Source organism: Microtus pennsylvanicus, chromosome 12 (assembly GCF_037038515.1).
Source record: "Microtus pennsylvanicus isolate mMicPen1 chromosome 12, mMicPen1.hap1, whole genome shotgun sequence".
Lineage (NCBI taxonomy): Eukaryota > Metazoa > Chordata > Mammalia > Rodentia > Cricetidae > Microtus > Microtus pennsylvanicus.
In genome coordinates, this window is record NC_134590.1 from 14706506 (window position 1) to 14819693 (window position 113188).

At 42.7% G+C, this 113188-nt stretch overlaps 3 protein-coding genes across 4 annotated transcripts; 1 reads left to right on the forward strand and 2 right to left on the reverse strand.

Annotated features, from left to right (window-relative positions):
* The first annotated feature begins 262 nt into the window (after window positions 1-262).
* Rassf6 (Ras association domain family member 6) lies at window positions 263-39846 on the forward strand. Of its 2 annotated transcripts, none has more exons than XM_075942769.1 (11): window positions 263-525; window positions 8155-8253; window positions 23014-23092; window positions 24572-24714; window positions 31288-31385; window positions 32563-32744; window positions 34723-34824; window positions 35084-35135; window positions 37267-37385; window positions 37488-37585; window positions 37681-39846. In XM_075942769.1, the coding sequence occupies exons 2-11, from the start codon at window positions 8189-8191 to the stop codon at window positions 37754-37756; spliced, it is 1014 nt and encodes a 337-aa protein (XP_075798884.1). In that variant the 5' UTR covers window positions 263-525; window positions 8155-8188; the 3' UTR covers window positions 37757-39846. The 2 variants fall into 2 exon arrangements, with proteins under 2 accessions (XP_075798884.1, XP_075798882.1); XM_075942767.1 differs by having other exon boundaries at window positions 283-399.
* A 4113-nt stretch (window positions 39847-43959) lies between these two features.
* LOC142833017 (alpha-fetoprotein-like) lies at window positions 43960-85012 on the reverse strand. Its single transcript, XM_075943993.1, has 14 exons — window positions 84928-85012; window positions 82399-82450; window positions 82118-82259; window positions 79849-80060; window positions 76479-76611; window positions 73493-73590; window positions 72031-72160; window positions 65682-65896; window positions 63998-64130; window positions 61798-61895; window positions 59233-59371; window positions 57459-57685; window positions 52253-52385; window positions 43960-44028 (listed from the first exon to the last, which is right to left on the reverse strand). The coding sequence occupies exons 1-14, from the start codon at window positions 85010-85012 to the stop codon at window positions 43960-43962; spliced, it is 1866 nt and encodes a 621-aa protein (XP_075800108.1).
* A 2942-nt stretch (window positions 85013-87954) lies between these two features.
* On the reverse strand, window positions 87955-108443 carry Afm (afamin). The gene is made up of 15 exons (XM_075942766.1): window positions 108317-108443; window positions 105744-105780; window positions 105405-105537; window positions 104440-104651; window positions 103469-103601; window positions 102579-102676; window positions 101840-101969; window positions 96931-97145; window positions 95318-95450; window positions 93507-93604; window positions 92547-92679; window positions 91133-91362; window positions 90015-90147; window positions 88800-88857; window positions 87955-88087 (listed from the first exon to the last, which is right to left on the reverse strand). The coding sequence occupies exons 1-14, from the start codon at window positions 108402-108404 to the stop codon at window positions 88810-88812; spliced, it is 1821 nt and encodes a 606-aa protein (XP_075798881.1). The 5' UTR covers window positions 108405-108443; the 3' UTR covers window positions 87955-88087; window positions 88800-88809.
* Window positions 108444-113188: the final 4745 nt, after the last annotated feature.

The following is a 113188-nucleotide window of genomic DNA, read 5'->3' on the forward strand; positions in this document are numbered from 1 at the left end:
TGGGGGAAGCCAAGACCAAGGAAAAGAAAATGAAGAAATCTCGAACTGAAGGGCGAATTAACTCTTCAAAAAACAAAACGCAGAGTACTCGCTGCTGTCGTTTATCTGCAGCACAGGTGGCTGCCGAAAATCATGCGACCTGCCGCTCCTGACAAAGGTCCCCAACGTCAGCAGGACGGTGACCGAGAGCAGAGCCCTGTACCTGCAGGCGCCTTGGAAGCGGGAGTAAACACTCCCAACATGCTCTGAGGCGCTGGGCGGGGCTCAGGTTGCTCACACCCCTCTGCGACGGGCACCCTAGTAATAATTAACTGCGGCTAGGCTGGCCAACTGTGCCGGGAGCAGCCCCGTGGGGCCAGCCATGCGCCCTCCGCTCGGCCGGCTTCAGCCCCGGAGCAGGTGAGTGACAAGGACGCCGGGACACCGGCAGGCAGCTCCGCCTTCCCACGACAGTCTGGGACACTCGCTACCTCAGGCTCCGCGCAGCAAGATCACAGGAGTCTCTGCCCGGCGTGATTTTTGCAGGTGAACTTGGAGGTGGGCGGGAAGTTGAGAGCGGGGGGCCTTAGTGGAATCCATAGCCAGGAAGGGCAAATGGGTACGTGCATCAGCGCAACCCCAACCCTGGTGTGAGTTGGCCTTAAGTCAAATTTTTCTCAGAATACTCTTTTCCTGGACAAGGTAAGCTTGTGAGGAGGGTGGGGAAGAGAGGAGGGGAAGAAGGTTTGGAGCAGAGAGGTTACCCTGTCCTCCGCATTCCCAAAGAACCAGCTCATTGACTTTACCTGAGCTGCAGGAGTCCCCTACCCTAGCAAATTTCTAGACTCCTGGTGACACCCGTTGCCTCTGTATTTCAAGTGTGTATTGAATGACCTCATCGTAAGAGAAAGATTCTTTGACTTGAGGTTTCAGTTAAATATTTATTTCCTCAAGGCAAATCACAATGAAAGCGACTTGGGATATAATGAAGACCTCACCAAACAGTGATTAGAATGACCTTAATTACATAGATGTCCGTCCGTGCCTTAGCATCGAGATTCTGAAGCCGGGGAGTCTTAGGATCACTTCGAAAATCAGGTCCCCTGTCTAAGCCTCAGAAGTTTGCCACGGATAAAACAAGCAGGATACTGTCTGTCACATGGGGCTTTGGTGGGGATTAAAGAGGTAGCAGGTATTCCACAAATGGCACCTTTTATTGCTGCCCACAAGTCCGCAGCGCTGTAAAATGGGTGGCGTGGGGAGGGGCTGCTGACCTGACTAGGCAGACAACACCAGACCCTGGGGACCCTGGAAGAGAACAACGCATCTCAGACCCAGCTGGAAACGTTGGGAAAGCATCAGCTAGCTCTTTGCAGTTCTGCGAAACCGCCTCGCTTCTCATCACATTGAAGTATTTAGGGGGCTTGGTGGCCAAAGCCTAGAGGTTCTTCATTTCATTCTGTGAAAGTCGAATTTATTTCTAGGGAAGCAGAACACCTGTAGTCGAAAAATTACTGTCTATCTCGTGCTGTAGAGCCCTGGCCTTTAAGTTCCACAAGAAAGACTGTGTTTGAACGATTTTCATCAAAGTGGACCATCTGGGCCATGCCCATCTATGGTAACACATATTGAATGGTTTGCAATCAAATGATGGTGACCTTCTTTTGTGTTCTAACAATCTGATGCCTGTGCAACTTAAATGCCAAGGAAGTGGCTTTATGTTATAAAGTATCCTCTAAAGGATACTTTGGGGAGCTCTTACTGTTAGTTTCATGAATGTTGCTAAATGGTTTGCAGTGAATCTCGACAGAAAAATCATTGTCTTAAATATTCTTTTTCATTATAGAATTTCAATCTCCCAGTGTACTTTTAACTAGATATTGACTGAAGAATTATGGATAAACTCTTAAAGCCAAGCTAACAGATGTTCATTGTGCTGTTGACATTGACTAGTGCAATTTAGCCTATAAAATAATCAAATTCATTTAGAGTAAATTAAAGTATTAACTAAACATTTTTATCTATTATATTGAATATAAATTGTTGAATACAATTTAAAGTATTTGATTTTTCTATTTTCTACTAGCTCTATCAATATACAGAACAGTATCCCAATTAAGATAAATCTATTTGACTATATTTAATATTTTAATATTGAGATTAATCTCTGTAACCAAGTAAAAACTGTAAATCTTCTCAGTTAAGCTGTCCTGGAGTACAAATAATTTTATCTGCTATTCCTGAGGTGTAGAACACTTTATTTATAAATTATAGAATGTTTTAATCAATCAGAGAGAAAAATAACTAGGGTGTTTAAGAAATAATGAACTTCTCTAATTATGGTCAACATACATAATATATAAAGCAAATAACATCACTAAGTGTTTTATCCTCAACTCTTATTTTAGTTTTCTAAAATGAGTAATGTAACAATAACTGACCAAGATGTTTAATGCTAATAGTCCATTTCCTTGTGTACATTCCCTGATTACAGTGTAGATGGAGGATTCTGGGGCTAGCTGGGCCATGTAGTGGCTTGACTTTCAGCTTTTCGGGAGTTCTCCCCACTGACTTGCAGGGTGTCTGCATCCGTGTGAATTCCAACCAACAGTGAATGTGTGTTCCCCCTCTCGCACAGTCTCGCTAGCATCCCTTGTCAGTGGTTTTCCTGATCTCAACCATTCTGACTGGAATAAGAGGAAATCCCAAAGTAACTTAAGTTTCCATCTCCCTAGTTGCTAAAGATGCTGACTGCTTTTATAATTTGGGTTGAGCCTAGCCTTTAATGGCTGAGCTGTCCCTCCAGGCCAGCACGCTGACCACTTTAAAGATGTATTTTAGCCATTTTCATCCCGTCCTGTGGGAGCTCTCTGTGGAGGACTTGTACAGCTGGTTTTCCTCAACTTGATACAAACCTAGACCTGTATGAAAAGAGGGAGTATCTATCAATCAATCGAGGAATTGCCTCTGTCAGACTGGCCTGTAGGAGACTCTGCGGGAGTCATTTTCTTCATTTGATTGATGTGGGAAGGCTCCGCCCCCTGTGGGTGGTCTATTAAAAAAGCACCACTTCTCCATGGTCTCCGCTTCAGTCCCTGCCTTGAGTTCCTGCCCTGACTTCCCTTCATGATGGATTGGAAGCTGTAAGCTGAAATAAAGCCTTTCCTCTCCAGTTTGCTTTGGTCATGGTGTTTATCACAGCAATAGGAAGCAAATTGGGACAAATCGGTAGCCTGTTTTTCAGTTGGGTCGTTTTTTCTTGACTCTTTGGGCTTTTTTTTAGAAGTCTCTATATTCTGGATATTAATACTCTATCAAATGGGTAGCTTGCAAATGTAAGTGGCACTAAATGCATTTAGCAGGTTGTGATTATGTGTATAGTGTGTGCACATGTCTAACAATAATTAGAGAAGAACAAATCATGAATTTGAGAGAGAGAGAGTAGCTTGAGGAAAATTAGATGAGGGAGAGAGTGGGTAGAAATGATATCAATGCAATACTCATGTATACAAATCTCAAAAAAAAAAACAAAAAAGGAAAAACAGGTTTTAGCAAAATAAAAATGAAATATTCAAGTATTGAAAGCAAAGCTTCTGATTAAGTACTTCTCAGAGCTATCTTTTGTATTAAACTCTGTGGTAGAGAACTATCCCTGTGCAAACGTTTACCTGTGTCTTTCAAAGCTGTCAATTATATGTTGTCACACAGTTGGTACCACGATTCTAGCAGCGGGACAGAGGGAGGTCTCCTATGGAAAGCAGTCAGGACTCTGTCGAAGGAAATGTTCAACAGTACTCAGGGTCTAGTCGATGGAGGTTCCAAAGAGAAAGCGTTGATTATTGTACAGCCCGTAAGTGAACAGGAAAAGTCAGTCATGAACTTTGGGACAACAACTTTCAGGATTTTCTTTTGGAACCTCTAGATGGAGCAGAGAATCCTTGAGCCCCACCACAGCAGCAGTGACCAACTAAGAGGAACAAGATGCCTGGAGTCCCCAGGTGATTGTCATGACACCAGTTTGCCTTCCCCTCTAAGCCCACTTTCCTCATCTCCCCAAGGCACCCCAAGAAGAACAGAGTCCATTGCATAAGCGCCATGGAAATATGTAATAGATTTTAGACATCTCGCATTTCCAAAGACATGTCATATGAATTGAGAGCCAGAACGTGCTCATTTGGAAGTCTAGAATTTGGTCTTCTGATCCCTGTTTAATATTGCCTTAAATTCAAGAGTTGAAATAAAAAATGTAAAACCAGGTGTAGTTACACACACCGAGAATCTCAGCACTTAGGAAGTACAAGAAGGAAGATAGGAGTTCCAAGGCAACTGTCAATCATCTCTACAAAGAAAGCACTGTAGAAAAGAAAAATATGGAGCCAAGCATTTCCTGGAAACCGGGTTTCTATGAACTCCTTTCCTTCTTTCAAAAACTGGATGGTGGCTTCTACTTACATCTGGCTTCTAGCTACGTCTCATTTACTAGCTGGAAGCTGATCTGCTCTTCCCATCTCCAGGTTTTGAGAAAGCACCTTTATTTTAAATCCAAATACTTATTTGTACCTCCTCATTGCTTCTCCATGCTAGAACAGTTTTCTCTGAAAAATAATGCCGTGTTTATCATCCTTAAAATAATCTTACCTCATCATTAAAATACACACTTGCTCTTTCCATGTGATATTTCTGGGGTTATTTTTGTTTCATAGTTACTTTTATTGTAGCCACATATATAATGTAAGATAAGTTGCCTACATATGTTTTTTAAAGTACGTATGAAATCAAAAGGAAAATCACCCACCTTCTTATAGCATTTAATTTTAATTATTAATACTTTAGTGTTTCCCTATAGATTGAGTGTATTTAATATTTTATTTATTTTTATGTGTACACTTCATATACTCAGTCTAAATATTGAAAAATGAAGTGGTAATAATCCTGCTGTGAAAAATCTAGTCAACTTCAGGGAGAAAAAAAGGAAAGAGAGCAGGTGAGTGGATAGTGGATAGCAAGATGTGGGTAATTATTCATTATGAAAGTTCAAAAGCCATACAAGGCCTGAGGAGCTAGCGATGTTGTTTGGTTTGGTTTTTTAAAGAACCTGACCCACTGGCCATACATTCCAATCTAGGCCACATTTCTGTGTCCTGCATGGTAACAGGCCCAGGGAAGACACTCAAGAAATAGATGGTTGGATATTCAAAGGACTGAACCAAAATTTCCAGCTCTAACTAAGTAACCATTGAAGTCACCCATGGTTGGGCACTGAAAGATGTTTGAAATAAGTAGTCTGTTTGCATTCGCTGGGGCTTGAATTCTCTGCCTCCCCTCCCCACCTTCTTCATTCTGGTATCTGGCAGATCCAGGCATGCCCACATCTCAGCAGGAATACAGAGCTGGGGGAAAGGGAACCCCAAAGGCCTCTTCTTTCTTTTCTCAGGTCCTAGGGCAGCCCACACACTGGTGCTGTCTGTCACCATCTCTGAGGGCTCCAAATCCATCTGCCAGCTTCCCTGGGCTTTTTCCATCCAGGCTCCTCTTAATTAAACCTGCGTGTTGTCTCCAGGGCTCTCTGAGACTTGATTGCCCCGTCAGATTTTCTGTCTCTTGAAATCCATCCTATGGGGTGGAAAAGCAAATAACCAAACTTATTAAACCAGTGCTCTTATTCTACATCTAATCTAAGTCAATCAATCCTCGCCCCTGGGAGAATTTGTCCAAGCAAAGTGCGTGTTTGTAGCAGCCATCTTCCTTCTCAAGCCCCAGTGCATCGTGTTCCACGGAAGAACTGGCTGCCCAAAGTATGACCTCAGAAAGCTCTAGACGTCCAGTCCTCCCTTGTTTCCCTCCGTCGTCTTTATCTCTGCCGCTTCTGACTCTATTACTTCCTTCCTGCGCTTTTGTGATAACCGATTCAGACCTTAAACCCGTCAAGCACTACCAACTTAGAAGATTTTCCTCAGAGCTGCGCAGGATTTGATTTGCTGAGTCATGGTGTGCAGGTCTAGGAAAAGAGAAAAGGAGAAAACTGAATTTACAGAGCCACACTTTGCTTGCTCCGAGTAAACAAACCTCTGAGAGTTTACCAAGTCATTCTGTTACATTTTAGTTGTTGGAATTCTCTGAACATTTTAGGCAGTTTTCGGATCATACGTGTTCAATAATATTTTTATTCAGTTATTTTGTCCTACCTACGAGCACACTTTTTTAATCCTTATCCATTAAATTCTCTTCAACTGCCTTCTTTCCTAGGGTTTTACCTGCCAGAGTCTTAGGAACCTGTCTGCGAAGTGCTTTAGCGCAGATCACAGTCAGGCAAACAGTGATGCCCTCCTAATTGTTTACCATCTAAGATAATGATATTTTAGATTTGTATGAAAACACAGAGAAGGAACGGATAGGAAAGCTACTGCAATAATTCTTCAGCCTGTCGTTTTTCATTCTCACTTGGCTTTCACACGGAACTGCCATGATACTCTTCACTTCCAAATCTCCTCAGCATCGGGTGAGAATTTGCCACCTATAGCTGGGTCCTCACATTGTAAGAGTGGGCAAGGCAGCTCTCTAGATCCTGAATTCAGGTTGTATATTAGGAGAATGGTCCAAGAGTACTTACGCGTGGATCAGGTCTGCTTTTGATGGAGGGAAGACTAGGATGAAGACGTCGTTTGGGTGCCTGGTCGGACATATAGGAAAGAATTGTGGGGAAGGGAAAACTGGAGCGGAGAGGAAGTGATGCTTCTCTCACATCCATGCCGCTCCTAAGATGCTTAGGCATCCTAAGAGAAACTAGGAGGTAACGGATCTAGAAGTGAGCAGGAACCAAGCGGATTAGCAGGTTCATTTGCTTGGAAACAGAGCTAGAGAAGTGAAGATGGGCTAGACTCTTCAACCGGCCAGGACTTAAAGACATAGAGCAGTGAGCAGAGCAGATTCAGACACAGATGCAGCTGTGAGGAGGCAAGAAAGTGTAGGGCAAAGTCATTGTTGCTCCGTCTTAGCCTAAGAAGAAAGTGTGTCAAACAGGGGAAGAGAAAACCCATCTCATCTAACGCTTCTTCCAGGCAGGCAAAATGGACAGTTTCGCCAAGTGCTGATGATTTAAATGTAAGAGGAGAGGTGCTGGGCAGGGAGAATTAAATAGATAACGCGGCCTGAGGAGACTTGGAAGGGTAAGAGAGGGACACATCCGGACCTGAGGTGGAGATAACCGTGTGGTCAAATAAATGATGAGGGGAGACTTGATGCTATGAAATTTCATTACACGTGGCTTGTCATTGAAGGCACGCTCCAGGGCTGAGTATGTAAAGATGGCTTTGAGAACAAGTAAGGAAAATGTAAAGGTTAAGAGACGTGGGCTGTGGGTACTAAGAATGAAATCCAGGAAGGTTGGCACCAAGAAAGTAATGTGATGGTCAGAATGGTAGAAGCTGTGATGTACCCAGTTTAGAGTCTGATGCAGAAGTCTGCTGAGATCAGCAAAGCGCTGGAAGGAAGAGGCCGCAGCAGGATTTCATGAGACTAGTAGAATACCTATTTAACCATTCTTCCTCCTCCTCCTCCTCTTTTCCTCCTGGTATCCCAAGAAATTAGGACTTATAACATCTTCCACTCTTCTTACCCTACCCAAACAACCTGCCATGGAAGTAAAAAGAATCCCATATAGATCTTTTTAATCAGAAAATTGAGCTTTCCTTTCCAACTCGCCTTTTGATTTTGAATATAGTGCCTGTGATTTTTCTGGGCTCAAAACAATAATAATTACGTGTATATTTATATGAAATAGACCAAGCAGAAAATATGCTTAACATTTCTAATCAAACCCTGATGCCATTTATGTGAACTCGTAATAGTGGTGATCCTTGGTATCTGATCTCAGGCTCTAGAGCCTGCGGGATAGTTGGAGGCTATGACATCATCCTTAGTCAGTTCTCAAGCTGAGACTTGACTTCAGTGCCTAGAATCTGGTCCTGATCCAGAGTCCAGCCACTTTGGGTCAGGTGGCTGCAGTAGAAGGTCTGTGACCACTCGCAGAGATTTAAAACCACCTCATGCACCTATATGGTATGTTAGTCTGCTCCATTCTCATTGGAACATAAACGGATACTCAGTTTAAATAAGAAAAACTAACTTAGGGGTGTCTCCCAGCAACAGCATATTAATACTCTTCTAATGTTTTAGGGCATCCTCAGGTCATCTTGGAAAGGGGGAAAGGATGACAACGATGGATCCCCAGTACCATTCTTGGATCTTTGTCAATGAGAGGACATTCATAACCAGGTAATCATACACCTATATGGTCTGTTAGTTTGCTCCAGTCGCTGATAGAATATGCCACTCGGACTTTTCTAAGCATGACCTATGATCCACAAGATCAGTGCTGTGAGTGACTAGGTAAGATACTAGATAAGAAAGTATAGTATCTTCCTAGAGACTGCTGGCCATACCCTGTCACAGAGTAGTCGTTCATATTTCATTGCAGTTGTCTGATTTCACTGAAAATTATGCTTCAGTTTTAACAATTCAAGCGTGTGTGAAGACTGAGTTAAGAAGATCAAGCTCATGGATGATATTAATACGCGCAGAGTTTGCTCTGAGGCCAGTAATCCCGTATTCAGTCCTTAGCTCTCTTTCTGCCTTTCTGCTTCTGAAACATTCCACTTTGCTTTTGGCATGAGGTTACATAAGATATGGCCAATATCCCTACCTAATTTCCTACACACAGTAAGTAGCATCCTCTAGTGTGCTGTGAAGATGGAAGTTTAAAAACTAGGGAGGTGAGAACTGCCTTTGTCTGGGGCAGGGAGAGAAAGTGGCAGTGCCCACTCCAGGGGTACCAAAACTTGCCCAAGCCATACAGGGGCCGAGGTGAGCAGTGGAGGTCCCAGGAGAAATGCCAAGGTTGTAGGACAAAGTAGCAAGGCAAAGGGGCACAGGCGCCGTCAAAAGCCACCCCTAGAGGATAACGCTGAAATAGAAGAGAGGGCAGAAAACATGAACAGCCAACTAAAAGGAAGACATCTCCTTTTCTGTTGCTCAGACAGTTGCCGACTTCTTGGTGTGGAAGGACTATAATGAGCACTGGGCACTCAGCAAAGAACCAAACGAAACCCTTACTTTCCAGGGACTGGGAGTAAAGTCAATATGAACATAAGTACTGAAATAAATGAGCCATGCAAATAAAGCGGAAAATAAGCCAAACATCTGGAGGTGGACAGGCATGGGGTTGCTAACCCAAAGAAGTATTCAAGGAAGCCCTTAGTGTAGATGTAGGATTGGAAGAAAAAGCTTCAGCTAAGCGGCTGTGAGCATCCCTACGTCTGAAACAGGTGCACACTGACAATACTGGAACGGCCAGTGTAGAGGAACTAAAGTAGAGAGCTAACAAAGCTGCTATCAGAGACCCACGGGGCCCAGAATGCATGGTGTTTCAGAGGCCATTGTGAGACTTGGCCTTTGCTACCAAATAAGGTGAGAAGCCATGGGAAGATAGTGTATACACCAGGGACAGCATTGGTCTGGCTGTTGTTTGAGGAGCACATTGGAGAAGGGCATATGTAGAGGCAGAGAAGCGATCATTCAAAGTGGAGTGATGGTGTCCTGAACCACGGGCAGCAAGAGAGGCAGAGCAAGGACTGGAGTAGACCGCCCAGCTGAGATGCCCGATGAGATTAGCCAAGCCCTCAAAGGAAAGGAAGCGCCAAGGACTTTATGGTGCTAGCTTGGTACATATTTCACATATTTATGTTGCTCCTACAGAATTAGAAAAGCTGAGATTTAAAATATGCATATGAAAAGGATGAAAGTATCCAGATCAAACATTCAGGGAAAGTGCAGTTTAATGGTAGCATATCTATTACCTTAAACAGAATCCATTTTACATAACTGAGACCACACTGTTTTAAAAGCCCATCATTAGATTATAAATATTTCCTCATGCCACTAAAGGAAATCTTTCTAAAATGTTTGAATGATACATTCAATAATACAGAAGCGAGACAGAGACACACCCTGTAGTCATTCCCTAAATTTTGTCTTCAACATGGCTGTAGTTTTGTTTTACTACCTAACGCTGGTTGGCCGTAAAATAGCCCTGGGTCAATGTGTACAAATAAGGTAAGGTTACTTCTTTAAACTAGCTCTCTAAAAACATCTGCTCTCACCAACAGCGGAAGGTCCCGTGGCCTCTCTTCCTTGGTTATGCGATGTAAAATGTAAATCGCTTGAGGGCTTTTTGTGTATGTCTCACGAAGTTGGCTGGGTGAGTGAGCTGAGAGTATGAAATGATTTTTAAGTGACACATGGATGCCCGTCTTAACACTTACGGAACGTATTAAGAAAATGCAAGTATGCGCAATTTCACAAATACTAGAAAAAAATAGCAAAGGAAAGCAAAGTTGATTAGAAAAGTGTTGGCAATAGGTAATACTTTAAATTGACCTAATTTTTAAAACAGACATGTATAATTAGCTCTAAAGCACTGCCATAGCCCTCAGCCAGACCGCATTTGTCTGTCTTTCTTTCTTTCTTTCTTTCTTTCTTTCTTTCTTTTTCTTTCTTTTCTTTTTGAGGGAAGGGAAAGAACAGGTTTATTTAACTCACTTATACATTTGTCTTTCTTATACGTTAGCCTTAACATCTAATATGTAAAATTAATATTTCCATCTCTGAAAATATTTTGACAAGGATTTTCTAACACTCAGCTATGATATAGAAGAAAAAAGGAATGCATTTTGAAAACCTGTGTGTGTTCCCACGGTATTATTTCCCGGCAATGAAATATGTCACAGTAAAACCACACATTGTCAGGGATGTTTCCAAGAAGATGCTCAGACTGTCGTGACCTTTATGTTTTGTCTTTGAATCGATCAAAGAGCATAAGAGTTTGTCTCCTGTAGTCCAGGACATCTTTCAGGCCATGGCTCTCTACGTGCTTTTGAGAGCGCTCTATGACCAAGTATAATCAGGAAGCAGCAGAATTCACAGTCACTGTACAACAAGATAGAACCTTTGAATGTGCAGTCTGCAGGGCACTTGATGGTGAATCAGAATATCACCAACAGTACAGACACTGAGCTCTGTCCCAGAACTGGTCAGTAGGTCTTCAACCTACTGAACTCTGAGCTGCTCAAAGGAAGAAGGGATGGAGTTCTGGCAACTTCTAATTTTCCATCATAAAATTCCAGAAACCATAAGAAATCTCTGCAAAACTGTCATCAAAAATGATAATAGTGTTGCTCACTATGGTACCCATTGTATACACAGCCGGCAAACAGCTTCCACTTGGTTATTCGCTTACGTGGCTTTTCAGCTCCCTGTCTGCATTAGGCATCGTAGTAAACAAAACAGAAATTGTCAACTATTAAGTGTAGTAATAGGAGCGGCGGGGCTTCGTCCCCTGCACCCCGGCCGCCCTCACGGCTAGCTTTCCCTGCACCGAAATGCAGGAAGTGTTAGAAATTGTTATGAAAAAGCAATATCTACCTAACTGAAAATTTGGCTCCAGCACATTTAATGAGAATTAACATATAAGCAGGAGGTCCTGAGGTCATGGTCCCACAGCCAGCACACTCTTAGGACTGGGTGACAGTTTGTTCTCCAGACTTTCTGGCTCACGGGCATTGGCACTAGTTTCTTTCAAGCTCCAGTGACCACGGTTCCAGTTGCTGCTTCTTTGCCTGGAGTCCCCACTGTGCTAGGCGCCCATGCAAATGTTCCAGATTAGAGACTGTTCCATTCAAATGCTTTCAAAGCACCTTCATGTTACCTTGTAAATCAGGAAGGGAGTAAACACCAACCCTGTATCAGAAGCAAACAAACAAAACGTTCAATCCAGTTTCAAATGCAGATCAAATTTCAGAACCCGGTAGGCTTTGTGCGTTTCAGAACCTGATATCAACCCTCAGAGGCCTAAAGGTACGTGTGCATTCCTGCCTGCCCTTAGTAAAATAAGGGCATGATGTCATGCGTTTATGCAGGAAGTACATTATTCCTTAGAGCTGCTTTTTCCAGTCATGTTGGCCGGGACCCTTCGCAGAGACAAAAGAACAAGCCACCCACATTTATTTCTAAGTACAGATTAGACACAAAAGGACAGTGTTCCTGAGGCTGCCTCCTACCTGACTCAGAGAGCCAGAGGGTATTGTGACAGATGGTAAGAGTCCAGAGTCTCCTGAACACCGAGCCCCAGCCAGGTCTATAAGGAGATGCATTGCTCTCAGGAAAGCCCCTTCTTGGTTTAACCAGGATACAGAAGGCCTCTCTAAAGGTTTTCATAGAGTCAAGAGTTTAAAATGAGTCAAAGACAAAGGTTTTGAAGCATCTGCTTGAATCATTTTTTTTAAAACATGGACATTTTTTCTGTGTAGGGATTGTTTTAAAATTTTCACAGTATTTCTACCTGTGAAATTATGATTATAATCTAGTGAAGATAAAATATTATTACTTAAAAAAACTGAATGATCATGTGGACTGTATCACAGATAGCACAGCAATGTCCCCAGATATGCGGGAAGAGGGTACTTTTTAAAAGTTCTTAGTAGCCAATATTTCCCCAAAAGCATATGCTGTCAGTCCTCAGTGAGTGTATCAATGACAGTCCCCTGCTGCTCCCAGCACAGTCAGTCCTCAGTGAGTATATCAATGACAGTCCCCTGCTGCTCCTAGCACAGTCAGTCCTCAGTGAGTGTATCAATGACAGTCCTCAGTGAGTGTATCAATGACAGTCCTCAGTGAGTGTATCATCAATGACAGTCCCCTGCTGCTCCCAGCACAGTCAGTCCTCAGTGAGTGTATCAATGACAGTCCCCTGCTGCTCCCAGCACAGTCAGTCCTCAGTGAGTGTATCAATGACAGTCCCCTGCTGCTCCCAGCACAGTCAGCCCTCAGTGAGTGTATCAATGTCAGTCCTCAGTGAGTATATCAATGACAGTCCCCTGCTGCTCCCAGCACAGTCAGTCCTCAGTGAGTGTATCAATGACAGTCCCCTGCTGCTCCCAGCACAGTCAGTCCTCAGTGAGTATATCAATGACAGTCCCCTGCTGCTCCCAGCACAGTCAGTCATCTGCTGTGTCACTCATCTGTCACTTCAGCGGGTTCAAAAAACAAGGTACTTCCAAGATACAAGAGACCTTTCCACTCTGAAGTCAAATCTCAAACACTCTACCTCTTCGCTAATTGCCTGCATAGGGTTTCTCGAGCTTTTGATGTCTTACCAATTGTGTTGGGTCACAGAGCATGGTGTCATCTGTGTCTGCCAGCCCCCAGAGTAGATACTTTATTCCCTAAACAAATAATATTTGAGGATGTGCCTTGAGTCGGAAGCTGTTGCTAGAAGAAGAGCTAGGGTAGGACTCTTCTAGAAGGAGCTTGTTGTCTGTCACCGCAGCTCTCAACTTGCCCAGAAAATTGCCCAGAGGTCAGGCTCTTTCTGGGAGTTCCTGGGTCTTCACTGGGAATGGGGTAGGTATCTCCATGTCCAAGTTCCCAGCCCGTTCAGCCACTGTGCTGTTTAGGAAGTGCAGGTCTAAGGAGGCAAAACAAACTGAGAGAGCCTCCCCACTTGACTGAGACCCAGGACAGACTTTATACTGAGATCTGACTAGGGGGAGAGCGAAGAGCAGTTTAGAGAATCAGGGCCAAGAAGTATCTGGTGCAGGAAGCCTCCAAATCCAGTGGCCAGTGCACATGAAAGATATTTATAGTGCATGGATATCTTCTCTGTGCACAGTGTACAATCCTGATGCCTGCAGAGGCCAGGAGAAGACATCATATTCTCTGGAAATGGAGTTATAAGCCATGATTAAGTGCTGGGGATCAAACCTGGGTCCTCTGGAGAGCAGTCAGTGTTCTTAAGCTCTGAGCCACCTCTCCAGACCTGAAAGTCTCTCTTACAAGGGCACTAGGAAGGAAAGCAGAAGAGGGACCACACAGGACAGGGTGCCATATAAGGACTGGAAGTTTTTCTCAAAGAGCTGTAAATAGGCATTTAGGGATGCAAAGGGAAGCAGATGATCTGGTTAGATATGTTCTATGCTCAGTGGACATAGTGTGAGTGACAGGCGGGTGTTACTCAGAACAGCAGGACAGTTGGTTAGTGTATATATTTGAAAACAAGACTCAGCGGTCAGAGTCCTGAGAACAAAGCCGGTTACAGTGGCCATGGCTGTGAGGCTATGTGGGGAGAAAGCTCCCACTGGAGCTCCTGCCTGTTTATGTCAGCGGCCCCTAATAACACCAGTGGCCCGAGAGTTATCTTCCAGCAGGACTCTCCCAGGCCTGTGAGACTGGAGGGCTTCCGGGTGGCAAGTGGAAGACTTCATTAGGTAGAATAGTTGGATCGCTTCCCCCACCAAAAGGAGCAGGGCGTTCGAGTGTGAAGCCACCTTTGGTCTGCATTCCTAGTAGGCATAAAGTCCGTCACCTTCCACACACAAAGGACATTGTTTCACAACACACTTGTGCCTCTCCAAACAATGACCAGTGATGTGTGGCATAGCCATGTTTACTTTTCAAGTGACTTTTTTCTTTCAAACTTTTCCATTAAGCCCTGTTTTAGAAAAAGCTGAAATATAAGCATACACCAGGGTGAGAGGGAAACATCCTTAGGGACCATTCTCTGGGCTCTCCACCAGCTCATCATCTCCACTCCCAAGCCCCAACAGCTCTGCACAGTTGAAGGCCATTGATCTCTGGCCTAGGCAGCTACAACAGCCTCCCCCTGAGGCCTACCAAATGTTTGAGCTACCAAATGTTTCTGTCTTATGTAAGCCCCAGTATCTTGCCAAAACCCTACAAAGGTTTCTTGCTGTGCTCAGAGCAAGATGTCCCCCCCCCCCTCAGTCTAGCCTCAGAGGCCCACAAGAACTCTACAGCTTTTTCGAATCTCTTCTTTTTCTTCCCTTCAGAAGTGCCAAGTTTAGCCCCGCCCTCGGGATACTTGTGTGTCTGCCTGGAATCTCTCCCTTCCTCTGGTTGTGTGCTCCCATTCCCGAGGCCTCAGTTTACCATCTGAGCCTTCCTGAACCGCCTCTCTCACGCCTTCTTCCCAAGCGCCATACCATAGAGTCGTGTTTCCCTCTCAGAAATCTTACCCTCCTTCACATGGACTTCTTGGTGTTTTGTTTTGTTTTCTTTCCTTACCCCCTGCTAGAAAGTCAATTCTCATCAAAGCCCCAGTGCTTTGTTCCAGGTTGAACCCTGCTTCTCCTACACCACTGTTGTTCTTTGTCCCCCGCCAGCGTACCCTGGATAGAAATGAGTACAGCAGCGGCCACCTCGCAGACCTTATTCATGACATGACTTTGACTTCACAAGTCCCAACCACAGGCGCTGTTTTCATAACGAGGGTAGCATGATGGTGCATCTCTCTTTCTTAATGTACATACATGTTTAGAGTCATTAGACATAATCAGTGTAGCTCTAGTCGGAATGAGTACATCTCTGAACTGTCGATCTCCCTGTAAAAAACCTCCCCCTCTTTTAAGAAGCTAATACTATCTGAGTTCTCAGTGTTGATGTAAAAGAGTGGATCCAAAAGCGGATCCTGTTGGCAGAGACCAGTTGTTAGTTTTCCTGGCCATGCAGACCCAAAATAATCATACACACACTATATTAGTTGCAACACTGCTTGGCCTATTAGCTCAGCCTTCTTATTAGCTAACTCTTACATCTTGAATTAACTCATTTCTATTTACCTATGTGTCACCACAGGCTTGAGGTTTACTAGTAAGGTTGTCCAGCGTCTGTCTCCTTCGGCAGCTACATGGCATCTCTCTGACTTAGCCTTCTTTTCTCCCAGCATTCAGTTTAGTTTTCCTGCCTCGCTCTATTCTACCCTGTCAGAGACCCAAAGCAGCTTCTTTATTAAGCAATGGTAATAAAACATATTCACAGCCTACAGAGGAGAATCCCACATCAGGATCCCTCAGCTGCACCAGAGTCACTGTTAGGAATGCAGATTCTCAGGGCCCACCCCAGACCTCCTCCCTTAGCAGCTTGGCAGGCACAGTTCAGCAGTCTTGTCTCTGGCCGCTCTGTGGGCCATGATGCTGTCCATTCAAAGATGAGAAACTTGGATTTAGCATGTGGATCGCTGGGTTTCGTGGCATTCATACATTGAGCAGTCTGCCATACTTCCATGTCTATGGAGCTTTCAAACAGGAGCTTCTTCACCACCCCTCTTTCCCCTCCCAAAACAGCACTGACAAGGAACAAAGTCCATTGATCAAAAGCGTCAAGTCTTCCCTTTGGACTGGTATTAGAGCATGAGCAATGGCTCTCATGTATAAAGAGCATCAGCACTGTAATCCAGCCCCTGCTGCTGGGTGTCTCAAACCGGAGGAGAAGAGGGCTAGGCGGAGCCTGCCTTCACTCTGGCCTCTGCCTACTGGCAGCCCAAGCTGCCACAGGTGTTTAGCTGCTTGTGTTTGCAGATGAGATCTGCTGCATAGCCTGTCATTGCAGTGGCTAGCTGGACAGCAGGTTAACGTTTTCATCTTAAACTTTAGAATCCAAACATGAAAGGAAGTGAGCGGGTGCCCCTTCTCTTTGATGGATAGAAAACCCTCCAGGAGGCAACATTTTCTAATACTGATGGTTACTCTTCTGGAAATGGTCAGGCCCAGACGGATAGAGGTGGCACACAGGCAGGTGGATCTCAGTGAGTTTGAGGCTAGCCTGACCTACAAAGTGAGTTTCAGAACAGCCAGAACTGTGACACAGAGAAAGCTAGAGAGAGAGAGAGAGAGAGAGAGAGAGAGAGAGAGAGAGAGAGAGAGAGAGAGAGAGAGATGGTCAGATGCAGGCCTAAAGGCCTAAAACTGAGGGGGCAGCAACAGAGGTTCCTGAGTGCCTGAGTTCTAGGTCAACCTGGGCTACAGAATAAGGTTCCATCTTTCTATCCTGTCCACACCTTGTATGGCTTAGTAACATGGTTCCAAGTAGCAAGAGGCCTCTCATACAGTGTAGTTTGCGTAGTTAAAATATCTGGAGCCTTTCTTTCATCTACCACTTAGTTCCCCACCTTCCCACCTCTGACCCAGGGACAGCTCCTATTACTCTAGCATGGAGTGTGTTGAGCAGGCAGGAATTCTTCCTCTTTGAAGAGGACAGAGGCTTGATGCACGTGCCCTAGCACAGGACTCTGCTATCAAAAGAGGCAAAATTTGCTTCTGTCTAGATGGCCCTCTTCTCCCCAGCTCTGTCCCCCCCCCCTCCCTGCCCCAGCTTTCAGGCTTGGAACCCAATCCCTTCATTTGCAATGGAAATGTGACTAACCTACTTTGCTAAGCTGAGGAAGGTACGTCTGCCAGGTGGCGAGGCATTCTCTCTTCAACAGCAGCCAGAAAAAGAGGCCCAAGGCAAAGAGACCTGACCCCCAAGGTTTCTTCTCTGGAGGGCCTTGCTAAAGTTTGCTATTTCAATTCCAGGATTCCAGTGGATAGTAGGGAAGGATAAAGTGGGTTCCGAGAATTTTACCAGTGCTTGCGGACATCAGTGCTTTAGGATGACGTCAGTGTTAGCTGGCTTAATAAGAATTTATTTTCTGTTATTCTCATATTTCATGATTCTGCCTTTCCAGAGGCAGGCAGCCATTTATAATATGAATTATGGATGTCAGTTATGAAAAATCATGAATACATTAAACAGTAAATGCACAGCTTGGAAAGTGTGTAGCATTACAACCCACAAAACAATAATCCCGGCAGCAGTCAACTCATTATGTCATATGTTTAATTCCTAGGTGTGTGTGTGTGTGTGTGTGTGTGTGTGTGTACTCAGGTGCCCACGAGGACCAGAGGCCTCAGGGCCCCTGAAATTGCAGTTACAGACAGCTGTAAGTCACCTGAAATGGGTGCTTGAAACCAAACTTGGGTCCTCTGGTAGAGCCCTTAACCTCTGAGCCATCTCTCCATCCCCTAATTTCTTTTTTTTTAAAACATTTACTCAAATTTTTTCATACATATGCATGAAGAAATTTTTTTAAGATTTATTTATTTATTATGTACAAGTGTTCTGCCTGCATGCGTACCTGCACCCCAGAAGAGGGCACCAGATCTCATTATAAATGGCAGTGAGCCACCATGTGGTTGCTGGGAATTGAACTCAGGACCTCTGGAAGAACAGCCAATGCTTTTAACCACTGAGTCATCTCTCCAGCCCCCTCCAGCCGCCCCTAATTTCTGATTGTTTTATAAAGCATGTGGAATGTTTTAAATTAAGGTTTTTGAATTGACTATATAAAACTGTTAAATAATCCCACCGCTAAAATTTAATATTATGAACAAAGTCAATGGAGAAAAGAAAACTAAATGTGTGAAATAGGGGGAGAGGGTTTGTGTTTCTTCTGCCCTGTGTGCTGAAGAGACTCAAGTAAACAGCTGCTCTAAAACCTGGGAGGATCCACAAAGATCACCAAATGCCACCCTCAGGCTGCAGCTCAGCGACCACTGGAACCATCAACACTTTTCAACACGCCTCCCAGAGAGTGCCACCGACGTAGGGGGTACAGCCAAGCATGGCCTTGGACGTTACTTGGTACACGGTAGACTCTGAAGGTCATGCTGTGTCACAGCATGTGACAGCCTCTGTACTTTGTTCATTGAGCACAAGCTAGAAGGAGCAACAATGGAACAGGGCTCACTGGCTTCCAGGAAAAGTGAAGAAGAGCCACATAATGCTGCCGTGAACAATCAGAAAAGCAAAGGGGGATGGTTATTATTATTATTATTATTATTATTATTATTATACTGCAACTCAGATTTGAGAACCATGTGTCTCTGGATAGGAAGCTAAACTCCCTCCCAGCCGTCATCCTGTCTCTTGCCTGTGTTTTTTACAGTTTACAAATCAAATAAGTGTTTCCTCTAGACAGCTGAGGTATGATAAGAAAGAGGAACTCGTTTCTTGCTAGGGTCATTATCGATGGCACACGTCAGAATGTGGGTGGCTCCCATCTGCTGAGCAGCTACAGTTCTGGCCACAAGGTACAAAGTACACCTTAGTATTTACAGTTCCTTCGCATATAAGCCTTAGCATCTTACAGTTCACCCACGTAGGCTTTTAACTCATTAAAGCCAAGCAGGGCCTTAGAGGGACAGGTGCCCTGAGCATCCCTCCTCCCCTTGCCAGTTCCTTCCTGGCGTATTCTCTTCCCTAACCCACGCTAGAGAATCCTGGGCATGCGTCAGCACCTCCCAGTATCCCCACCCTGCAATGCCAATGTTGGATTTTGCCAGTTCCTGAGTGGAAGCTCATGGTCCCATGAATCCCTTCAGTTAGAAGTTCAGTCTGTATAGAAGTCTGGCATTTCTCAGTTTAGTAAAAATACCTTCCCTTTCATATAATGTGTGAAGATGTTCTTAAAAACCCATGTTATGTACTGTGATTTAATATTTTATGTTCCAAAAATCCCACAAATTTTTCCCAGGAAGGCAAGATTTGATGACTCATTCAAATGTGTTTTAATCTTATTTTTGTTCTTTTGCTGTCTCTGTGTCTTCTAGACATCCCAAGTTCATGAAAAAGGACCAGATGGGTAGCCCCTTTCTGTGCTACTGTTTGAGGGCTTGTGCTGGCCAACTGGTCTGTGTTAGAAAGGGACTAACAAATTGTGCCTCTTTCTCACTCTCACAGTGATGCTGACATAGTGAATGAACGGCCGTTAGTTCAGCCTTTCTGTTAGCATGCTTAATTAGAGTTAGCAGACACAGAGAACCGATGGATGTGACTATCTCTTTATGCCCCTCGTTTCAACTCATCAGTCTCATGCATCACAGGCTCACCTTTCTTCCCAGTGTCCTGTCCACCCATCCCTTCATTGGGCCCACAATCTAATACCTTCTAAAATCCCCTTTCTGGTAAGATGCATACAGTTTTTAAAAAGCCCTTGTTGAATGCATTCACTATCGCTATGGTTTTTCATATAATTTCTAGATTTAGGATTCTGGATTTTACCTTTTACTACTCGCTTTGCAAAATTAATTTAAACGCTTTAGTTTCCTGAGTTAAAGTTTTCTTCTATGCTCCCAAATCCTTCAACGCTTCCTTAATACTCAATCAAAAAGATGCCGCTTGTAGTGAGGTAAATGTGGAAAACTCTGTGGTCTCATGTCACCCCGTGTTGCACAGTGGAGTGTGGATTGGCAGGGTTCCTCTGCCAAGAGCAAATTCTAACTATTTCAGAGTGTGTGGATCGTATGGTTGCCGTCAGAGACATTCCGCTGCAGTTAGAGCTCAGAAGCAGCCACAGACAGTAAGCAAATGCGTTAGTGTGCCTAGATGCCATCGTAAATTCACTTACTCAAGCAAACATCCCAGGGCGAGGGGTTGGCAGCGCCCCAAGTCATTTGGAGATGTGTTTTGGTGTGAAAGAATTTGGTCAGAGTCTATTCAGGGACTGAACGTTTCCGTTGCCTGGTCCCAAGTGATGCTCCAAAGACTTGTGCCGGGCTACATACTGGGTTTGGCCAGAAGCAGAAGCTAAGGAGGTGAGATTATAAAGCTTCGTGCACTTCCATAATGGTGCTCTGAGCTCAGTGCATCAGGACTTGCATCCCTAGTGAACCTGCTGCTTCTCTGTGCTGCTCTGGCATAAAGAATCAGAGCCCATAAAGAGCTCTTGGGATCTTTAGTGGGAGGACAATGTTAAGGTAATATCTCACAGTCATGACCCCCAGGGACAATCAGTGTAGCTAGAGAAATGTAGAGCAGAAATATTCATGAATGTTAAATTTTTAAGCTGCTTGGGAAATGGAATGGTGGCCTGGAGGCCTTCACTGGGATTTCCTTCTGTGGCCATTGTGTAGACTGTATGGACCCCTGGAAATGTCACATTGGGAATTGCAAGTGAGGAAAAGTCAGTACAAAAAACATGGTTACATGACTCCAACATGTAAAAACAGTGTGCATAAAGCCTGTTGTTCAGTGTTCAGTGAGTGTTTGTTGAACATCAGCTTACAATGAACAAGTATCTATGCTAACCATCAGGAAAATTCAGTAAGTGCAACCGAGCTGACTGCTCTCACTGAGCCTGTGCGTTTATGTGAATGGCAACGGTATTTGAGGATCAAGGAAATATGGACAATGAGATATTTTAAATTAAATGATATGGAATAGTTTTTGATAAATAGATTTACTTTAAACCAGCATTTTCTCCTTTATCTTGCTACTATTGGTTTTCTTAGGAAGAGAAGATTCTGATTATTTTACTGAACTAAAATTTATTTTATTATGGGTGCTTACTATGCACCAATACTACCAGGGTGTACAGGCTGGTTTTGTGTCAACTTGACACAAGCTGGAGTCATCAGAGAGGAAGGAGCCTCCGTTGAGGAAATGCTTCCGTAAGATCCAGCTGTAAGGCATTTTCTCAATTAGTGATCAACGGGGAGGGCCAGCCTACTGTGGGTGGGGTCATCCCTGGGTTGCTGGTGGTCCTGGGTTTTATAAGAAAACAGGCTGAGTGAGCTATAAGAAGTAAGCAGCATCCTCCGTGGTCTCTGCATCAGCACCTGCCTCCAGGATCCTGCCCTGCTTGAGTTCCTGCCCTGACTTCCTTAGAGAAGAACAGCAATATGGAAGTGTAAGCCAAATAACCCCTATTCTCCCCAGCTTTCTTTTTGGTCATGGTGTTTTGTCAAAGCGATAGAAACCCTGACTGAGACACAGGGATACAGAAAATCTGAAAAAAAAAAAAAAACCTTCTAGCCATCCTCAAGGAGCTTTATTCTGGTGGAAAAGAGAGCACACAATTGAAAAGTCAAATTTATAGCAGGACATTATGGCTTATGCCCTTAATCCCAGCACTCTAGAAGCAGAAGCACAGGAGTAAATCAGTAAATTAAATTTATAGAGTAGTAGAGGGTACCTCAGAGGACGTGAAGGAAGAATGCGAGACATGAAATATTGGGAGAGGCCAAGATTTAGAATGGGTGGTCAAGAAAGCTTCCTTACATAGGTGGCTTTTTTAAAAAAAATGGGTGGAGGATTTTGCTTTTATTTTATGTGTATGTGTGTTTTCGTGCATGCATGTCTGTGCGTCAGGTGCATGAATTGTCTGGGGAAGCTGTGGAAGAGGGTATTGGGTCCTCTGGATCTGGTGTAATGAACAGTTGTTAGCCAACATGTCGGTGCCGAGAAAGAACCGAGGTCCTCTGGAGCACAGGCAGTGCTCTTAACCACTGAGCCATCTCTCCAGTCCCCATAGGTGGCTTTTGATTAAATGTTTAGAGAAGATGAACGATTGAGTAGCAGTGTGATGGTAGCAGAGAACATTCTAGTTGAGCAGTCAGCAAGTTCAAAGCCTTAAGACCCGGAGTAGTCAAGAGACATCCAGAAAGTGTGGGGAAGAGCGATCGGGAAGGAGATAGATGGGCTGACAGAAGACTAAACCAAACCTAGTCACTCAAGTCGCCATGACAATGGGATGTTGAATCCTATTCTGAGAAAATGTTGAAGAATTTTGCGCAAAGGAGAAAGATGGCCAAGTTATTGGCCAATTATTTTAATGGTTCACATTAAAATAATTCCAGTTGTCAAGAATGCACAATAGAGCCTTGTAGGAGGCAATTTCTGTAATCTATATGAGGTGGTAAGCCTCTTCAGATGTGAAGACTGCCCTCTGGAAGGGCAGAGACATGGCAGGAACCAGTGTCCCCACAGCATCTACCTGTCATCTGAGTGAGCTTCCTCTAGAGCAGCCAACATTAGTTAAGCCATTGATACAAGCAAAACTGTAAACCATTTTCACATCGTGGCTGGGTCCTTTGACCGATCTCTCCAGCCACACACATTTCATTTGTTGCACTCTGGCATCCCCCACCACAAACATTTTATTTGTGAGTGAGCATATTAAAATGTCTTCATGTTTTAAGAGTGCTTCTCATTCCCTTGGCGTACCTTAACTTAAAATGGCAGAATGATATCGATTCCTCGGAAGCGTTTTTTTCATCTCACATTTTTATGAAGCAAAAAACTATTATTGTGTTTCACAATCTAGGGCTTAAGGTTGATTGTAACTGAATTTATTTATTTATTTAGGGAACAACTTAACTCTTTACTGGAGGCCTACAATGTTTTCTATGAGAACCAGAAAAATCTGCATATTTTGTACGGACAGGTAAGCCCACTAAAGAAACGCAGCAGCTTGATTCACAGGAAACAGATTCTCTAAGCGTGTAGCTGAATCAGGGTGAGCTGGAGTCTAGAACCTAGGAACACGTGTGGTCTAAAGAAGCAGGTAAAGCTCTAGTTTATTCTGATTTTTCATGTTTAGACTAATTCACAAAATAGTAGTTCTGACATGCCTGCAGGTTTCTAAGCATTTTTTGGTGCAGGAAAGTATACAAAAAAAGGGCTTCCTGTTTTAAAATGGTACATGTCTCGATAATAGATAATGTTATGAACAGTAAGTCCACTGTTTTCTGACATTTGAAGCACCGCGTGTGTGTGGAGAAGGGTGCACTGTGACACCATTTGCCATGAGAAAATGTGATGGAATGCTTGTATCCACCAGTGTGGTGTTATTATAGCAAGTCATGCCGGATCTGTAAGGTCGAGTTGGATGTGTTCATTAAAATGAACAAGTTCAGTTCCAGCCAATGTATGCTATCTCATAATGTCAACAGTTTTAAATGTTGTTATTAAAATGTTAGAGAAATAGTTCAGCAATTTAAATTGCCTAAAAGGTGGCTTTTCATAATAACCAATGACTTTATAACTTTCTAGTTTCTATACTCTCAAAGTTTCTATAACAATAATATATTGCTTAATAAAAAGATAGTTAAATATAAAAGAGAAGATAGGTTTGGAAATAAATTGTATGAGAATTGCTTTGTTTTTCACACTTCTTTAGGTATTTGCAAAATAAATCATATCCATTTGCTAATTTTTCTTCACTTACACATTTACTCCTTTTGTTATATATACTATTTCCATTTGAGGGAGTACTTCAGAAATTACTATTTTTTCACAAATACGTTCTTAATTGTGTGTGTGTGTGTGTGTGTGTGTGTGTGTGTGTGTGTGTACTGCGTGCACATGAGTATGCAAGTGTGTAAACATATGTACCATGTTCACACGTGAGGAGGCCAGAGCATGATGTCTCTGACTCCCCTCTTGGTTGCTGATTTTAAAGGCGTTTGCCACCACCTTCCCCTAGTGAGCAGTCTTTCTTTTGTTCTGCATAATTTTATGACTTAAATTATTCCTGCTAATTCAAACAACTAAGGCTCTTAGTAACTATTCTGATTTCTCACTCAGTATAGTTTTTAAATCTGCTATACCTTTTAAATTAAATGGAACTAAAGCAATATAATGATACTTAATCCAAGGGCCAAAGCTCAGAAAGCCTATAGTACACTGTACCCATTGGTGGACGTGCCAAAAACACGGGCTTATTTTGCCAGGTATACTGTTTTAGAAATAAATGGCTATTTCAAAATTAGAATTTGGCTGAGAAGCCAAATAGTCAATCCCGGGGGATTTTAAACCTAAAAATAGCTCCTATAGACTTTGCTTTCTACATCTTCAGTTAAAGCATTTAATTTTCTATAAATGATGCAAAAACAATTATTGTGGATAATGGCTTCTTCCTTAGACTGAAGACGGACAACTGATTGTTGAAGGGATGCTGGACATTTTCTGGGGAGTGAAACGACCCATACAGCTGAAAATACAAGATGAGAAGCAAGTCTCTTCCTTTGATCTGTTGAAGGCAGCAGAAACATTTTCCAGGAAAGGGTAAGCTGTTCTCCCTTGTAATTCCTTAGAGGGCCTCGCTGTCTGCCTTCGTCATCTGTGCTCTTAGCATAAGTTACTTATAGCTGTGCATGAATGCTTATAGACAGTCTCATACCATGCCATTAACTGGACATTTGGAAACCATGTATCTGAGGCTAGGTGAATTTATGCATGATCCCTAGCTAACTGCCTGGCAGGACCAAAGGGACTGTCCCTTGGGCTCCAGAGCCTAGGCTTATGGGCCCTTCTGCCCCAGTGCTTCTCCCAGAAGACTGCATCTGCTCACTAAAAGAAAGAAGATAGAAAAGTAAGATTTGAATAGTCACAACCTGACCATCAAAAACAGGGAAGAAAGCTTAAATCTGTACACTCCTGGGAACAAAGGATTCTTCTTGTTTTCTCGAGAGGAGACTGAATTCTGCTCATGTCCAGAACAAGCAGAACTGTTTATCTGGGCACAGCAAAGTGCATTTGAAGTGCATTGCCCAGAACAGCTCCCTGGTGGGTGAATGCAACTCTACCTTGGATGTCTGGCTTGGGTGGCATTCTGTCATTATCCTTTCTAATTTTTCTTGAAAATTAATATTTATTCTAGTTATCATAAAATGACTTGGCTTCCTTTCTTCTCTATCTTTCATTCCCATCTCCCCTCCCTCCTGAAATACCCGGACCACTACAATTCTCTTCACACCTCTTGTCCTCCCACCCATTACTGGAGGAGTTAGGGTTCTACCAGAGGAGAAAAAGGAGAGACAGCTACCAGAATGGTCCATTTGTATTGTCTGATCTTTGGCAGCACTTAAGGAAAACTAGGAACCCCTTTGGAGGATATACCCATGGCCCACCATGATTTTACCTTTCCAACATTTCTCGAACCTCATGCTTGAACTGAGGCTGAATGTTTTGCAATACCCTAAACACCGTGTAGCTTCTTATTTCCTCACTCGGCCTGCCTGGAAGCCAGCCTGCTCACCGATAGTCAGTTACCTGACTCGCCCCCTCAAACCCTTCTCCTGATCCCTCAGTCCCTACTGAGCACACTGACAGTTTTTCTTTGGCACCTCCAGGGCACGTGGTCCGTTGGACTTTACACGTCTTGTCCTCCACCTACCGTGTGAGTTTCTAGGAATGTATCTTGAACTGTGTTTGCATCCCAGTGCCCAGCACCAAGAGGAAGAAAGGAGGGAAGAAAAGGGAGAGGAGTGAGAGGCAGGCAGGAGAAGGAGGGATATGGAAATATGAACGATGGAGACAGGAAGCATGGGTGAGGGGGAATAAGATCAAATGAATTGAATAAATTGCACAGGTTTTGTGTGGCAGCCACCTCACCCCATCTGCCGCCCCTCGCCGCTCTCCCATCCACACAAAGGGCTGCGGGTGGGCACAGGACCTGGTGCTTGTGAACACAAATGGACCACAGCCTCGGGCAGCTGATGCCGACCCGCATCCCAGAGATAACCTCAGCCTCGGTCAGCTGATGCCGACCCGCATCCCAGAGATAACCTCAGCCTTGGGCAGCTGATGCCGACCCGCATCCCAGAGATACAAGATGACTGACAGGGCTGACCACTCAAATGACTGGAAGCAGCATTTAAAAGCAATCGAGCCTTGCTTTAAAAAAAAACTATACATGCTATGAATCCACAAAATTAGCAATCATATGTCACACCTTTCTAAGAACTCATGGCAAAGTTCTCTAGGAAGCCAACACCTTGTGCTGTATTTTCATCCCTTTTGGTTCATTAAAACTTCCTAAGATTGAGACATTAAAGTGATATAAACGTCAAGGAGGTAGAAGGCACTTCTGCTGGCCTGCGAAACCATTATTTTAAAAGCTATTCAAAGATACCTTTTAATTTCTCAAATATAAAATATTAGTTTTGAATTAAAAATACTGGATTTGGGGGTGAGCTTAGGAGCTGGGGGTGACAGGGTGGTTATGATGATGCTCTTTCATATGCTGCAGCGGACTGTGAAGTGTCCCCTTCACGCTGTGTCTTCTGCAGAGCCCACCTTCCCTGAGAATGTTGCTGGTACATTAGGAGCCCTTCTCTCCATAGCCAAACATGGCAGAAGTGGCATAAAGGAGTGGAGGGTTATTTGGGCTTACAGTTTCTGATGTGCAGACCATCCTGGCAGGGAAGGCACTGCAGCTGAAGCGACTCTGTCCTTAGCAGTGGGAGCTTGAGCCACAGCTGGTTCACACCTCAGCAAAGCAAGTAGTAGGGAGCTCTGATCAAGTTTTCTTCAAGGTCTGTCCCCCAGGAAGACACTTCTGCAAGCTAGAAACAGTCTCGATGACTTCACAGCCTCCCCAGACAGTACTAGCAGATGGGGTGCCAGTGCTCAATCACTTGAATCTACGGAGTACATTTCCCGTTCAAGCCTTAACAGCCTGGGAGCAAGACAGACATTGTTTCTCATTATTTAAAATTGAGGAAGGTCAGCTGGACAACTGCAAAAGCCTGTGATTCACCATAGTAACCAGACATGTACTACAACACAGCGGGCACTGACCTGTCCTTTACCGTAGAAACAAGACTTTCTAGAACATTATAAAAATGCTTGTGTGGTGAACCATATTTTTCTAGTGAGTAAGAATTAGCAGGAAGAGATCCCACCCCTTATGTATACAATGCAGACTGCCTCTCTCTCAGTCTCTTTCTCTCTTACACACACACACATGCACACACGCACACATGAGCATTCTGTGGTTGCGATTGATTAGTCAAGAGAGCCTGGTGCAATCAGCAGAGCATTCAGGTAGGAAGGCTCAGGAAGACGGAACGGCTCTGCCCAGTCTCTGATTCTGATGATACACAGACACCCTCGGAGTATCTTCCCTTGGTCACCTCCTTTCAGGTGACTCCTTTAAATTATGTGCCTCAATTAAATTGTGTAAAGAATTTGACCGTTCCCTTATTCCAAAACTTCTCTCATTTAACTTTTCCCCTACTGTTGTGCCTATGGACAGAACTTAACCCCACTGCTCAGATTTGCTGTCCCCCCTGGGTTAGTGGAGAGTGAAGGACGTGGACAGTGTGGGCTCAGCTCTAAGGACTCCAATTGGGTATCTGTCCATTCATCCTTTGAGAAAAATAACCACTCTTGCCATGTTGGCTCGCTTTAATCGTACCAGAAATGAGTCACACTGAGAAAGTACTAGCCAAATGGGAATGGTGTAGGCTTAAAAATAAATCGGTTTGTTTGAGCTCTGTGTGTATGGAAATGACTTTATAGGAAGACTTTGATCTCTCATATCTCGGCCAAATGTTTCCTTGCAGAAAGAAACTGTGTGTTTAAAATGAAACAGAGAAGAGGTGACTCATTGGGGTTACTTTTGCTGGTTTTCATTTCTATTTTAATTCTTTCTAAAGTCAGTATTGGCATAATTTAGACAAGTCATGGCAGAAGGAAATAAAGAGCAAGTTGTGAACAGGTGCATATTTGATTTGCATCAATAATGTTTTTTTTCTTGTGCTATAGACAGAGAAGTGGCTGCCTTATATTTGCATATCAAATTTCTACCTCCATTTTATTTTGCAAAAGATTACAGCCCCTTTCCAGTGTTTAGATTTGCCCCTGGTACACCTCCTGGTGTTTGGTCAGAGCAACACAAACTGTTCCATGTTTGGACAAGCTCAACTGCTTGATGCTAAAGTTCTAGCTGCTTCTTGCTTGAAAGGTGTGGCCGACTGCCCATACATTTGGTCATATGCACTGCATATGGAATGGTTCTTGAATTACACAGCCCCAAATTGTGAGGTTGTAGCTTTTGACTTTGGCAAGGAGTGCCATGAAGAAAAGAGGCAAAATGAATATATTGAGCTGTTTTTCAGCCCCTGTATTGACGTGGCACTACCATACTGCAAAAATTTAAGGACTGACTCCCCATGGGAGGTCCCACTCCTCTGAGGAGTGTTTGGGAGGTGGGGTGAGAGGAAGGTGGGGGAGCAGGTGGAGGGGAAGGAAAGGGACCAGGATTGGTATGTAAAATAAAAAAAAAAGATTGTTTCAAAAAATAAAATAAACTGAAAAAAGTAAGGGGGTGGCTGTCACACTGGCCAGAGTCACTGACCAGCTATGGGAATCATAAGTGGTCATTATTTGTAGAACTTCAGGTCTCCCCATTGGAAACAGCACCTGGTCGCTTTGCCTTTTAGTTTTAACTTCTCATTGGTATCTAGTTCCCATTGCCACCCCTTTTCAACAGTGATCAAGCACAACTACTTTACATTGCTAATAAGCTGTACGTTGGAGATGTTTAATTTTATGTGCCATACGAATAGAGTGTGGGTGGACACCCGGACTGCTAATGTAAATAGTTCCTCCTCTTTGTGACATATATTTTAACTGACAACATTTCCACATAGTAGAGTCTGCTCTAAATTGTATTAACAAATGCATTATGATCATATTATGTACTTCTTATGGGCGCTGTAAATCAGAGTTTAAAGACTTCAAGAGAATTCCAAGGTCCAGAGGAGAGTGAAAGCTTTGCTTTGCCAGTGCCGGCTACGTTTATAAGAGCTTTTCCGCCGGTGTGTTGATTATTTTCCCATTGCTGTGATAACGAGTCATGACCTAAAGCAACTTAAGGAAGGAAAAGTTCCTTTGGGCTTTTGTTTCCTGAGGAATAGAGTCCATCATGGCGAGGAAGGTAGAACATGGCTACAGGAACAGAAAGCTGGCTGATCACATTGTACACACAGGTAGCAGAGAGAGAAGGAGAGAGAGAGAGAAAGGGAGGGAAAGAGGAAGAGAGGGAGGAAGGGAGGGAGGGAGGGAGGGAGGGAGGGAGGGAGGGAGGGAGGGAGGGCACACAAAGCAGCATAAGGCTACAAATCCTCAAATCTCACTCAGTGATCTTCTCCCTCCAACAAGACTCAACTTCCTACACTTGCCCAAACTTTCCCAAACCCATAGAGGACCAGGTCTTCAAATACGTGAGACTTTGGGGACATGATCATTCAAACCACCAGTCAGGGACATTTGGGTAGAGTCACAGACACCCCAAGTGGAAATACTTGGGGTTCATACTATAAAAAATTTTATGGACAACAACACAGGACAAAAAATATTCCTGCAAATACTAGTGTCCATTTGCCTCGAGAGGTCCAGAATTGCACTGGACCCCAAATTGTGCCTGATCCATCATGAAATGAATTCAGACGGTGGTGGTGGCGATGGTGGTGGTGATGGTGGTGGTGGCGGTGGTGGTGGTGGTGGTGGTGGTGGTGGTGGTGGTGGTGGTGGTGATGATGATGATGGTGGTGGTGGTGATAATGATGATGGTGGTGGTGGTGATAATGATGATGGTGGTGGTGGTGATGATGGTGGTGGTGGTGATGATGGTGGTGATGGTGGTGGTGGTGGTGGTAGTGGTGCTGATGGTGGTGGTGGTGGTGGTGATAATGATGATGGTGGTGGTGATGATGGTGGTGGTGGTGGTGATGATGGTGGAGGTGGTGATGATGGTGGTGGTGGTGATGGTGGTGGTGATCATAATGGTGGTGTGGTGATGGTGATGAAGATGATGATAGTGATGAAGATGATGATGGTGGTGGTGGTGGTGATGATGGTGGTGGTGATGGCAGTGATGGTGGTGATGGTGCCACTGAGGATGAGATTATTCTGATAATATTTTTGATAGCTAGCGAGTGCTTAACTATAAGTAGGGATTGTTTCAAGGATATTACATAAATTAAATCCTACCAACAATTCTATCCTACCTCATACTGTTATTATCCCCATTTTATAAGTGAGGACACTGAGGCCAAAAAAGGATTCATAACTAACTTGTTTAAGACCAGATAAATAAAATAAAAAAGAATGTTAGTCTGATGTAAAATAAACAGTTGTTACATTTCATATATTCTGCCACAAGAATGTTTTGAAGTTTGCTAATATCCTACATGAGATAATAATTTTCTTTTTTTTTTTTTTTGGATTTTTTGAGACATGGTTTCTCCGTAGCTTTTTGGTTCCTGTCCTGGAACTAGCTCTTGTAGACCAGGCTGGCCTCGAACTCACAGAGATCGCCTGGGATTAAAGGCGTGCGCCACCACCGCCCAGCAATAATTTTCTAATAGAGAATTTTTTCATACATTTCTATTTTGTAAATTATATTTTCAAAGCAGTTTAGGCCCAAATATAAGTACCATATCTTATCATGTTAGAACCATTTTATATAATTATTTTAATGCTGTGGGTACTTGATTCATGAGTATAAATAACATTTCTGTATCTAAATTCCTCTAAAACCTTATGAGATATCTGTGTATCAGTGGCTCGTGTTGGTTTCTACCAAGCCTATCTGAGCATCCCTTTTACAGAATCTACATAATTTTGCATTTCAGTATATTAGTGAATTATTTCGCTCCAAAAATATACAGAGTGTGTTTAAAACATGCTTATTAGTATGGTATGACTGTAATCTTTGTACCATGATAAAGTTGTTTTAGATTTGGATCACACATCTGCCTACCAAGGCCCACAACTATAGTACCAACATTGTAAACCTGAGACCATCACGTGGAATTAGTCTCAATGACAGAACTTGTTACTTTTCAGGAGGATGACTCGCTGGGGAGAGTTTGATGACCTTTATCGTATCAGTGAGCTGGACGGGAGCCAAGCCTTGCTGTCTGAAGGAAGACATTCCCCAGAAGGTCAGTACCAAAGTATTCGCAATATGGTTTATATTTTTTTGTTTTTTTTTTTTTTGTTTTTTTTTTTTTGGTTTTTCGAGACAGGGTTTCTCTGTGGTTTTGGAGCCTGTCCTGGAACTAGCTCTTGTAGACCAGGCTGGTCTCGAACTCACAGAGATCCACCTGCCTCTGCCTCCCGAGTGCTGGGATTAAAGGCGTGCGCCACCACCGCCCGGCTTGGTTTATATTTTAACAACATAAAACATGATTCCCCAATGTTTACCTCATACACAGTACTACCTGAAGAACTCATATATATGTGCTTCTTAAACATTCCCAAGGGCCTTGCAACTTACGTCACTGCATTGCTCATGTGGTGGTAACTTACATCACTGAGTTGCTCAGGTGGTAACTTACGACACCACGCTGCTCATGTTGTGGTAACTTACATCACTGAGTTGCTCAGATGGTAACTTACGTCACCGCATTGCTCACGTGATGGTAACTTACGTCACTTAGTTGCTCAGGTGGTAACTTACGTCACTGCGCTGCTCTTGTGTGGTACCTTACGTCACCACACTGCTCGTGTGGTACATCAGCAGCAGCCACTAGCCCAAAGCATATTGCTGCTTTACTTTCAGGAAACTTAGGAAGAAATTCTCTTAAGCCTCAGTATTCCGTGAGAATGGCTTCTCAAGAATGCTTCCATGGCATTAAAGGGTCACTAAGATTCCAAGATCTGTCTTCTCGGGAAAGGTCTAATAAACTTGATGTTGGGACAAAACAGGGATGCAGGCCTGGTCCATCACTTGGAAGTATTCTATTCCTATAAATACTCCTCAACTCACCATGCGTTTATCTTACCTGTCTTAGTCCAGACTGTCAGAAAAACGGGGTTTTCCAGGTCTTGCATGCTAAAATTGTGTATAATTTACACCCCCAATAAAAAGAGATTAGAGTGGAAACACCAATCACGTGACCGCGTGAACCCTATGAGACATAACTCACCAGCACCATTTGCTGCTTGACCAATCTCACGCAGCACCTGATAAGTCAGTACAAGCCAAGCAGCGAGTACAGCGCTCTCAATAGCCAGGAAATCTCATTCCTCCTTGTTAGTAAAGGCAAAGCAGGGTCCCCACGATGGAAGACGACAGGCGGCTGAATGATACGGGCTTGTGATCTTTATCCTTCCCAGAATATTTATCTTATCACAGCACTCTGAAGCCATATGAAGAGGAAGAGCCGGAATCCCCACTGCTCTATAGGACCATGAGTGAAGCGGCTTTGGTGAGAAGAAGGACGAAGGCTCCAGTGGCGTACAGAAAAGACAGGCAGAGCCACAGAGCCTCTATCAACGGACACTTCTATAACCACGAAGTAAGTTCCGGTTCCATTCATGCGGAATAATGCTGTCCACTGCACTACCAATACTACTTATTTCAACTTAGAATTTAAACCAGTAATAAGAGTACTGTTAGCAGATGCCTAGCGCTCATCAGTCTTTCCCTGTAGGAACTGTAAACTAAGTTTAAACACAACCTTCTTCTCTTCTTCGTGTCGATGCTTTGAAGCACAGATTTAAGTTAGGTAGCTTGCATAGTACCTGCACAGGTTCAAGGCTGCTGGGGTCTGGTACTGAAAATGGGAGAAGTACATAGGGTCCCATGCCCAAACCAAGAAGCTGTTTGCAACTGATACCAGCTGGCCAATGGGAAATCCATTTTCTCTGATGGAGTGTCACTGTGTCGACATGCTCCAGGGCAGGCCCCATGCCCAGGAGTAGTCGGCCAACACAAAATGAACTCCATTTTTAAAAATATGCATTAGTGTTTTGCCTACATGTCTGTCTATCTATCTGTCTGATGTATGAGGATGCCAGATCCCCTGGAACTGGAGTTACAGACAGTTGTGAGCTGCTCCGTGGTTGCTGGGAATTGAACCCGAGTCCTCTGGAAGAGCAGCCAATGTTCTTAACTGTGGAGCCCCCCTGTTGTTTTGAGGGGTGGGCTTTTTGCTTCCTTTTGTTTTGTTTGGCATTTTTTGTCTTATTGGGTTTTTTGTTGTTGTTCTTTTGACTTTGGGTTTTCAGGTTTTTCCCCCCTGTTATTTGAGAAAGAATGAGAAAGCGCTTGTGCATGAAGTTGAGTAGCTAGGGAGGTGAGGAGATCTGGGAGAAACTGGGAGAGGAGAAAACATGATCAAACTATATTGTATGAAAAACATTTAAATAAATATAAATAAATGAATTAAGTAGTCCCCGCTAGCCAGGTACTTGCTATAGAACCCAGGATGGCCTCAAACTTAACCTCCCCCTCCTGCTCCTGCCTTCCAAGGCTAAGATTATAGACCTATACACCTAACTTTGAACATATTTTAAACAAATCATCTCTTTAATCCTAAAAGCTCTCCTATGAGGGCCAATATCGTTATGTCTTTCTTCTTTACATATCTTTACATATAACCAACGTTCGCAGTCATCGAGCGATTTCTCTTGAGTCACATGCTTTTAACAATAACTCTGAACTGGAACCCATACTTGCCTCCCTCCACACCCCACACTGTTAACCAGTGTGATGGGTGAGCCCCGCTGTCGGTGCTGAACTACCCTTTGAAACACAAAGATGAGCTTCTTGAGGTGCGGGTACAAAGCTTAACCAGGAAAACCAACAAACAACATCCAAATCATATAAAGGCCCCCGCAGAGATTGGTTTAAAGACATCCAAACGAGATGCTTGATTTCACCCAATCAAGCATCTCGTTTTTCATCCTGCCCTTTCGATCTTGTACTTACATGCAAAGTATTTGTACAAGTGTAGCTATAGTTTAGATAAAATTTCTGTTCTGATTTTTTTTGCTAAGATGTGTAAAATTCATACATGCTTTTCTATAATGCTTCTAAGACATTTCACCTATAACATTAGTATCCCAGAATTCAAAGATATTTTTTTTATGCCATGGATTTTAACTGTCACTTGTGTCTTCATTCATTTGACAAATACTTAAAAGTCCACTGCAAGAGCAGCAAGTACTCTCACCACTGACCCGTCATCTCTCAGCCCCCGAAACATGGGACATTCATATCAATAGCTTAAAATTAATTGTTATTACTTTTATAGGAATTAAGTCAATTAATAATACTTATGAAGGGCTTAGAAGAGTTTTATACAACTTTTAGTACTATCATTCATGCAATAATTATTATTAAATCTGTGTTTATTTGAGAACTCTGTGACATCATTAGGAGTGACAGCATGACTTCCCAGGATTCCGTAATCCGTTTCAGGTTCAGGATACTGACCGTTGTTGTTTGATAGAGTGATGAGGACTCCTATGGTTTTGTTGTTATTCCTTTAGACATCCATTTTCACCCCAACCTTCGGATCAGAGACCAAGGTCAGAACAAACAGCACCATGAGAACTGAAGAAGTAATAAAGCAACTTCTCCAAAAGTTCAAGGTAATCCTTGTCACTGACCTGAGCTGTCCCTTGCATATGTGTAAGCCAATGGAGTCACGTAAATGCCCTTGGCTATGAACCAGCATCATCTGTTCAACTCTGGTGGCTATTTTCCTCCGAGCAGCACAGCCTGGGAATGCGCATGATCCCTGCAGGAGCTTAAGAGGACATCTCTGACGGTGGGGGGGGGGGGGGGGAGGCACTGCTGGCTCTAACATCTTCTAAAATAGTTCATTTATTCACTTTTTTCCATTGACAGATTGAGAATAGCCCTCGGGATTTTGCTCTTTACATTATTTTTGGAACGGGAGGTAAGAAAATTTAGTCCCTCTTTGTCCCTGACCCCAGCTCATTCATTTTCAGTTCATAAAGAAGACAAACAGAAGAGTGCTTGATTCTGTCACAGAAAGAAAGAAAGAAAGAAAGAAAGAAAGAAAGAAAGAAAGAAAGAAAGAAAGAAAGAAGGAAAGAAGGAAAGAAGGAAAGGACACAGAATACAGAAGAGAGGCAGGAAAGGGTTCAAGGGTTCATTATAATTGTTGTTAACTCCAGAGTTTTGGTGCAAGCTAAGCACACACTGAATCGTTGAGCCCCATGCCCTTCCTGAGAAATGGTACTAGAATACCATGCATCTGCTCTGTTCCCAAAGATAATCCAAGCAGAAATACATCCAAAGAGTTTAGAATACAAAGGAATCTGCTTGTTTGCCAGATGTTGTCAGAGTAAAGATCAGAACTTCAGGAATCCATCCCTGGAGGGCTGGCTCTCCAGGAGGTGCTGGGCTCCTGGCTTTCTCCCTTCCCCTCCTTGTCCTAGCTTTGGTCCTCACCGCCCGCCACTTCTCTCTGACCTTGTTCGTTTACCCTTCCCTATTTGACACCGAGTCTGACACATGGTAAGAGAATGAGCTCTCTTGGTCCGAAGAGACCGTGTGCAGAGCTCGGTGGGGGATTATGTTTCCAGTAATGGCTCCAGATGATCGTGAAGCAAGAACTTGGGGGTGTAAACTATGAAAGGCTCTGAGAGTGGGAACCGAAGTTGGCATTCGATGGAAAGGTCAGGAGAGGATCCTGCTGTGCTGAGGAGAGGAGCAGGATGGTGAGGACTTCCTGTTGCTTCAGAAGTGTCAGAGGGGTGACATCAGCACGCACTGGATTGGCATGGAGATGAGAATAAATCGAATCCAGAGATGGGAAACAGATTTGATTATTCTGAAGAAGGAAGTGAAAAACAGGGAGATGGGAAGGAAAGATGAACCGGAGGGCACTGGGGGCCTTCTCTGTGCTTCCTTCTGTTAAAATGAAATCCCAGATGAGGCACCACTCTGACAAAATGCCAGTACTTTTGTGGTGAGGCATTTATGGTAATGTTTGAAACTTGAAATTCTGAGAATATACCAGATTTCTTTTGTCTCATTTTCATGGCTGAATGGATGAAACCCTCAAATAATGAAAAAAAAAAGCTAATCTTACTAATTCTGCATTTGTAGTTTAGTTCTTGGAATACCCAAGAATTGAATGTGAGGTAGAAAAAAGAGAGGAATTAAGAACTGTAAAATGGCTTTATACTAAGTGAGCTGAGAGGATGAACGAAGGAAAGAAGGAAAACTGTAATGAACTGAACCATCTTGCTCCCTCGGTAGGACTAGAGCTTTGCCTAAGTGACCTAACTAAAAGGTAGAATTATTTGAGTTAGGCCGTATATTGAATGGAAGAGGCTCACTTGTAGTTCTTGGAAAGGTTTTCATATTTAATTTTAATCAATAGTCTATCCCTATTTACAATTTCACTTTGTATGGTTGAAGTTAGCCATGGTCAATTATCGTCCAAGGATATTGAATGGATTTTTCCAGAAATAACAACCCAACAAGCTTGAAGCCGTGTGCCCTCAGAGTATAGTGATAGGCTCTTATGCCGCCCTTCCCTCCCCTTCCGGGGATGAAGCCTCCATGTGTCCGTGGTACCCACTCTGTAGACACAGCCTCCCGCCTTATCACTTAGTGCCGCCTTACTTATCAGCTCAGCTATCAGGACACTGTACTCTTCGTCTTCAAATGCCTTTTCCTTTCCTGTGGTAACGGCCTCACACTGACAGTTTCATTCGAATATATATGGTTTCTGTAATTGTTCCTAGGGATGTTACCCTCTTACTATAACTAATTTAGAAGTTAACTTTATCATGGATATGTATATGTATAGAACAAACAGATGTACAGACCTATATAGCAGCTACAGCGTCACGTGTATTTACTGAGGTCTGGGAACATAGCTATCATGGATAGTGGGGCATGACTCTCCTGCTCTTTATTTATTTATTTTTGAGTGAGTTCTCAATTCCTGTTGCTTCCAAAACAAACCAAAGGAAGACCGAGAGACAAAATTACCCTCCTTTCTTTTTCTAGGATTTTAACTCATACTGCGGTTTGTCCCTTTTCCCTTGCAGAGCAGAGAAAACTAAAGAAGAGTGATGTCCCACTGCTTCAGAGGCTTCTGCAAGGCCCATCCAAAAGCAACGCGCGGATCTTCCTCATGGATAAAGACACAGAAGAAATTAGCAGTGATGTATGGACGCCGATAGCCTGGGGGTGGGGGGAAGCTCGCGCGCCTGCGCGTCTTTCTCTGGCTGAGCTCTTCTCTCATCCAGCCTTCTCTTTCCCCTTTCAGGTGGCGCAGTACATTAATTTCCACTTTTCGTTCTTGGAATCCATTCTCCAGAGATTAGATGAAGAAGAGAAAAAGGAGACTGAGAGAATAATGGCGAAGTAAGTCAAGAGCGCGCACGGGGCATTTTATCCTCCCGTAGGTTCGGTGAGCTCCAGGTACCCAGTTTGTCCTGCTCTCCCCCCCTCTGTTTCAGATTCAGTACCGAAAGGGCCTTTATCCTGAAGTGTCTTCAGAGTAAACAGGCAGCAAAAACGGAGACCACAGTCTAGAAGCACAGCACCTGCGCTGACTAGCACACCTCAGCAGAACTGGAGAGGGCACCGTAGGATGAGCGACCCACCCGTCTGCTTCTGGTATGCAGGACCTGGAAGCTGCAGAAAAACTGAATGCCAACAGCCTGCTTCCTCTTTGAAAGGGTGAGGTTGGCTGTGGTTCAGAGTTGAACTAAGGCAAGATTGGACTTCATTTCAGTAACTGAAGGAAGCTTGGATACTGTGTATTCCAAATAGCATTTATAGCAAATTCTTTAGTGAGCTCAGGTTTAAGCAGCCTCTGCTGATACCATGCAATTTAAACTTTCTTATCTGAAAAGAACGGAGACATTTGCTGACTCATCAGAGGTTGGAAATAAACACTTACAGTCCTTGCTGTCAACAAGACACACATTCTCAAGCAATCGAGGACCTGAACTGACCATGTTTCATAACTGGGCAAACACTTAAGGGCTTTCCTAAAATTCAGAGACATCGCTACCAGAATTGATCATTTTTTTAACTCCTAGTATCAGAGCTGTCTGTCCTTTTGTAATAAAATGATTTTGGACTCTGTCAAGAAAGCTAAACTCAGGACTGGAGAGATGGCTACGTGGGTAGGAGCGCTGGCTACTCTTCCAAAAGACCGGGGTTCAGTTCCCCAGGACCCTTGTGGTTGCTTACAGCCATCGACTACTCCTCCAGTCCTAGAGGATCTGACACCCACCTCTGTGGGCACTGCACACACACGGTGGACAGACATACAGGCAGGCAAAGCATCCATATACTTAAAAATAAATAAAATTAAAAATAAAACCTTAAACTCTGATTCTGTCAACTGGGCTCTTTATTTGTGCCCCGACACACACTTCTACTGATCAGTTCCAAGCTAGTTTTATGTGTCATAAAAGTTGGTTGTATTCATTTTCTTTCCTTATTTTCAAAAATAAATATATCACGGACATAGACTGTACTACATAAGGTAGAACAAGATTTGACCTCAAATACCTAGTTGTTGCTGCTGATTGCTGTGGATAAAGCCGAGCTGCTGTAGCTGAGCAGGAGGGGGCATCATAGGGTCCTTGCTGCTGCGGAAGACACACTCGCCAGGTACACACAGGTCTGGTAAGCCCACTTGGAAAAAAATATTATGGGATTTATTTGTAAACTCTTCATTAATGTGGATTTTTAGTCAGTATTCTTCTGTTCCCTAACTACTTCCATTTGAATTCCTTATCTTAAACTGTTCAGTTATGTCACGTGTACTAAGGTAAGGTTCTACTATCAACATCAAATTGTGAAGCAGTTATAATAGTAAGCTATTCATTCCCCGCGTCCCCGGCTCCTGAACTGGGTGACAGTGTAGGAATTATGTGGCATTTCTGTCCCAGGAAGTCTCCCTCGTTGATTGAAACAAAGTCTATGTATTTCTAAAGCTTTGCCTGTTGATCAAGAAAGAGGCGGTTTCATAGCACTAAAAGTGACCAAAAGAACAAAGTATACTGAAAACCCACCAGGTACGGTGGTGTAACCTTGTGACCCTACCACTCAGAAGACAAAGCCAGAAGATTACTATGAATTCAGGCCAGCTTGGATTACATAGTGAATTCCAGGCCCCAGAATAAGGCCCTCTCTCAAAACACACACACTCTCTCTCTCTCTGTGGTCTACAAAGTGCATAAAACTCAGCAAGTCTGGCATAGAAAAAGAACGTAGGAAAACTCACAGAAGAGAAATCACAAGTAGCTACTAAGTGTATGCAAAGTATTGTGTCTAACTGTATTCATCAAGTCAGGTCAGGAGAAAGAAACTGTGCAGTAACCTAGGCAGAGTTTAGCATGAAGATTTACTAAGCTACGATAGGGCAGCAACAATAAGGATGGATGCGAAGAGAACTCACCTGTCAAATGAGCCCCACACAGCCTGTCTTGAGTATTTGTGCAGGTGAGAGAAAATGTCAACACGATGATTTTGACTAAGGATCCAGCCTGCACTTGTTTCCAGGTTATACCACCACTGATGGAAACAAATGCCGGAGAAGCAGCCCGGGTAGAGAGACACAGAGAAAGCTGCAGCTCGTTGGCTGCCAGCATTGAAGGAGAAACACCTGGATGCAGACACCCTGCCTCCAGGGTCTGGGAAGGAGGCATCAAAGACTGAAATGGTTTTCTAGCGCCCTCTGCTGACGTTATATAATATTGTCCACAACAGAAAGAAAAATTTAAAGCGCCCTACCCTAAACACACACACACACACACACACACACACACACACACACACACACGGTTTCCACAGGCTTTTCTGTGACAATTAAAACTGGCCTATCAGCGCAACAAAGTCCTTGATAGCAAGCATTAAACTTCTCGACAAATAGTGATGATGTGTACTGCTGCAAACGGATTTTGTTTTACCTTGAACACAAGTTATGTAAAGTTTACCCTATAATTCTACTTGTAAGATATTATGTGAACATCAGAGATACAAAGGCATTTTTCAAAACTGTTTATTACACTGTTTATCCTTAAAAAGGAAAGTAAAAAAACTAAATGTTCAAAAACAGGAAAAATGATTTAAAAGGCAAGAAATATTTGCTCAGAATGTTACAGCCATTAAAATTATATTTTAATAATAGAGCTAAAGTCTCCTTATGAATATAATATATTGTAAAATACTCATCCATTAGGTTCATGGATGGGTATTTACTTGTATATTTGCATGCTAATATTGCACATCCACTCACAAACCAAAAACAAGTTATGTATAGATTACAGAATTATCTGTGATTCTGTTTCTCTAATTTTTATACTTATTAAGTATTACACAATGAGGTATTAATTTTTCCATCAGGAAAGAGAAAATACATTACATGAAAGTTACCCACAAAGAGCAGGAAATACATGCAAGAATAGATTCCTACTAGATGCAAAATATTTTTAATTAATTACTAAAATAAGACATTGGCCTTACCTATTGTGATTTAAAACATCTTTCCTATCTGTCCTCCTCAATCTTCATGCAAGTCAGCCGGACAAAATGACTGCTTTTTTATTTTTAATAGCAAAACAATTATAAACGTATGGTATTGGATGCGATGTTGTAGGCTAGGATGTGGAACCGGGCAACTAAATCACATGGCATGCTTCTCACATCTCCAAGATGAGAACATTTAAACAGCCCCTCTTTCAGCAACTAGAAATTCCAAAGCCGAAGGGAGAGCGAGTGAGTCCTGAGATTGATAACGGAGTTGTTGCGGTTTCTTGAAAGCCCCCTGGGTCACCTCCTTATGTGTATGAGGTCTGAGCAGCCCATGGGGAAAGCCTTTCAGGTCCCACACTGAGCCTTTCTACCAGAAGCCAGGGGACTCCCCTCCAAATGCAGCTATCTGGATGCTCCATCGATGCTGGATGCTTGTCTCAGAAGAGCATCCTAGGCCTCAGACGAGCCTTCAAAGACCAATTTTTAACAGAATAGCTTGAATGTAACTTCAAAAAGACCCTAAGCCAGAAACCCTGTTAGAACCCCTCCTGGGTTCATGATCTTCAGAAGCTTTGTGACCTAAATGTCTGCTGTGTGTCTAAACGCTGACATTGTTACATAGCCCTAGATTACTAATACAGTTTCTAAGGCCAAATCGTTTTCAGCTATTTTTGCATAATAAAAGACCACAAACTTTGTCAAAATAGTTTTTCCTTGTTTTAGGTGATCCAAATATTTAATTGTCAGTTACATATTAATTAAAATTAAATGCTAGATATCATACTAGGGTTATTAATCATAGACTCTTTGTATTTATCATTGTACTTTTTATACTTCATATCATGTCTTGAACATAGGATGTGCTCAATAAAATGAATAAATGACTCATGAACTAGTTAATCGTCTAAAATATTCTTTTTTTTTCTTTCTGACAGGCTGACCTTGAACTCATGATCCTCCTGCCTCTGCCTCCTTCAGCAAATCCTACCAGTGTGCACCACCACAACCTGTCTAAAATAGTCTTATAAACTCCACTATGCAAGCATCTCTTTGTTCACAAGTCTGATCTGGAGCTAGAAACTTTACTATATTTTTTACTTAACATCAACACCCCCCCTCCAAAAATATATTTCATTAGCTCAGGACTTTGAAATATCCATTGGCCAGCATTACTGTGGAATCTAGCTGCGGGCTATGCTGCTCTGAGAACAGGAGGGCATTCCATTCGAGGCAGCTGGTGAAGGAGACACAGCAGGTGTAAGCACTAGGTTGAAGTATGTACATGGGAAACACCTGGTAGGATGTAATCAGTAAGGCAAAACCCTTCCCTGACATCCGTGTGTTCACCCAATAGCATCTAATACTAGGTAGGCTGAGCCACTGACATCAATATTTGCTCAACAAAACCTGAGATTTCTCAAAACTATTACCGTTTGCCTTTTTCCTTACACGGCTTTATATCTACTTACTGGTGTATTGATCATATAATCTCATGGGGAAATTATTCTTTGAATCCCATTTCACTTATGAGGAAAGTAAGCCTTGAAAAGGCTAGGAAATAGACTAAGGTCTTGCTCAGAAGAAATAGGTGGAAGCCGAACTCATGGCTAGTAGGGCGGATATTAAGAGCTGAGGTCTAGGAGACTGGTTCCTGGACCCTGCTCAGGCGTCAGAATCTAAGGATGCTAAAGTGCGTTGTATAAAATGGAAAATTAGCATGTAACTTCCAGCCTCCCCATGCTTCCTCTCTAGCTCACTTACAACTAGAAATTATTTACTGAGATAATATAGGTAATAATTAATTTATTAGGACAATGTAAATGATAAGTAATTTACTAGGATAATGAGAAGCAAATAAATGATAAATGATAAACAAATAGCTATTATACTATATTGTTTAGGGACTAATGACAAGGAAAGACGCCTGCGCCTGTTTGGTATGGTAATACTGAAGTATCCTTAGTCCACTTTCAGCCTAATTCACAGGAGCGGGATTTGCACAGGGACGCCTGTTAGCTACTTCATTGGACAGCTGTCTGTGAAAGCAATGTGAATAACACATGTAAAGGCTGGTGCTTTGCATAAGAAGTGTTGAGGGAAAGTATCTACTATATTTAAATTAGCACACAACATGGGCATCCCTCCTCCAGGGCAGCCTTATCTTCCACTAAGCCCGACGGCCACACCTATTTTACCTTTGTCTTCCAGCCAGTCAGACTGGCCGAGGCGGTGGCTCAGGGGGCAAAGCGCTTGCTTTGAAAGCAGGAGGGCCTGAGTTCAGATCCCCAGCATGCCTGGAAAGCCAGATGCGATGGTGCACATCTGCAATCCCTGGGCTCCCGTGGCAAGATGGGAAGTGGAGAATCCTGAGACTCTCATGGGCAAGCCAGTCTAGTATGCACTGTGGCAAACAAGCAGACCGTGACAGTCAACCCCTGAGCTTTTTCTACTGCCACACAGCTGCCATGGCATTCCATGTGCCTGCACTCAAACACACACACACAAGGCTAAAAACCCAGTACAGAAACTACAGCCCAAAGGATCGCTCACATTCTCTGAAGCCTTCGCTACTTGGCCAGTGGTTGAAGCCATTCTTGTTGTCTAGTTCTTAGCAAAGCTCTGTCCTTCAGTGACCTTTCCTGGTCTCTGTGACAGTGGGTGGTGTCAAAACAATTCACTTATTTAATAAGCACTAAACTATTACTGTTTGTTTTATTACATAAAAGAATCATAGAAAAACATTTAAAAGCCCAATTATAAGTCCTTCGCATCACTTTCAGTAGAATTTCCACTCAATAATGCTCAAATGAATACAAATATATTAGGATCCATTTGCTGGGAACATCATCATGGCATTACATATAGACTAGGAGCCAGACTCATTCAGGAATGTAATTTCATTAGCATCTTCCCCTCAGTTCATCAACAGTAATTCCCAGAAGTGGTACAGACAGCTCCGTGTTGACCTTTAACTCTGCACTGTGGGGGCCCAGCAGCCAGTTCCCAGCCAGATGTGGCTGCACGTTAAATCGGTTGAAGACTTTGAGTGCTCTTTGAGTTTCTTCTCTGCCACTGCTCTTGAGAGGCAAAACTTGTGATGGTAGAGTTCTGAGGAATCCGTCTGGGAGTCAATATGCCATTTGTTAATGGGAAAGGAAAGATGGTGTGGACTGGCCAGCGTTCTGCTCCAACACTGGGCCGGCGAGCAATCACTTGGTGGACTGTTATCTTCCATGTTGGTGATCCTACATCGGCACACTCTGGGATGAGTCGGCCTCTAAGAGGGACTGGCACTTCCTGATCAATTGGTGTCCCTAGGGAAAAATGAACAGGCATACCTCTGATTGGGAAAGAGAAGTCAAACTACTATGGTCCTGGTCCCTAACCAGAAAAATCTTTGCGCTCCTCTCTTTGTTGGATGCCTGAAGCAGCTCCTTTACGCCCCTTCCTGCAGGTATCAGACTGACCAACAGGCCCCATATCTTAACTAAGACTCAGTTAATCATAACGCCTTTCTCTCTTTCAGGGAATCAGATCCGAAATATTTTCATCTCTTCTCAAGACCATCAGGCTCTTTTGCTGCAGGATAATGCACACATACATGTGCACAATACAAGCAGACAAACTCAAATACACATACACCCACATGCACAAATACACATAGCACACACATATGCATACCTGAGCTGTAGCGCATTCCTTCACCCCTGGTATTCCTTGGGAAGATGCTAAGAGTGCATTAATTCAGACCCTCCTCCTGGCCTCAAACACCATTACACTCTATCAGCCTCTTTTCAGGCTTGCTTTGTCAAACCCCTTGGGACTTTAAGAAACTCCTCCTCCTCCTCTGATAATCTGGAAGTTTTTACATCAAGTTTCATGGAAAACTACTGCATGAACTTAACCCAAGACTGTTGTGGGAACTCCTTCAGCCAATAGCCTTTTAGATACCTGCCCATTTTGGGTGTGGTTGAAGGTACTATAAGCGCAGACAAAAAACATGCATGCTCCCCCATCCCCCCACTGCTGTATTTGGTTCCCAGCGTCCAGTGCACACAGAAGACCGCAGATCTCTACCCTACCATGAGTGTTTTCCCCAAATAAATAAACCTTTGCTATACTCCATTCCAGGCTATTGTGGAACTCTTTAATATGCCTGTATTTTAGTGCCCAACGTGGGACTCGAACCTATGACCCTGAGATTAAGAGTCATCCTCTACCAACTGAGCTAACAAGACCTTATTTGATTGTCATTTCTCAGAAGCTAATAGCAACAGAAGTCTGTTCTGCACCTATCTTTTCTGACATCATTTATCCCTTTGTCCTTGGTAAAATGTAATTGTTACAACAGCCAGCAATATGCAAATAAGACTCTCGCTAAGATAAGGTTGGAGGAAGGCATTCAGGAAAACCATTTTATTTGTTAGTTTGCGGTGTTGTGGATTCAGGAAGCTATACAGCTATGTCCTGAGTCCAGAAAAGCAGTCAAAACATGAAGAAGGCCCTGAAATGGGAACCACATGGCCCGAGATGCAGTCCACACAAGGCCGAGGGAGGCGAGCAGGCACAGGCTGTGTGTGCGTGCTCACCACGGAGTTGGGAAGCTTAAGACAAGAGGATCACTGTGAACTCCAGGTTGGCCTTGGCGGCATAGTGAGTGCCAAGCCAGCCTGAGCTCTGTGATGACACTCTTTCTAAAAATAAATTTAAACATTAAAAAACAATAGCTCCTATGATAGAATGGAGGACAGGAGGGAGAGGGATCTCTTCCTCACCCTGCCAGGATTTCCCGTCCTCGGCCTCTGAAGGACCACTAAGCACACGGACACCAGCATTTATGATGAGCGCCTGTCTCCCCTCTCAGACTCCTTGTGACATGGCTATCTGTCCTTCTTCATTCTGTCCACTCCCACACAGGACAGTTTGATGACTTTTCTCCAAGCATGTTTAGAGGGCAGAGAAGATGGCTCAGTAGGAATGAGCCCTTGCATAAAGTCCTGGCTTTCGATTCCCAGCACTCACGTAAAAGCAGACAGTGGCTGTACAAACCTATGACCCCAGCATGTGTGTGCAGAGACAAGCAGCCAAAGGCAGGAGGATCCCTAGGCCTGGGTGGGCAGCTGTCCCCACCTCAGCTATGAGCTCCGGGTTCAGTGAGAAACACTGTCTCAAAATATAAGGCGGAGTGTACTAGAACACGCAATACTATCCTCCTTTGGCCTCTGCATGTGTGTGCATAGGCTCACATCCATATGTACACACATACCCTCTCCAAAACAAAACTAAAATAGAAATAAACATGTTTCCCATCTGTTCTGGTATCACGGTATAATAACAGTGAAGGACCACCAAAAATAAAATCCTGTCAATGATTTAAAAAATAAAACATCACAATCAACATCAAGACTTGATCATCAATTTGAGTTCGAAATAGAGTAACTGTGAGTGACATTGGCCAGAGTGTGACGGTGGCTCTAGAAGCTCTGAGCAGCAGTGGGAGATGTGGCAGCAGCCAAGGCTGGAGCCACTGAGCCCAGCTGCTCTGTGCTTGTGCAGAGCTGCACCCAGCGGCTCAACCCTCGCCAGCCCAGCCTCTGTGGCTGAGGCTGTTTGGAGCAGGATGCTCTTCACTTAGCCTCACAAGTGCTGGTGTTTATAAGCATCAACCTGACTTCCCAGAGTCCCAAACTTCCCAATGTCCTCTCGATAAGCTTGTTCTCATTTAGGTTAGCCATGGTCTAACCCTATAAGTAACAATGAAAGAATTTCTGCTGGCAGACCGGCAAAGGTATTGTGCAAATATGTGGAGGAAATAACCTTTGAAAAATGCCACGGCCAGCTGGCCCCCAGGAACCTAAGGCAGGAGGTCTACGAGTTCAAGGCCTGTCTGAGGAACTTGGTGAAACCCTGCATAAAAACTTTGAAAAAATAAAAAAGAGGTTGGAAGTGGTAAAGCACTGGCCTATCGTGTGTGAAACCCTAAATTCAATCTCTCTCTCTCTCTCTCTTTCTCTCTCTCTCTCTCTCTCTCTCTCTCTCTCTCTCTCTCTGTGTGTGTGTGTGTGTGTGTGTGTGTGTGACTTTCACCCAGGTACTCATCCTGGAAAAAAAAACACAAATGTTCATCCTGACACATAAGTTTAGAAAATATCGATCAGAAAAACACTGATGATAATTTATGCTGGAGAGGTTGTAGGGTAAAGGGCACATGCCTCTATTGCTGGTGGGAATGCAAGCTGGTACAGCCCCTTTGGATGCCAGTGTGGCGATTTCACAGAAAATTAGGAGACAACCTTCTTCAAGACGCAGCAATCTCACTATTGGGTTTATACCCAAAGGATGCTCAATCGTACCACAAGGGCATGTGCTCAACTATGTTCATAGGAGCATTGTTGGTCATAGATAGAATCTATAAACAACATAAATGCCCCTAGACTGAAGAATAGATAAGGAAAATGTGGTACATTTACACAGTGGAGTACTACACAGCAGAAAAAAGACAGCTTGAAATTTGCTGGTAAATGAATGAATCTAGAAAACATCATATTGAGTGAAGTAACTCAGACCCAGAAAGACAAATATCAAATGTATTCACTAACAAGTGGCTTTTAGACATATAAAAAAAAGCCTACAAATCACAATCTCAGAGAACCTAGACAACAAAGAGGACCCTAAGAGAGATATACATGGATCTAATCTACATGGGAAGTAGAAAAAGACAAGATCTCCTGAGTAAATTGGGAGCATGGGGAGAGGGTTGAAGGGAAGGGGAGAAGAAGAGAGGGGAACAGAGAAAAATATATAGCTCAATTACAAAACAATTAAAAAGAGAAAATACTGATCAGAAAACCTGAAGCAACTGAGGAAGAGCCAGCATGAGATAATAAATACTCCCGCTTGCCCAGGGATGCATGAAGAAAATGCCCACTGAAGCCAGGCAAGAGTAGGGTCTAAGATTAACTCAGTCCAAACTGAAAGACAATGCAACATCCTAGTGCAGAAACTATGGAAGTCAAGCCCTGAGTTACTACAACGGTGTGATAAAAGTAGGTGCTTTATGCTTTGTTTGTGAGCATGGGAAAGGGCAACTACATGCTCTCAGAAAGGATGGGAAATCAGGAAACTATAATTCAGACTCATAAAACTAGATGTGGCATGATTTTGTGCGGTTAATGGCAGACTACCACAGAGCCATGACTTCACTGAATGGCGGCAGCTGTAATGTCTCTTTTGAGAGATAGCAGGGGAGGAATTGCTGACCCTCAGCAGCCTGGCCTGCCACTGTGAATAGGATTTCCAGGAAATGTGCCTTCGGATAGGCTATTTTAGTAGCAGTCTGTTAGCCGAGGGCATACATGTTACGGTTACAAAGCAGGTTCTTTCTTCCAGGCAACGTGGGAGGAATGACTTCCTTCTCTTCCCACCTCTATGATCTCCACCTTTACAACCTGGAAAGGATGCATGGAAGTAAGGAAGTTTAGATGTGTTCATTAGGTTTAGGGGAATCCTTAGATGCTGAGTAAAGTTGAAAAAGCAAAAACTTGAATATAACCAATTACTCCAAGATTATAATCACAAGGGGATGATTTAGAAATGGGGAATTTGCCCTGCTCCTCTTTATTTGTTATAAACCGCAGTATGCATTACTTCATTTTCAAACTTGTGTAATTAATCAAAAGAAACTGGGGCCAATAACTCAATGTGACCTGATCAGTAAATATTCAGCTACTTCTCTTGCTTAACCGGATCGTCGTTTTATCTTCATAATTATATCATGCAGTTGCAGTAACTGACAGTAGACTCACTAAGCTGGGAAGACTCAGCACTTACATAGAGTCTAAACTGCTAACATCGTTGCTTCTTTCTGTATTAACGTGTGTGAAGCCACATCTCAGAGCAAAATTTAACCTTTCTTATTCACTTCACATTCATCAGCAACCACGTTTCACAACAACTCTGCTAACTCTGTTAACTTTGCTCAAGTCTCATATTCAGTGACTTGAGAAACAGCTGGGCAGTAGTTACCCTTCCTCACAGCAGGGTTCACATGATTAGACTTAAGATTCTCTGCCAAGAGAACGTTCTCCTTGTGCCTGCTAACGACTGTAGTCCCGTTGCTTCCTGAACCTTGGACTGTCTAGATTCGACCTGGAGTGCAGGTAGATAGGGAGAGGTTCTACACACTTGGGTGCTTCATCTTCATCACGAAAAATGGGCCAGCTCCCGAACTGTCTCATCTCCTTGTTTTCTTTTCTCACCACTGGCTCTGCCTGGTCTCCTCTTAGAATTTTCTTTGGCTATGGGGTCACATCTTACAGCATATCTTCTGTCCTGTCTAAAAGTTCTTTCCCCTCTCACGGCCCAGATTAAAAACAGCAGGTCTCAAGCTCTCCCACTTTCTCCTTATGCTGGCAGAACAGGTTTACCTAACTGATGGTCACAGTCTCAGCAAACAAAGGAAATGCCTCCAGGTGTTGGCGGCAGTCAGCTCTCACAACCTCCCCAGGGAGCCGTGCCGAACCCTCTCCTGGAATCTCATCTCCAAGAAGACCAGGACATCCCAACATTCTATTTATTCTTTGTCGCTAGTCAAACCCAGAATCCATCTACCAAGCCAGAGGTATAAACTTCTAAAGAAAAGGCTTCAAAATATTCTCATCGTTGATTTCTACCTTTTTAAACCAAGTCTCTTTGTGCATTTCAAGGTTTGTTTAAAACATTTTCTAGTCTTAAATAATCATTTTAATATTCTCCCAATTCTCTCATTTTCTTTCCAGTGTTGTTTTCCAGTGGCTTCTTTATTTCTATGGTTACCCATGGTTCTGCCTTCTCACCCAAAGCCAGACCTATGGAAACCTTGGGAGAGGTAGAGGGTAAATGTCCATCTTATGAAGATGGCTTTACTTTTTGTAAAAGCCATACACATTTAAATTTGAATTTTTATCTTTTCCCAAGCTTAGAATGGCTGTGCAATCCCGACAGTTTGCACTCAGCCACCCAAGGCAGGAGAACAGTGTCGCTAAACTCTGCTGTGTGGCACTCGTATTAAATGAATGTTTAACTTTTATTCCAACTTAGAGCGGATCCATCAGGACAGAACCTCATTGTTGAGAGGGATCTGTTAGATGACTTGCTGGAGGCATAAAGTTCAGAGAAATAGCAGAAGGAAGCCACTGTGAGTAATTAAAGCCATAAAGAAGGTTATTATCTTTGAAAATACTTCAGAGAGCATTGCTAAATGTAGCCCCAGCCCTGGCCAGCCCCAGCCTGCCTTGCTCGAAGTAGAGGGGCCTGTTTTTTTTAATGACTTAGTCACATGCCCCTGTACAAACCCTATTACCTAGCATATCTACCTCCCAGTCAAGTTCGCAGACAAGCTGTCCCTCCCCGCTCTCCTGCATGGACTCCTCCTCGCTGAGACTTTCCGCGAATTTGTGGAGTCACGTCCTATGGCATGCTAGGCAGCTTAAGTTGCACAACTTTACAGTCCTGTGAAAAATCACATCCATAACTAAATACAGTGACACTAATTATAGAAAAATGGTCTCCTGATAATGAGTTTAGCGTGTGTGTGTGTGTGTGTGTGTGTGTAACATGTGTGTGGGTTTAGCATGGGTGTGAGAGTTTAGCGTGTGTGTGTGTGTGTGTGCGTGTGTGTGAATGTGTGTGCATGCACCTGAACATACTCTGGCCCCATCTTTCCTCTTGTGTTCCTCACCCACTGTGTTCATGAAGTTCTGTCCATGCAGGAAATGAAATCCTCAGCTCATGCTCTCAAACAACAGGAAGGGGTTCTTCCTGATTGTGCCCCAGAAATTCCTAGGGAGCAAATGACCCAGGACCCAGGACCCAGGACCCAGGACCCAGGACCCAGGAATGAGGTTAGTTCTGTAAATCTCTCCGGGACAATTTCCACAAAGCTCTACCTACAGCTCTACCTGCCTTTCCAGTAATAACAACAGAGAAGGTGATTGGTTCGAGAAACCCTAGGGTCATCAAGGAGGATACATGGGAGCCTGTCCGTATGAATGACCTCAAGGAAATTAAACCGGCTGTCATGACTTTTGGGATGCAAGCCTCTTTTGTTAAAGAGATGCTAAGATCTTGGGTCACGACAAGCAGAGCAACCCCCTCGGACTGGCTCCAGCTTGAGAGTGGGGTGCAATTGAAATGGAAATGCTTATTCAGGCAAGAGGCTAGACTCTTAGAACAGCAGGAAAAAGCGAAGGGAATTGACATTTCCCTAGATAAAATTCTAGGTGAAGGGCTCTTTTCCGACCCTCAGGAACAAGCTAATTTGGATGAAAACACACTCTCTATGTGTACTACAGCAGCCTTAAGGGCTTGGGACAGGGTACAAGACCCAGGACAGAGAATGGAATCATTTGTCAGAGTTAAACAGGGTCAGAGAGAACCCTTTAGTGACTTTACAAAGATTAACTAAGGCTGTACAAATAGGGATATCTGACCCAGAAGCAAGACGTATAATGATTGAGTCTTTGGCTTATGAAAATGCAAATGTGGAATGCAAAAGGATTTTGGGGCCTTTAAAGCTCAGATCAGTGCCCTTGGAAGAATGGGTCTTGCATACACTCAATGTTGATACATTTGATTATGTCCCTGGGTCCCTGGGTCCCACCCATCTGCCAGATTTCATTCCTTTGGGTGCCCTTTGGCTACGTGCTTGAGTCGGGGGCAAAATAGCCCCACATTGGGCGCCAAGCAAAAACCTCACAATTTTCTCTTACAGATGTTTAAACTTGTTTTTTTTTTAATTTCCAATTTTTAAATGACTCTACCGCTAGACTAGGCCTTCAATCCCTCCTCCCACTCCTGCCTGTAAGCATCCCCTCCCCTCTGGCACCATAGGTGTTGTGTCTAATTCTCCTATCTTTGTCTCAGTCTTCTAAACATACATAACTATTAAGACACCCAGAGACAGAGACAGAGGAGCACGGGACAGAAATCTCAAGGTCCAAATCAGGAGCAGAAGGAGACGGAGCACGAGCAAGGAACTCAGGACCGCGAGGGGTGCACCCACACACTGAGACAATGGGGATGTTCTATCGGGAACTCACCAAGGCCAGCTGGCCTGGGTCTGAAAAAGCATGGGACAAATCCGGACTAGCTGAACATAGAGGACAATGAGGAATACTGAGAACTCAAGAACAATCGCAGTGGGTTTTTGATCCTACTGCATGTACTGGCTTTGGGGGAGCCTAGGCAGTTTGGATGCTCACCTTAGGAGACCTGGATAGAGGTGGGCGGTCCTTGGGCTTCCCACAGGTCAGGGAACCCTTATTGCTCTTAGAGCAGATGAGGGAGGGTGACTTGATTGGGGGAGGGGGAGGGAAATGGGAGGCGGTTGCGGGGAGGAGGCAGAAATCCTTAATAAATAAATAAATTAAAAAAAAAAAAAGACACCCAGAGCCCAGGCATAGCATGGTCAGTCACTCCTACACATCTAGTCCTCGAGCAGAGGGTTTCCCTTGCAGCAACACTCAGCATCTTCCGTTGTTTACTCAAGAGACGTGATACCTCTTCCTGAAAGCACAGTTCCCGCTCTTCTGCGTGGCAGCACATCGCCACCAGCTCCGTGAACTCCGCGCCAACGGCCTGGAATGCATCCTCTGCCGCTTGTGGCCTCTGCTTCACGAGGTTACTGAGGAGCCTAAAGCAGAAATAAGGGGGGTTGGATGGGAGGTTAGCACCTGAGTTGGCAAGGCCAGGCTGTCTTACTGGCTTAGATCCACGTACCATCCTTGCCTGCCCTATGCTCTCATGCTCCCATGCTCTTCAGTTAAAGATACTGAAAAGGGACATGATGGTCTCATAGTATACACAATGTGCACCTCTAGCTTCATCTTTCATAAGCATTTTTCCACCATTCTACCTTCTTAACATAAAGGCCACATGACTTCAGTGATGGTTACGTAATTCTTGCTAAGGTGAGCAGCTTTGTTTGCTGTCATTCTCTTGCACATGAATGAAATGCAGGGCCTTAGGGTTTCCGGTTTCACTGTGCATTCTGAGCACCTAACTTCCACATGAACATTACCAGTCTGATGTGGTGGAAGCCGAGAGCCTTCTGCATGTACTTAATGACAAGACCTGTAAGTGAGTCTGAAGATTCAGTGGCTTGCCTGGCATCTCGGAATTCCCTCAGGGATGACTCTTTCACAGCTAGCAAGAGAGTTTCAGCCACCATGTTTTCCTTCCCTTCCTGCCTCTCTTCCTCCCCTCCCCTTCCTTTCTGTTCTGCTTTAGGACAAGAGAAATTTAACCACTAGGGAAATGAGAAAGAAGAATAAGTAACAGGAGGCTGGGAATGTGACTCAGCTGGAAGAGAGTTTGCTGCAAAACACGAGAATCTAAGTTTGGGTCTCAGCATCCACCTAAAAAGCCAGTCTGGCCCCCGTCGCTTGCTTGTCATTGCCGTGCCTCGGATAATTGCCCGTAAATTTAGTTATGATATTCAGTGTTATTTCTATTTTCATCAGAAAGTATCCTTCCTTTTGCATTTGCAACAGTGGTCTCAGATTCTTTGGGCAGATCTCACAAATCTGTAGGATGAGCCTCCATCCTAGAAGTCATTTCTACCTAGTGAGAGAGAGAGACTGGGTCCATGGAAGCAGGGAGAACTCTGTAGTTGCTTGCTGGGTCTTCATTAGACTCCGTTCCAAATCATACAGGGATAAGTGCAACTAGCTCATTGAAAAAGTACCGAGAGGGTGTTTTTCTCTGAAGTCCTGCAAACCATTAAGGCACGGCTGTGCCATGGCGGCACCCCTGAAAGCATGTCATTCTGGGAGGAGGAGAGAGGGACAACAGCTTGGCAGGTGATGGAGGTGGTGACGTGGGGGCCCCTCCCAGTGAGTCCGGAGCAGTGCTATGGTTACATGCCTGGAGAGCTTGGGGAACTCTCAGAGTAGCAGACTGCCTCATGAACTCCCTCCTGAGGACTGCAGACGATCGCGGGCACAGAAATGCTACAGCAGCAGGCTGGAGCAGGAGCCAGCAGGCCCTGCATTATTAATCAAATAGGACCCAAAGGCTGGTGGGCAGGAAGCAATCTGCGGAAGTGGGCACCCACCCTACGAATACGACATCTTGTACTCCTGTGCCGCACATGGATTTATAGTATGTGTCTCTACCCTGTGGGCTTGAGTGACAGAATTTTCTTTTCTATTTGTCTGTATTTTATAAACGATCACAGTTGCATTTATTCTCAAACAAATCAATGTTTTATAAAAGTCAGAATATACAATTTTTCTAGCCAGCAGTTCTATAAATATTTAGTCTTTATTCTTTATTAGACCTGATCTGAAACCCTCTTACAAGCGCTGCATGCTTCTCTCTCCATGACAACTATGTACACATAGTTTGGGTGTCGAACCCAATCAGTTTATGCCGCCTTTGAATACTAATTATCAGATTATAGCAAACTGATTATTCAGAGAAATACAGACTTCTTCCCACTGCAGTTTGCTGTGTTTTCTCTCAAAATATGTTTTCCTATTGAAATAGAATCGCACTGGGAAACTGCAAAGGGACTAGTTTAACTCGGGTCCCAGGCCACAGACATTAACCATCACGGAGAAGATCAAATCATGAACCTTGGCAACCTGCACCATGTGACTTCCCTGTGTGTAAACATCTGTTTGCAGTTCCTCTGTCTAGTCTGGGCCATTAACATCCCAAAGTAATGGAAGGAGACAGGAATAGATGGCATACTAAAAGACTGAGTAGAGAACCTACTGGAGCGTCTAGCACATTGAAAATACTCGATAAGTGAGTCTCAAAAGAAATATCAATCTGTGATGGTAGTGCTGGTGATGATGGTAGGATCACTTCACCCATTTTGAATTATGTTTCTTCAACTAGGGTCTCCTTTTCTAAGACGTGCACGCTCACACACACACACACACACACACACACACACACACACACACACGACTCCCTCTTCAGGGCTCTCCTATGCCTTCACTTACTAGCAAATCATCAGGGAGTGTCTTGGCTAGTCCTAAGAAGTCTTCAGTTGTAATGAAGCTCCCTCACAAGCACTCCCCTCTCTCTTCTCACTCCCAACTGCGAGTTCCCAAACACCTCCCAAACAAAAGCTCTAGTCTGGTCTCTGGAAATATCCCAGCACTCGGCTTTCTTTCTGCCAGCCCTTCAGCCAAGTTTTTGGGTGCAGTTCTCGGAATGGCCAGTAGAGAGAGGATGAGCACACGGGTTGAGTTCGGTAGTTCTCCCTGTAACAAGGAGAAAAGGCCCTGTGCCTGCTGTGCCTGGGCGGGAACATCCGGGAGTCCTGATACTCTGGCCACTTCGAACCCCAAAGCTGCCGTTTCTTTACCAGGGATGGGGATGGGAGGGCTGTAGGGCAGTGCTGCCTCGCTGCAGGCTCACCCCATCACGGTCACACGGGGGTGCGGGGGTGGGCCTTTTGGGGTCGTTTAACCTTCCCTGTCCCTACCTCTCCACAGCCCCAATCTCCACCTGGCTGCCTCTAGTCCTCTAGTATTTTCCATACTTCAGTTTCTAGTTTACCTTTTAAATTTTTATCCAGTTAGGAAGAAGACGAGTTGGGAGCGTGGGGTGCCAGGGGGAAGGAGGACAGGTTGAAAGGGAGAAGGGAGGAAGAAAGGGAAGTGGGGAAAATGTATAGCTCAGTAAGAGCAATAAAAAAAAATACGTCCGGTTTAACCCTTATTACTACCAATTTGTTTCCAAGTTTTTGTTTCTACAGTATTAGTGGTCCTATCATTTCATTTAAAACAAATGATTGTTTATATACTATTTAAAATTAACATTCAAATTATAATTTCTTATATTCTCACATCATCAAGCCTGGGCTAATTGTGCTAACTTACAGTAGCCTTTAGTGGAAAGATCCACTATTTAGTGTTTGATGTTTAGGTAAATACTATAGGCGTAGACACATTTCCATGGCCAAATGTAAGTTTGCAAGGCAATGGTCATCGTTGTTCTCATCGTTCCCTGGAGGTCAACTACAGATTAAGTTATTATATTTAAGATTAAAATAAAATAACTCTGTCTCATTTTCACTTAACCATCAGGTAATAAGAATATGTTCATTCTTATTATTGGAGGGAGGAAAAGGAGTAAAATGACGTAATTATGTTATAATCTCAAAAATAAAATTATTTATATATATATAAATAATATATATAATATATATTATATATATATATATATAAATGTGTCCATAACACAGAGTGCCTGTGAAGTATTTTTCACTGTAGTCTCAGAAGTAGAACTGTGAGGGGAACTGGCAAGCAAACAGACTTCTATAATGAAAGGAGGGGTTTTTTAATAATTAAACACTTCTAATGATGGAACAGGCAGCAGTAACTACGAACAGCTATGAAGAAACTACAAAGTGTGTTTTGGAAGGCGTTCCTAAATTTGGTGTTGGGAGGACTTGCCACTCCTCCAATGGTGCTTTGACTTCACGTTTTCATAGAAAATGGCTTTGGAATGCTTATGTGCTATATTGGAGCATCTAGGGTCAGCTTGTCTCCTTGTATTATAGTAAGTCACTGCAAAGCTTCGTCTGGTGCAAAGAACTGCATTTCAAGAGAAAAAGGAAGGGCAGGGGATGTAGCTCAGTGGGGTAGTGCTTTCTTAGCTAGCATGGAATTCAGAGTTTGGTCACCAGCAGGGTATACCTCTAATCTCCACACTCCAGGGGTAGAGAAGGAACACAGATTCAAGATCATCCTTGGCCACATAGTGAGTCGAGGCCAGCCTGGACTATGTGAGACCACCCCCCCCCCCAAGAAGGAAAGAAATCAAGGATTTGAAGACTTACACTCTCATCGATACTGCCTTTCTACCAGCTGCACCGGTCCCCCACCTACTACCATCAAAAACCTGCTCTTATGAACTAAGGCTCCTAACAGCCCCTGAAGATTGCACAAATGAATATAAGGACATGAGGTAATATTCCCCGTTCGGATGGAGCAGTCCAAAGGACTTTCTCAACATAAGAGTCCTGTGAAATCCTGGTAAGTTCTGCTGTCTAAATGAGTCCTTTTAAACTTTTAATTAATTAGTGTGCTTGTGTGTGTGTGTGTGTCTGTGTGTGTATGTGAGTGTGTGTGTGTGTGTGTGTGTGTGAAGTGCACATGAGCACAGAAGAGGGTATCAGATCCCTTGTCGTTGTAATTACAGGTAGCTATGTCTGACATCCTCCTGACATGGATTGCTGTGAACAAAACCCAGGTCTTCTGCAAGTACAGTGTGCATCTTAACCACTGGGCCATCTCTGAAGCCCCCTCACTGATTCTTAAGAGCAAACCGAACAGATCACTTTATCGCAAGATTTTCCTGACTTCCACTTCCGGTGTAGAGTGTCACTTTCTCAGAAGAAAAAGGAAATACATCACTCCCAAACTTCTTCCACAGAATGCTTCCTGCATGGAACACCGTATCAGACTAATGCCTGGACGTCAACATTTTGGAGAAATTATATTAATGTATCCTCTGCCAATATTTCTTTTTTTAAATTTGCTTTATTCTCATTAACTGACCAAGCAGGAACTGCAACACAGTAGCTATACTGACTAATTTGCCTAGTCGATTTAATTCCATCTGAGTTCCAACAGAACATTTAGTTGCTGTATTCATTATGCAGAAGCCATAGCAGTAGCTGCCTTAAATTTCCCCCAATCAGCCCCCTTGTTGGTTGCAAACACCAAAATGAACACAGGCTTACTTTTGCTTTTCAGTTTGGAGCTCGTCCTCCTGTACTCGGCACAAGTCCTCTTTAAGGCTGATGATTTGGTCACAAGACAAAGGTGGAGGAATGTAAGTTCCGTCAACTCGCAGGTCATCAAAGCAGGGCTTTCTGAAGGCATAGGAGTCGTCGCAGCAGCGGCCCACTCCAGCGTTGACATGCTTGGCGTCATGTCGTCGGCACAGAGCTCCAAGGATCAGCTTGGCCTTTTCCAGGGGAGAGTTAAAATGAGAGCGGTGAGGTCAGGTTGTGGTCCTTTAGCCACAGACAATGAGATTCTATTTGCGCATGCCCGGGTTGGATGCGCACGCCCTAGCACCACCTGGATTCACTTTGCGGGGGAAACAGAAGGTTGTCAGCGTGGACTGAGCCACAGTTTGTGCTTCGTCTCGTGTCACAGTCATCTCTATCATCTGATAGACCAGCTTTAGCATGAGATTACTGCTTCTTAGTCCCACCCAACCCACCAATTCAGCGTCAAGCAGCAAGCCCACCCTACGGCCTGTGTGACTTTATGTGCAGCTGCCGTTGGGACTGCTCAACAAGCTCCAATCCAGTGTCTTCCAACATCGTGTAACTGACAGCTGCAACTGACTGCAGAGCTAACACACGGCAGGTCCTCCATGGGTGTTCAAAGGCATGAGCGCGGAGTCTGGTCCCGTCTGCGTTATCTCCCTCATTTTCTTGACCTCTTCTAGAATGTCTCCTTACCTTGCTTGAGCTCCGATGCCCACAGCACAAGTACTCACTGTAACACTGTCTGGAAACTCTGTCTGTGTGACCCTCTGAGTACCCTAGCCACCCAAGTGCCCTGTCACTCATGTTTGTGAGGATGAAGTTATCCAAACCACTCAACACAAATGTTGAATTATGAATTTGTCCATTTTAGAAGTAACAAGGCAACTTCCCCAAAGCAAAGTTCTAGGAACATACAAATCTAATCCGATGAACTCCCCAAGAAAAACATGATTCCATAACAAAAAATTAAAGTTAAAATGAAGGAAGTGCTAGATATTAACTTTGGATTTTTAATTCAAATAACTATGCTTTATTAGAAGAAAGGTTATAGTGAGTTAGCATAAAGAATACAATCTACTGTGAGTATAGGACAAATGAAATTAGCACTAAACAAGAATTCAGAAGCTAAATCTCAGAGGCTAGAGCACCGAGTTGCTCAGGGACAGTCTCCATGGTGACGCAGCAATGGTTATAACCATGCTTCAAGAGACCTTGAGGGAAATGTACTCAAGGCCACCCTTGCCCTTCTTTTCAGCTCACATGAACTAATCTTCCTATTTTAATTCAACCTCTCTAATATTTTGATGGAGGAAAGGCTAGGCTATTACTACAACCAATTGCCTCTAGCTCTGGGACCACGTTGCTCCTTGTGAATGAGCACACTTGGGCATGAACAGATAAAATATTATGAGTTCCACGAGCCTTAGTCAAGCATCTGCAGCATCTTTGAAGCTGTCCACAAGGTCAGTTTGGTCAACTTTAAGACCCAGGCAGTGGACTCCTGTAGGTGACCAGGGGAACGTTTTGTGAAACTAATGACACAGGCTTAAGAGCAGACAGTCCTCCCCTGCTGCTAATTAAAACGGTCAGCTTGAGCTGCCTGGAAAGCATCTCCCCTGAGGACTATTAACCCCCACTGGAAGGTCAGAGGTGAGCCTGCAGAAATGAGGTTGATTCCTGGGGGCAGGAGAGCAGAACTTCAGACAGATGGTAGGTGCCTCAAGGGTGACCTTACCGCATCCTCCACACAGGCAGACTGCAGCTCGTCGCTTAGTGGGCAGCATCTACTGGCAGCTGCTGCCATCTTCCTTGTGGATGCCACCAACTCCTGCACAGACAGCTGTGGGGCTTTCTTAGTATAAAGGATGGTAAGCCTAAAACGATAAGTTCTTCTTACTCGTGGTAATATGCACAGAGAGATATCCATCTACACCAGCGCTTCTCAGCCTGTGGGTTGTGACCCTCTGGGGGGCTTCACAGGGGTTGCATATCAAATATTCACATTTTGATTCATACCAGTAGTGAAATGACAGTTATGAAGTAGCAATGAAATAATTTTATGGTTGGGGTCTGCTCTGGAATAATCCTTCTGTATATTGTATAAGTATATGTCGCTATGATTGGTTTAATAAACAAGCTGACTGGCCAATAGTTGAACAGGATAGAGTCAGGTGGGAAAGCCAAGCTGAGAATGATGGGATGAGGAGGGGCCAAGTCGGAGGCATCATCAGTCAGATACAGAGGGAGCAGGAGTTGAACATGCCACCATGCTAATAAAGATACCATCACATGGCAGAGGGTAAATGAGGAATATGGGTTAACTTAAAATGAGAGAGCTAGTTAGTAATAAGCCTGAGCTATTTACTGAACGTTTACAATTAATATAAGCCTGTGTGGTAGTTTGAAGTGGCTTGTGGAATAGAAAACTCCACCTATAGGGCTCACCACAACATGAGAAACTATTAAAATGTTGCAGCATTAGAAAGGTTGAGAACCACTGACTGACAGTTTCCCATGGTATTCAACATTATCTCTGATATAAGGAGAATGAGGCTTTAGACGAGGGTTAACAATCTCTTCTGCCATCCTGATGGCTCAGAGGGTAACTGGACACATTTGTTGTTGTCCTCATACCCATCCCTCTTCCGTCCTAACCCATTTTTAGTGGACTAATCAGGGATACGTTCAAAGCTAAAAATCAGACCTAGAGTAAGCAGTTTCTGAGAGGAGCCGCGATGAAGCTCCGAGGGACCATTTGCCTCGTGTGAAGCACCTCGTGTTCTCCAGGGACTCACACTCCAGTGAACAGGGGCAGACAAGTACTGTGTGTGCCCAGTGCAGAGAGCTGCCAGTGCTGTGAGCTAAGTCAGAACTTTAAAAAGGCTCAAATCTCCCACCGAAAAACAAGGGAAGGAACTGCCTCTGCCTCCCTCCATCTTTCTTAGTGCGACCACTTCAGAAAACCTTAGAAGACTTTCTCCTCTCATTGAAGCACACACAATGCGCATTTTAAAACTAATCTACATTTTCATCAGCTTTATGAGTTAGCAATGTCTTCTTCAGAGACCGAGGATGTAGGCACAGGCAGCTCCCCCTTTCTCCCAGTTCTTGGCTGTGGGGAGAGCTTACCTTGTGGAAGAATCCTGTTGCAAGCTACAAAGGATCTCCTTGCTTAAAGATGTAAGAAGGGTTTTGGGGGTGGGGCAGGGCTGTTGATGTCTAGAGACATAGAGAGTTTTGTAAATTGGTAGGTAAAGCTACGGTGAGTTTTGGCAAGCAGGCCGGTCAAATCATCTTGAGCGCTAGTCATTGTTCAGAATGAGTTCACCCGTTACTGTGCGCAAAGGGTTGTGCCTGCTTAGCTGTGGCCAGGGACTGGGACTTCTTTCTGGTTTAATATTTAGTCAATTAAGAAGAAACTAGTTTATTTCAATATTTCCTTGACAAATTTTGTTTCTAATGTTATTTCCCTAACAGGACATAAAAGATGGTATTTTTCACATTTAAGGAGGTCAGACAGGGTATCCCGAGTTTCTACAGCAGCCAGGGAGAATCTCAGGCCTGGGTTCTATGTCTTCTGGAAGATTTTATTGCATTCTAAAGCTGAGAGCCACAAATCTAATCTTTACAATGGGCATTAGCAACGGAACACAACATAACAGGAAAGCACTGAGCCAAAAACCCCGCCTCAAGGAGCCAGGATACTGTCTGTGCTCCATTATTTTGGACATTTAATTTAAACTCGATATTATGAGATAGTATATCAAACCGAACTTTTCTTAGTACTGTATTTCTAAACAGACCATTCTAGCAAGACCTCAGAAATTCCTCAAGTGGGCTTTACTTTTTGGTTACTTAATCCTTGATAAATAGGATTTGCCAGGCTCTCTGTACCCAAGGTGTTCGCAGTCCCTTTGACAAATAACTAAGGCATCCATCTTGGTCAACATACTAGCCTTGCCTGAAAAACCTGACTTACGAGTGCTAAGGAATTTTGGATTCTAATCTCTATTGCAGCTTTGACTCCAAGTCCCAGTCAAGCCCCGAGGTAAAATGGTCAGGTGGGAGAGTCCACGGTGGCCCTGCAGGGCTGCTTTGCTCCCTGACCTCAGCGGCAGCTGGGGAACTGGGCTTGGAAACAGGAGGGAGGCTGCCAAAGTTACATAGATACCTGTCGAATGAGCACAGGAGGCTAGTTAACGCTCAACCCAAGAGTGGATACAAATTCTGAGAAAATCTTAGCATAGGGATTAACCAATAAGCACCGACGAGGACCGAGCTGGGCCACCTGGGAGCATACCTGTCCTGGAAGTTACTGCCTCCTAACGTCCTATGTAAGTCACAGTAAGTTTTCACACGGTCACGACTTTCACGGACCACTCTTTGAAACATCTCTTTCTGAAAAACAGACATTGTGAATGTTTATCCAGGGTCACAACAATATCCCTTGAGATGGGATTACATTTTCCCTAATAGTTTAATAACAATATTTGCTTAACCAACTCCTTTTTTTCCCAATTAGTGAGTTTGGGAAACTCAAAAAAATGATTTTTTTTTTTTGAGAGAAATCATCATGTGCTCTGCGGGAAACAAGTAAAACAGCCTGATTGAGTGTTTCTCTTACCATCATATAGACTTGTTTGAAGGCTTCAGTGACAAATTCTATAACCATAAGGCAAATCAGTCATCAAGCCAGAAAGAGAAAGGAAGAGGTAACATATAGATCTCTTTTACTGGTCAGTGTGTGTGTGTGTGTCCCAGTGCGTGTGTATGTCTTAATGTGTACGTATGTATTCCAGTGTGTGTGTATCCCAGTGTGTATGTGTGTGTGTATGTCCATTGGTTCATTTAATAATTAGCCTTATTAGCAGCATGCATACAATATAGACATAAACTATACAGGTATAGAGATATCAAGGTGTGATAAGAAGTTATGGTCTAATATAAACATTAACAGTCATGGCTATAAAACATGCCACAATAATATACTGAAAGGGACCAAATGGGATTTTCAGAGCTGAAAGTAAATCAAAGTGTTCTTGAACCATGAAATAGAATCCAGCGAGAAGGCATTAGTAACCCTGCAGACTCAACTCTTGGACAAGAGCATATCCCCTTAGTAAGCCTTACCCTGATAAGCAGTGTTTGGCATAGAGAAAATTCCCTCTGACTTGTAAGCAAGTGGCCTGAGCTATGTTCTTTTCCCTGTCTTTATTGCGGTGGCCCATTAGACAAATCACCTGACCTTCTGAACTTTAATCTTATCTACAGTAGCACTTAGAAACTGTGGCATTGCCTGTTTTCCCAGGCTACCAAGAGATTGATTCAGTTGGGTGCTATGGTAAGGCTGCTGTATAGCATAACCTCTGACCACCCACGCTCCTGCATGGTGCCGCAGCTGTAGGTTTCTGTGGAAGCTGTCTTGATTATCAAGGAAGTCAGGACAGGAAGGCAGGAGCTGACACAGAGGTGCTGGAGGAGTGCTGCTTACTGGCTTGCTCCCCTTGACTTGCTCAGCCTGTTTTCTTATCAAACCCAGGACCACCAGCCTAGGGGTAGCCCCACACTTAAGGGGCCTGGCCTTCCACATCAGTCACTAACTAAGAAAATGCCCTACAGGCTTGCCTGCAGACTGATCTTCTGGAGGCATTTTCTCAACAGAGGCTCGCTCCTCAATGATGACTCTAGCTTGTGTCAAGTTATCACAGAACTGTCCAGTAGAGTAGCCTGTGATTTCGAGCGAGTGTACCCTCACATAGCCTTCTCTCTAGAAACAATAATACCAGCTGGACCTGCTTGAACTCAGCACCAAAAGAAATATACCTTTGCTCTTCATTCCTTCCTCGTTAGTTTGTTCTTCAAGGCAGGGTTTCTCTCAGTAGCTGTGACTGTCCTGGAACTTACTCTAAAGACCAGGCTGCCCTTGAACTCAGAGAGATCCACCTTCCTTTGCCTCCCAAGTGCTGGGATTAAAGGCATGCACCGATACCTCCCAGATAGTCCCTGCTTTGGGTAAAGCATCAGTTAGAGTAACAAAAGTCAGAACTTCCTAGGCCTTGTTTGGTAATTCATGACTAACTATCAAAGCGAAAGCTTGTGGGAACTCTAGCTTTCCCATAAAAAATGCGTAACAAGAGATGGTGACTGTGATCAGGCAGCTTGGTAGCTTGCAAGAGAAGCATCTTCCAAGACATGGGACCCAAGCAGGCTGTAGTGTCCTGCTACTGTGCCAAGCCGGCATCTACATTCACTTCAAAGCGGACACTGCAGGGTGTGGGGGCGGGAGGTGTCTCAGGAAGCACTCTAACCGACAGGTCACTATGGTGTGTGTGACAGTCTGGTTTAGGGAGAAATTTTGCTGGTTGCTTAGTATTCGTAATTAGTGAAAACATGCAAACTCATTTTACAAAAGAATGTGCTGCTAACAGGACTGAAACTTTCTCCAATCGGAACCACTAGTGATGAACATGCTTTAAAAAATAAATAAAAAAGGAATTTACCCCACGGCGGTGGCATTCCAAAGGCTTTCCTAACTTGCAGCATTCCTCCAGTAACTGTTTATATGTTGCAAGTATTCTTAAAATCACTGGAACTGCCAACTCCAGGTGTCTTCTTGAATATTCATAAAGAAACCTGTATTGTGTAAGACACATGAGAAGACCAAGCTTAAAACCCAGAGGCCATGGATTTGTTTGGTTTTATTTTGTTTTGTTTTGTTTTCAAAAGCCATAATGACCATGAAATTGAACTGACTTGAAGGCATTTAGAACCTTGGGAAGCTTTCAGAGGGGCTTTATAGCTATGCTCTGAGATAAGATAACCAAATCAATAAAATCACATGATTTCCAAAGTCACATGGTAATAAATGGCAGATTCAGAACTTGTACCTGAAACACTGGTAGGTTCTGGCTCAGCCTCTAGATAATTGTATGTCAGGTCAATTTCGAGCATTTTATGGGATGACAAATTTTCCAGTTATCTTTGGGATTATTTTGTTGTTTAAAAGGACCTTCCATTAATGTACTTTTGAGGCATTAAATCATCCCACCCCACCCCCACCCCTTTTTTAAAAATAAGCTGCTAAGTCTGACAAGTCCAGTCATAATCTACACACTTATCTAGGTCATCAGAAAGAGATAAAATGGGGGGCTGGAGAGATGATCCCATGGTTAAGTGTACACACTGCTCTTCCACAGGACCAGGAACTTACAACTGCTTATAACTCCGACTTAAGGAACTCTGATATTGCTAGCCTCGGCATGTGCAGAAACATGCATTATAATAATTTTAAAAAGGAAAATAAAGCTGATTCTAGAATGTTTTCAAAAAACTTAGAGGATGAAAATGAAATCTTTGGTGCTTCCTCATCAACTGCCTCAGTTGACCATTTGAACATACTGCCTGGGAGATCAAGCCACCGCACACACAGCTTTTGAATCTCAAAGCAATTCAACTCACAGGTTCACATGCCTTTCACTACTGGGTCTAGTCTGCACAGGTCCATTGATTTTTCAGTACCAAATGCAAGCTTAGGAATTTATATGAGTGGGTTCAGATAGTGGTATTTAATTTTATTAGCTAGTATCAGGCGTAGTTTGTAAAATGTAAGTGAAGTCATCCTAATGTTGAGGGAAACTCAATTCTCGTGACTTCACAAGTGACTCTGGGGGCATTCTAATAGCACAATGTTGCTGTCTTAATATAGTATATTGAAGTCGCTTTGTGGTAATGCAAAAATTAACATCTACTTCTGAATAGCCACTGATGATGTTAATATCCCAACTCTTTAATGCTTAAATAGTATGTGCATTTGGCAGTGTATATTAAATTAATTAGAATAAAAGTGCTAGCCAGGAACACCAATTTGATCCTCTTATTTATGCCCGCATCCCTCATCCCAGTGCTTGTGACACTTGACTACCGCTAGCCTCTTTATTTTAACCCTACACTAGCTGTCAGTGTTTGAGAATAAAGGATCGTCTAGCTTCTCTTTCACGTATTGTTTCCACCCACCCGAACCCACATTCCCACTGGCATCATGAGTGGAGATGAATAACCGCTGGCAGCTTCGGGCTCCAAAAAGCATCTCCTCCTGGCCATAGTGCCCATCACTGGGCCCATTTTCTTTCACGTTTGCACCATCTCTCAACTGAATCCATAAGCACCAGGGAAAAGCTGCCTTACTCTTGTAGAAAGTCATCCTGCTTATCACTAAATTGTTTGCAGGCAGACTGGTCTTCGGTAAACTTTCTGAGTGCCAGGGATGTCAGGTTGGGCTTGTCATCGTTTTCTGAGTTGATAATGCATTCCCCACGGAATGGTTCTGGCTGTTCACAACACTGGGCAAACTTGCCGGACAAGATGGCCTGGTGAGAGCAGGTGTAGTTCATAAGCTGGTGCTGGGAGACACGAACAAAACAGTTACTATTTGATTTAGTTTCAACTTAATCTGTTGTAATTAGAATGTCAGAGGAAAACTTGACACTATACACTGCTCTACCCCAGGCACACAGAAAGGCCCAAGGAGACATTCATCATAACTTATTTTGGAAAGAAATACTTGTCTGTTTGACCTTACTTAGAGTCTCAAATATCTTATCTTAAAAAGATAGAAGACAGATTGTATTAATGTTTCACTTTTAGTCCAAAAACCACAACCAGAGGTCTTTCTATTGTTGTTCTTATTGTGGGATCCCAGTCAGGGAAGCATTGGTCCCAGAACCACATCATCCTCTGCCTGCTACTTGATGTAGTCCATGTTGCTGTTCTATTTACATATCTGCTTAAATGCACAGATAACTGTTTCTATGTGTGAATTAGGAACTCGAGACCTACTCAAAAAGTCCAATAATGAAACAAAACAACCACAAAGTGGTCATTTTTAGAAAATCGTATGATTCTTCAGGAGAAATCAAAGGAATTGACAGTCTACAATGGAAGTCACAGTGATGGTCTTGCATGATTTGAGTCATTTGAAACAGGTGAAGACAAAGCCATCCTAGAGTATTTATTTTTATAGGTATATAAAATCTTAGAGGTTAGAAAGAATGACATGGTTCGGAGAGGGTCATTTGAAAGCCATTGGGAGTATTACTTGAGGTTTGGCTACACTAGGGGCTACTAATAGGTAGAAGTGAAAAGTTGTTTTAACAAAAGGGAGTGAGGGAAACGAGGAGACAGGATCTAGGATTACTTGGGACAGTGGGAAATAGGATTCACTGAAACTCGTGGCCAAGGATAGGAACAGATGAGGATAGCGGCTGGAGAATGAGACCAAAGAATTTCCTCGGGGTGTTTAGAGTTCAGAATGACTTCAAGCGTCTATAAGACATTTACAGGGAGATTTGCCCTGAGCAGTAGGGGTTCTCATGAAATCTAGGAAAGAAAAACATGGAAATCTAAGAGTCATAGGGAAGCCAAATAATGGAGTCAGTTTGAGACTCTGAGGATGTGTGTGCGCTGATTAACTAGGAAGCCAGCATGCTCTCGGTGGCTCAGAACAATCAAGGCATAGCCCCCTCCTGTTAGGGAGGAAAGGTGAATCTCCTCCAGGTGGCAGTTCCAGGAAAGAAGAGCAGTTTTGTCACCATCTACCTGTGACTTCTGGTGCTGCCTTATCATTAACATTACTGGGATGAGAGCGTGGTGGGAGAGTAGGGACTAGAGACTGAAGTATCAAGATTAACATAAACGAAACCAGCAAGACAGATAGGGAGCTCTTCTTCCTCTGGACTTCATCTAATAAACAGGGCATGCCGAGAAAAATCTCATGGCATACAAATGAGGACGAGACGGTGCTGCAGAAATGTCCTAGAAAAGGTCATGACCCTTAGGGGTGGGGCTGGAGGGAGGGGATGGGATGGGAGTAGGGCTGGAGGGTGCTTTCTCCCACAGCTCACTAGCCTGCTCCAATTCTCAGGAGTTCCTTCTCTTTTGGAATAAATGATCTCTATCACCATTTCTAACTACGTGTTCCTGACACAGTTCTTTGCTGTGGGGCACAGGAATCCAGATACTTCAACAAGTGTTCCCAGGCCACCATGGCCTTAGGTTTTAACAGGAGTGAGGGTGCTGTAGGATGGAACCCAGGAGACAGCTGTGAGCTGGACCTCAAATGACTGGAATAACTCTTAGCTTGGACTCAGGCAAGTGGCCCCACCTGGTTTCCAGACAGGCAGGAAATACAATTCATGTCCAGAAATGGCCTAGACAGGAAGGGAAGAGAAAGCCTTTGCTGATTGACTCCCCAGTCTGCCAAGGCACACGCAGACAGAGAGAACAGCTGATAACAGGCTGCCTGGAAACTGAATTTCAAAGGGTAGTAAGAAAAGGAGAGGAAGAGGGAAGCTGGAGGCAGGCCGTGGTGGTGCAGACCTTTAATCCCAGCACTCAGGAGGCAGAGGCAGGAGGATCTCTGTGAGTCTGAGTCCAGCCTGGTCTACAGAGTGAGTTCCAGGACAGCCAGGGCTACATAGAGAGACCCTGTCTTGAAAAACCAAAACTCTGTTATTGTAGAGAAATGATGCTGTGGTTAACAGCTAAGTATACTCCTTAAATTGCCACTTTCTGACTGAAAATTAGGGAAACTTTCTCACCTCTTTGTACTTCAACTTCCTAGTCTGCAAAATGGGTAATAAAATAATACTTGGTAAGGCTGCAGAAAATAAATTAAAAAATATGGAATAATTATCAGGAATATAGTAGGTATTCTAAGAGTCAGATAAAATTGAAGGGTTAGTTTTGGTACTAGTCACCAGCCTTTAAAAAATTAGTGGTGCAGCAGTTACCACACAGTCTTAGACGGTTGTTCCTTCAGGGCTGCAGAGTCAGGACAGAAGCTGAGAGAAGCTTACTGACTTCTAGTGATTGACATGAGAATATCACATTATAACAATATCGCACATTAAAGTTGGGAATAAACATTCTCCTTTCAGTCAGTGCAGAGCTGGGAATCAGCACGGTGAAGTACACTAAGTGCTGTAAACAGTAGGCAGAGCTTGTAGACAGGCGGCTCTACGGTGTGCCATGTAAGGATCTTTCCTCGGAGATGAAAGAGAAAGGAGCTAATAAGAGAGAAATCTACTAACACAGCATGCATGGTGGGAGGCAGGAGATAAAAGAAATGTCACGTTTGGAAGTATAATTCAGTGGGGTAGCTCCAGCTTAGGGGATGCAAGGCCCTGTGGTCAATCCTCAGCACCAGAAAGGAAAAAAAAATTACTGTTCAAAATAAATAGCTGTGGGCACGATTGCATTGAAAAGAATGACAATACCACCAAGCAGTCAACCAAAACATCTGTGAGAGAGCACCAGACAAAACTAAGAGGAAAATCGACAGAATTAAAAGCATAAACCCGGCGAGTGAGTCCAAGAACTTGTTTTGGAGAAGGCCAATAAATTAAACCATCCCCTTCCAGAGCCAATTAATTAAAAAGAAGACCAAACACACAAGAAAAAGGGCATACAATTACATAATTGATGGTGTTTTTATTTCAAACGATAGCACCATCGAGAGCTCAATAACCCTAAATGAAAAAATGCTAATAAGTGAGATGTTTTGAAGAGGAATTTCATTAAATCCATGACAACATAAACAGCCAAGACTCCGTCTAAACACTGAGTTGGTACATACTGAATCAACGCCACTCTGAGAAAGACGCAGGACTCCCTCTGGCCTCTGGCCTCTGGCCACACCGCTAACCAACCGAGACATAGCCTCGCTTAGTGCCTGTCTCTTTGTGAGGTACCTTATTTAATACAAGCTGTTGTTTGCTCAACACTGAACGCATAGCAGATTGCCTGACGTGAGCAGGGAGGAAACCCATCTACTGTGCACGTTGTTTTCTGTAAGAAAACATCATCTCGTATTAACACAGCATTTCATCGCTGTACTTGGAATAACCTTGAGCATCAGAATTACCAACAAAAATGTTGCCATTAAGTGCACTGCATATAAAAAGAATGTTCGTTTATACTGTGAGAGCTGAAGCAATAGAGAAGGGTGCCCCGCTGGGCCTCGCGAAGGTGTGGTATGTGCATTGGGCGGCTCAAATGTTTGGCTGCTCTCAGCGTGTGTTAGCGTGGGACCGGGCATGGAAGTGCTGTGGATATTGATTTGCATCTGGGTAAGCAGATGAGTTCAGAATTACAGAATCCACGAGCCATGAGGTTTTGCTGGGAACGCGTTGAGCTGACCCACAGCAGAAGAGACAGAGAAGTGTTCTGCTATTTTCTGTCTCTACCACAACCTCAGGGTTAACAGACAAGCTCAAATCATTCCAGGACACATGACCTCAGTACTATCTGGAAAATGTTAAAGGGCTAGATGTCTCGTTGGTTAAGACACTGGCTTCTTCTCTGGAGGACCAGGGTTCGTATTCCTAGCACCCACTTGGCAGCTCACAATCAGCTGAAATTCCAATCCCAGTGACTCTGACCTTCTTCTAGCTCTCTTGGGAGCTAGAGCATACATGATACACAGACATATAAGAGGGAAAACACACATGACATAAAAATAAATATTTTTAAAGGTAGAAAATTAAATTGGTTTTTAGAAGGGAGCATAATTAAATACCCAAACTTTATAAGGCATATATCTAGAAACAGTAATAGCTTGAATGAGGAAATTTGAACAGAAACACATAAACAACACAAGTCCAAAAATACAGCAAAATGAGATTTGTGAAAGTGGTTAAGACGTAAGGACTGTGTTTTCATTCTGTCTTTCTGGTGGGCGTGTAGCGTGCTTGTGTGTACAGAGTGTGAGCGTGTGAGTGCAGCTGCAGGGGTTCCATGGTGCGCGTGTGAAGGTCAGAGGTCAGAGGGCAACCCTGAGTGTCAGCCCTAGCCTTCTGTCTGGGTTGAAGCAGGGCTTGTTAGTCACTGTTAGCCACTGCTGCATTAGCAGGGCTGACATGAGAGTTTCTGGGAGCTCTCCTGCCTCCAGCTCCCTGCTCACTGTGGGCACGCGAGGAATACAGATGTCTTACCACCACGTCCAGCTTTATGTGAGTTCTAGTCCTCACACTTGTGTGACAAGTACTTCATTTATAAAATCCATTGGCAAATAAGTCAAAAGATAGAAAATCAAATGGCCACCCAAAGATAGTGCCTACATATGATGTTCAGAACCCATCCAGACTAAAAACAAACACGCCAGACCTCCCTAAAGAGTAATGAAAACTCTCTGGGCACATAAACCCTATCTTTGGCAAACCAGGAACCTCCAGAGCTGTTTCCATTACAGTCTGAACTGGGGCAGGGTTGCCAGAACAATTTACCGTTACTTGAACTTGTTTATGAATACGAGACAATAAAACTAGGTAAGTGCAGATTGCTCTGGCTTGCCTGCTTCAGTCCATCCTGCAAGAGCGGCCGCCCTGCAGTCGCTCGCTGGGTATGTGACTGTTTATGTGTGAAGGGAAGGCTTTCTCAGCTTTTATTTTGTCTGAACTGGGTTCTATCAGGGCCATACGTCCCTTTACTTTTCTACCAAATGTACCCACTCTTCAGTCAGAAAGGATCTGTCAGTCTACCCAAAGAGATGAAGCTCAGGAGGGGAGCACTTGCCTGACAGGCACAAGGCCCTGGGTTCAATACAAAGAGGCAGCACCCCCAAAACATGCAAAAAAAAAAGTGTTGTTCATGAGTCTGGCCATTAGCCAGTGTTGTAGGAATTGGGAGTGGCAGCTGCTGCTGTCCCTGAGTGGCAGAGCTGAGGGTAACACCAACAGTCACAATGATTACCGGAAGGTGTCACTTGGGCCTGCACTCTGTCCCAGCGGAGGTTACGTTTGAAGATTGACAGTCTTGGGGATCCTCCTGTTCCCCCCTTTTAACTCTTATTTCAGTGTGTGTCTTCTAAGTTGTGCATGAGGGGAACAGAAAAGGTTGGGGGTCGAGATCTTTCCCCACAGGCTTTTGAGTTTTCCCATGAAATGAGGCTTCAGCTTGTCCTGGTCTTCTCGTCTGTGGTGAGACTTGAAGACTGTTAAAAAAAACATGGCTCGGGACTTGGCTGGGGCCTTAGGAGGCATGGGCAGCCTCAGTTCACTCCTTCCTTGGGACTTGGGGACTTTATATTTGGATGTAACATAGGTCTTTGTCCACATGCCCATGTCCTAGGTGTTCCACACCACACTGACAGGTTTCCTTCCCCAGGGACTGACGTCAGATGCAACTCTAGGCATTATGCAATTAGCGATGGAGAGTGGAATATAGTCCCAATTTAGTTAAAGGCCAGTTCCCGAAACCTAACAAGTCTAAGGAATGTGGGAAATGACCAATGTGAAGGAGGAGAATCACCGCACTAGTTAGGGACAGAAAGGAGAGAGGAGGCATTCTACTGGTAAAAGGAAGAGGTCGTTACTTTTTTAGCTTTATTATTTACTGCTGTATTGTTGCTTAAGAATTTTAAACTTTTTAAAGGCTAATATGGGAGATGACGATAGAAAATATTAAAGCATTGCATATGTATGAGATTGTCAAAGAATAAATCTAATTAATAAAGAATTTTAATTATAAAGAGTCTTACCCTGCCCAGTGCACACGCCACTGTATTTCCTTCACAACAGATCTCATGCAGATTTTTAATATCTGTGGTCAGTTTGGCAATTTCAGAAAAGTTAGCTTTAGGTTGCTTTTTAGTGAGCAGAATCAATTCTCTGTAAAGAAAATTAAGTCCATTGAAAGAGTTTTCTTATAAGATGAGAATAGCATTTGGCTTTTAGTAATTATTCTATTTTTGAGATTATAATATAATTATACCATTTCCTTCTTTCTTTTCCTCAATATTTTGAATTTCTATTTCAAGTAATACAAAGCATCTAAACTAGTAAAGAGGTATTTTTTTTACTTTGGTTATAATACATAGACCCACACAATCGCAATAATGTCCAATACAGTAATCTTCATCATTTAAGGATCTGCTATCAACACCAAGCTGCTGAGACACTGGAACACACAACTTGATAACCTGAGAAACATGAGCACCCTCTCTGTGACATCAACCTCACCACAAAGACAAACATATGAGGCACAGGGCTCCATTGTGACTATTGACAAGTCCCTGGAGTTTCTCTGGAAATCAAATATTCCTGCCCTCCAGGAATCCCAGTGCTGCTATCACTCACTGGGGAAGACGGTGATAAGAAAAATAAACAAGTCCAGGCTGGGGAGGATGTATTAAAGTCAGCTCCATCCTTGCTTTCAAGAGAAAAGAGCATGTTTGCCTCTAGTCTTTATGATAGAGGAAGATGCAGTTAATGTATCTTTCTATCTATCTCTCTCTCTATCTATCTATCTTCATCATCATCATCATCATCATCATTATTATTCATTGTATACCCAGTTGGTCTTGCACACACAATGTAGCCCAGAGTGACCTTGAACTCCTAATCCTTCTGCATCTACCTCTCAAATGATGGCATTATAGGCAATATGCCGCCATGCCTAGCCAAGTTCCTGCATATGTTTTAAGTTTTACTTATAATTGTAATGATATGTATAGGTGTGTCTGAGTGAGAATGTGCATAGATAGGTGCAGTTACCCAAGGAATCCAGGAGGGTCCCGCAGAGCTGAGTTACAGACCTTCGTGAGCCCATTCAGTGTGGCTACTGGGAACCTAATGGGTCCTCTGCAAGAGTGGGATATATTTTATCTCTCCAGCCCTAGGTCCATACATCTTAAAGCCCCAAATCTATTACATACTGAGGGATCTGAGCAACTGAGATAAACTGATGGAAAAGATGATGGGAGCAGCTGAGGACTAAGGGATTTCATACTCAACTCCTGTACCATTATGTTATTTTTAAACAGAGAAGCAGCATAGGTATAGAAAAGAATTCCAGACTTATCTGGACAGATGATGTGGGAGTGTCATATATCAATCTGTTGATTTCATTGTTAAATAATATGCAAATAACTTTTCAAAGTAGTTTAGGCAAAACAACTAGCCTCGCAGCAACACAGCCCACAAATCACATAGGAAACTTACACGGCTCTTGCTATTTTGTCATCGAATTTAATCCTGATTTCACATAAATGGCGATGTCTCGCAGATATTTCTCTAATATATCTTCTGATAGGTTCTAGCTGCAAACAGAAAATTAACTCATCAAAAAATGTAATAGTAACAGAAAATGTTAATGACATCATTAGGAAAGACAGAAAACCAAACCCCATCTACCGCCTCAACATTAGAAAGTCTCTGAGTGACTGAAGAGGAGCTGAGCACAAAGGAATAATGGGGCAAGGATTTTGCAAAAAAAATAAAATAGCAGCTCACTTACCCGGTGATCACATAGCTCAAAAACTTCATAAGCAAACTGATGTCCGTGTTTTTTATGATGGCAAACTTTAAAGCCAAATAAGATGGTTCAAGAGTAGAATAATTGATAAGCAATGGCATATTGCTTTGAGAACATTTATATTTATAATGAAAATAGATATGTTTAATCAAATATTTAATCAAAACTTTCTTGGAATGAACACAGTAACATATAAAATAAAAATCTCAATTGAAAAAAAAGCAGTAGAAGGAAATACATAAAATTAACATTTTTATCTGTTAGCAATGTAAGTAAAATCTTTAAATTTCAGGATAGCTATATATCTCCAATTAGAACATATGGGGGAGAATACGAAGCTGAAGAGATGGATTAGTGATTGAGAGCACCTGTTACTCTTGCTGAGGATCTGGGTTCAATTCCCAGCACCCATATGGTATCTCACAACCATCTGTAACTCTATTATCAGGTGCTCTGAAGCTAGAAGGAGCATGCATGTAATGCCAGACAAACATGCAGCCCAAACACCCACACACATAAAATAAATAAAAACCAACAAAAGCATTATACTAACTGTGTGTTGTTTATTATAATAACATTTTTAAGAAATATCAGAAAATGTATATAATATGATCTTCAAACAAAAAACTGGCATAATCAGAATAATTTTGTTTACTGTTGCTAAATAGTAATTAATAATAGGTTATAGTTAACTGTAAGTTTTCTTTATTATTATCCCCTTTGTTACATCACATTCATTCAAAATGGAAAGCAAAACCATTTGGCTGTTCTCACGAGGATCTCTGAGGCTTCAGCATACTCTGATTACAGACACAACTAATATGCAATATGATTGATAATGTAATTTTCTCTAAGGACAGAACAAGAGCCGCTTAGAACACTGTGACCGTCACAGAGAGAAACCTCTTAGCTAACTTACTGTGTCTGCTTATATGTAACACTAAAGGGGCATGTCGCACATTGAGGAAGATGTTCCAGTGAAGAAACTGATGTGAAAACTGTTGTGACTTAAAAGGATGGTATGCAAGCAATTCGCATCACTCAACTTGGTGGGAAATGCTGGACAGTGAGGCAGACGTCAGAGCATAACCATTGCCTTTCAGGCTTCCATTAAAACGAAACCAAGAGGAAGGAGAAATGATTGCCTTCTAGGGATAACTGAGAGTTGGCTTTTGAAGGAACCAGAATCCTCCAGAATAAGAATGGGGAGGTCATGAATATAAACAAATAGCTTTAAAGAATATGGTTACCACCATGAGTTCTTAGGCTATTGCAGAGTGTGTCCAGATATGCTTATCTATATTTTAATATATAAGAAGGAGTTAGGTAGGAGAAAGAGATGAGGTTCTGTAAATTTTAGAGGAAATTAGATGATTTCTTACTGAGAACAATGAAGACATCAAGACAAAAACAGTCTAAGTTAGCCTTAAGTTATTCATCATAACGATTATTAACTACTGTTAGTTTTCAGCACGACACATAGAAAATCTGCCTGATGGCCTTTATATTGTGAGTCTTTTCATATTCAGAATTTTCTAATGTTTAAAACTGATGTAGGAAGTCCTTCTGTATATATGTTGCTTTTATTGGTTAATGAATAAAGAAGTTGCTTTAACCAGTGATAGGGCAGAGCAGAGCTAGGCGAGAAACCTAAACTGAATGCTGGGAAAAAGAAGGTGGAGTCAGTGAGACACCATGAAGCTGCCGGAGGAGACAGACATGCTCTGGAACTTTACCAGTAACCACAGCCTTGTGGTAAAATATGAAATAATAGAAATGGGTTAATTTAAGATGTAAGGACTAGCTAGCAATATGCTTAAGTGATTGGTCAAGCAGTGTTTTAATTAATACAGGTTTGTATGATTATTTCAAGTCTGAGCAACTGGGAACAAACAAACAGCCTCCACCTACACAGAACCTTTATGGAACACCCCCAAAAACTCTTTTATCCTAGAACTAATCACTGCTGTGCATCTACCCGATGATGGTCAAAAGGCTAAAGCATCTCCTGTCCCCTGTCTTTCCAAAAAGAGACTAATCATCATTATCCTATAGAGAAGTAAAGTCTACATGCAGTCCCTTTCCAGCTGACAAAGTCATATGGTGCTCCAAACAGGAGAACAGGCAGGAATGATTTGCGAGGCTAGATTACAAATGACTATACAGACTCCTCTTGGTCTACCTGAAGAATCCTCTCCGAGCCTTTGGCTACACAGAAGCAACCCAACTGGCCACTGGATGCTGTGAAATTGCCCAGACTAGCCCAGGTAAGAACACTACATGCACGCGCTTGGTATTGTACATGAAGAGAAGAGATCTTGCACCAATGCCCAGAGGCTCCAGCTCCTCCTGAATCCTAGATCCAGATGTTATCTGACTGCAATTATATGAGCCAGAAACCTCCAGGTGATCTACTTCCTGGATTCCTGATTCACAAAACATTAAAGGTAGTAAAATAATAATCATTGTTTTACATCTCCAAATCTGGGTTGTTATGTTGACATATTTATTTTCAAGTCTGTCATGGTTTTCCCAAAACCCAAATTCTATTTACCAGGCCTGGAGAAAAGTCTGCATCTCTAACACACTGTGAGGTGATATTGTGCTGCTGGTCCACAACCCACGGTTTCCATAGCAAAGCCCTAAATGACAACTGAGCTATGTATACACTACCTTTGTCTGCAGGCACTCGGTTTTATTTTCTTCTTGACAACATGACCAAACAGCTGTTTCATAGCAAGCAGACATGGTCAAGATAGTGGGTCCGTATAAGAATGGATACCTTCGAGAAATTTCATAGCTGGACCTGAAATTTACAATTGCAAAGTTGTGTGGTTTGAAATTCAGGTACATATACCAATGTTGTTTCTCATAAACAGTATTTATTTATACTTTGTCTCTCTGGAACTTCTGGAACTTCTGGAACTTCTGGTGATTAAGATTTAGTAGCACTTTGCCTAAAATCCTCAAAGATTCACTGTGAACAGACCAGCAGGATCATTCCCTGGGTGCCCATGAAGTGACTGTAACAGGTGGGTTAAATGTGACCAGAAATGAAATCCCCCCACGTTCCTCAAGAGACAGGGAGGTAGGAAGTTCAGTTGTCCAAGCTGTGCTGTAATGCAGGCTTGTTCATCTGGCTCAGGAATTGACTTGACAATTATTGATGATGGTCAGCAGCCTCTCAAGGTCACCCAGAAGTTCTTCCTAGACTAACAAAGTCAGTATCATTGTGCCTTGAGACTTGTCCTGTAGTACTTTCGGTTATTACTAAATTTCCTGGAATTATGTTTCCTCGCATAAGACTGTGGAACTTGTTCGAGAACAGACTCACATACACAGGAATATGCACTCAGCCAAGTCAACGCTATAGACCAAACCTGTGTGTTCCCATAGATCCATTTCCTCTTCCTGTATACTCAGGAAGACCACTTTCCCAGCCTCTGTAGTGAAGTTGAGAGTTGTGGCCAATAAAATATTAATGGGAACGCTGTTCCTCACTTCTAAGCTTGGCCACTTATTTCTTTGCTACACTCTTGATCCTCTTTCTTTATAAACATGTGTTCCCAGTGGTGCAGCCCAACACAGAGGCATGTGAGATTCAGTTACTCATTAGACAGGAATTTGAGCTGAGCTGAACAAAACTGAGCTGCCAGATGTCCAAGTAGCGAAGTAAGTTGGGAAGCCAAGATGAAAGTCACAGTTACAGCACAGGTAACTACTTACTAGGGTGCTAAAGGGGAGAGAGAGCTGAAGGAAGACTTCCAGGTCTTCGATTCCATTGCCTCACCCAATGGTCATAGAAATCAACCTAAGTATTCAACAAGATGGCTCAGTGGACAAAGGTACTTACCACACTCCTTGGTGACCAGAGTTTGATACCTGGAACACAATCGAAGGGAGAAGGAGAGAAACGGCCCCATAAAGTTATCCTTTGACCCCCTACACACACACATACACATGCTTGTGCACGGTATCTTTCTATTCAATAAGGAATAACCACAGATATTGAATCTGTCCATTCCTAGAGGTCCCTTGGGAAAAGCTCCGACAGTTTCATGGACCCAGGGGGAAGGGTGGAAAATAGCGCAGGCAACTGAAGCGGGAAGTGCCCATGCTGGAATTCCTGGGAAGCAGGTCTCCGAGAGTAGGCACTGCGGCAAGGTGCTCAGCTCTGTTTGGGAGCATGGACCCCGGGTGACACAAGTCCACAGCAGTGCCCTTCAGAACACCTGCTGTGCTTCTAATCTGCTGTGGGATGCTTTGGGGTTGCCTGAAGTTTGTTGTAGATAGCAATATTTTAATACATGAGTTGCTGTACTCATATTTCACCCTTAATGCCAGGCTTTTAGAACTTGCTGGACATGTGATCCTTTAGTTCTTTCTAACTAAGAGTATGAGGGCGCATACTTTCTTTACAAAGCTTCAGAACTCTCAGAGGGCAGTTCTGCCCCTGTGAGGGTAAATTAACAAGGGTTGAGTCCCTCATCTCTGTATTGTCTAGTCTCCTCTAGACTGACGTGAATAAAATCTATTATCAAATCACCACTAAGTTCCTAGACTCTGGGTCCATCAGTCAGATGTAGGATTATCCCTCATGTTAGTGCCTGATTCAAGTAGAAACAGCTACACTTAATGAGAGCCACCGTCCTTTGTTCCCCTCGTCCTTTCCTGACCCTAACCCCTGACTTCTTGTTAGCACCTGTCTCTCATAAGATGCAACTCCATGCTGATTAGGACTCCAGTCTGTGAACTTGGTAGTGCTAGAGTGCTAGCTGTATCGCTTGCCCCAGGATTACACAGCCCATTTTTCAGTTGAAGACTCACCTCTGTTTGATCTACAATTATTGCTTGCTTCTTGGCTCAAATGACAGAACCTGCCTCATACTTCTCAGATGCTCTCTCTGGTATCTACTGATACTTCTCCCCAGGACAGCACACTCTTGCTAGCCTCTGTCTCCAGGGCTCTCTGCTTTTTGACGCCTAGTCATCTGGACCTTTGGTTGTGCATGGAGGGATAGATTAGATAGAATAGAATAGAATAGAATAGAATAGAATAGAATAGAATAGAATAGAATAGAATAGAATAGAATAGAATAGATGATAGATAGATGATAGATAGATAGATAGATAGATAGATAGATAGATAGATAGATAGATAGATAGATAAAAGGCTAGATGGTGCCTTCTGAATTCCCTCATATGCCAATCACTGAAACTATCTTGATTCTTACTGTTTCAAAGAAGACGAATTCACATAGTGGCACTGGCAAGGTTACGTAAGCAGGTAAAGAAGAAGCACAAGCTCACCTCCACAGGTCAGGGTGGCCCAGGCTAAGCACCACAGGCAAAAGACACCCCTGTAATCTGGACTTACATATTAGTCTACCATTTCTCCGGCCCTGGCCATCCCTGGGGTGGTCTGCTTAGAGGCCATTCTTACCTCCAGTGTTATCTGCAATAGCCTGCTGCTTTACAGGCAACACACGTACGCAATGCAACTATCCACACTGCTGAGACATCCATCAGGGGAAAGGACAAGGCTGCCTTCCTTCCTTGTTTCGTGTTCCTCACAGGGTGTCGGTGGGTCTCGTGGGAGCCAGCTAGAGCTATCAACGGGGGCACTGCCACCTTCCCAGAGCCTTGTCCTTCTTCTTGTCTCGTCAGGCTGGCTGAGTGTAGGCGGACATGAGCCTCTTTGTGACCTTTCTCAATGTTACAAGCTGTTCCTGTGCCCACATTTGTTTAACACTAGCATTTGTTTCCCACCCAACTCCTGGTCTTCCTGATCAGGGAAGTGAGCACTTTATAGGGCCGAATCATTTCTAATCTTCCACAGCAGATTCCCAGGCCCTATTGATCCAATAGGGTGCTAACTGACCACATTCTCCTTAGAAGAAAAAAGATGCATCGTGACTCGTTTACATTTCAATTCCTTATCATAAAACATCGGTTTTTAGAGAATTTTATGTGCAAAAAGAGTCTGTCTTAAAATTTGGAAAATATTCTTCTGATGAGACCATGATAAAGAGTAGTGGTCTACCTTGTCTTCAGTGACATGTGAGTCCCCTCATCTGTCTCACAGGTCAGCTCAGGCCTTGGAATCAAGGGTACATCGATGCTGTCTGTGTCATCTTTCTTGGAGGACAGGAAGCACTGGAGTCTTGCTGTAATTTCCATCTTACAGCAGTCACTGAACACTTGATTGCCCATCAGCCCTTGGTCGTTGCAAATATGGGTGAGGAAGGTACCCATCTGTAGGAGGAAAGGGGGACGTGCAAGAGAAGCGAAGGAGACCGACATTCCCTACCATAAGAACGTTAAACTGGAGGCACGATGCTGAGCTTTGAATCCAATAATCTCGGGACACAGATTTAATTTTAGTTATTTCATTCTGTATGTACATGTGTAATCTTCTACGTGTTTGTGTACGCATGTGTGCACACGTATGTGGAGAGACAGAGACCAATGCTAGGTCTTTCTCACTATCCATCTTAACTCTAAGACAAAGTCTTTCCAAAAACCTACAGCTCCGCTGACAGATCAGCCAGCTCTGGGAATCGCCTGTCTCGGGACCCCACTGTCGGTACTGAGGAAATGGACAGCTGTGCCCGGCTTGATATAGATAGTGGGACACGCACTCAGGTCTTTACACAGGTACAACAAGCATTCATCAACTGAGCTACCACGCCAGCCTCCAGGCATACTTTTTAAGGAAAAATCTTCTAGGTATTAATTTTTTCACAATCATTTATCTGTTATGTATGGTGAGGGGGTGTGTGCCTTGGAGCAGGTAGAGAGGTCAGAGGACACTTGGAGGGGGGCATTTTCTCCTTCCACCTTCTGGGTTCCTGGTATCAAACTCAGGCTGTCTGAATTAGCAGCAAGTGCCTTTACTGAACCACATGTTGAACCCCTTTTAGGTTTTTAAATCTAAACCCACATATGCTAGTTTTTGACCAGAGAGAATTTACCATTTCTTCCTTTCCTAAGAAGTTGCTTCATTCTCAAGCAATTGACAGGCTTTTGAGAAATAATTAGATATAATTCAGAATTTCCAAGGCAAGATATTCTTAAGGAGACCTCTCCACCCAAAAAAAAATGCTACTAATTTGCTTTTTTCCTACTCATTTTTAGTTATGTTTCCATGGAAACATATTTTAAGAATTGAACTTTGAGTCAGTGTGTGTTTGTTCTCACCTTCCCCATGGGAAATGTAATCATTTCAATGTTTTCAAATGTTTTTATGTGGCAGGAAATGTTTGGCGTTTGGTAAACCTCAACTGGCATGCATGTTTCATATTTGAGGAATAAATACAGAAAAAGCCATCTTTTGAGGCAGAAATAAAGAAGGGATTGCTCTAAAATGAGTGTAGCCCCTGGCAGAATCTTCATTTACAACATGGACTCGTGTAGATTGATGTCATCCCTCGCATTCAGAGTCTGAAACACTATGCACAGGCGTTAGTCCCGAGAGATGAAGCAGGAAACTCTACAAATCAAGAAAAAAAGTTACACCTCACTTATATGTCCATGATTTAGCCTGAAAATAACTGATCCTAAAACTCAGGGAGGGGATACAGAATGACTCAGTGGCTGAAGGCACTTGCGGCCAAGTCTGATGACCTGAGTTCAATCCCTGGGACCCACAGAGTCAAAGGAGAGAAATGACTCCGGAAAGTTGTCCTTTGACCTCTGTGTGTCACACACATACACACACACACACAGTATAAACACTATATATATATATATATATATATATATATATATATATATATGCATATTTGTGTTTTATATACATATATATATATAATTTTAAAACTAAAAATTTTCTCCAGGAAATTCCTATTTTATTGGAATTGCAAGTCACAAGACAGTTTTATAACAAAACGATGCTGTCCATTTTTTCTAACTGAGAAAGGGATCTCTAAAAGTATTTGTCTCTTTTCATATTCTTAAGGAAATTCTTTTTAATGAATTTTAATTTTAGTTCAGTTTTCCAAAGTTCTTTATATGAAGATGTCAGATGCCAGCCTCCTGGTGACTCGGGCAGAGCAGTCCACGTAAGTAAGCTTACTGATCATCAGGGCTGTGACTCATTCCCTCAAGTCCTTGGCCCTCAGAACCTGGGTTCGTGAGAGAAATGATTAAATGTAGCTTTACAAGTCTACAAAGATTATATCTGGAGTGTGATTCATACACATACTCTTGCTCTGCAATGTCCTAACTATTCAAGCTGTCCTGTTTATAGCAACATCTTTTGTTTACCGTCTAGCGAAGACCATGCGAAGAAAGCAACGTGATCCACCTACCAACTGGTGAGCGCACTCTGCAGGTGACTCGTGTGGTCTGAGACTCTTACACTTCTCAGCTTGATCCAGCAACTCTTCAGCTATGGTTTGGACCTTGACATAAGCTGCATCCTGAAGAAACTGAGCAACCATAATGATGGCACTGGAACATAATAAGATCTGTGTGTTGAATATGCAATGACTTTGCCCCTTCTTTCTTTGTTGTATCACCCTATTCTCCCCAAAATGATTTCGATTCAAATTTCAAACTAAAGGATATTAATAATGATAATCAAACTCACGCGTCTCTTAGGGTTTCCTCCAAGTGATCCTGGCGGTTAATATGCTGCCTGGCTGGAAAAAAGGTCTTGTTTGCTGCTGTGGTTTGGATGCGTTTATGCCCCTGACTTTCATGTGTTGAAATCCGAACCTGAGGTAAGAACTTGTAAGAATCATAAGTGTGGAACCCTCATCCATGGAATTAGTGTCCTTAAAAAAGAGGCCCATGGGAGTCATTCATCCTTCTTACCACATGCAAGAAGACATCATGGGCCAGAAGGCAGGTATGTACAAAGTACCAAATATGAGAGCCTTCACCAGATACTGGTGTTAGCAATTGGTCTTAGACTCTCGAGCCTCAGGTACTGTGTGAACTAAACGTCTATATTTATAATTCTCCTGCCTTGTGGCATTTTTGGTAAAGTGGCTCAGATCGACTAAGGCAACTGTGTAACAGGAACTTTTCCAGATTGAAAAGCTCCTTTAAGTTCAACAATCTCATTATCTGTCCACAAACAGATTTATTTTCATTGGCAGTAATCATAAGAACAATTTACCAGTATATATCTTCCTTTGAATTTAAACTGTTTCCTGTGAGTGATTTTTTTTAATATTCAAATACAGCTGAACTCTGTTGCTGGTTATTAGTAAATCGCATGTAGTTGAATTGTAGTTCTGAATTAGGGCCTGGGGAAATAGTTCAGTTGGTAAAGTTCTTGCTGTCTCAGCACAAAAACCTGAGTTCAATCCCCTAAATCCACTTTTAAAAAAGAGCTAGGCATGGTGGTGGAAGCTGGTAATCCAGCTGCTGATGAGGTGGGTGCAAGTGGATCCCTGGTGCTCACAAACAGCTGGTTTACCCTATTTGGCAAGCTCCAAGCCAATCAAAAACCAAATAAAACAAAACGACACCAAAAGACATTTTAACATGAGAGGGGGGAAGCTCATGAGGTCACAATCCTAGGTAAAGGAAGGCTGAGAGCAGGAGAGATAGTCTTTCCCAAGGAAGAGCACACTAATTGGTTATCCAATACCGTATGGTCAGCTCTAAGGACATAGACGTAACATTATATTGACGGAGCAGTATATTTACACAAACACACACACACATACACGCACGCAATTAAAGAAAAAGAAGCCATGAATGTGAGGTAGAGTGAGTGGAATCACATGAAAGGGTTTGAAGGGAAGAAATGGAAGGAAGAAATGATGTGGTTGAATCATAGTCTCAAAAAATAAAAAAAAATTGAAACTCAAGATGGGTGGCATCTGAAGAACACACAAGATTGGACTCTGCTCTACACATGCACAAAGCACGCAATGTCCTGGATTCTTTAAACTTAATGACTTGGTTAAACTCTTTTATTCTTTCATTAAAAGCTATCCAAAAGTAAATGTTAGCACTTGGGAATAAAATTCTAAACATTAACAATCTGTGGGTCTTGATTTAAGCAAAGAAAGCATCTCCCACACTTTGGACTGCTCATCACCTCCATCCTCAGCACCCACTCATCACACACACGTGCGCATCTCAACGCAGCTGTGTCTTCCTTCTTACACTAACGGTCTCTGAGGAACTAAGCAACTTTTGGCTAAGTAAACAATCATTAGCAATGACTATTGACGCACACAATAAAGGCTTTAGAGAAAGCGCTTCAGATTTCAACTTCTATTCATAGAAGTAGAAAGGACATAACTTCTTTGCATTTATGTATGAAATATGTTTTAGTGCTTTGGGCGGGTACTAAGATTAAATGAGGGGCTGGGAAGATGGCCCAGCCAGGAGAGTGCTCGTTGTCCAGCTATAATGAATGAAATATCATTACAGATGTGAGTTTAGATCTCAAGAACCTACTTCAAAAGCCGGGGACGGGGGCATGCACCTGTTATCCCATTGCTGGGGCGGTAGGGCAGGAGGATCCCTGGAGCTCACTGGTCAGACGGTCTAGCCAATCAATGAGCTGCAGGTTCAGTAAAAGATCCTGTTTAAAAACAATAAGGTTGAGGAGCAACTGAGGAGGATGCCCGATGGATGTAAGCCTCCAGCCACTAAACACACTTGCACATATGTCCATAAAAACATAGGGACAGGGACACATCACACTCCACAGATGCACACGTGTGTGCGGGTGTGCACACATGCACATGCACACACACATACATGTAAAAGAGAAATGAAAACGTGTAAAGTAAAATTTGTAGAGAGCATACTGCCTGGTGATGACAGGTACGAATACTGTAGCTTCTATTACTGTTTCTGCAGTCACAGTTTCACTCTATTTAAATTCACTAGCCAGTTCCAAACATCGGCTCAAGGGTTGCATTCTCTTGTCTAGGATGGGAACAAGGAAGGCTGAAGGGAGATCGTCCCAGGTGAGTAGCATCACTAAACTAGCCTCCTTCCTGTAATTGTTTCACATGCTCGTGTTTAGCAAGTTTCAGTGACTCTTTAGACGGGGATGACCGCGGAGAAAGATAAGCTTTTCTACACACATGGTCACTTAACACATCCTTACACTCAGGCCACATGGGCAGGAGACGGGGTTTCCTACCTGCGTGTAGTAAACTTGTTTGAAGAGGCTCACATTTAATGGAGCTGAAGAAAGCAATAAAAAATAGAGTTTTAATAACCTCCATCGTCTCAGATGAAGTTCCACCATTTGAGAGATATGAAGACTTTATATTCTTTTCAAGCCTTTATAATTAACAATTAACTTGTCGGGTGAATTTTTTTTTTTTTGCCTTAGTGCTCCCATGGATTCTCATAAAGTTGAAGAACTCCGCAATGAAGAAATGTTGGCGTTCGTTAATGAGTACAGGATTTTAAAACAAATAATGTCGACCTACAATTTGTTCAAGGTTACAACACACAGGCCTTGTGATAAAAATTGATCGGCTCGTTTGGTAAATGCTGGCCTACAGGATCTCCTTTCGCCGAAATTCTTGTTTACGTGGGCAGAGTTCTAAAGAGACAAATAGAAGGCAAACACGTACTACCCTTGGTCAGACAAGTGGTCAGAACTCAGCTGTGGATGCTGGGCGCGCTTACAGGACCCTGGAGGGAGGAGCGCTGCCAGCAAGCACAAAGACATGGCACCTATCAGGCGAGCACTGGTTGTCAGCCTGACTACCACGTGGCTTTGTCTCATGCAATCATGCTCTCGTTGTCTGGAAGGGAAATTAGGGTGAATTCCTATCACGTGCTGGTGGGCTCACAGACAACACTTCAGGTCCATCTACCTTGAGAGCCTACACAGCCAAGGGTTGCACTGTCCGATCTCCTTCCATTGCTGCCTGTTTTGCTGTTCATCTAGTTCTTAGGTTCAGGGCAAAGGAATGGGGGACTTGATCAGTAAAGAGAAAGGGTGGGATCATGTGAACCTCAGAATGTCAGAGAGAGGAGATTGCGGGTTGCTACTTCAGCCTTTCCTTCCCTCAGTTTCCTCATTTACAAAATGTGACCCACCTGCAGGTGAAAATTCAGTTTTCTCCAAGGCAGCCCCACAGGGAAACAAACTACTCTTATGGGTAGGCTGCATGCCCAGCAGTAGACACCAACAGAAACGAATTCAGTGACACCTTTGGGGGAGGGTGGGCCTTGTCTCATAATGTTGTGTTAAAACTTTTAAAATTTTTATCTTATTTTTACTTTTTTAATTTTATTTGTGTATATTGTCTCTCTTTATACCCTACAGGTCCTTTGAATATATCATGGCTTCTAGTTTAGTGTTTTTATGTAATTCCTAGGTGTGTGAAGTAGTGGTCTCTGTTTCTTGTGCGTTTTCTTGAGTTCTTTTCCTTCCGTTTCTTTATGTTTGTTTTGTCATAGTCTTTTATGCCAGTTTTTGTTTTGTCGTATTATATTAAATTATTATCCTTTTGAAGTCTTTTTTTTTCTAACGAGAAACAGGAAGAAAGTGGGCCCAGACGGAAGGAGAGGTTGGGAGAAACTGAGAGGAGTAGAGGAAGGGTAAACCGTAACCAGGATATATTCTGGGACTATTTTGGGTCTGGGTGGCCAGGAACAAACAAGCAGCCTCAGACAACACAGTGAGGACAGATAGACAAGTTAGAGGAGTCAGGACTATGAAGCTCAGAACCATGCTCAGGCACTTCTGCTAAGTATTAACAGCTCCAGAAGAACAGAACTTTTGGTGTGGGACACAGAGAAAACACTCTAACCACTGCTGACGTTGTAAAAGTTCCCCAGGCTCTCTGCATAAGAGATTACTGAAAGCTTTCTAACGTGTGTTTATTTATTGCATGTGTTTACAAGCACATGTGTATGGAGGTCAGAGAATGACTTGTGAGAGCTGGCTTCCTCGCTGCCATCCCGGTCCCAGGGATTTAACTGAGGTCATTGGGCCTTTACTGTTAGAGTCATATTGCTGTCCTGAATAAAAGATTTTTAATGTACACAACATGGCTGTACCTATGATGTGACATTCACAATATTGTTCTACAAGCATGAGACACAAGCCTTGGTTCTTTATGTCACTGACTAGCTGTACCATTGAGCAGATTAGTTCCCCAAACCTCAGGTCTCTGTATAATTGGAATTAAATTATGTACTCAGAGATTTGTTACAACTAAAGGGGGTAATGAAAGCACTTGAAGCAGGGTTCTGTGCATCCTATAGACTGGCTGTGAGCAGTACCCACTGTGTGCTGTCATGGGTTCATGCCCTCGGCTCCCCAGTTCCTTCTCTCAGTGGCATCAGAAGGACCCAGAAACTCTTTCCCCACATAGGGAAGAGTTCTGACCTTCAAAGTAAGGCAAGGTCAGCACTGTAAAAAGATGCTGACAAGATAACTGAGTCATGACAGTTTAGTCGTGTGTGTGTGTGTGTGTGTGTGTGTGTGTGTATAAAAGCACGTATTGATGAAGACACAAGTACACCTCTGTACTCAAGCACGAGGAGACTAGAAGTCATTCTCGGGTACCATTCCTTAGAATTTGTCCACAATTTCTTTAAGACAGGTTGGATAACCAGGGGACTCAAGGGACCTGCCTGTCTCTCCCCTCCCCAGGGTTGGGATTAAAAGTGCATACCAACATGGTAACTTTTTATGTGAGTTCTGGGGATCAAATTCAGGTCCCTGTGATTGTACAGAGAGATGGCTAGACTCAGTTGTCAACTTAACATACCTGAGAAGAGAAACTCTCAATTGAGAATTTGTGCCCAGCTGGCCTCTGGACATGTATATTAGGCACTTTCTGGATTGGTAATTGTTGTAGAAGGACCCAGAACATTGTGGGTGGTCTGATTATTTGAAACATGGACCTGGGCTCTATAATAAAGGTAACTGAATATGAGCCTGGGAGTAACACAGTAAGACTGTTCCTGCATGACCTCTTCTTCAATTCCTGCCTCCAGGCTCCTGTCTCTATTAGTTTCTGCCTTGACTTCCCTTGATGAAGGACTTTTAAGGTAAAATAAGCCTTTTCTTTCCCAAGTCACTTCCGGTCTTTGGTGTCTGTCACAGTAACAGGAACCAAACTAGGACATGCAGCAATCACTTTGCCGACTGCAACACAACTGATTAATTTTGTGATCAGGTTGACAGATGACATTGGTCTGACAGGTGACGTTATGCTTTCATTTTATTGCTTTTTGTAGTAACATGATCCAAGTAAGGGTTATAGAATCTTCTATTCCATTCTTCTTCAGAGCTGAACCTCGTAATGGGATGGAGAGGGAACGTGTACCAGCTGAAAAGAAATATATATATATATATACAGTGAAAGAATCCGAACTCAGGCAATAGTCATATATTTAATAAGAAAGGAGCATCCTTTATGAATATTCTTTGAAATCACAAACATGTGTTTGTTTACAAGGCTCTCTGTTGAGATGTTAACCACGCCTCAGCACAGCAATTTTCAATGAGACTCTCAAAGGAGACTTTTGGAAGGTTACAGAGGTTGTCTGTCTAGTTCTTCCTGAGAAGTTGACACTTTTCTGCCCCTTCCCCACCTTAGCCCTTTGAGATTCTGTTCCTCTACAGTCCTGGCTAGCCTGGAGCTCACGGTGTAGCCCAGGCCAGCCTAGAACTTGCAGCCATCCTATTGTCTGAGCATCCCAAGAGCTGTGATTACAGAAATGTGTTGCCTCACCAGGGTTACCTTTCCAGGGACTCAGCTGTCTCTCTTTTCGGATTCAGACAAAAGAATGCAGAAAAGCAGAGACTTGGGGGCCTTTGGGTTATTCAGAACCTGAACAGTCCTGGCATGATGCAGTATTCCTGCCCTGAAAATAAGAACTGGCATCTAGAGAAACACATGAGGACCTGAACTGGCTACTATAAGCTCCTTAGTGTATGGACTAAGTCAGAAACAGATGTTTGACACACTGGAAGGACTAAGCCATGGAAGCCAAGTATCACATCAAGCTTTAATATTTGACTGAGATAGAAATGTTTACCTCTAGTGTTTTATCTTTTCTTATTAGCAGCTCCACTTTCATTACCAATATTTGAGCCCTGGGAGGAAAAAAAAAGAGAGATAAAATCATAGGAAGAAAAGTTTGAGATAGTCGAGTTTAGGGAAGCACACTTATCTGAATTTTGAATGAAGATATAAATCATGCACACACAAGAAGGGGGAGGGGGAAGGAAGACAGAGAGAAAACATTCTTCGAGTAACCTTGAGTAAAGACACTGAAGTCTTTTTATGTCCTACAAATGAATTCATCTATCTTTTTAGACAGCCCTTAAGGATGCACTTGGGCAAATGCTAGATGGAGGTCAGTGTCCTCTAAAGAAACAATATTTTAGCAAACGCATAATTTTTTTAATTTAATTGATATTTTTCTTTTACTTTTAATCAACTTTTTACTTATATAGATCATAATTTTTTATTGTGTTTTCAAAGATTAAGTCACTCAGCAAAGTAGAAGACTCTCAAGCAGGATGAAATATGTGTCTAAGGTGTGTGCCTACAAGTGTTCGTGAGTGTGCATGTGTGTGCATGAGCATGCATGAGTGCGCATAGCTGCGAAATACACCAGGAGCTGCTGGGAAAGAAATAATAAGAAAGTTACAGATTTCATCTCATGCTCCCCAGAGTCACCAGCTGGGGCTGACACTCTCAGGTACCAGGGTTTCACCATGGCAGGTTCTGCAGATGCCACAGTAGTAAGAGGAGCAGAACCAGCTCCCTGATCTCCCCCACTTCCTTACCCTCAACTCTCCAAATGCTGTCAACTGAGTGACCTTGGAAAGATCCAGAAAGAGCAAGCAGCCACCTTAAAAGCCTTCCTTTCCTAGTATCATTGCCCTTCTCCTTTCTCAGTTGGCAATGAATTCCTTGGCAAGTCATTTTGACTCCATTGTACTGATGACAAGAGAGGGTTGAGGAGTTAGAAGCAATGGTGTAAGTCTAGCACAGTTATTTACAGAGGACGGATGCAATTTTGTCTAAATATACAGAAAAGACGGCAAGGATGGGAACCAAGTTTGCCTGACGGTTTTGTTACACTGGAGTTCCTACTGTGAACATCTAAACTTCAGTTTGGTAATAAGTGCTCTCAAACCCAAGGGTCTCAGACTTGACAGAGAAGAGCAAGAACCAGTAGGAAATTCTATTTTGTTCATCCTTCCTGAAACACCAATAGAATTTCAGTGGGAAAAGAGCAAACCTCTGAACGGAAGCAGGCTTCGGGCTCCTGCACGTCGCTGCACTTCTCCCGGGTGGCACTGAACTTTGTGAACAAACACAGACGCTCCTCAGCCGTGATCTCTGGCATCCACTTCACTAAGTTGATGATAAACCTGCGCTCACAGACACCCAACAGAATCAGTCAATGACTCCTCTCTGCAACCCTGCTTCTTCCAAGTGTTCGTTATAGAAACACACATGTCCTAGGTTCAAATTCATGAGTGTAAAAGTTCAAAAATTCCATTTCTGCAAGGGTCTTATGGAACTTTCTTTCTAATTCATAGAATGGACTCTTGGGAAACTATATAGTCACAAACAAAAAAGTGGACCTTATTGAACATAGTAGATCTTCTAGAAGATTCATGTCTATATCGATTCTCTTCCCTCAGCTAATGCTGTTTCTATTACACTTGGTCCAGACAAGTGTCTGCATCCAAAATCATGGGTCTTTATTCTTGGCATTTAAACAGTACCTGAGAGAATAAAAGGAAAATCCCTGCCCCTTTGTGTCTTTCCTGTTTTAAAACACTGAAATTCTCAAGACAAAACTCCTTATCATGGGAGATGGTGAAGTAGCTCATTGGGTAAAGGTGCCTGCCACCATGGCAGACAAGCTGAGTCCTGTCCCAGGATCCACAGGATGGAAGGAGAAAAATCAACCACTCCAAGCTGTCCTCTGACCTCTCAACTTGTGTACGTGGTGGTGCGTGCGGTGGCAATGTGCCCATTCGTGTGTGCACGCATGCATACACAAATTACTAAATAAATGTACTAACATTTTTAAGTATTCACATCTTCCTCTCCTAAAAGGAAAAAGAATCCACTTCATTTGCACCTGTCCAGTAGCTCTCTGGCTCACTGCCTGACCCTTCTTTCCAAATCCCAGCCTGGTGGAAAGACGCTCCAAATTTCCAGTAAGAGAAGAAAGCTAGATGTTTGTTTATAAACAATAGTAGCAAATACGCCATTTTGTTTTGTGGCTAGGAGACTAAACGGTTTGTTGCACAACACAAATTGGATCAGCCTAGCCTTCCTACGAATGTTTCTGAGTCAGATATACCTTCGGGGTGCAGGAAGGGGCTGCGAGGGAGTTCGTACCTGTGTTTCTTACTCTGAAGGTCCTCGTCCTCCTTATGAGCTTGACACCAGTCTGCACGCAAAGCTGGTATAAGCGCAGAGACGGATGGGAGCGCATAGGTGGTATCTGCTTCCAGATGCAAAAAGCAATGCCTTCTGAAGGCGAAGTCGGCTCTGCAGCAGTGGTCCACAGCGGGATTGATAGTTCGATTTTCATTGACGCCACATAAATCTCCGAGAACTAATTCTGCCTATATCCATGAGAAGTGGAATGCGGATACGATTTAAAAACTCCAAGGACACTTAAAAAACTACATATGGGTAGATGAACAGCTAGTACTGAAATCACTGGCAACCTTGCTTAGGAAAACATGGGTACTTGCGAGACTGTGCCGTTGTACTGTGTTGCAAGAATTGAAAGGCTAAATGGCAATACTACAGAAATTCAACCTATAGCAATTAAATACCCACAGATTAATTTTTTCAAGTTAGATACACAAAGTTTCTACTGTGTACAGGGACTCTTGAACAGCCACTTCAAAGTGACAAGCAAACATGGTTTCTGGGTATATTCCCCTCCTGGGTACTCTCCGCCCCATTCCGAAAAGACTAGGCACAAAGCAGCATTTTTTTTTTCTGAACTCTTCCTTTGGGGGTAAAGTGCAAACACTGTAACACTATTTAAAATGGCAGGGTTTCTGGTTTGGGGTGTAGTGCAGGGGTAGCCTGCCTAGCATATATATAAGAACTAAAAGAAGAATCCTTGAAAACGACTTAGAACCTTCTCTTCTGATATTCAGGAATTCAAATGGTGGACCAAAAAAGAAAGTGATCTTTCTTACTTGGACAACGTTGAAAACAACAGAGAAGAGTAGAGATCTCATATTAATCAACGAGGAAGAAGCAGGTAAGAAAAGTCAAGTACCAAATCTGCAATCCCAGCACCCAAGGGTCAGAGGCAGGAGGATCACCACAACTTGGGAGCAGCCTGGTCTAATTAGTAAATTCTAGGCTGGCTAAGACTTGACAGGAGATTGTCTCAAAAACAGGAACAGATAATAGACAGAACCCCAGTAGACAGAACCCCAGTAGACATGTTAATGTGGATGGGAGTGAAATCTCGTTGGCCCCTCCTCCAGACTTACAGGCAGTTGACATCTGGGGAGAGAGGAAGAATTAGTCTTCCCCAGGGGTGAGTCTCCCTAATTAGTTAACTAATGAAAAATGATCAAACCTAGAAGCATTGCATCCAAGTAACACTGAACAGACTCATCAGGTTTTATTTATACATTTATCCTTGTGTGTGTGTGTGAAACAACAATAATTAAAGAAAAAGAGGTCATGAATTTGAAAGGGAGTGGGGGGCAATGGTCTAGAGACACTTTAAGAACCGCAAACTACAAAAAGAAGAATCAGGTACGTGGGCCATACTCACCAAGTCATCAACGCAGGAAAACTCTTCACTTAGGGTGCAGCAGGTTGTCAACGCGGCCATCATTCCCTCACTGAGGGAGTTCAGTTCTTCCATGGAGAGCTGGGGAGCTATCTTGGTGAGCTTGACAAGGTAACTGAAAGAAAACACACCGTTTTGGTTCTGGATGATGGCAGATAACTGTTCTTCCTCAAATAGCTACTGCACTTTAAATCAACAAAACCCATGAGAGATAGGAACATTCAGCACCAAAATATTGTGATTCCCCAGGCCGTATAGAACATCCTGGGCAGTAATGGCCTTGGCCAGCAAGTAAAGTTCTTGAAATAGGTTGTGTTGATAAATAATAGGTGTTGTTTGTTTAAGTAAAAAATATAAAAGGAGCATTTGGCAAACGTGTTAGGAACAAGATAAAGACAGCTAAGGACCTTAAGTGGACTGAGGTTGACATCATAGCTAACAACAACTTTACAGGAATAATGAAATCACACTTGAATTGAAGAGGCTGAACTTTAATAAATCCAATACTAGCATTATCATTATTTTTAAATCTAAATGAACTGCATATTATTCTTGAATTCTCATAAAAGCACCAAAAGGGTAAATATTAGAATGCTAAGCAAATCCACTGGTAATTCCGTTATTCTAAGCTAATCATTGGTTTCCCAGAAAACAGTAGCCACCTGAAGTTTTATCCATTCTCCTCTCACACAGGACAGAATCCAGGAATCCTGATTTGGAGGGAGAAACCTAAGTTCACAGATACTAAAGCGTTACAGGAACACTGTGTCTAGAATCTAACATTTCTTTCATCTGTGGCCTCATTTCTGCTCAAGGACTCACATAAAGACTCAGTGTGAATTCTTGAGTTTTATGTTCTTGTTCCTTCTCGGAGTTGAAGGACTGACCTAATATTCTATATTCGAAAGATTATTTGTTAGCCCAGTGATGCAGACAACCTACTGGAGTTTCAAGGCGTCCTTATCCAGCTCCTGGAAGTGTTTGCATTCTTGTTGAACCATTGCAACGCTTTTCTTAGTCGTCTCATTGAATTTATCCTCCTGGAAATTAAAAGCAATCGTCATTGCAAGCATTTCATCTAAAACTGGACCAAGTGGCAAGTCAGCTTGTTTAAAGATTACATCCAAACTCTAATTACTATGTACTTTTCACCAAACAGAAAGAATTTTAACTATTCAATCACAGATAAGTGGTTCAAATATCTTATCCTTTTTAGAGATTTAGGAATTACATGGCAAAATTTGAATTTTATCTTGGCAATATCTGTACTTGATCCTTATCTATGAATGGCCAGAGAAGCTGTTCTCTGCATCGTTAGTAAAGGAATGTAGCTTGTGGACGAAATCAGCTTTCTGAGGGTGACCCAGCTAATAACTTTGCTGTTGAAGATTGTAGGTGTCTTTAGCTTCATTTGTGTCTTTTCCTGTCCCCTAGGTTTAATGTTTAAAGCCTCCCATAGTTGTCTTCAATTATATGGACATTTTTGTCACGGCATAAATTGAGCATTTTCATGGGGGTATGAGAGAGAACCGCACTGCAACCCATGGACACAGGGAGACAAATGTGTCTCCACTGAAAAGTGAGAATTTCCTAGTACCGTGATTCATCCTCAGATGAGCAGCAGAATAGCTTGTTAATGACGGTGTCAGAGCATAAACGACAATTCTAAAAAACTTTTTTCTTAAAAAAATAAAATAAAATAAAACTTTTTTCTTATTACATTGCCTAGATTTAAGTGATGATACGCTGATTTTCACAGTATGTGGAAGAAATATATAAAATAAAACAAAAGTAGTATATAACAAAGGAATTGTGAAAAATTGCCAGATACTTCTTTAATATATGGAGTTATATTTTATAAGTACATGAAGAGAAATGGAAAGTTATTCCTTTCAAAATGAAAACAAGAAACAAACAAAAACAAATTTTTATATAAAATTTAAAATAATATATCAAAACTTAAATGAGTTTTTTTAGCTGAAAATTTCATAAACTTTTGATCATATCCACTTTTTGTATAGGAAATTTTTGATATAATTTTTAAAATCAAGCAAATACCTAAAATACAGCCACTTTTTGCACATGAATCTATGAAGTCAGATCTGCATGCGAAATGCGGGCAAAGGCGATATTGAAGCAAACACACGCTAACACTGCTCTGCGACTCAACTCAGGGGAAAAAATCTTCTAGAAGTTAACAGCAGTCTGCATATTTTGACCCCGTTACCCCCTCAACTGATGCTCTATCCTACAAATATTCAGGGAAATGTGTAGACTAGATTCCCATCTACGAATCACGTGCAGAACTGCAGACACGCTCCAAACATGCCAGGGCCCACACACCGCGGAAGAGCAGGCGAGACAGAGCGCCAAGCTTAGGGAGGGAAAGGTTTTCTATGGCTAGGAGCTGGGAGGCTCTGCTCCCTGGGACCTGTGCAGGGAACACAGCCACTTTACCACTTGAGTTGAGCCCCACACTGCTATTTCATACACTGACATTCTGGGCAGAAGAATAAATCTCTGTTGTTTAAGTCGCTAGCTGTTTGGCCACAAGAGGAAACAAATATAGCACCATGTAGTATAATATTCAGACATATGCAAATACAGAAAAAGAAATATGAAAGAAAATATTTAGCATAATAATAATTCTACAGTACATATATTGTATATGTATTGTATAATTATAATCAGAAAGTTTTAATACAAAATGATCCCTATTTTTGGATTTTGGAATCTATATCAACGGGACCTACTGCATCGCGGTAGCAACTTGCTGGGTTTTCTCTGCTGCAACAATCTCCCAGGAGATCCTTGTACACTTTAGCAATTCTTAGAAGCTCTGTTGTAGAAAAGTCAGTATGTCTCCTGGAGTATTCATGAAGAAACCTGCGCAAAACATTTATTATGTTAGAACTCACAGAAAGAACAGAAGACTCAACTCTGCTTTCAATGAATCTAGTAAGATCTAATACCATGTCTGCTGTCAAAGCTAAATCTGGAATTTAATCTGTTCATAGAACATTTTACACAAATTATTTCTGTAATATATTGCAGACTAACATTTTTTCCTTGTCAGAGAGGATAAAATTGTTGGAATTATTTAAAAATAACTCTTAGAATAACTCAACACATGATACTGTTGTATCAAAACTATGTTGTGTCTGAAGGATTCTAAGTCAATGGACCTCAGAGAAGTGTGAACACCTGTGTTGAGTTGCTCTGCTACTCACAATAGCTAAGAAATGGAATCACAAGCAGATAAATAAGAAAATGTGATATATACACAATGGCATTTCTTCATCCATAAGGAAAAATTAAAATCATGACATTTGCAAGAGAATAGAGGGAACTGAGGATCATTATTGTAAGAGAAATTAGCCTGACTCAAAGGACAAACACTGTGTGCTGTGTGCTTCTGTAAATACAGAATCTAGATTTAAATGTGTGTGTGTGTGTGTGTGTGTGAGAGAGAGAGAGAGAGAGAGAGAGAGAGAGAGAGAGAGAGAGAGAGAGAGAGAGAGAGAGAGAGAGAGAGAGAGAGAGAGAGTGTGGAGAGAGAGAGAGAGAGAGAGAGAGAGAGCGAGCGAGAGAGAGAGAGAACTAGAAGAGTTCAACAGAGGTCAATGAGATTCACATGATTTAAAAGCAGAAGGAGAAGGATTGTGGGGGAAGACGGTGGGCAGAAAATGGAGTTCAGACGATACTGGAGGAGGCGATGGAAGAATGGGATGAATAGGAACCAAGTACAGGAACTTATAATATGAACATTCCAGAATGAAAACCACCACTTTGCACTGACTTTAAAAAATCAATAATAACAGCAAATAAAGTAGATAGTTTAACTTGCCCTAGTGACAAATAAGATTCAGATTTAGTCCTGTGGCTTATAGTCCACTAATCTTCCCCTTAGGAACTGTGGGGTGACATTGCTGGACAGTCTAGCCTATGACTTCCTAAGACCAGAAACCTGGGGTCAGTTCCTTGCTCTGTTGGTTTTACCTGTGAAACTTGAACAAGCCACTTAACTCCATCATTTCTCATTTTGCTCATTCAAAACACCAGGGGCAATGGTACTTATTCTATCAATTCAATCAAATGTAGATTTTAGAATTAAAATGAATAGTCTGAATTATTTAGATATTTAGCCTATTGCATGGCACATATAAAGCATTCAGTAAACATTAGCCATCACTGCAATATCATTGTTGTTCCAACTGAACAGTGTAACTAATTGCAAACCATGATCTTTATAAATTGTTTTATGCCAGTGAATTACATGGTGTCTAATCCCTCCACCCAAATTAGCCAGAATAGAAATGTGATAATTTAGTTTGCCTTCTAAACTTTCAATAGAGAGTTATAGTACTCAGTAAAGAAGCTGTCCTGGTTAGAATCTCGTTCTTGACATATATTTTCGTCATCAGTAAATCTGAGATCTCTGGTAGATAAGTCATCTGGTTTCTCTTCTTTATTTGTGTTAATGACGCAGGCTTCACGTTCTGTTGTTTCCTTTCCACAGCACTCTTTGATTTTATTCGAGATGAAATCTTGTTTTGAACAAATATGTTTCATGACCTGGCTCTGCATGGAATAAGGACAAGAGGTTTGACACTCAGATGTTCTTCCAGACTGGCTTCTTCTTCGTAAAAGAATGGCTGTTTAAGAAAGCCAACCCTAAATATCACATTAGTACCCACCCTATCAACAGAACCAATCATTACTATAACGGTAGCACCCATCCATCAACGGATTGGATAAAAAATAGTCACATAAATTCTACACTGGCTTAATATTCATGAAGTTTCACATTAGTGCAACACTTTTCTTCCCTTAGGATTTTAGGTCTTATAATCATAAAAAAAGTGGTGGTGGGGGCTCTATCATAAACTTACATTCATTGTTAAGTATTAGTGTTTTAAATACTTTCTCCCCACTTCTCTGACACATTGAAATCTTTACTTCTTTAAAATCACTGTATTTATCTACTGAGTCCCTAAGTAGGCACACATGCCTGTCATGGCACACACATAGAAGTCAGAGGACAATTTGTGGACGTTGGTTCTTTCCACCATATGGGTCCTAGGGACAAAACTCAGATTCTTGGCCTTAAAAGCAAGTATCTTTACCCATTGACAGCTCATTGGTCTTACTGGTACCTTATCTTCTAATATTGCTGTACCCCATGAGAGTTGTCTGTGCTTTCTTTGGTGGCCACTGAGGTCATAGCAACACATCTCATCTAATCTAGTTCTCTTGGGAACTAAAACTATCTTTCCAAGGATGTGGCAAAACCCACAGATATTTGATGAGTGAATGAAATATTGGTTTGGGGACTAGAGGGCTAGATCAGAGGTTAAGAACATGGACTGATCTTGCAGAGGACCCAGGCTCTGTTCCTAGCAACCACATGGTGGCTCATAGCTGCCTGTTACTCCAGTTCCAGAGGATCGAAAGCCCCCTGGGTTATGTAAGCACTTGCACAAATGTGGTACGCATATATGCATGCAAGCACATGCACACACACATACACACACACACATAAAATAAATCTTTTTAAGGAAGGAGGGGATCTTAAAAGGAAAGGCAAATCAACTATAGTCTTATAAGGGGACAAAGGAGAAGCTAGAATAGGAGAATTCAATGAAGAGGAGGGTGAAGGGCAGAAAGAGAAAGATGGAAGAGAGGAAAAAATATGGGAAGAGACAACTAAGACTAAAGACCTATTGAAAAATCCATGTGACACCAACTACTACAGAAGTATCCTAAAATTTATACAGGAATGAAAGGGATTTAAATGGGGCTACCATACAACAAGGGAGAAAATGCCCCAACTAGACATCTTAGGCTAACAAGTAAAACCCCAGTAATATGAACGGGTTACATCTTGTTGAAATGTTGGCCAAAGGTGTTCCAAAGATCTCCCCCAAACCTAGGCTATTGTCAGTTCTGTGGGTTGCTTTCCATGGCCATATTCCTGAAGACACCATTTACTTCTGCCATTGAGCATGGCGAAATCTAGCTAGTGCCCAGCTGGATCCACCCCTTACTGACTGGTATTCATGGTGCTGGAAGGTACCGTGAACTCTACCAGGAGAGAAACGTATTCATCAATATCACCCAGTTACAAAGCCCGTAACTACAGAAGTCACCTGACTGCAGGATACACTGGTACAACAGTGGCACAGATGATAGGCGAGCAACCAACCACTTTTTATTGGATTTAAGGCCCCCTCCATGAGACGGAACCCATACCTGACACCACTGAAGTGACCTGGATCACCAATAATAAACACACAGAGACAGATGTTGGAGCTCAAGCTGAAGATCAGAAAAGCAAGCAGCCAAGACACTAGGGAGCTCTGACCTCTACAAAAGCTTCAGACTGAAAGAGAGTGAGTTCCCATCTCATCCTACCTTATATTCCTCTCTAGTTCTGGGATTAAAAGTGTGCACCACCACCACCTGACCTCTATGGCTAACTAGTGTGGCTGCTGGGATGAAGGGTGTGTGCCATCACTGCCTGACATGTATGGCTGACTAGCGTGGCTAGCTTTGCACTCTGATCTTCAGGCAAGCTTTATTCATTAAAATAGAAATAATGTGACCAAGAACCTGAGACTAGACAGGCCATGAGCCTAGAGGAAAACCTGCAACTATATTTGTTTTGGTAAAAATGAATATAGCATTGAAACGACTCCTAATGGCATATCGTTATACCCGTAGGTCAGTGCACCATAGTCAACCCTCATCAGAGAATCTCCTTCTTGCAATAGTTGGCAAATACACAAACTCACTACTGGCCAACGTGCAGAGAGTGGGAGACTTTGGAACACTGGCTCCTGAATGGGATGTCCTTATCAGATCCTTCCTCTCAAGGTTTATGGCTCTGTGTGGAAGAGGAAATAGGAAAACTATAAGAGCCAAAGGCGGTAAATGACTCCAAGAAAACAGAGGCTTCCAGACCTAGGTAGGGAAAGGGAGCACAAAGTCCCAGCCCTAACCAAAAAGCTTTTGCAACTCATACTTTCTGGGAGAGAGAAAAATCAGTTTTCTCCAGTGAAGTGTCACCAGCTGAATCAATCACACTCCAGAGCAGGCCCCGTGCTCAGGAGTGGCTGTTCGTCAACACAAAACGAACTCCATGTGTGCATGCATGTGTGTGTGTGCATGTGTGCAGGCCCCGTGCTCAGGAGTGGCTGTTCGTCAACACAAAACGAACGCGTGTGTGCATGCGTGTGTGTGTGTGCATGTGTGCAGGCCCCGTGCTCAGGAGTGGCTGTTAGTCAACACAAAACGAACTCCATGTGTGCATGCATGTGTGTGTGTGCATGTGTGCAGGCACGTGTGTGTGTGCATGCGCGCGTGTGTGTGTGTGCGTGTGTGTATCCATGTGGGGGGGGGTGTGTATATATCAGTGTGTGTGCCTTTTATTTTGTTTTGGTATTGCCTTTTGGCTTCTTTTGTTTGTTTTTGTTTATTTCTGAGAGAAATAAAGAACATAAAGTTGGATGGGTCCGGAGGTGGTGAAGATCAGGTTGGGGGAAGGGAAAGAATGTGACCAAACTATATTGTCTGAGAAAAGGATTGATCAGATTGTCTTTGTCACACAGGACTAATTTTCAAAGTCAATGGCTCCCAATCCTCTCTCCAGACTCCCTGCACCTTCAAACTATCCCACACTCTCTGGGCACTTCAGGTCTCCTGATTGAACTCAATACATCCCCCTATCTGGAAGCTTCCGGTGGACTGAGGACAAAGGACAAGATGAGTTCCAAGGCCAAGGAGAGAATGAAATAGGAGCTGATACCACATTTCCAGTGTCCATATCTCATCTGAAGCCAGTATTGTTCTAGGCAAAGCACGCTTTAAGTTCCTGAGAATTTATTTCTATTTTCAGTGAATGACAATTTAATTTCTTCCATTTCTCCATAAAGACATTAAAGAGGAGGAAATTTGAAATACAATATGATCCCTTAATTTCAACTACAAGCCATAAAAATTTAAATTATTATACTAATTTAGTATATTAGATTTAACATTATTAAACCCACATTTCCATAAACAACCAAATGCTACAAGAATAAATTACGAGTGACATCCCTTTAATTGGGTTACATTTGAGAATAAAATAATATGGGAGGACATTTTCTGTCTCCTACTTAATTTAAAGCAGATATTTCCCAAATCCTAAAATTGAAATTATTTAAATAATTAAAGCCTTCACAACAAAGCTTAATTTTAACTAGGAAGAAATTTGTAGGTTTTGTTTTAGTTTTTAAACTTTTTCCAACTTAATATTTTTATTGATTATTTGGGAATTCCATACAATGCACACCTATTACACCCTCCCACCCTTGTTTCCCCCATAAAGTGGGGGGGGAGATAAAAATATCCCACTGGATCCTGGTCAAACTCCCAGTGGCCAGCCCCTTAAAGACAACTGAGTCCTTACACAGTTCCCCTAAAAAGGGGAAGAGGTGGGGAGTTACACTTCAGCCAGAGGGCTGGAGAGATGGCTCAGTGATCAAGCACTCTCCTTGTAAGCATAAGGACATGTGTTTAAGCCCCAGGGCACACACTTTAAATCTATGTATTTTTAATGAGATTATGTTGCCTTTAAAGTGTGTGGACAATTCCAACTCTGCAGCAATATGTTTACTGGTATATTCCTTAAAAAAAACACTTTAAGGGATACCAGATGCTGCTGGGGTGGTGATGTGGGATTTCCCTCTGCATGCTGTGAATACCATTGGTTAATAAAGAAGCTGTCTGGGGCCTGTGATAGGACAGAGCCAAGCTAGGAGTGGAAAACTAAACTGAATGCTGGGAGAAAGGAGGCAGAATCAAGGAGAAACCATGTAGCCACACTGGAGACAGACACCAAAACTTTATCCAGTTAGCCACAGCCTCGTGGTAATACACACCTTAATAGAAATGGGTTAAATTAAGATGGAAGAGCTAACTGATGAGAAGCTAGAGCTACTGGACCACATGTGATTCAATTAATAGAGTTTCTTTGTGGTTATTTTGAGTCTGGGCAGCTGGGAAGGAACAAATAGCCTCCTACAACAGGGTGGGTACAAGAATTGGGGAGATGTTGGTCAAAACAAAATTTTGGATCTATAGGAGAAATAATTTCAGAAATTTTACTGTAGATTGTGCATCACAATATTGCACTGAATGTCATAGCTATGAGTAATTTCATGTGATAATTAGAATATAAAGTTAAAATAACTATTATAATCAGTTTCTTGTCTTCTTTGAGAGAAATTTACCTGTCTTCGGACACACTGCACAACATCCCCTTCACAGCACTCATCATACATGGAAGAAACATCTTCTAAGATAGAAGTAAGGTCCTTAAATCCAATCTTGGGGAACTTTTTACTGAATGCAGCAGTGTTTCTGGAAAGATCATTGATAGGCCACTAAGATCATTTGATAGCCAACAGATGAAGAAGAAGGTCCTTTCTTATGTAACACAAATTGTATAAGTATCAAAGACAATTGATATCATGATTTTTGCACAGATGCTCTTATCAAATTGCTGATGGTATTGTAATAGTCTCTATGGTCTCTTGGCAAGTTGAAGGCTGGGCATTTTGCCACCTCCACCCCCAATTCTCGATTCCAACTATAAATGACCTGAGAAAGTCTCTGTCCCATATTTACTACAGTCAAACATACCATGTGAGCTGATGGCAGATATAGAAAAAATATCGCACACACTATAGCATGTGAAATCATGGCAGTTACAGAAAAAACATCACACACACTTCCCAAAATGCATCTCAGAACAACTTCCTTTCCCTTAGCAACCTCTCAAACCTATGTCTTTTCTCATTTTACCTTAAAGACCTTGTTTTGAGCTATCTATGTAGGCTCATCATTCCCAAACCCTTAAGACCCAGGAAGTTTACAAAAAACCTCATCAGCTATTTAATAGAAACAACAACAACCAAAAAATTGTGTGCCACAAGAAAGAAAATACGAGAGACACAGTACGAAACTCACATAGAGTTTAAGACTTTGGGTCCAAATTTTCTAAGGGCTCCACAAACATTTCCTTGGTAAGAAGAGGATGCTTTTAAATATTGTGTGATAGGAGTTGCCTGAAAGATAAAGAAAATTCTGTTGAAATTAGAGCCAAATCTCACTGTTTTCATAGTTTCTAATTACATGTAAATCAACAACTCTAGAAAATTTCCAGCTACAGAAAACACTTGGAGTTTTATCTTAGTAAATTTCCACGTTGAGAGAAATGTGTATCTTAAAATGTGGATTTTAATGGCACATTAAAAGTGGAGAGCTATGACTGCTCTATGGACTGGAGAGGGAGGGGGAGAGGAGCTTGGGGGAGGGGGAGAGGGGTGGGAGGAGGGGGAGGGAAAGGGGAGGCTGGGAGGAAGCGGATACTTTTTTTCCTTTTCTCAATAAAAAAAAAAGAACCTGTTACAAAAAAATAAAATAAAAGTGGAGAGCTAGTGTTCCTGATGATAGCATTGCACTTGGTAAGAGAAGGCTTGTTGCAGCCTGTCCCCTGAACATGGCTGCCACTACTGGCATGATTCCATCTTATGATTAAAGCCAAAAGAAAGTTTGTCATGGACAAGAGGCACCATGTCAGCATTTACCCTAACATTTCCGCACTTGGGCTTTATTCCAATTTATAAGGAAAACAAAACCCAAAGTGGAACCCTGGCAATCGGTGAAAGTCTCTCATAGGCTTCGGGTAAATGGTGCACTCTATCAGTGGGTGACCAATGAACTTACCATCAGTGAGTGTGGTAAGATAACACTGAATATGGCAGACATACTTTCTGTAATGTTTAGTTTTAAGTAAAGATCTGGAGCTGTGGTGTTGGTCATTTTCATCCCCTTGATGAAACAAGCGTGGTACCCACCTTGGCCTGAAAGCAGGTGGCTTTCTCCTGCTCCTCACAACACGTGGCCGCCGCCGCCTCGAACCGAGCAGCCACAGTTAGAAGAACAGGGGAGAAGACAAAGGGGTTTCTCCTGGCAACCTCATACATATAGCTATAAAACACAAAGGTTTTTAAAAGAGAGAAGGGAAAGGGAGAAGGAGAAGGATGATTGACAAGGAAAAGGAAGGGGTGGGGAGAAGAAGGCAAGAAAAACGAGTTGTAAAAATGAAGGGAAGGTTAAGAAAGGCCAACTATTGCTGGAAAGTTCAGTGAAAAGCAGTGTGACCGAGTCACCAGAACCAGCCATTTCCAGCCCTCGGCCTCGGAGCTGCTAACTCCAACTTAGGGAAGACTTTGGCAGTTCTCATCCTGAGCACTGAGCTGTGTGTATTCTCCTCTCCTCCCTCCTTCTGACATAGGAAGCCTGCCTCGCTACCATATTAAAGAACAATAGCCGTCTAAACACGCCACATCCAGGATTCAACGACTATACCTCCTTAAATTCAAACAAACTTGTGGTTGTTTCAAAGCACAATAACTTTACAAAAATAATTCTTTCCTTCTGCAATCATTATTGCAAAGAAATTAAGTCTTCCCAAGGTAAAACGTACAACTGCTTTTGGGAAGAAAACGCTTCCATCCTCATGTGTCTGAGCTGTTAAATGTTGTGTCTACACCTCTGTGCTGAGGGTCATCTCATCAGAGGATTGAGGGCGCTAATGTAAGGGTCTTAAGAGCAGGGTCTATGGCTACAGTCTCACTGAGTACAGATCCCAACACAATAAACATTGAATAATGACCTCATAAATTAGTCTATTCCTCAATGAATCCAGACACGCAAAAATAGAGAAAAGCAGAAGATGGTTGGAAAACAAGAATTTAAAACTAAAAAAGAAAATAGATAACAAGAACAATACTACAAATCCTTTGGATACCAAAATTAAACTTACAGATTTAGAAAAGATCCACTGTTGTTTTTGTAAGCTTGGCATTTCTCTTCTGGATCCAGAGTAGGGAAAGGGGGCAGAAAGCCTGTGTTAGCTTTCTTGTTGTAGAAGAAACAGAGGCTCCTTGCAGCGCTGGTTTTACTGCAGCAGTGAGAACAATTGTACTTCTGTGGCAGTCCTTCCACAGCACAGATCATGTCCTGGATGACCTCATTCTGCACAGCAGAGGAGAAGACAACGTTCTGTCCTGGCAAAGCTTTTCCACCTCCTGAGGAGGCTCAGGGGACGCAAAGGACAGTGCTATCTTTGGGGTAAATGTTATCGTTTCAACAATTATCTACAGAATGGTTTTATCTATGGCCTTGGGCGATCATCCCACACTTTAAGAAACTTCATCCTGTAGCAAGCATCCTGGTCCTATTTCTTCAATGCTTACATTTCAGTTCTAGAATAGACATCACCATGTGTTCCTTAAGCTTGTTGAAAGTGGTCTCTGGGAATGAGGAGGCTCTCCCTTGTCTCAGCTTCAAGCATATTTATTTCAAGTGTCCTCTAAAATTCCCTGTCTGGGACAGGCTGGCTACCTAATTCTGTGACAGGAAGACAGGAGACCACAAATGCCTAAGGATATTAACCACACTGTGCTCTTCCTCATAGAGGTTATCGTTGTTCATCCCATGATATAAAATGCCCGCAGTGGGATGAGAAGCCAGATGCTCATTCATGGAGAAGCCAGATGCTCTGATGTCCTGCAAAACTCATTTTCAGGACTGCTGGCCCAGTCATTTCTCTTGAGTGTCTCAAGCATCCAATCTAATAATGCCACTTTTGATTGTTCTCTGCATTGGGGCTGTTCTGGCCACTTCTCCTAGCTATCGTAAGCCCACACCACTACACAGGAAACTCTATGTGTCTAGAGCACCATTCTCAGACCTTGTTTGGATAAGAATCCCACGCAGTTTACTTACTGCTGTTTTTGAACACTCCGGAAGGGTCCCATCAGCCAAGCACCTATCCCTGTAAGCCATCATGGCTTTCGCCAGCATTTCCACCTCATCAAAGGATGCTTCCTGTACATACTGGGCGACCGCGATGATGGTCCTGCAACAGTCCACGGAGGACACACAGTGATCTTCTGCAGAATTTCTAGCTGGGTCTAAAAATAGCTCATAGAAATGGATAATGTATTTACTCTTAATACAGCTGCCATTTAATTCAATTATCTTTGAGAAGCATTTGCCTTCCTAGCATGTGTCAGACAACAGTAGAGCAAGCCCCATAACCAAAGGGAATCCAGAGCAACTCACAGGTATGCTGTGTTCTCCTCGATGAATTTCTGGATAGCTTCGAAGGGATTTGAAAAGCAAGAATAGTTAGGTTATTCCATATCCTTATATTTTAACACTTTCCCAATAAATGGCTTTACAGGTTATTCAAGTGTGAAACTATAAAAGACTTATGGGCCGAACGGTGGTGGCGCACACCTTTAATCGCAGCACTCAGGAGGCAGAGGCAGGCGGATCTCTGGGAGTTCGAGGCCAGCCTGGTCTACAAGAGCTAGTTCCAGGACAGGCACCAAAGCTACAGAGAAACCCTGTCTTGAAAAACCAAAAAGAAAGAAAAGAAAAAAGAAAAAAAAAAGACTGGGAATCTTACTCTCCCAGTGTGATTTTGTGATTTTTAAAATACTTTTTCAGTCTTAATTCATGTGGTACTCCTCCTAAATCTTTTCTGGTCCTTTGCTTAAGGATTACAAAGCATTCACGATGAATATTTATATTCTAAATTGGGTTTCAGTCATGTGAGTGCACAGGAAACCGAGGTTCAAGAAAGGTGTCTTTATTGATCATTGTTGATTGTTTCCTAGTGCCAAGAACAATATTTTATAAAAGACAAGCACCGCAAAATGTAGTCCATGTGGAAAACATAAATATTCTGTGATTTGAGAAGGAATCTGTGATTTGGGGCAAAGCTAGCGGTCACATGACTAGCACTAAAAACTACCCTGGCTGGCACCAAGCCTATTGTCATACCTTGCTTTGATGACATTACTGATCCACTAATCTTCATGTGACTTCTCTTGTAAATGATATATAAATGATAGACACATGAGATGGAAACAGCAAACCACTACTGGAAAATCTAAAATCTGCTCAGTTTTAGTTTAAATAAAAAAATTCACTTTATATTTCCTGCATACATACTCAGCTGTGATTAGGTTTCATATTTGTTGCGTGTGTGTGTGTGTGTGTGACTTTTACATTCCTTATTAAACGTGTTAAAATATTCCTACCATAAGTCATTTATTTATTTATTTATTTATTTATTTGGTTTTTCGAGACAGGGTTTCTCTGTAGCTTTGGTGCCTGTCCCGGTCTTAAATGTAGAGAAAACATGTGAGCAAAAACACAACAGCAGGAAACCTCGAGACATATTTGGAGACACACAATCCATTTCATAAGAAGAATGATGTCTCTTTTAGAGTTTAAATTATGAGGATCTTGCATGTATACCAAGAAATGTGGGCTTCCGTTGTAGCCCACTGAGATCTTTATATGAGATAGAAATATGATCATGTTTATACATTAAACACCAGGCAATGAAGCATCCTATGTGCTGGACCCTCCCTCAATGTCCAAGAAATGGAAAGTGATCAGAACTACTGGTCAAGTAGGAAGAAGGAAGAATAATTGGATGGAATATAATTGTAAGATCATTAGGGGACTGTAGCAATTGTTCTATTGAAAAAAAACAGCGGGACCTGAATTGTGCTGGGAGTAATAAAAAGGAAAGAAAACATAGTTATAAAACCCATTAAATAGACAAAAGTAGCAGGATCTGAAATGGGTTGTTATGTGGAGAAAGAAGAGGAGGACCTCAAGAACGGGCATCTCATCAAGCCTGTGACTGCCCTCACTACCAGGTACCTCGTGGGTTGTCTAGTAGGATACGACACAGGACCACTGCGATCTGCTAGATGTTTTGTGGAGATTACATTCATTTTTTAAATTTATTTTCTGAAATTATAATATTATTAAATCATTCCCCCTCCCAATCTTCCCATTTACCCCTTCTTGTTCTATTTCAAATTTATGGCCTATTTTTCATTAATCAGTGTTACATACATTATATATAATATAGAAATATACTTTCAATACACACATATATATATAACCTGCTCAGCCCATACAGTTCCTATTTTATTCGATATATATGTATGTTTTCTGGACTGACAAAAAGCAAATTACATTCATGTACACAAGATAGAGGAATGTATCTTTCTGGCCAGAAATATTTAAGAAGACCTTCCTTTGGATAAAAAATTTCAAAGCTTCCCCATTTGGACATAAAACAATGTGAAAATCACCCTTTCCTCGAGATTGGCATCTCCTTGCATAGTCTATTGCTGTAGGTGTGTAACAGAGAGCCGAAGGAGGGAGCAGGAAGGTTCTCACATACCCTGAAGGTGTTTGCCATCTAGTTAGGAGACATGCTGGACAGCCAAATATTTTTTAAAGATTGTATACAAGTTTTTATATATGTGTATGTGTATATACTGACTGTATCTATTGTTCTTCTGTTAGAATAAATATACCTGGCACAAGAAATTACTAATATTTTGAAGTCCAAATTATATATAAAGACACTTTCTATCCTATATAAATTGCTGTCCATTTTTTTAGTCCAAACACCCTGCAGACTGGATAATATGAAATAAAAATGAAAATCTGTATGTTGTTTAAAATTACTGACCAGTATACATACATGAAAAAAAGAGAGAAAAAACTAAAACCACAAGTAGTTAAAAATTTAAAAGGCCAAGGAAAAGTAATTCCCCCAATGTAGTCTTTCCCTAATGATATACAAGATAATTCCTTACCTACATCCTGAGGCTTTGTGGGAAGGACTAGGGATTCAGTCAAAGAGAACAAGAAAAAAATAAAGCCTATAAATTTTAAATGTTTCATGTTCAAGAAAAAGAAGCCACACACAGGAGATAATGTGACTGTGGCAAAATCAACTTTTTATCGTATTCTTTGACCTTACAGTTGTTAAAAAGTAACCTAGCTAATCTATGTCTGAAATGCAGAGACTTTTTTGTCACGGCGCAAATTTCTTGCTAATTATTAACTAGGGGGAAATTATGCTATGTTTAACTCGGAGAAAATTTTTCTCGAGTTGCCAAAAGAAAAACAAAAAAGTTTATGGGTGAAAGAGGAAAAGAGGAGCTAACACATTAAAAAGGAAACACACTGTAAAAGTTTCTGGGGCCTTGAAGGTGGCCCGGCCCATAAAGTGCTTGTCTGGAAGTAAGAAAACCTGAGTTTAGTCTCCAGAACTTGCGTAACTCAGACATGCTAGTGTCCACTTCTAATCACCCAGTGCCGAAGAGGATAGCTGAGCAGGTCCCCAAGACTCTGCTGCCAGCCAGTCTACACCATTTGATGGTGTTCAAGCCACTGAGAACCAAAACCAGAAGTTGTCCTCTGGTTTCCATGGGAATACACAAATGTACAGGTTCACACACACACACACACACACACACATGCACACAAACGGCTGCACTGTGCAACTCACAGAGACAAGCAAAGCACAGTTTCACTTGTAATAAAAAAAAATTAAAGTAATATATTTATTAAATCTTTAGGATCAGAACAAAGACAGCACTGAAAACATAGAATTCTGGAACTATATAGAGAAAAAAGTGCTCATATATCCAAAGCTTTTAGAAAACAAGTTTTTTTTTAGTAATGACTAATAATCTTTTTTTCATTACCCAAGTATTAGAATTATGGATATTTATTTTTTTAATTTTTTTATTATTCATGAGAGAATTAATATGAACTATATTTTATTAGACTCTTGGGTTACTTGGTTTTCATATTGTGGGGGAATAATCTAAAACCAACAGACTTTTCACAAACTCTGATTGACCATGCAAGAATCATACAAATAATCTTTCAGGGAGCCTCCAGCCTTCAGTCCACACCTGTTCTGAGGATTTAGGTTTGTGAGACAGAGTCATGATTGCCTTCTCCTCGTGTATCAGTAACTCTAGTCACAGTGGACATGACTGGTCCCTGGGATTGCAGTGGATGGTGAAGTCGTTCTCTGTCTGCTTAGAGAAGAGACAGGAAATCCTGGATCCCACATCTGAAAACTGAAGGTCATCATTGGTTAACTTCTGACGCCAACGATGACCTTTAATTTTCAGATGTGTGATCCAGATGTTCATTCGAGATGTGCAATCCAGATGTTCATTCGAGATGTGTGATCCAGATGTTCATTCGAGATGTGTGATCCAGATGTTCATTCGAGATGTGTGATCCAGATGTTCATTCCCGATTTGCGATCCAGATACTCATTCCAGATGTTCATTCCAGATGTGCGATCCAGATGTGCGATCCAGATGTGCGATCCAGATGTGCAATCCAGATGTGCGATCCAGATGTGAAATCCAGATGCTCATTCCAGATGTGCGTTCCAGATGTTCATTCCAGATGTGCGATCCAGATGTGAAATCCAGATGTGCGATCCAGATGTGAAATCCAGATATTCATTCCAGATGTGCGATCCAGATGTTCATTCCAGATGTGCGATCCAGATGTGAAATCCAGATGTTCATTCCAGATGTGCGATCCAGATGTTCATTCCAGATGTGCGATCCAGATGTGAAATCCAGATGTGCGATCCAGATGTGCGATCCAGATGTGAAATCCAGATGTTCATTCCAGATGTGCGATCCAGATGTTCATTCCAGATGTGCGATCCAGATGTGAAATCCAGATGTTCATTCCAGATGTGCGATCCAGATGTTCATTCCAGATGTGCGATCCAGATGTGAAATCCAGATGTTCATTCCAGATGTGCGATCCAGATGTTCATTCCAGATGTGCGATCCAGATGTGAAATCCAGATGTGCGATCCAGATGTGAAATCCAGATGTTCATTCCAGATGTGCGATCCAGATGTTCATTCCAGATGTGCGATCCAGATGTGAAATCCAGATGTGCGATCCAGATGTGCGATCCAGATGTTCATTCCAGATGTGCGATCCAGATGTTCATTCCAGATGTACGATCCAGGTGTGCGATCCAGATGTGTAATCCAGATGTGCGACCCAGATGTGCGATCCAGATGTTCATTGCAGATGTGCTATCCAGATGTGCGATCCAGATGTTCATTCCAGATGTGCGATCCAGATGTTCATTCCAGATGTGCAATCCAGATGTTCATTGCAGATGTGCTATCCAGATGTGCGATCCAGATGTTCATTCCAGATGTGCGATCCAGATGTTCATTCCAGATTTGCGATCCAGATGTGAAATCCAGATGTGCGATCCAGATGTGCAATCCAGATGTTCATTCCAGATGTGCAATCCAGATGTGCAATCCAGATGTGAGATCCAGATATGCAATCCAGATGTGCGATTCAGGTGTGCGATCTAGATGTTCATTCCAGATGTGCAATCCATACGTTAGATCCAGATGTGCGATCCAGATGTTCATTCCAGATGTGCGACCCAGTTGTGAGATCCAGATGTTCATTCCAGATGTGAGATCCAGATATGCAATCCAGATGTGCGATTCAGGTGTGCGATCTAGATGTTCATTCCAGATGTGCAATCCATATGTTAGAACCAGATGTTCATTCCAGATGTGCGACCCAGTTGTGAGATCCAGATGTGCAATCCAGATGTGAGATCCAGATATGCAATCCAGATGTGCGATTCAGGTGTGCGATCTAGATGTTCATTCCAGATGTGCAATCCATATGTTAGAACCAGATGTTCATTCCAGATTTGCGACCCAGTTGTGAGATCCAGATGTGCAATCCAGATGTGAGATCCAGATATGCAATCCAGATGTGCGATTCAGGTGTGCGATCTAGATGTTCATTCCAGATGTGCAATCCATATGTTAGAACCAGATGTTCATTCCAGATGTGCGACCCAGTTGTGAGATCCAGATGTGCAATCCAGATGTGAGATCCAGATATGCAATCCAGATGTGCGATTCAGGTGTGCGATCTAGATGTTCATTCCAGATGTGCAATCCATATGTTAGAACCAGATGTTCATTCCAGATGTGCGACCCAGTTGTGAGATCCAGATGTGCAATCCAGATGTGCGATCCAAATGTATGATCCAGATGTGCGATCCAGATGTTCAGAGAGTCCGGTTTTATCCCATGCTTTTTCAGTCACAGTCCAGCTAGCCTTGCTGAGCTCCCAGTAGATCAGTTCCACTGTCTCAGTGGGTGGGTGCACCCCTCGTGGTCCTGACTTCCTTGCTCTTGTTCTCCCTCCTTCTGCTCCTCATTGGGACCTTGGGAGCTCAGTCCGGAGCTCCAGTGTGGGTTAGAACTTTACCTGGTAAGCCACAGCCTCATAGCAATACACGGATTAATGGAGGTGGGTTCATTTAAGATATGACTTATCCAGAAATATGCTTAAGCTATTGGCCAAACAGTATTGCAAATAATATGGTTTCTGGGTGATTATTTTGGGGCTGAGCAGCTGGGAAATGAACAAGCGGCCTCCTACAACAAAAGGAAAAATTGAAATCTCCTTCCATTGTTGTATTGAGCCCATCCCTCCCCTTAGGCCTATTTATTTGCTATTAAATATGCACAATTTGCTTATTTTCCTGTTATATATAATATGCCCTTTCTTCTGGGCATACATGATAATCACGGGGTCATTTTGGAGTATAGATTAACTTGGTCAAGAAAACTTGGCAAAGAAATAAGAACTAGAAAGATAGATAGACCTATGATAATGACAATACAGAAGGAGGAGGGGAGGCTCTAGTCAGTTCTCCTCTCTGATTTCTCCCAGATGTGAGTGCTCTCTGGAGGGACTCCACTCTGGAGGAGTGGAAACTGCACAGAGTTTCCATAGGTCATCACCCAGAGCAGGTGGCCCGTGATGAGGCAGCTGTTTGGGATCTGCCATTTCCAGTAAGTAATCTTTCACCCATGCAGTCGCTAAACAGTATACTCTTTGGGTTCCCCGGGCTCCTGACGGAATCCCTGCTTTGGTTTGTCACTGGCTCCCTTTCTGGGGTGAGGTCTCCCCAGAAAAGTTAACAAACCTCTCTTGGTGGTTTGTTCTTATTTCACTACGTGACTGCCTTCTTGTCTCTGACCACTTTTGCCTTGAGTTCATTTGTCTAAGCACCGTGGTCCCTGCACTCCCTTGGTCCCGTTTGTATGGAGCATCTGCTCTCGCCTCTTTGTTCCCAGTCTCTCCTAAGTGAAGTAAGTCCCACAAACAGCATGTAGCTGGCTCCCTTTGAGATCCAGCCATTCAGCCTGTACTTTTTAGGCTGACTGTAATCTATTGACGTTGAAGGTAATTATTGTAAGGTAAGAACACTCTATTGCTGTTTCGTTCACTATTTTCTGGCGGGTTTGTGAATACTTCGTTTCTTGTTTGTCTTCATTTGTGATCTGGTGGCTTTCTGAAATACTACATTTTCAATCATTCTTAGCTTTTGTGACTACAGTAAAGGTTCTGGTTTTGTGATCTTCTTTTATTTAAGGAAATTCAATAGTGACTGAATCCCTGTTTGTGTCTTTGGTGATGTAATCATTCCTTAATTCTCCCGAATCCTTGTGTTCCTCATCGTTACTGTGCAATCAAGGAAGATGCCACTACCTTAGACTGTCAAGTATCCTTGGATACGAATAGGCCTTCACTTTTTGTGCTAGCCTGGGAGCATGGATTGGAGGGGAAGGGCACGAGGCA

What these genes read in the sequence shown, in the direction of transcription:
- Rassf6 (XM_075942767.1), top strand. Translation starts at nt 362, where the DNA reads ATGCGCCCTCCGCTCGGCCGGCTTCAGCCCCGGAGCAG. An exon ending in GAGAGGACATTCATAACCAG is followed by an intron (nt 8,254 to 23,013) that starts GTAATCATACAC and finishes TTATTTATTTAG; the next exon opens with GGAACAACTTAACTCTTTAC. An exon ending in TGCATATTTTGTACGGACAG is followed by an intron (nt 23,093 to 24,571) that starts GTAAGCCCACTA and finishes CTTCTTCCTTAG; the next exon opens with ACTGAAGACGGACAACTGAT.
- LOC142833017 (XM_075943993.1), bottom strand. Translation starts at nt 85,012, where the DNA reads ATGGAGGTTATTAAAACTCTATTTTTTATTGCTTTCTTCAGCTCCATT. An exon ending in TGGCGTGTGCACTGGGCAGG is followed by an intron (nt 65,897 to 72,030) that starts GTAAGACTCTTT and finishes CGTGTCTCCCAG; the next exon opens with CACCAGCTTATGAACTACAC. An exon ending in CTCCAAACTGAAAAGCAAAA is followed by an intron (nt 52,386 to 57,458) that starts GTAAGCCTGTGT and finishes TTTCTGCTTTAG; the next exon opens with GCTCCTCAGTAACCTCGTGA.
- Afm (XM_075942766.1), bottom strand. Translation starts at nt 108,404, where the DNA reads ATGAAACATTTAAAATTTATAGGCTTTATTTTTTTCTTGTTCTCTTTG. An exon ending in CCACCTGCTTTCAGGCCAAG is followed by an intron (nt 102,677 to 103,468) that starts GTGGGTACCACG and finishes TTTATCTTTCAG; the next exon opens with GCAACTCCTATCACACAATA. An exon ending in CAGGACAGCTTCTTTACTGA is followed by an intron (nt 95,451 to 96,930) that starts GTACTATAACTC and finishes TGTTTTGCGCAG; the next exon opens with GTTTCTTCATGAATACTCCA.